Source organism: Tachypleus tridentatus, chromosome 10 (assembly GCF_004210375.1).
Source record: "Tachypleus tridentatus isolate NWPU-2018 chromosome 10, ASM421037v1, whole genome shotgun sequence".
Classification (NCBI taxonomy): domain Eukaryota; kingdom Metazoa; phylum Arthropoda; class Merostomata; order Xiphosura; family Limulidae; genus Tachypleus; species Tachypleus tridentatus.
In genome coordinates, this window is record NC_134834.1 from 53,239,146 (window position 1) to 53,361,141 (window position 121,996).

The following is a 121,996-nucleotide window of genomic DNA, read 5'->3' on the forward strand; positions in this document are numbered from 1 at the left end:
TATTTTATCTGGACGACGGTTGAAGGTTACTTTAGTCACTAAACTGTGTTTTGTTCGATGCTGTGATGCTAGTTTGTCGAAGAAGTGTTATTCAGTTTATATGGGATACAGATACCAGTGTTAGTGGAATTCATGTAATGTTGTCACAAGCACAAATCTCTATAGTATATGCAAGACACACTGGTGCCATGGCTATGCATATAATAACGAAAGAATTGCTTCTGAATACTGTATTGCAAGTATTTGAATGATCAAAAATGTACTTCTTAATAGAACATACGTCAATAAAATGAGTAATTAACCTTAGGAAATCAGAAGATATGGCTACTTAACAGGCCAACATGAACATTAATAAAACACACGTTCAAATATTGCCAAGATGAAATTTCGTTTTGATTTTGCATATGAATTGTCAAGAGTTTAAAGAAGTCTGCATTTGGAAACATAGCCAGATGTCTTCAGTAAAGATCAAATGAGAAGATTTTAAGGCATAAGTCTATGGGAAAATATATCGTACCTATGTAGTAAATACAGTTGTGGATAAAAACCCCAGTAAGCGATGTCTATGTCCTCCAGTCTTGTATTAGCTGTTATTTTCCAATAGAATGAATTTAAAAATAACGATATGCTTCCACTACTTTATTCCTTTCAAAATGTATTATGCGTTGATTTGTTTACATTTATTGTTTGTTAGTAGTGTTGAATATATATACCTATAGATGATAACATAGCGCTATGAACAGACATACCTTTTAGTTTAGCAGTGAGAATGCTTAGTATTGCAGTTTTTCTCCTACTAATTAAAATCTATGTGTCAGTTATTGTAAACATACAGATACATTTATACTAATTAAAATCTATGTATCAATATGTTGTAAACATACAGATACATTTATACATATTTATGGTTTTCTATCATTTAAGGAAAACGAATCGATTTTAAGAAATTAAAAATGTAATTATGAGGAAAAAAATGTTGCTGAAAGAAAGTTTAGTTGGTTTCATTTTAAATCTAAGTTCAAACTTTGCTATTTTTAATGCTGTGTCACCTATAGAGCGTAAACTGTTCAGTAAAGCTCTGACGTTTTTGTAAGTTACAGTGACTAGTGGATAAAGAAACAATTAACGTTAGGTGGTATTATTTATTGGTTTTAATAAAAACTTTATAATTTTATGTGTAATTAAATGAACAATTAACCAAGTTTAACTTTAAAGTTTTTGTAACATAGCTCATCCTCTGGTGATACAGGTCCTTCTTGTTCCTGACCAATGAAGCTGACTTCTTTGTTGCCAAAACATGATCTAATTAATAGCAGCTGCTAAAGATAAAGAAACAACCCTAAGAGCCATCACATATTTGCAGCGTGTTAGATGAAATGATGCCAAAAATGTAGTTAACACAACATAGAAATATAAACCTATCTTCAGTTTCGAAAAAGTCAAAGGGTGTCTATGCTCAGCTATTGAGTGAAATTCTTCCAAAGTTTGCACAAAGAGCACATTTATCAAAGAAAATTAATCTTACTGCAAAACGCAAAGGTATCAAAGAGCTCAAAATTTCTTAAATCTAAACTATGGTTAAACATTCTGATACTGTTGACTTTGGTTCTTTCGTCTTTCCTGGATGGCAGGATAGGGATCCAGGCGCCACTGATGTAGCCTACGACTGTGAATTTAAAGGATAAATACAGTAGTGGTATCACTGTCAGTAAGAAAGACTGAAATGGACCGATGCCTGGTAGTTTATACTTTAGAAAGGAGACTGTTATTGGTAGAAGAAAATAAATGGTTCCAAGTCAGCAACTGAATCTCCGAAACAAAGAAGATGCTCGCCGGGGATGCTGATTTTGTCACCAAGGTAATGCAGATGCAAAATTTTTTCGGACAGAAAATATCTTAATGGTTTCCTTAATGGTTGGCTAATGCCAACGTCTGTAAAAAATAAAAACGAATGAAATGAGAGTGTGTTTAATGTAACGAGGACTACAACCCGCGACCCAGATGTTATGAATCGAGCGCCTTAACTATCTGATCATGCCGGGCGTCTTTAAAATTAGACTCAATGATAATTCATTCAAGTTTTTAACATGACAATCTATAGAAGCATTCAAATTATTGAAAAACCAAATAAGTTGGCTGGAGTCTTTTACATTTCAGACATTTTATATTTTATTGAAAAACAAAATAACAAATTTCTTACGCAATCTTAAAAAAAAACAATATTTAGTTAAGTTGACCAATTCCAGGCGACAGTTGGGTAAATATTTGCTAAAAGAAAAACTTGATGATTGTATTTTAGTTATTCAAAGTAGGTTCTGAAAAATATTGAAAAACAAGATTTAGCTCATGGTTTAAATTCTAATATGCAGGTTAAGTTAATGTTTAAAACAAATACTTTTTACAATTCAAACTGTTTTTACGACTATTGTCATAACAACCTATTTGTTCCAAATTCGGATAATTTTTTAGTAATGTAGGAACTCAGGCTTATGACATTTTGATTTATTCTAAAAATTATAAATGCGAATATAAAATATTTATAATAATTTTTATTACCAATAAATTTCTGACTTTGGGGAATGTAAATAAAAACTATAGTATCATTACTTATAAATCCGATAGAGTTAATAATCTTGTAATTTTGGATAAAGATACGTACTGAAGAAAGACTGAAGACATTTAAATTATTCAAATAATTTTGTGAAGTTACACCTGGTATAATAGAAACCAAACTAGAAAAGTATTTATTAAATCCAAAGAGTAATAACATTCTAAAGGAAAGGAAAAATAATAATCAAAATGAAATCATCAGATAGTCATCTGGATACTTCTAATAGTATTTCTAATATTCAATAAGAAGGATGTTCATTACGACCTATCGGTCCTAACACTGGAAAATACAACCAGGCTTAACTAGTTTCACGTTTAAAGTTTTGAAAATATTACAACCAATGAACAGATATTTGAAAGACAGTTTTGAATTCTTTAGTGAAATAAAATATTTGATAACAATATATGTTGTGCCATCATTGATGGTGAGTGGCCATATACAAATATACCATAAGAAGAAACTATACAGTTGAGTTCTGATTTGATTTTTTACAACTCCGAGAATCTGACAATCCCAAAATCAGTACTTCTAAAACTGACGAACTTTGCCACGAAAGAATCTCATTTTCTTCTTGACTACTACAATTATAACCAGGTTGGTCATGTCGCTAGGGGTTCTAGATTTGCGCTTTCTTTGATCAGTTTGTTTTTCTACGCTATTATTGAAAACAAGGGATTGAAGATTCTGCAATTTTTCAAAGCCCTTTACTCATGTAGATATGTGAACGATATGTTTACCATCATTAGAAACTGATTAAATTTCTTGAATACATCAAGAAAATCATAAACTCATTTCTGGACATAGTTTGTAACAGTAATGGTCACTTCCATTGTGAAGTATTCCATAAAGAAACATGATCTATGCTTTATTTCTCAAGCAAATAAGTATTTTTTTGACGTAAACATCTTATTTTGTTTCTTTGACAAATCATTTCAATTTTCCTTCCACGAACTAAATCCCTGAAACGATGTTTATTTGCAGAAATCAGATAAGTGAGAGATAAAGTTAACCATCAAGATTACCACATAAGTATTGAACATTCTGACGATGTATTGAAAATCAACCAACCTAATTTTGTTACATTACACTACTCAGTACGTTTAGTTCATCAGTGACGTAGCTAGCTGACGCGAGCATGATTGTGACATTAATGGTACACTTGTTATTTGTTATTTTGAATTTCGCGCAAAGCTACTCGAGGGCTATCTGTGCTAGCCGTCCCTAATTTAGCAGTGTAAGACTAGAGGGAAGGCAGCTAGTCAGCACCACCCACCGCCAACTCTTGGGCTACTCTTTTACCAACGAAAAGTGGGATTGATCGTCACATTATAACGCCCCCACGGCTGGGAGGGCGAGCATGTTTTGGCGCGACTCGGGCGCGAACCCGCGACCCTCAGATTACGAAGTGCACGCCTTAACGCGCTAGGCCATGCCAGGCCTCGTAAAGGTTTTGAGCTAACGATCTTTGTAATGTGTCGTATGTATTTCTTTAGTAATATCAGAATATAAGAACTAAATACAAGACTAACTTTATTTAAATGCTACAAAAATTACAAAATAAGTAACAAAAATAATTGCACTTTTTTTTTTCATTATTTAACTGCTGCTAAATGTATTCGTATAAATGAACAAAAAACGAAAGAAGAGGAGGAAACATTGAAATGGGAAACGATGAAAACATTTCATATACAGGAAAACGATAACAGGAATACACGTACAAAGGCATCATTAAACATTGAAATGCGCTGCTATAAGCATGTACTAGAGAGAAAAGCATTTCGTACAGTTAAATAACCGTGTTGTGCCTGAGAACTGATTTTCCAAGTTGGACATTTAATGAAGACTATGATAAACAGGTACAGGGGTTTTCACAACGGAAACAGGATTGTAAGCGTATGCAGGAGCTACAACTTGCTTAACGGAAACAGGATTGTAAGCGTATGCAGGAGCTACAACTTGCTTAACCACTGGAGCAGCAGGGGCATATCCATAGGGATGGGAGGCTACATGGGGACCTACATAAGCTTTCTGGATAACATGGACAGGAGGTTCATTGGAATAAACTCCAACATCAGCTGGGCTCTGGTTAGCTGTACCTGGTTCATTTGTCTTCACATTAGCACGGAAACCGTATTGGTCGGCCACGTACTCGACGATACGGGAAACACCGTAAGGATCCACGTAGCTATACGAGCCCTTCTTGTTCCCATAGCCATCATCTTCCTCATGGCGTTGTTGTGCACCCCCGTCATCACCTTGTACGTCATAACCAAAACCGTAGGGGATTGGCTGGTCATACTGCAGGGAAGCGTATGTTTCAATGAACATATAATTAACACATAAGAGTTTGTGATGCCTTTTTAGGAGCATAATCAAACATAGAAATATAAACTCGCATTACACGCAATTAATTATGATAGCATTACTTACCATGTGGTAATATATTAAAAATTAATATAAAAAAGTGATCTGATTATCAAGGAAACTATTCCATGAAACAATGTGGTAACAATTATTCGCTAAAACTAATCGTTAGCCAGTTAGAGAGATAACCTTTTGATATCATGCTTCATTATGAGAGAAGGAAATGTTGTGCTATTATCATGCTTCATTATGAGAGAAGGAAATGTTGTGCTATTATCATGCTTCATTATGAGAGAAGGAAATGTTGTGCTATTATCATGCTTCATTATGAGAGAAGGAAATGTTGTGCTATTATCATGCTTCATTATGAGAGAAGGAAATGTTAGAAACATGAGTTGCAGGAAACAAATTCCCGTTTTTAACCAAAACGAATGTACATTTTTACACGAGCTAAAAGAAGATTTTTTATTATGTTACAGAACTGGACTTTCATTTTGAAACATTTCATTTATCTATTCTATGACGACCTATAGCAACAAGAGCTCAATATTCCTTTTAAAAATAGGTTTCATTGCATCTTTTCTGTCAGCATTTGATTACTTAAGAATCTTTACTCAGGATTTTTCTTATTATCAGTTTATTATATATGTTGATTCTTAGGGTAATAGATGGAAAAGTGAAAGCAGAAAAACGCACAGTTTTAATAATTTATAGTTTTATTTGTGTTGCCCTGCCTTAACATATCTCCCAGTCGTGTTCTGGAGTAGTGAACTACTATCAAAACTTACAATAAAACTAGCAGAATATCCTGTTATTAATTTGATGCACATAAAACAACATCAAAAAGGTTTTGGCCATAGAAACTTGAGATTTAAATATTCTACTATAATAAAACATTATCACAATCCTTTACCTCCCAACTGGTTTATAACAAGTTTATTCACCGTATTATGTTTAGGGCTCGCAATGGAGCCAAACCAGGTTATCAAACGTATTGCCAGATATACGTTTAAGTAAAACGAAAGCGTATTTATGGCCAAATATACTGCTAATTATAACTCATACTTACATAATGTTCTGGAGCATAGCCGTAACCATATCCGTAAGTGGGGACACCAACTCTAGCTCCATGGTAAGGACCAAGATAATCTCCAGCCAAAACCGCTGTCACTGAAGCCAAGAGAATGAAGAACTAAGAAAGAAAAAAAAAAAAAAAAGTTTCAGATTTTACGTGAAAAAGACAGAATGATTTATGAACCCAACATTAAGCTCAATCTATAATATCAAATTTTCATTGATCTACTGACACGTAGAAAATGACATGGATGCTTTATGAAGCTTAATATCATATTAACAGATTAAAGTAGGGCTAATTTAACATATGCATATTTTACGCTTATTAACGAGGTGAGTGATTTTTCGCGATTACTGGATGATTTTTTAAAAAAGATATTGTTCTTGGTGTCAAATCAATCACTATTTGTCTGTCTGTATATTTATATTGCTCTTTGTTAAAGATGAAATGATCGACATGCTAAATAAATACATGGCACTATTATTACAAGTATTATTGTTTTCAGCCTTTGAAACATTAGTATTTATTTTATTTTCTAGTTTGATGATAATATTGTTTTTCCCATTAACGAAAAATTTGTTTTCATTATCGACTTAACTTCCCAGTATCACAGCGGTATGCCTGCGGATTCACACCTCTAAAAAACGAGTTTCAATATCCATGGTGGGCAGAGCACAGATAGCCCATCGAGTAGCTTTGTGCTTAATTCTAGAAAAACAAAATTATCGACTTAACTCATATAAATATATTAGACTTCAAAGAAACAGTCGTATTAGACCGCTAAACATAAGGCTTCAATTACTTTTAGTTAGCAAACAATAAAGTTTCTTGTTTTACTTATGCTTTACTATAACGTATAGTACAATTTCTGTTTATTTCTCTACTTACGTTAGTGGTCATTGCTTGTCTTTCCAATGGGAGCTGTTAACACTGTTTATAGAAGGAGAATGTATCTGTTCAGATTCTTTTGTGTGCTCTCTGTCTTTCCTTTTACTTGTCGTTTTTATAGTTGATGGCTGGTTATGTGATGACCTGTAGACTTAGGTCTGTGCATGAGTTTGTAATTACAGGGGGTAGACCGCGGCACCTGTACCAATCTCCATGTCAACAATACGAAACACTACAAATGGAGGTCAGAGAGAAGAGGTCAGTTGAAGAAAGAGGGTCGAGAACTGGGTGAGGATAATAGCGAAGAAAAAAACAAGAACACAATCTATTTAAAACATTTTACTTTTTAGACACTAAAATAATAGTTAACAAATGTAAGTTTTTATTCAGTTTTATAAATAATTTTTTTACGGGCCTTTAAATAATTTTAAGCCTTTTGCTAAATTTGCCAATATCTGCCACCAGGAGTAGAATTGATCCTATCACTTGAAATTAGGCTTAAATGAGTCGAATGTACCAACTATTTTCTCTTCCTCATCGTTAAGCAGTATAATAGGAAAAATAGGGCTTATTTGTCTCTAATGCCGGAAGAAAGTTTCCGTTGTCATGATCTCGCAAAGAACAATAATCTTCAAAGAAAGCGTGAGTCAACCATCAGTTGGTTTCAGGTTGTTGAATTCGGAAACATTCTGACACCGCCCATTTCTTCGAGGTTCCAAGTCGTACTAAAAGGGAGCGTCACACATTCGCCTTGGTAGTTTATTTGTTTATAGTATTAAGGTACAAAATGGGGTGCCTGCTCATTCCCTACAGAGGTGTATCAACACCTGAATGTTAGTGTTGCAAGTCCGTAAATTTATTGTTGAATGATTTAGTTATTTACCTTGTTAACTACATACATACACTGCTTTCTGGTAAAATGAACAGATACTCAATGAATTATTTTATAAAAACTAACGAGTTGATGCTGTTGGTCGATGAAAAACTAGGCACTTGAAATAAAAAAAACAAACTGCAGAATCGACGTGAATTATAACTCTAGCGAATGTGTTATCCGTTTTATTTATTGTAATATTACAACAATATTTTTGATTGAAATAACAGAAACTATAAGTTATAAATTAATTAGTTGAGAAAACTATCATTTATAAATGTTATTACATATGTAAATGTACAGGTATTTCTATGTTAAGAAAAACATACGTAAGTTGTTATCTAAACACTTATTGACACGTATCCAATATTTCTGAATTTTGTACTCAATTCCAAAGAAGCTTGAAGGAAAAGATGATAAAAAATAACATCACCAACACACATCTTCTACGTTGTATTTCAGAAACTTCAATATTTTTAAACAAATTTTTGAATAAGTGAAATTTAAATAGGAATTTAAACCTCATTTCGCTGTTGCAATATCAATTCACATAATCTTAGTTTTATAGTACAGTCTAATTGACTGCTTTCATATAAGTTTCATTAACTGAGAATTCAACGATGACACTGAAAGTGTTTGTTTTTGTTGTTTAATGTAAAAATAGTATTTGCCCTTCAGAGAATATAAATTAGCACTATTCAAAGCTAATTTTACACGCAATCAAATCGATTTGTAGTTCCTTTTTTTGGTCTGTTTTATAAAAGGTTGATCATGTTTTACTATAATTATTTACTAATTAAACTTTTTACTTCATTTTAAAATATGCTCGCCTTTTCAGCTATGGGGACACCATAATGTGACGGTCAATCCCACTATTCGTTGGTAAAAGAGTAGCCCAAGAGTTGGCGGTGGGTGGTGATGATTAGCTGCCTTCCCTCTAATCTCACATTGCTGAATTATGAACGGCTAGCGCAGATAGCCCTAGTGTAACATTGTGCGAAGTTCAAAACAAACCAAAATCATTTTAAGACATTTGTCTAAATAAAAGTTCAAGTTTTGAATAAACACCTAGAATCAAGTAATATAGTTAACCCAAATACTTTAAAAATTAAAAACAACTAAAATCATTACTGTGTATTACATAATTCGTAACTCTCTGGTATATCAGCTGTATGTCTGATGGTTTATTACGCTTAAAATCTGGTTTCGACACCTGCTTTTGGCAGAACACTGAAATTCCATTGTGTATCTTCGTGCTCAAAAACAAAAAGACAAACGAGCATAATTTCTGAGAAAGCAAAGAGAGGAAACAGAGCAGCTGTTGTAATTCACATGCAGCTGTCGTCCATATGTTACTTTCAAAATATTGCTTGTAAGAACACAATTTTAAACTTAGTCATACAATATATGTGTAAAAATGACTTGCTTGGGTTGAGAAAATGTTTTTACGTAGAGGAGCGAACAACATTTCGACCTCCTTCGGTCGTCGTTAGATTCACAAAGAAAGGAAGAGGTAACTGACCTGAAGCTGACCACATGTTTGAAAGGGGTTGTGTAACTGAGTGTCAGAATGTAGAGGGCATGCTTAGATGTTTGAATATATAATTTTATATTATTTATTTTCTTATTATTATTTATTATATTATTTTTAATACAGGTATAAAGGTGTTCCTGTGTATTGATTTATTTTGGGCTTGAGTTGTTGTGTAAGTAAGGCTTCTTTAATTTTTCGAACACTGCAAGTCAAATACACACAACATAACCATAGGAAACACTCAAATACTAAATAAAGAAACAAACATAAACAAACACAAAATTAAAGAAGCCTTACATATACAACAACTCAAGCCCTAAAATAAACCAATACAAAGAAACACCTTTATACCTATATTAGAAATAATATAATAAATAATAATAATAAAATAAATAATATAAAATTATATATTCAAACACCTAAGCCGCCCTTTACATTCCGACACTCAGTTACACAACCCCTTTCAAACATCTGGTCAGCTTCCGGTCAGTTACCTCTTCCTTTCTTTGTGAACCTGACGATGACCGAAGAAGGTCGTTGTTCGCTCCTCTACGTAAAAAATTTTCTCAACCCAAACGATCCGTTTTTACACACATATTTTTCTCTACAAATGGGTTTTCTCGACATCATTGATTATGCAGTCATACAATGCTACTTTTTAGATAACGTAGAAACTTTAATGTTATTGGCTTTGTCAAATCAGAAGTTTTTGCAAAATTGTAATTCTCTGATGGTCCCTTCTATAACATTTCTTCTCTGCCGTCAGGTGAAGTTTTCAAAGCTTTCTCTCTCTAACTTTCTAGTTAATCTATTGTTTTCGGCCTACTTTCTGCACAATAACACAGAGTATTATAAACTTGAGAAGCACAAGAAACAGGTCGACCGTAACGGTATACTCTTGTTCCCGTATCACAACTTACTGTTTCTAATACACTGTGAAAATATTTTGTTTTCAAACAACTATATAACTATTTGTATCTCTTAAATAGACAAAAACAGTAGATATATCATGAACTAAAAAATAAAATGTCTCACCCTTATGAAGCGATAATGAAAATAATTATAGAATAAAATGAAACTTTTATTTTTAAAAAAGGGAATAAAAATAATTATACCAAACTACAAGGACTATATTTAAGGCGTTTTTAAGTTGCTAATAAGTTCAAAATACCTTTTGTTTTTTAATCTGGTTTGCTTGAGGTTTAGATCTCTTATAAATGCAATCTGACGGTGTAGCTTAACCTATGAAGAAATATGTATTCAGAAAAAAAAACATTCGGGCCATTTTGTGGCAGTGTCTATCTATACTTGATGATAAATATACTAAGTAAAAATAAATTCCTGAGACAATGAAATAATAACCGTTTAGATTATAATAAATCAAGATTTGATTAATTATTTAATACATAATAATAGCGAATCTACCTCATCAAGCCTATAAACATTCAGTTAAAATACATTTTTTGTTATTTCAATATATTTAGGAATTATGCCAAGGAAAATTGCGATAATTCATCCTCCACAAGTGGTAAAGATATATATATATTCTTATTTAAATATATATACATAGATACTTTTTATTTTCATTTACTACAGATGTTATGCATGTACTTATAGTTGGTGTCCTGTTTTTGTAAGCGGGATTTATAAAGAGCATTAATCTGTATTAGCATTTTAGGTTACAAAAAGTGTTACTATAATAATTGTTTGGTAAAGCTTATACTTGTTTGAACTTGTTTCTGTGTCATGCCTTTCTGAAGCGAAGATGCATTAATTTCAAGCAGTGGTAAAGAAACTTATCGAAGAATAAGTTAGGATTTGTCTTTTCTTGGGTTAGATATACATCGTTGACATAACGATTTACATAGATAATTTGGGGTTGTGGGATGCCATAATAGATATTTCATTGAACATAAAAGAGTGCAGTTAAATTATCATAATCCTCGCTCTTGAATTCAGCTCCTATCGATGTGTTCGTGGCAGTTCCAGCAGAGAAATAATTCTATATAAAAACTAACTAAATCTGCGAGCTTAGATAAAATTTTTAAGATCTGACAAAAAAAGATAATTCATTCAAACGTGTGTTTGTTTTCTTCCTTCTCTTTCAATGCTCTTCTTGTTTCCCATTTCTAGAATTTGTACTTTACTGAGGATACTCACAGCTGTTTTGTAAGAAGCGTGTTTAATCCACATATATAATCTCTCTATTGGCGTATGGTTACATGCTATTGTTGATTATATATATATAAATGCTTTTCACTCACTTATTTGGCATTACTTTAAAGTTGTATATGTGTTTAGGTAGTGATATTTTAATTTAGAAATGCACATGCGCTAAGAGTATTTATACTTAAGAAAAATATCATTCCCATTTATTTTATATTGTTTTCACAACAAATTAGTTGGGATTTGTTCTTGAAGCTTCTCAGTTTTACGGGTTTTTTTTGATGACATTACATAATTGGTAAGCTGATCTATAATTATATTAAAAAATGGATATGTAGTTATAATAATGATTTATTACTGTATCGGTTTCGTGAGGCAATGACATAGGGCTATCAAAATATTGTATTATAGTATATAAAGAATTTAGGAAAGAAACACAAAATCCGAAAGTTAAGGATTATTAATATGTTCTAAACAATGCAAATGCAACATTATTTCTGAAAACAATAACATTAATTTATTCAATGTGTAAATAAATACAAGCAGTCTTGGATACCAAGCTTTCTGACAAAGACACTTTCACTCTGGTTATTACTGTACAGCGGGAAGCATACAAAAAAATAGACGTGTTTAATGTTAACATTTTTACGCAATTTTAAGTTACGATTTTGAATATAACAAACGGAAATTATTCAGCACAACCTTCACCTTTTCTTCTTTAATACACTGAAGAGAACAAGCTGTAAAACGAAACTAAATTCCTTTATAGCAAATTTCAATGGTATTTCACGACGGGGGTGACCATAGGGTGCGTAAGCGTGAACGGCAGGAATCACGTGCTTGACGACAGGATGTTTGTAGACAACAGGAGCAGCAACAGGGTTGGAGTTGATGGTAACGTCGGCGGGGTTCTGGTTGGCGGTGCCGGGCTCACTGGTGTCGACCTGGGCGCGGAAACCACCAGCATCGGCAACGTAATTCACCTTACGCCAGATGCCATTGGCATCAGCGTAGCCATAACTTCCAGTGACAGCTCCGCTAGCGTCTCCACTCTCGTGTCGGCTCAGCTGAGTGCCGAATTCATCAGTAGTGTCGAAGCCAAATTCATAAGGTTCGGGAGCAGCCTGGAACAATAGTCACAGTAAAGTGATAATATAATAAATATACCACAAATAAAACTGTGCAGTTACTGAGATTATGAGTGGGGTATTAATGGACGATTTTGATGTTGCATTTACTGATATTATGTGTACATTACAATGGCTGATTTTTATGGATCATTTACAGAGATTTTTGTGTGCATTTGTAGTGGATGATTTTCATGCCAACTTATAAAATAGTGACATTCATGTTTTATCGAAAATAACTGTTGCAGTTACTGAGATTGTGTGTGCATTACTAGTGAATGATTTTCATGGTGTGTTTACTGAAGCTATGTATGCATTAGTAGTAGATGATTTACATCGTGCATTTATTAAGATTTGTATCCATTACTAGTGGATGATTTCACAGTTCATTTACTGAGATTTTGTGAATAGTTTCGTGTTGAAAATAGTTTCGGTTGTATCCCAGAATGGTGCAAAATAATAACGAAGTTAAACACAAACGGTATGTTGTGAACAATTCATTAATCTGTTTGTATTGAAGTTCATTCTATTGTTCAATTAAGCTTTGATTTATATCTTAATATTATATCATAATATAGGAAGCGCCCTCTGCTGAAATATACTATTGCACGAATTGATTCATAAGTCTCTTTTTTGAGCATTTTATACAAGTAAGCATTTTGTGGCAGTTTGGATATAGACCGATCATTCAATGTTGAAATGACTATCTTTGTACAAGTACGATAGATAACAATGCAACTATGATGCATTTTTAAAACAAATATATCCTTTCGTGCCAAATTTTTTAAACTTCCTTAAGTCAGTCTTGGTTTAATGCTTATTTTGATCATTTATTATAGCGTTTTTTACACTAGAAAAAGTCATCATAAGATAACTTCTCATGTCTTTTACTATATGTTGTCTGTTACCTGTAAGAATGACATTCATAGATACCTTTGTAAGAGTAATTTACTTAATGATAACGTGAGTTATTACTTACGTAGTATGGATCGGGATGATAAGCAGCAGGGTAGGCATAAGGATCAAGGAGATTACCTCCAAACACTCCTGCTACAACTGCGAGAAAAACGAAGACCTGGCAGGAGAAACCAAACCTCCAGTTATATCTCATGATACGCTAAAAACTTCAAATTACCATAAAGCATGTTATATTATCTACTCACCGTAGTTATGGAATTAAATACATGAAAGGGAAACACAAGCAAAAATGTCGAATAAAATAAATTTTACTCGTTTATATAGAATTAACGTTGTTTTAACTGGAGTACTATATTAGAAATAGCAGCTCATTAGGTGTTGCCTCCCCTTGGCACAGTAGTATGTCTGGGAGTTACAACGTTAGAATCCGGATTTAAATACCCGTGGTGGGTAGACCACAGATAGCCCATTATGCAACTTTGGGCTTAATTACAAAATAACAACATTAGTATTTCTAGAGAGGATTAAATAATATTTTGTTATTTCAATCTTTGGTTATCAGACTCTATAAAGCAATATTACCTACCACATTTTAAATTTGTAAATAACGAACACATGTTATTTTATACTAAAATAAAATCAAAAGGATCCCAAATTAGGGAAATAGGTTTAATCTATCGATAGATCTGTTAAGAAACTTTCTCTTTTTCATAAGAAATATTATATCCCTTGAGTGGTTCTGCAAAATACATTTAATCTTACCTTAAGCATTGTGAATAATGAAGTTGTGTGAAAACCCTGAGATGAAATCTCTAGAAAAATGCTTGAGCTTTCAAAGCTTATTTGTCTCTTAGCGTTTCTCCACCTTATATATATATATACGTAGATCAAAAACGAGGTCGATGGTTGGTTTGTTACCAATAAAAACCTATACTTTGATAATGTAATAAAAAATCAGAACAAAGTTTACAAAATTGTAAAATATAACACCACATGATGTTGTATTGTATTTAGAGAACATGACCTCAAAGTTTTACTTTCTTTGGTTTGCATGTTGCTTCTTTTACTGCAACCGTCATGAGGACAGGTTACGCCCTTGTTGATGCAAAACACATACGTGTTTTTTTTTTTATTTCTTGAACTACATATTAAGAAAGGATAAATGAAGTAGACGGTGTTGATAGTTGTATACCATTTGAAACTCTTGTTAAACACATGATTTTTTCCTAAAATACTTTTATTATAAAGAAAGAATATTTGTATAATATTTTCAAATAAATACGTGTAATTCGGTTCGACCAGTATGCAGTAAATGGCGAGCACTCCCAGCCCTCTGGCGACAAATAATGAAATAAAAAAATGTGATCCACATTACGTGTGACTAGATTTTAATCAGGTTTATTCTACACTTAATAAGTCTCAGCCTGGATTTTATCAGTTATGAGAGAAAAGTTGTAGAGGACAAATATCTAAAGGTCAGCGATAAATACTTCAGTAAAAGAAGTAAAAAAAAATATGTTGAAAAATTTAAAATGTGTAATTCAGATACACGATGAACCAAAAGAAAGTATCAATTTTATTAAAAGAAATGCTTTTGTGGTATAACTGAGAGCTATCAATGCTTCTTAAATAATTCACACTTGAAGATTTTTACTTAGAAGTATAAAAGATGAAATGTTAATTGAACACTTCACATGATCTTGATTACTGAGTTAGTTGATCTTTCTTTTGGCCCAAACTTTATTTTTACTTGAATTTTAAGGACTACACAAAAAAAGTGATAATTAACTAATGTTACAGAACCATCTTTTCAATGTGAGTGTTACAGAAAATATATGAATCGACATACTATAGTGACTGTAGGCGATATGCAATTCGTTGGCCCGGCGTGGCCAGGTAGTAGGCACTTGGACTCGCAAACCGAGGGTCACGGGTTCGAATCCTCTTCACACCAAACATGCTCGCTCTTTCAATCGTGGGTGCGTTATAATGGTACGGTCAATTCCACTATCCGTTGGTAAAAGAGAAGTCCAAGAGTTGGCGGTGGGTAGTAATGACTAGCTGCTTTCCCTCTAGCCCTCCACTGCAAAATTAGGGACGGTTAGCGCAGATAGCCCTCGTGTAGCTTTGTGCGAAGTTCAAAAAACAAACAATACAATTGGTATAATTAAAATAAATATTTTGTTATTTAACTTGAGTTCTGCGCCTTGATACACCGAATAACGCTTTACAATACAAATACACGTTTCTCAGTAGTTGATGCTCGAAATATTTCAAGTAGAATTCGCGCAAGGATTTTGTACGAACGTAATATTTGTAAAAGTTTGCGGATGATGAATTGTTTTATGGTATGTGTTAAATACAGAATATATCGACGTACATCTACTAACACTAGGTTTCAACTAACCTTAACACATTATATAATATGAAAACAGTTATTGATTCTCATTAGGGTATAGGTGTTAGAACTGTGTTTAGCAATAAAAGTGTAAAACACCTCAGTGCAAAAATGAAGAAAATTAAAGAAAAAGTGTAAATTATATATAATTATTAACATATATACACACACATATATATAAATGAGAGTACTCAACCGCAGCTAACTCTAACCAATCCTAAGTCACATATTTCCATTGTCTTTATTACCACTGACACCTCAAACTTCACAGAGATGTATTTATAGAACAGCAAGTCCTTTATATATACAGTCGAATATCAATATGTTAAATTAAGCGTTAGAGACTTTGAGAATTTATTTAATATACCATATGAGTGATATAGGCCGATCCGGAAGCATGACGTTATTTTCATACATACTGAGCATAGAGTGTTAGATACAATAAATGTTAAAGAACATTATGATACCAATTTCGACTCCAAAATACGTTATGTGTGTGAATCAGATGTTCTTCTGTATATGACAGGCGAAAATACATAAAGCTGATTTGTTCTTTCTTTAAATATAATGAAAATTATGTAACTTAGACTTAAAGATAAATTCAGGCGTCTACCGATTCACGTGGATAACTCTAACTTGACCGAATCAGTGCATTTCTTACCGTTCCGAATTTCGCAAAACGTAAAATTATTAGAAATTAAGCACAAAGCTTCGCATTGGGCTATTTGTGCTCTGCACACTTCGGGTATCGAAAATTCCATTCTTGTAGTGTGAGTCCGCAGACATATTGCTGTACTACTAAGGAGCGAGGTTATGAGGTGTGTTTATATAACAACATAGATTTTGAAAACATTCAGGTTTTAAGAATTTTGAAATAAAAAATTAGATTTTCAGTTCAATTCCATAAATGTCGTAAAAGAGAATATTAATTACTATTTATTACTAATCTTTGTGAAAAATTCTTTGAGAGAAACCTTTCCATAGAATAAACATTGCAGTAATTTTTATACTTTCCTTGATGAAATAAGCTTTCTTCGATTCAGTTTTCCTCTATTTTCAACGCGTTATAACTAATTTGACCGTAGTGAATTAGCATACCACAGTTCCATAACAGTAATGCATTGATATTCACAATAAGTTTGTTAGAGCCTGTTGGATTCTGCCCAACATTTGTTTTGTGTTAAACACAAATTTACACAATAGATTATATGTATTCTACCCACTGCGGAACAGAAACTCGATTTTTAGTGTTATAAGTCCTCAGACCTACTATTAAGCGTCCTATTTTGAAAGACCTGAATTTAATATATTTAATAAGAAATTTAGTAACAAATATGTAAATCCTCAAAAAACGTACATTTAAAATCTTTGGTATCTGACCACAACTTTGTGATGATTAATATTTTGTTTATTTTTATTAATCAAAAAATATATTGTACAAGATAAATTCATAGTTTATTATGGTAGAATACGGCAGTAAAAAACAGAATATTAGAGAAATATAAGAATAAAAGTTTTATACTGTTGTTGTTCTAATATTTTAAACTATTTTTTTGAGTTTTTCTTTTTGAAGACATTCATTTTTGTTTTAAAAATGCCCTCTAGTGGCACAGCGGAATATCTGCGGACTTACCCCACTAGAAACCTGGTTTCGATACCCGTGGAGAGCAGTGTAAAAACATCCCATTGTGTAGCTTTATACTAAACCTAAAAACAAAACAAACTTTTAAATATATATATTTTTAAATGGGTACTTCCAAAGGCTGCGGCTTATGCCTTCAAAGTTGTTCTGATAATGTATTTATTATTCTGAGACCAATAAAAAGTCATTTCATAATATCCTCCGTCTACTTCCTCAGGTAGTTACAATAAATGAAATACCGCTTACCAAACTCAAATATGTTTACATATGCTATGTTCTTCTTATCCCAGATATGCTCAAAAAATAAAGATGACTAGAAAACAAATTTATTCTTGTTCGTAGCTTACCCGTACAAATGTAATATTTCACATATCTTGTAAACTCTTAGCTCATTCAATGTTCGATTCATCAGAAGGATTATTACTGGTTGATGCAGTATTCTGAGCATTTTCAGGTATCGAATTGGTCTTGTGAGCCTACGTTCCTTCTGCCGTTTGTGTGATAGGAACCATATTATTGATGCTAAGTACACACAACACCCAAACATCTGTTGCTTTTGCCCCTATATTAGCTAAGCTACATCAGGCTAGTATAGGAGATCTCTGTGACTTTCATGCTAAATTAAAAGAGAGTATACCTTATTTGAAACATGGTGTGATGGAACATTTGCACATAGAAACCATTCTTTTCGAAACTTATCGACACGCCATATAGATTATCCTCCGATAAATGTTCTTGTGTATGACATGACAACTCTTGTTTCAGCTGGTATACATGCAATGTTAGTGAACAAAAACGTTCTTCAAACAACTGTAGAGAGTCGAAAACCACATAATCTTCCTCAACATTTTTTCCAAATCAATCTATTGTGTGCTAAAACTTCAGAGTCTTTAGTCTTTGATTGTGTTGAGTTGTTTCATTAGTTCAAGCATGATGTGAGATGGATGGATTAACTTCTGTGTTTCAAGTTTGTTTCTGTGAAAACAAGACTATTAAAAATTACAAAATGCACAAAAAATTTCACATAACCATCTACTAAAGGAATCTAAAAGTTAACTACATCCAACTTTTACTATTATTTTATGCAACCAATATTTGGTTCAACTACTTAATGCCTTTTCTTATAAGGCTTGAAAGATTGGATTCTGGCATGGCCAGAAGGTTAGAATGTTTGACCCGTAATACTAAGGACAAAGCTTGAGTGGATGAACGGGACGTTTTATTTTGTTTGTTAGCCATGTCTTGATGGAAATGTTAAAGTTCGATTTTGGAACATGCTTCTAGACGTGTTTCGTATTTTCAGGTGTAGGCCCGGCATGGCCAGGTGGTTAAGGCACTCGACTCCTAATCCGAGGGTCGCGTGTTCGAATCCCCATCATGCCAAATATGCTCGCCCTTTCAGCCGTGGGATCATTATAATGTGATGGTCAAAAGAATATTCCAAGAGTTGGCGGTGGGTTGTAAAGACTACCTTTCTTCCCTCTAGTCTTATATTGCTAAATTAAGGATGGCTAGCTATTGTGTAGCTTTTCGCAAAATTCAAAAGACAAACAAATAAACTCTACCAGTGGTTGAAATACAGTATTACACACCATATGGAACTATTTTATCATTGTTAATATTTATTTTTATTTTGTTTCTCTTTCTCTCTGTAATGGTTTTATATTCAAACATTTATTTGTTTGGTGTTTTTATGAACTTTTAAGTAGAATTAGAATGTTGATGACCGATTTTTGAAGGTACTAGCAAAAGGAATATGGGAGTGAATAAAGAAAATGTTCTCATAATTATCAAATAACTATAATTACAGTATAGTAGTATGCAAAATAAATAAAATATAGGAACAAGAAATATCGAATTGTTAAAATTTTGTCCATGATTTTTAAGACATTTCTGATAACAACGCGTTAGCACGTCATTAAGAACAAAAATTAATATATGTCAAGTGATTTGTGCAGAAATTTACATGTGTGAGCTATTTGATAAGGTATTCTGGTTGCATCGTTTAATTGTAGTTGGAATGATTGTTGTTGTCTAGCGACAAATATTTGTTTAGTTATATTGAATCATTGTAGTCTAGCGACAGATGTTTGTTTAGTTATAATAAACCGTTGCAGTTAGCAAAATAGTTTTTAATGAGATCTTATTGTCTCGTGATATCCAATAATTACAATAAACCTTACGTTATAGTATTAACGTTCTATTTATTACAAGCTCCTGTGATCCAGTGACATCGTTTTAATTATAAAGAACACTCATCTAGGTCATTATAAAGTCCTTGTGCAGTTTTGAAATTTCATAACTTCAGTTCTATAAATGAAAAAATCAAACTGTAAAGAGCATTGAGAAGCGTGCTACATTTATGTTATCATGATTTAGCAGTAAATTGGTTATTATTTTTATTTTATTAATTTGTTCATTTTTTTTCCGGAAATAAGATTGACCCATTGCATCAATTGAAGATAAAGTAAACTATATTATGTGGTTAGCCGAGCTAAAATCTGTCATCGCGATCCAAAGAAGATTTAGAGCTAATTATGAGATGCATCACACAGGGATTCCATAACTCACTGGATTAATAAGTTCAAAGAAACAGGTTCTGCCAATGATGAGTCACGATCTGGAAGGCCAAGTGTAAGTGAGAAAAATGTAGCAGCTGTTGAACAATCCTTTATTCAAAGTCCACGGAAAGTCCTCATTTTTTGGACAATTTAATGTTTTCCGACGAAGCAATATTTCACATTAGTGGTAAAGTTAACAGACATAACTGCCACATATGGGGCACTGAAAAGCCACATGAGTTTGAGGAACGTGAAAGAGATTCTCCTAAGATCAATGTTTGGTGTGCATTAGGAAAAAAAAAAACACGTAATTGGGCCATTCTTTTTTGAAGGACAGGATGATAATGGTGAGAGATATATAGAAATACTGCAAAATTACTTTATACTCTTGCACTTACACGATTAGGACTAATACAGTGTTACAGTGTTTCAGCCAGATGGCGCACCTTATCACTTTGCTCTCACAGTTAGGCAGTTTTTGAGTGAAAATTTTCCTAACAGACTGATTGGAAGGGGTGGACCACTCTCCTGGCCACCACGGTCACCAGATTTGAGCTCATTAGATTTCTTCTTATGGGGACATGTAAAGACTATTGTTTATTCAATAAAACCTCGCTCTTTAGATGACCTGCGGACTATTTAGGTGACCTGCGGACTAGGATAGCCAATGTGATTCGGGATGTTACTGAAATTAAACTGTAAAACGTATTTGTAGAACTTTGGAATCGCATCACAGTTTGTATAAGTAATGATGGTAGACGTGTTGAAAATTAAACTCTCAAGAATATATCTATGTAAAAATGTAATAACTTCTTTCATTAACCTTTTCACAGGTTTATTTTATCATGTATAGAACTAAAGTTATGAAAATTTAAAACTCCAAAGAAGCTTTATAATGACCCTATATATTTAAGTGCATTGAACCCTTTATTTTTAATACCATTTCACATTTTTACGTCTGACCCTTTGGTGTCGGGATCTCTCGAAATTTAGGTATTGTTTTAATGTTATTAATGGGACAATCTTAGATTATTAATTAAAAGTAGTTAAATATACTGTCATCCAGATCTTTAATAGAAATCCCATAATTTAACTGGGTGATTGAGATTTCTACAAACATTGACGTTGGTAGATACAATATATTTAAGTGAGGTAAGTAAACTTGACGCAGTATCATTAATTATACAGAAGTAATTCAGTTGGACAATACGTTAAAAATAGTTAGTCACAGCAGAATTATGGCAGGAGAGGTGAAGGTCTCAGAATTTTGGCTTTATTAAACTGAAAGGAATGAAAATAATTAGAATTATTTTGGTGTGGGAAAACATTAACGAAATAGCAAACAATTGAAATAGAAATATTAAGGTATTAGGAACTAAAAGAAAAATGAGAACACAAATATTTACAACTTACAACGACAAGCATAAATGCTTTTTACATTTATAACAGACTTTCTTCTGTCATAGCTTTGCCTAATAATTGTCATATCGGACTGAAGATATGAGGGTATCGGATCTGAGATGTAGAACTATTACACAGTTTACATTTTCAGACATGAGTGCTCAAATAACGTATATCCAGTAAAGAGCTTTGTTTCTTTTAAGTTGGATTTTCGCTATGTTTTTAAATTGTTGTCTGAAATTTTTATGGACTTATATTACCATTTTTCTTTGTGTTGGAACGACGTTTTAATCCCATGCTGAATTCTCCAATTTGGTAGTTCTGTACAATGGTGTAAGAGAACAATAGAGAGGATCATTCAGAGAATACCTACTCAAGTATTCTATTCTCTTTAATAGTGCCCTCTCCCACGTCTTCGAACTTATAACGCTAGAGACCGGCTTTCAGTATCCGTGGTGGGCAGATCACATACAGTATTGTGTAACTTTTTGCTTAATTTCAAAATAAACAAAGAAATAAAACTCTTTAATATCCTAAGATTAATAATTGGAATCAGTTCTACCATCCTATTTTCTCCAGATTACGACTTGAGACAGTGGTGAAGATGATGTACATTGAATGCTGACCACTGAAATGTTCTAAAGAGATCATCACACGGAATATCAGGAGGTCTCAGTTTCTCACCCAATCGTGCATTTTCTTCATAACATTGTATTTTTGATGCTGAAAAATGTGGAGACTAGTTGCAGCATCTTTGTTAATGTTTGGCGCAAGAGATAAAAGATAAGATATAGAACCCTTTGAAGAATCTGATAAATATAGAAGAAAGCATTGAATCCAAGTGTGGACTTCAGTGAGTACGACTTGTCTCTCTCGATTCCATCCACAGACCAGAGGCGTTTTTTCTTTCTTCTGGGCTGATGGACTACTTCAGGAAAGAGATGTTTTTTAAATCTGTAAAAACAACAAACAACAGACAACAACTACGTGTCAATTATTAGTCAAGCGAGTGAATTAGAGGGTGGGTTCTTACTTTAATGTGGCTAAGAAACTCTGTCACTAATCGCACAGGTAGATAATCTGCAAATCAATCAAGTGACTAAGGATTACATTTCAAGATGTGTTGTCAGATCTGTGAACTTGATTCTCGTAGATAAACATATCTTTATTTAATGTTCACATTTACTACATCTGAACGGAATAATGAAGAATTAGTGGTTCATAATTGATTTCTGACAAGTTGAAGAACTTAGAAGAAAAACTTTATTGAATTAAATGTAATGATAATATTTCGCTTTAAGAAAACTTTGAAACATTTCAGAATAATTAGAAAGATTAGAACATTAAGAGTTATAGAAATAAGTATACGTTACAACCTGTATAGTGGCCAGCAAAGATACTACACAATGCATGATATAGAAACAATCGTCCTTGGAAATTACCTTCGTACTCTCTTTGACAGAGAACTAGTAAACTTCACTACCACAGTTAACACAAAGATAGAAGAACAAACAATTGTATTACGCTAGCCTTCATTATAACTGTTACACGAAGAGAAACATATAAAGTCAAAAATATGAATCCAAATAAAACTGGAATATTGAAACTCAAGTTTTATTCTTCTGGTCAACCTAACTGTTCTCTGTCTTTATAATAGCGGATTCAACTTAATATAACTGAAAATAATAAAATATTATAAAAAATTATAATACACATAATAAAGAAAATGCTTTAATTATAGGAAGGTAGGTTTATAGTGTTATGAATTATAATATAATATTGTTGTATAGACACATCGTTTTAGTTATAGTGAACCCTAATGCTGTCTGATAATATTGTTATAATTATAACGAACCATTGTGGTTTAACTGTTTTTGTTATAGCGAACTCCTGGCAAAGCAGTATGTCAACGGACTAACAACGCTAGAAACCGGGTTTCGATATTCGTAGTGGGTAAAGCACAGCTAACCGAATGTGTATTTTTGTGCTTAATTTCAAACAAACCGACCTCTTGAAAGTGACGACGTTTTATTCAAGGCGAATTTTGTTATCTAGTGTTAAGACTTAAATTTCAGTAAACCCTCGTTTAGTAATTTTTCTCAAAAATGGTAACGCGCTTTCTCGGGCGAGTATAATTGTTTACATTACAGTGAAATCGTTGTAGTTAAAATTTTTGGACCAACGATACCGTTTTAGTTGTACACATTAGCTATATTCTTATGTACTGGGTGCAATTAATAACATTGTTTTTTATTATCTAGAAGTATCTTTGGTTATTTGAAATTATGATTGGTTCTGATTTAAGGTTTGTGACATATATACGTAATAATTACTTGCTTCGTGGTTTGATGTTTCTCTACGGGTCTATATTCGTAGAAGATTATACACAAGCGAGTTGGCTAAAAGGCAGTAATTACAATAACAGAGAGTTGTGTAATGAAACTCACGAGTCACGAAAAAGCAAAATACTGCATTAATACTTTTAGACTACAGGATATGCATATTATAAGCACAATTATTACTGTGATTTTATTTTTTATATTGCAGAATTCAGTTATTAAAAGGTTCCAATAGTAATAGTATATTTTCTGAAACTGATATGAGATAATTTATAGTTTTTTATACTAACAGTAATTAGACCTTAAATATATATATATGAAGTAATGTTGGCAAAGGTGCCTTGGATATTAATACCCTTACAAAACACAATTATAAATCTTGTTCATGAGTTACTAAATTTGCATTGTATTGTTTCAACAGTTTTCGTAATTCAGAAGAACTGCGACAACTGGCAGATTAATGAAACGATAGTAAGTGTTATATGAAACGTACTCAGACATTTGACATTCAAAATATTTTTGTGGTTGGATAAAAAATATTAATGTGGGAAATCAGAACAGAATATAGTGAAAGTACATATAGTTTTTACAACTTTCTAAAAGCGATAATTTATTTTGACAAATATACAAATACGTGCAGTTGTACATAGTTTGGACTGACTAACAATGAATTTTTAGCAAAAATAAAATTAGGAAAACATTATCTGAAAACACACTAATCTATTGCATTAAAAATAGGCATCTTTTTTTTAGTGTACATCAAGCTGTATTGTTAGAGCATTTATATACTATATGGCAAATCTATCGTAGCATAGCTTTTAATTATTTCTACAATGGACTTTTTTCTTCGACTCTGAGCACATGAACATTTTTGTTTCTCGTAACATTTAATGATACTTTAAAGCCTTAAAAGCAACTGGGTGGTAAGGAGCATAGGCATGAACGGCAGGAATCACGTGCTTGACGACAGGATGTTTGTAGACAACAGGAGCTGCAACAGGGTTGGAGTTGATGGTAACGTCGGCGGGGTTCTGGTTGGCGGTGCCGGGCTCACTGGTGTCGACCTGGGCGCGGAAACCACCAGCATCGGCAACGTAATTCACCTTACGCCAGATGCCATTGGCATCAGCGTAGCCATAACTTCCAGCGACAGCTCCGTTAGCGTCTCCACTCTCGTGTCGGCTCAGCTGAGTGCCGAATTCATCAGTAGTGTCGAAGCCAAATTCATAAGGTTCGGGAGCAGCCTGGAACAATAGTCACAGTAAAGTGATAATATTAGAAATACACCACAACTAAAACTGTGCAGTTACTGAGATTATGAGTGGGGTATTAATGGACGATTTTGATGTTGCATTTACTGATATTATGTGTACATTACAATGGCTGATTTTTCTGGATCATTTACAGAGATTTTTGTGTGCATTTGTAGTGGATGATTTTCATGCCAACTTATAAAATAGTGACATTCATGTTTTATAGAAAATAACTGTTGCAGTTTTGGAAATTAATAAACTTTCCAGATATTCAATGACGTCTTTTATAAATTTAAGCAGTGTCGAATTCGTTCAGCATTTTTATGTAAGTACGACAATAACCGGGCGTTTCTTTTTCTGACTTCGTGTGTATAATTAACAATGGTGGGTTTTATTTGATAAGTGGTATTATGAGTGGAAGCTCGTCTAATATATTCAACAATACCAATATAAATTAGTTACTCGAGTACACAAATAATAATGCTATTCTACTTTGAAATCATTCACTAGTTTCAGAAAGTTTAGTGCATATAACAGGAATTTATATATTTTTCAATGAAGCCAGAGAAGGAAATATACGACCTTTGCTTTCCAGATAGTAGCAAAGGGGAAATGTTGGCAGAAATGTAGTTTATTATTATTATCTGGAGGGAAAGGTCATTTCCCTCAAACTTTATTGTCAAAACGTTTACTAATTTGTAAGCTTATTCATTTATTGTTCGAAACCGATAAAAATTCATTTAGTATTTTGATGTTTGAAAGCTGTTTTTAATAATATATAAGATGATAACATTAAAATAAATATAAATAGTTTAATAAAAAGACTTCGGATAATAGTGAAAGGACTAAATACTAACATATACTTCACAAACAGCAAGCTTGAAAAAAGGATGTGTTATATAACGGGAGAGAGTGGTAACTCAAAATGTTACAATATACATACGTGATAGACGTCGGGGTGAGAATACACAACCGGATGATAGGCGACAGGGGCGTAGATATTACCACCCAGAACGCCAGCTACTGCGGCTAAGAAAACAATGGCCTGTGAAAGAAATTCTCAATTTATAAAGATGATGTTATGTGTTTAAGAAAAACATACAGTGAATTATGTAGAACAACTGAGATTTAAAAAGGAATATTAAGAAAACTAGTTAACTGTTATTATGCGCTGTGATGTTTTGATTAAATTATACATTTGGAGACATTAAACTAAGCTTTAGTAAAACTACAATTTGAATCTAAAATCATGTTGGCTATAAAATATAAGTACCTGGTTAATTTCTAAATACAGGACTAGAAATTATACGATTATACAGACTGTCGCAAAAACAGTTAGGGCTTTATTTGGATGTGCGGTTAAAAAAAAAAAAACATTGTTGCATGAAAATACCTAAGCGTTAGGCTTATTTCAAGGTAGTAATATTCAGTGATATGTTGCCTTAAGAAATATGAAATTTAAACTGTCTATTATTTCATATAAGATTTCATCTATAAGATACATACAAATTTCGTTTACTTAAAAGTCTACATAGTTAGGCTAACTATGTCAAATTATTACTTATATATATGCATATATTTAGTTTATGTCCGTCGTTAACTAATTGAGATATTAGGCTTAAACATAATTTCAATTAAATACGACACCCTAGATGTCGTACTACTAGAACGCAAAATAAGAGTATCCAGAGTTTGGACTCACCTTCAACATTATGACTTTGAAGTTAGATGGAAACCCTGAGTTTTAAGTCAACACTTTCAACAGATTATTGATCTCACTCATTTAATCATCCTTATATATACCTTCACATCAAAGGAGGTCGGAAGCTAATTCGTTATCTCTGAAGAAACTTACGCGAAAAAAAGAAGCATACACCTAAACACTACAAGGAATTGACATGAATTTTGTTAACTACATTATGGAATTTTAGCGAGTTTCACAGTGACCTAAAAATTGCACTTTCACTCATTTTGTATTCTAAGCTGTCAAGGGGACTGGTTACGCCCGTTATAAAATTGTGACTTGAACTCCTTTACATTTTTTTCATCAACTTGTACGAAATTAAGAGAAATATTCATGTTTACGACAGTTTGTTCGGACATAACCTCTGTACTAATATAATAATAATTGTTCATAGTTTATTATTTATTAGTGATTTTATTTAAAAATACTGCAGCATTTTCTAATAAATAAAAGTCAAGTCTAATTATACTTGATAAATTATTAAAATTGAAGAGAGGTTTAATTTTATAATCTTTATTTTGGAGTTTCTTGAAGTGAATTTGATCCCAAGTATCTATGCTGTTTGACATACATTTTGAAAAAAAAAAGTTAGTAACGTACTGATATATAAAAGAATATAACATGTTACTGACTATTTTGTATAATATTTTCTTTCTATTGCTCTTTTATATATGTATACTATATATAATATTTTAAAAAGATAAATTAGTAAAGCAAAAGATACTGAACGACACATAGGACTTCTCCAAGAGTAGCAACTGTTAAGATAAATTATTAAAACTGCAATAATGTTATATAATTAAATTGCAGAAATAATACCGTAAAACAGTGGAGTTTAAATTTGCAAAGACATTTTGATAAAGCAGGATCATAAAATTGTAGCAATTAAATAAGAGTACAGAGTAATTTCTATAGAGGTAGTCATGAGACTGGGTAATAAGAGCACTCTGTAAAACGTTAGGTATTAAAAAATGCAGAGATATTTTTATGGGATCTTAAATTAATACACTATAAAGACGTAGAGAATTATTTGGAAGTAGAGAATTTTAAAACAGTAGGGAAAAACTCTAGCAGATGCTTTTGAGGAAATAGATAAAAAGTGATGCAAATTAATAAGATTACAGATAATTTTCGTAGAATATTTGTCAAAAATTATTACAATTTCAGATTTATAGAAATAACTGGTTGAAAAAGTAGCATCTTAAAAAGACGAAAAATTATATGTGTGAAAATATTTTTGCTGGTGCACGATCATACAATTTTAAAATTAGAATGTTTGTATAAGATTATCAAAATCTTTAGTTCTTAATGTATTGAAGATACAAACATTGAAAAGTTACACCTATTCATTATGAAACTTTGAACCCACTGCTTACTGTTATTTCAAAAACTTGTATAAATAATTAGTGAAAAGTCAACCACGAGAAAAGATTTATTGTTTTCACTAAAAGCCTTCATCGTGTGTTACAAGCTTTGAACAAGAATGATTATTTTTTTTAATGAACCCTGAAAACTTTACAAAAATCTGATAAAAATGTAAAACATGCAAATTTTGTGTGTTTGTTGTTATTGTTTACTTTAATATTTTAATTTTAATGTGTCTGTTTTGGTTATGTATCCTTGGGATAACACAGTCCAATTGCGCTGTTTGCTATTGGTAAATAAAAATACAACTCTGGTTTTTATTCTAACGAGAACAGTAAATTGACTTTTATTTGGTATAGCCTCAGAAAATGTATCTCAGCTTTTTTCTGAAGTATACCTTAGCAAGAGGAAGAAATCGTTTGTTGTGATAATTATTTTAAAGAAAACACATTACGGTTTGTTGTTTGACAAACTATAATATGAACAGAACTGAAATCGCTGTTTGTGAATCCTTACGAGAACACGACTCAATATGCTGTTTAATGTATCATGGTGAGAACACGGCTCAATATTTTGTTAGTATACCCTGATGAGAACAAGTGCTGGATGGTTGTTTGATGTATTGTGATCAAAACACTGCTCATTTTGCTGTTTGATGTATTTATCCTGAGGAGAACACGTGTTAATTTGTTATTTGATGTACAATGATGAGAACACAAATCGATTTGCTGTTTAATGTATGTACCCTGATGAAAACACGTGTCAATTTGTTGTTTTGTGTAATTGCTTGATGAGAAAGAACGCAGCTCAATTTGTTGTAAGACGTACCCTAGATTTACGATATACTTGTTAGTTTTATTCTGAAATTGAAACTGAATTCAGAAAACTAGGTTAGGACTTTCATTACGAGCTATTTTACTGGTTATGGCAGTTTTAAAAACAAATACTTTTTAGAGTTTATGTTGTTTTACACCATACCACGACATGCTTTCTGAAACTGTAATTCTAATGCTCTTATAAAAAAAAAGAGAAGAGAAATATCTGTGAAAAGTATTACTAACATATGTTTAAGTTTCTAAAATGACATTCATTTAGATGCCATGGACGAAAAAGATTAATTTATAAAATAGCTTACTATACGTTAAATTATAATTTCTGTGGTTTCTAACAAGGAGCAAAAAATATGTCGAACAAAAGGAACGAATAGTTTAATTATTTGTGTTTAAGGCATATTTACCTTACTTATGCAAAAGTGTTGAACTCTTTTGTGTACCTGAGAATATTTCATCTTTCTAAGTAGTGTTTTTTATTTTAGTCGTTACAGTAGGCTTAATATATTACTCAGAAGAATGGTACTGTAATAACATTCTAGTAAAACAATAAAATATATACATACATATTTTACATACAAATTTTACAAAGATGGAATATAAAATTATAATTAAACGTTAAATTTAAAATACTCCACGAATCTTCGTTTTACAGATATAAGTTTTCTTGAATGAGATTGAACTGCTTTGAAACCTATAGGAGAACTATCAAGACAACCTACATACCATTATGTTGTGAAAACTCTTTGGTCAATGGTAATGAGCAGAACCTTGTGAATATTTTATAGATGTACTTGAGTGAGAAAAATAATTGTGTAATTGAATATTTTCAAATGTCGCAAAGACATTTTTAAAAGCCAAAATGTATTCCATTCGTTAATTGAGTGACAAACGAGTGTTTAGTGGTATAGATCTGGCAACTAGAACTTCGATGAAGCGTATAGGTTTTTAAGTTCGTTGGATAAAAACATTTACAAATATCATACTTACGATAAGGTTATGACGATCGGATGCCAATCCTTGTCGTGGCTATTAACCTATCACTTAATTCTAGATAGTAATTAGTTGCTAGATACTAAGTACCATCTACCAACTAGTTTTTACTATTGCTTTTATCTACTAATTTGTTGCCATTTTCAGATGTTTCTGAGAAAGACTTCTTTCTTTTGTTCTTGTTTGCACGTCTATAACACAAAATAACTCCATTAATAAAATGTATAAGTTAAAAATGAAAAGCCTTCTGACATTTCATTATTTTATTTTTATTTTGGCCTAACTTATACAACAAAGGTACGTTTTTTTAAAAAAAAAACTTATGCTTTCAAACTTTCCTTTCAGTCCCAAAATAATATACAGCATTATATCAATCGATAAGTAATATTTTTCTTAGTATAATTTATTAGAGATTTACAACCTTGGAACTTATTTTAAAAGCCTTCATAACCAAGATCAAGAAACATACTTGGACGCTAAAACATTATTCATGTTGTTTTTTTAAAAGCATAATATTTTACCATTTTTATTATTACGCCGAAGTCTATTAAAAAGAACCGTCACTGAAGAATGCTGAAAATTAAATGTTATAAAATCAATTTCTTTATGAAAACTTTCAAGTGTAAATAATGTTTAAAAATAAAGTCATGTAACACAGTTCCTCCGTTTTTTGCCTGATGAAGAATGTCGTCCAAAACAACCTTGTTCAAATGCAACTGATTCATCGTCAAAAACATACAAACAAAACTCTGGATTTATCGGTTCTTGTGCTTTCGAGACAAAAAAACAGAAACTGAAAGCGTACAGGTTGATCACTTAATTTTCAAAATACAAGACGTATTTAAGAAATTTTGCAGCTACGTTGTTTTCAACTGTCAGAATTTATCAAGATCCAGTTAAGTAACCTTGTTTGATATTTGTTATTGTTGTAATGAATGGAAAACGATCCAATTAACTAGCCTTGTTTGTGTTTGTTAGTATTGTAATAAATAGAAAACAATGCATTTAAGTAACCTTGTTTGATATTTGTTGTTGTTGTAATGAATGGAAAACAATCCAGTTAACTAGCCTTGTTTGATATTTGTTATTGTTGTAATGAATGGAAAACCATCCAATTAACTAGCCTTTTTTTGGTGTTTGTTTGTATTGTAATGAATGGAAAACGATCCAATTAACTAACCTTGTTTGATATTTGTTATTGTTATAATGAATGGAAAACGATTCAATTAACTAGCTTTCTTTGGTGTTTGTTAGTATTGTAATGAATGGAAAACAATCCAGTTAAGTAACCTTGTTTGATATTTGTTGTTGTTGTAATGAATGGAAAACAATCCAATTAACTAGCCTTGTTTGATATTTGTTATTGTTGTAATGAATGGAAAACGATCCAATTAATTACCTTTGTTTGTGTTTGTTAGTATTGTAATGAATGGAAAACAATCCATTTAAGTAATCTTGTTTGATATTTGTTGTTGTTGTAATTAATGGAAAACAATCCAATTAATTTGCCTTTTTTGGTGTTTGTTAATCTTGTAATGAGTGGAAAACAATTTAGTAGCCTTCTTTCATGTTTGTTATTATTGTGATGAAAGGAAAACAATCCAGTTAAGTAACCTTGTTTGATGTTTGCTGCTATTGTAATTAATGGAAAACAAAAGTACAATAAACGCATGGAATTTTTACTGTAAGTTGATTGTTTTTTATTTCTACTTTAAAATCTAAAAATTAAATGTTATAAAATCAATTTCTTTATGAAAACAATAACAAGAGAAATTTAATTAGGATAACGTATTAATGCAAGTGGTAAAGTTTTTTTGATTTGTAAGAACAAACATTCATTTTGCGTAAGCGTCTAAAAGGTTTTTGGTAGTTTTAGCAAACTAGAAATGTTTATTTTATAATTAAAACAGCACCAGTATATTTATGCATATATAATATACGTATATATAATTAATTCCGTAGAAGTTTTTGTATATTCATTCACAAAATAAAATAACAAGAACTTTGGACGTCTTCAAACGATAATTAATATCCAGAAATCTATTCTACTCTTTCTAAATCCCTCGCGGCACAGCGGAATGTCTATGGTCTATCTCTGCACTGCCTACCGTGGGTATCGAACACGATTTATAGCGGTATAAGTCAACAGACATCTCGCTGTGCCAGTGGAGAGCATTGCACATATTAAAATATTTGCTTTAATAATTCTAGAAACATTTATAAAGAAGTCTTTTATAAGTCTTTACTTATGTTTGATTTTGAAATGAATTGAATAAATATCAAAGCATTACTGTTCCACAACTAGTTTCACGAAACACTGAAATTATTGTTACAAACTAATACGAGTTTTGATTTTCAAATTATTTATTCATATAAATATGGCGACATGAGATACCCTCCGTGAGATCGTGTTAGTCCTGATTAACAATATTCGACTGCTTCATTAGCCTAATAGGATTTGTGTTAATTAAATAACCCTAAAGGTTTTAAGGTAATAAGATTTAAATATTATGAGTAAAGGTCTGTCTGTCTGTCTGGTCTGTTTTGAATTTCGCGCAAAGCTACACGGGAACTATCTGCCCTAGCCGTCCCTAATTTAGCAGTGCAAGACTAGAGAGAAGGCAGCTAGTCATCACCACCCACCGCCAACTCTTGGGCTACATTTGTACCAACGAAGTGGGATTGACCGTCACATTATAACGCTCTCACGGCTGAAAGGTAGATCATGTTTGGTGCTACGGGGATTCGAACCCACGGTTCTCGGATTACGAGTCGAGTGCCTTAACCACCTTATAAATAAAGAATGAATATGTATCTTAGTTGGTAATGCTACCCTAAAATTTCCAGTGTGGTCACCGGGTTAGCTGATTTTTCCCAGGTAAAGACTTGTTAAGAAGGATAATGGGTTGTGAAAGACCACACCCTTACGAACTACAAAACAACCATGGAATTTGTAACAAAATCTGACCGAATCCAATCAGCAATAACTTCCGCACACTTTTTTTAACGTTTGTGAAAAGAGAATAAAAGGGAGGTAATTGAGGACATTCTGATCTTAGCCGTCCAAGCTGTGATTGTGCTTTACCTGCTGCTGAATAAATGTGACAACTTTTCTTTATGTATTTTCTTTTCTAGTGAGTTTAAAAATCACAAGAGGTCGCTTTGGTCAGCAAAGGAACTGATTGCCAATATCATTCTAAGCGTTGATAAATAAAGACTATACAATGACCTTATTTTAGATTTTATAAAAAAATGAAACAGTATTTTTCGTTTTTATGCACTTATAATAACAGTTAATTGTTTTTAAAAATGTTTTATGTTTTTTAATATAACAAATTAATTAACAAAGTAGGTTTGTGATCCACTGTTGTTTAAATTATATATTTCTGTCCGCAAATAAGTAAGGTAAAACAACAAATATAGTTTTACTGTCATATTGTGTTACAAAACCTGTAATATAATTGATGGTGGTATTGCATGTTCGAGGGTTATCTGCACGAGTTATCTTTAATTTTTAAGTGATAGACTAGGGTGAGGCAAGAAGATAGTCAACACCACCTTCCCCCTGACTTAGGCTACTCTATTTGAATAGTGGAACTTGGCTGTTACTCTTATAACACATCGACGACCCCGAAGTGCGTAGCACGATTTCTCTTTTTGGTGTTAAATAGGAAGCGTATGTCTGATCCGTGGTCCTGTACTCTAATAAGCGGACTGATTCATAGTCCAGTAAGCTAATAAGTGGACTACATTCGGCCGAGTGTAATAAAGAGGTACAAATATCGTAGTTTTCATTATTAAAACTAATTCAAATAATTAAGTAACTATTAATAAATTTCGGTAAGAAACAAATCAAGGTTTATGAAGTTAATATCAAATACTTATATATTATACATCTATGTTTAAAGTACACATTTTGACAAAATTTTGACTCACACATAACACTGCTTAGCTTTATTAGAACTGTAGTATGGCGTACAAATTCACCAAAACAAGACAATGAAGACAATGACTTATGAACAAACACCACCAACTGTAACGAACGTATAAAACGGGTTAAAGAGCCTTTCTTGAGGGGGGGGGGGGGGGGCTGAATACAATAAACAAACATATAACACTGCATGAAATTTTCAACTAAATACGTATCTGTTTAACACATAATGAAACATCTTTTGTGTTGGCATATATATATATATTCATAATTATGGTTTATGTAATATAAGTACTTCAGTTCCAATTTGAACTACTTATTTGTTTCTTACAGCGTAATCTACTTTGAAAACTACACATTTACCACAGAAATTATTCTAGGAGCAAATATAAGAAGATGTTGAGTAAATCCAATTTAGTATTAAGTGTTGTATGTTTTTCATGAAATGCTAAAGAACATTATTTCACAATACAACTTGTTCACTGTCATTTGATGTTGAAGATTACTTATATTTTGTAATACCTTGAACAAAGCTATCTTATACATTCTTCACAAGTTAATGTTGACATATCTATTCAAGCGTATCCATTATATTTAGCAGCAGATTTCGAAGAACCACCTATACTCTGGAAATTGACTGGACCTCTTGGTGCTTTAGGTTTAGTGAACCCATCAGACCCTCTCCCCGTCTGATATTGACCACCAAAAGACTGTTGCTGCGCTGTTTGGTATCCGCCACCAGAAGTTCCTTGCGTGTACTGGTTTTGAATACCAGCGGGAGGTTGTTCTACATTAAGGACTACGTCAGCTGGGTTTGCGGCGTAAGTGCCTGGCTCGTTGGTGTGGATTGTGGCAGTGAAACCTGATGTATCACTACGATATTCTACATAACGAAAGAGTCCATTTGCGTTGGTGTATCCATAGCCACCATAAACGTTACCGTTCTGATCGCCCTGTTCCTGGCGATAATGTGTGTTGCCTAATTCATCTTTCACTTCATAGTTGAAATCATAAGGCTCCGGTGGACCCTAAAAAAATCCAAGTTCTTTCAACACAAACCAAAGATGACGACTATGAAAATATGTACTAATAAAAATTGATATTAAATAATATCAGTGTTTAGTTTGTATTGGAAAGCTTTTAATGCTTTTGCCTGAGTAGAGAGTGTGTGTGTTTTCTTATAGCAAAGCCACATCAGGTTATCTACTGCATCCATCGAGAAGAATCGAACCCATAAGTTTAGTGTTGTAAATCCGTAGACTGCCTGAGTAGAATTAAATTAATCAGGAAAAACAAAAGCTGTAAAGGCTGTTTGTGGATAGTTAATGAATTTTTACTGTTTCGTTATTTAACTGAATATTTGTTTCCGCTAAATTGATAGTGTTATAATTCTTATGACTACTGATTATTTAGTATTATCTTCACTGATGCATTTTCAAGTGCATCTTGAGATTAAACATTTCATAAGATGTGTAATATCAACCATTACAGAATGATGTACAACTTTTACAGTCAAGTAGAGAGAAGACGAAAGTATACTTAAAATCACGCACAGTTTTGTCCAGTATCACAAAGATTACGATTTTTTTTTCCACTTACAGAGAAATGAACTAAAATTAAATCTTATTTAAACACTCAAGCGTTTCTTTATTGTTTTAGTATTACCATGACTTCTTCAGTATGAGTTGAAAAGTGAGGTAATGGACTCGCCTTTTTCAAAAATTCACCCTGAGGGTTACATAAAGTGTTACTATAGAAATACACTCTTGGTAAACTAAAAAAAAACATTGTCTTTTTATTGTTACACATTATTTTAATGAATACTGTAGATATTAATGATTGAATAATAACAACAAAGAGCACTCACGACGTCGTTCTGCCCATTAAAACTTTCTGGCTGTTGTCTTGTTGCCTGTTGATAATTGTTCTGTTGGCCATAGGAAATTTGTTGCTGTTGTTGAGCAAAACCTTGCTGTTGTCCAAGTCCTTCAACCCACGTTAATAAACACAGTAACAGTGTAGCTTGGGTAATCTATAAACAGTTATAGAAATAAGCATGTAAAACACAACTGTAAAAAATAAAACAGCTTCTTGTACTTATGTTACTTTAATCAGTTCCATCAATTATTTCTATATAAAAATACGTAAATATTGTAATAAAGGAGTTTCTTTCATTATATAAGAAAATACTGTTTTAGAGCAAAATCACAGTGGGCTATCTGTTGTGTCCAGCGGGAAATATAATCTCGGATTTTAGTATTGTAATTTCATATATTTACTGCTGTCCCATTGGTAGACAGCTTGAAACGACCAAAAAATATTCGAAAGTGTATGTAGATTAGTTCGACTCGTTACCATGAATATCATAGCATAATATAAATATTTTAAAGGGTGTATGTAACCTGCGAATACTTTTGAAGCATGTTCTTTAAAAGATGTACTACGAAAACTAGCATTTTGGAGTATACATTCTGTACAAATAACGTAAAGATCTGGAACAGAATAATAATGACTTCTTTTGTCAGAAGTGGTAACTTTACACAAAAATATATAATTTCTTTTATCTTCTGAACACCAATAAACCTATATTTATAATGTAATAAGTTAAAACAAAATTTTCGGAATGATTAATATTGCACTTATTGGATCCTATATTTAAATTCCGAAATACAATAGAGTCACAATACATCAATAAATTATTCTTTGTTCATTAATATAACTTACATAAAGTGTTTACTAATTTATTTTTGGCATGGTTATGCTAAGAATATAATAAAAAATACAAATATTTGTAATTGTAATATCATTAAATAATATTTCATTTATTATTTCAAATAATAACAAAAATAATTCTACTTTATGTTATAATCTTATAGGAACTTAAATTAATTGTAAAAAATAGTGTCATTTTAATGATAGGAAAATAAAATTTTAATGAAATTTATTTATACTTTGTTAGTATAAATATATATATTATGTCGAGATGATTATTGATTTTACCTGTTATTATGTAAACACAATTTAAAACGTACAAAAGCTCGTGTTATTAAGCTATCTGCCATGATAATGCACCTCAGTGGCAAGCTTGAGTGTTTGTTCATTAAAATTCAGGGCTGGATCACTGCAGATGGTACAACAGAGGAAGCTCATTGTTTTGTGCTTAACAATAAACCAATAATCCAGCTTAATACATTACCATAAAATCCATGATAAAAACACTTCAGAGCTGATGATGTTCAGCTGTTGGTAAAACGCCAATAAGGTATGGATGGAATGATCTCGATGAGACGTCAATGCTTCTTGGCCTACTGATAAGGCCTCGGTCTTTTATATACCAGAGATCGAGGAAAGAATCGGAACAAGGAGGTCATCCTTATTTCTCCATACACCACATCATAGGAAACTTATGATATAGAAAGAGAGAGAGTCATCCCTTAATGGCTAGGTTAAGAGCACATGCCCTGTGGTGATTGGGACGCCTCCTAATTAAGCTATAGAGATGTGCGATAGAAAGAAGCTCATCCCAAGCTCTGAAACCAGGGCAAATGTGTCAACGTCATTGATAAAGTTATTATTATTTTAATTTCCTTCCCGCACGAACTTGTCCGTAAATAAGGAGCACGGTTATTGTGGTCTGACATGTATCACCTGTATACACATAAACAAAACTATCTTTTTTTTGTCTTTCTTCTTCCAAACCTGAGAAAAATAAGTATTGACATATTCTTAAACACACAAAGAGCATGTAATATAATTCACAGTGACTGTACATGTCTTTGAAAAAGCAGAAGAATACCGTCAACAAGCACATTTTAAGGCGTATATATATTTATACGTAAGAATATGCAATAACCACGTCAGCTGCTTCGTTTCTAAAGTAACTAATCAGGATTCTTAAAAATATTCTGGAAATTATAGTAATATAATAAATTGTTTGTTTGATGAGTCACATGAAGACAGAATAAACCGAGACTCTGAAAATAAAATATAAGTATATAGAAATCTTACATCAGCATGATCGACATTTTAGCTGATATAACTAGGAGTAACTAAACGTTTGGGAATTTGGTTGTAATGATTCGATTCTAATCGGAGAGCTAAATGTTATTGCCAAATAAAATATGAAAAATAGTCCAATAAGACTGTTTGACAGTTAAAACCAGAATGAATATTTGTCAGAGTAGCACATCTCAGAAACATATACATATTTTCATTGATTAACTTAAATGCTTTAATGTGTTTTTAGATCTGACATCAATTGTATTTTTAGTTATGGGGTCAATCGTTCCTGTACTTTCTTCAAGGATTTTTATTTTACTCATGAATATCAATATAACAAACAATACAAGCAACATATTCAGATGTTGTGTTTGTAAACAGCATTAGCTTTCTTATCAGGAAGAATAGGCTTTAAAAGTATTATAATTTGCTTCAAAAAATATGTTCTTTAAAACAGCAAGAACTGTTTAGATGGTACGGTCTATTAAAAGTATTGGTATTTACTTCAGAAAAAATTCCATGAAACAACAACATTTACTTTGGACTTTTACATTGTGTAAATGACATCAATATTATTATGGATATTGGAATTCTTCTTGTAAAAATACTCGCATTATCTTTAGAAAATAAAATTCTATAAACAGTATCAATATTATGGTTAAGGAAATTTCAATATTAAAATTAAAATACATACTATAATACACAAGGAAACGGTAAGAAAATAAACTTAAAATTTTAAGAATTTTAGGATATTAAATATACTATAATATAATACTTAGAATAGATTGGTATAATACGATGCTAAGTATTGAGAAAATCTTTAGTAATACGAAAATAGTAGTTTAACAAAAAATTAGAAATATAGTGCTGTATAATACAGGACGTGTTTTTAAGTATATTAAAATACTCCCTTCCTTTATCAACACACGCACACACTGTAGTTTAAAGCTTAAAGTTTTAAGCACTTATAGCGTTAAATTTTAAGGTTAGATCACTGTGAAGTTATATCAGAGGTAGCTTACTGTACAGCTTGGTGGATAGCAAATAATCAAACAGGAGATTAAAAATATCAAGAAATATAAAAAGTAGCCATTAATAAAGACAGAGTTTGAAATTAACATATTATTCAATATAACGAGGACTTCCGTGTGGAAAAAACATATTAAAATAGCTATTTGATTACAAAAATTAGTTGATTCAGTTCTAATATAAGTGCACCTTTTTACTTCATAAAATTCTATAGAGACATAATGACTGTATTTTTAGACACTGGCAGATACTTTGACGCATGCGCACTGAAACGAGTATTTAGAGTTATTCATGGTTGGTGTTAAAGAAGATTTGCTTTGCTGCAAAAGAAGAAGAAACAAGTAATTTTTTATTCAAAACACCAAACTTTCAAGGAGAAACAAATTCATCGTCTATTAAAAAGTAAAACCTAAAATTCTTAAATTTCATATACATAAATAGCTATATAAATAGCATCAAGACTTGTGTACTTCCAGTAAAGTTTAGAAAAGTGACCTATAAATACGTATTTCACATCTGACCCTGCTTGTAAATATACATGAAATTCGTTAGGTGCTCCTTTTTTTTCTTTCTTTCCATGATCTTATATCTCTCGGTCAATGACTCGTCTGTTTTGTTTGTTCGATAATAAACCAGTTTCGTTAAGTCACAGGCTTGTCATAACTTTCATGTTGTTCTAGTTTGACAGGGTAAATAGATAGAGCAGAAAATTGTTAACTAACATTTAGTATGTTATATTATCTGTATATTGAAATTTGGTTTTACATATCTAATTGCAATTTTGTTCCTTTCACGCCTCTTAATTAGTCCACTATGGATTTCAATTTGGAGAAGTGAAAAATAACATTTTGCTCCTATCTTTTGTCTGTTACACGTCAGTTTTTAAGGGACCTTTTACTCAGCATCATAAATGGTCACCGGGGTGGATGATTAGGATGGAATTACTTTAAAACATTATTTAAATATGTACTACAAAACTTTCAAATTACAGTTTTCGACACATATCTCCACAATGAACATTCTGTGTTGTGTTCATATCAAGTATCGAATTCTTAATTATAGCGTTACAAGTCCTTTAATTTAACGCCGAGCTACAAGGCAACATTAAGTAAGAGATCTAATATTTGGGATAAAAATGACATTAGACTGAATAAATACATTCTTTTCGCATTCCTCTTAATTTCAACGTTATGAATTTCAATTCAGGAAGTTGCACAAATGGCATTTTAGATCTAAGAATTTTATACTGCATACGTAAATAACATTTCAGATAAACCTTGTGGCTCACTGTCCAGCTCTGAAAGATATATTCTGTTTCCAACTCAGGTATTTATTAACATTTCCAATCTAGACTCCGTAATAAAAAAATTAAGAGAAATGTAAAGAAACAGCAACAAACTTTTTTCTAAGATGATTTCTATCTTAAATAATTACTCTACTGAAAGCTGTAATTTTACGAACAAATATAATAGGTTTATCACACAGTATGGCAGAGAATGTAGTGTTGAAAAACAAGTTAAAACAGTTATTAGTATAAATAACTGACATGACTCATTTAATATATAAACGCACTTTTTTACATGATAAAGTTTGATAGAGCCATAATAACTTTGTTTCAAGATATTGGTAAACACTTTGACGCATGCATATTAAACAAATTGTACCTTGAGTTCTTCATATTCATTAAGGAAAAGAATGTTTGTTTTGTCATGAAAGATAAAAAGCTTTCTGTTTTTTATTTGAAACACACGTTTCCAGAGGAAGCAAGTTCATCGTCTTATAGAAAACAACAACAATAAACACTTAAGCTTCACATATACAGAGAGTGATATAAATAACATTAAAACCCGTATATTGCTAGTTAAGTGTACAGAACTGACCTATAAAGATACATTTTACATTTGACCTTCATTCGGCTCAATGAGAAGCTTTCTGACATCGCATAGAGGCATAGAATATTATGGCATTGAAAGGGTCCATCGAGTTCTAAAAGTTTTGTGTTAACCAATCCTTTATTTTTGTCTATGTTCTTTTTTATATATTATTATTATTATTGGACTACTCAGATTTTGTGTAGTGAAAAAGAACATTGTTTAACATCACGAAAAGTTTGGTCTGAGAATGTCTACAAACAGTTGCTCACCTTGGGCCAATTCTCTGTGAAGGTATCGTGTAACATTATTTGCAACTCAAAAGTGTACAAATATAATTTGTATATCTATTTACAATAATGTTTTCTACACTAAAACTGAATTTAATCGAAATGCAAACGTTCAACGATGTTATAACGGATATACTAATATATACCTATTTCAATATCCACATTTGTTTTAGTTAAATATATATTTAGAAATGCATGTAACTTATAGTGTTAAATATGTAAAACGAAATTCCCGCCTATTCACTGAAGTTGAAGATTCTCTAATGTAAAAATTAACAATATATATTTTACATTGTTGTAAACTAAGCTTTCGAGAACCTCACCCAAAAAGTTTATAAATCGACATGCCAAGAGAAAGTTTAATATTGTTAGTTTTCTACAGTTAGTAAAATATAAACCTCGGAAGCTATAATTGTGATATAGGAACGTTTATAGATTTCAAATATTACAAACCTTTCAACCTTAGTGAATTAACTTTGGAAGTTAGTATTTCTACAAAGACATTGGATATCTTCCTCGGTAAAAAGTCAGCTTGTAAACGGCGTGAGGCCAGCCAAGGATAGAACTAGTTAGCATCCCGTCAAGTGAAGTGTACTTATGTATCAATATAGAATTACTTCGATCATTGTTAACGGTTGATAAAATATCCAGTTCCAGACAAGATAGAAAACTCAGTATTGTTTGTAAGTTTGTAAAACTTTTGTATATAAACTATTATATGTAATAACCGCTATTGTAAATTGTATTATTGTTTATATATTAAAATATATTTGTGTTAAGAAAGAAGACTGCGTGTATTAATCGTGTTGGCAAATATCTTAAATCTGACACACATCGACATTCAATTAACTTCTAAATTCAGACTGTTTCAAATTTCAATCCATAACATAATAAATCAGAAACTCTTCCGAGATGAGTTATGATACGTAACCTATTAACATATGCAGCTAATGATGTTTTGAAGTCCATTCAGGTATAAGTTTTCACATCGCATTGAACACTTGTTTTTTTAATCCTCATGTGTACTGTGTTGTTTATTTATAATATATTGAAGGACATCCATATCTTTATAAATCTCATTCAGTAATCTTTGTAAACATCTCGTTCTGAGAGAAAAAAGTTGCTACAAATATTTAAAAATGATTTATTTCAGGTTACGAGCAAATGAATAATGTTGTAGCTTATTTGAAACCCCTAATATTCTTAAGAAAACTTGTAATATTAATGAAATTATGTAAAGAATGACTAGCTTTAGATTTGATCTTATCCTTATGTATTACATGTAATTACTATTTCGTATTTCAATTTAGACAGCTTTTGTCTCCATACTGTTCTAAACCTGAAAGTATTATATAACAATATAATTTCATCATATTAGAATAATAAAAATCTATGTTATTTTGAAATTTTAGTTCAGGCTTACTCATAAACGTTCGTTTTTAATTCATACCTAATTTTGTAACAGTAACACTGAGTTATTATTCATGGAAAATTCATTTTCGCTTATAAAAGCTTCAACGATGAAATGTGTGACACAAAAATATTTTTGTCTTTGTATGTCATTACTCTTAAATAAAATAACAAGACTATAGAGGGAGGTGCTTAGGAAGGGTGTCGTTAAAACGTACACAGAAAGCAAAACAGAATAGGCGGAAACCGTTCGTATGCTAATTATTCTACATACCTATTTTAGGCTTTGAATAAGCAGTTCCTAAAATGTGTGGTTATTTCGATATTGTTTGTTTTACAGTGTATTTTCGCTAGTGTGAAAATTCAGGGACTTTTTTATGTTGTATAAAATATATAATATCACACATTTATCTTTAGGATATATAAAATAATTAATTAATGGTCTGTAGGATACTTAAAATTCAGATCAACGTAAGTGAAGGCTTAACTTTTGTAATTATTTAACTCATGTCACATGACAGAACATAAAACATATTAACATTGCTTTGTCGTCTTAATGATTTTTTTGTCATTCTTGTAATTGGGAACCAGGGTAAATGATTAAAACAGAAGATATTTTAATAGAACAAAAACATTTTAACGTTAAAAAAAATCAGAATATTGAATTACAAGTTAAAGTACTGTTTAGAAAGCTTAAAGTAATATTATTGTACTTTACGAACAATTTTGAATACAAAATTTCAACGAAGATTTTATAATTTCGTGTATATGATAATAGTAAAAGAAAATTTAGGCCTATGTTAACTATTGAAAAGAGGGAAAAAAAGGGTTATGTGGTTTAATGTGTAAATCTGTTGAAAGATATAAAAACTACAATGATTAAACTAAATTGATTATTTAGTGTTGCAATTCTTATTTTGACATGACACAGGAATTATATATCATCAAATGTTCTTCATACTCAGTTGAAGTTTTTGTTTTGTTTTTTTAGAAATAGGAGAGAAAATACCAGTATCCCCAGAGATTAATTTTTTTTGTTAGGCTTAGTGATCTCTCTGACGGTTTCTTCAGAGGCTGAGTTTATAATTATAGTATAAATGATGCATAACTACATATCAATAAAAAACAAACAAAAATCAGCACTGTCATTCATGTAAATGTTATTATTTAGTAATTTCACTTTTTTCCCTTTTTTTAGTAACGATAGACGCACTGCAGGAAGAAATAAGTTTCTTAGATTCCATGTTCTTCAATAACCGTAACGTAGGAAGGAATCTCCTGTAATTTTCCTTCAACTAGTATTGCATGCAAAACTACATTTCTGCAAATACAAATATTATAATTCTGTTGAAAACTTGTGCGGTTCGTGACAAAGATTTAATTAAACAAGTCTAAGCGCAGCAACTGTGAGTAATGCCATAATTTTAAAATAATCGTTTTTTCTATGCTTGAAAAAGAAAGAGAAAACACTAGGGAAACTTCGTATTGCGATGTAATTACAATACAGATTGTTATTTCTTTTCGATCCTTCTTTGTTCTCGTAGCTCAGTTGAAAAGACAGGTGAAAACGTCAAGACGTTTTATATTCAGATTTTCTATTTCTGTGCAGATTTTGCTAAACTCAATTGTATTTTGCTATTATAATACTTAACGAAGAGGCAGGTCACACCGGAAGTCAAAAGCTACAGGTCATAAAGATATTTATGCATAACTTTGTAATGTTTGTTTCAGAATGTTTGTGCAGAGCTACACAAACACTATCCCCGTATAACAATCCCTAATTTTGAAGTGACTGATTATATATTTGATGTTTCCAATGTAACCACTACTAACTTTTGCACTACACTTGTTTGACCAAACGAATTCCGCCCTAGATGGTTCAGTGATCAGCTTGAAAGTTGATAACGATTATTGTGAAGCTTTATCCTTAACTACAAACAAATATTGTATTGGCAACTTTGTTGCTATATCTGATATTTGCCATTTAATACCTCTTTGCACGTGCTGTTCTCAAAATATATTTTGTTGTTGTTTTGAATTAAGCACAAAGCTATACAATGGGCTATCTGTGCTCTGCCCACCACGGGTATCGAAACTCGATTTTTAGCGTTGTAAGTCCGCAGACATATCGCTGAGCGACTGGGGGGCGAGTATATTTTATTTCAAATCATTCTTTTTTGGTTCAGAGTTATAGTGTTTTTTTATTTATTTAATATTAGCACGAGTGGGTATTTTTAACATTATCATGAGTTGGTCCCCTGCTGAGACTGCGGTAAGTCTTCGGATTTACAACGCTAAAATTAGGGGTTCGATTCCATCGGTGGTCACAGCAGATAACCTGATGTGGCTTTGCTATAAGAAAAACACACACACATACACTATCATGAGTTGTTTCATAATTTATTGTATTTCATATTGCAAAAAACCCAAAACTGTTGTTATAATTATTTTAGTTATTTTATAGAATTAGCAATTTATTTACTATGAGTCAATTGCTACATTTGTTTGTTTCTTAAACTATTCTTTCGTGGGAAAAATGTAATAATAAATAAATACGTAAAAGTATCTAGAGTACAATATTATGTTTTACTGTTGTGTTTTTTGCTCTTCTTAAACAGGTCTTGCATGATAACTACTCTGTTATACATAATTAAACTATTAACCTAATTTAGAGTTAAATTTCCGGGTGTTACTTTAACCACGATGATCTCACGAGACACTTTGTTTCGTGTTGACGTTTTTTTTAAAAAAAGTCGTAGATATACATCCCAGAGCAAAAGCATAATTATAAATACAGTGTTTATTGTATTCTACGTAACAGTGTGGCTTATCTTAAGAAACCGTATCGAAGGTGTGCGTAACAGCGTATGTAACAACGTTGTAGGTCGTATACAATAGCCTAGAAGATTTACGTAAGAGTCATGGGTTGTACTTAAAAGGATTGAAACGTACGTGACGATATAATGGATTATACGTAACAGTACAGTTTAAAAATAATAATAGGTTGTCCGTAAAATTACAGTAAATTACATCTAAGAGTGTGATACGTTGTCAGTAACAGTAAAGTAGACCTTAGTTTACAGTATGAAAGATATGTGTAAAACTGTACTAAGCTATATGCAACCAAAGGGGAATACGTATCAATACAGTTGATTGTAAGAAAGAGTTAAAGTATTTGTAACTGTGTAGTATATAGTATGTTATACTTATCAACACGGAAAGTGTAATAATATAATACTTTCTATGTAACAATAAAGTAAACCTATAGTAAACGTCACAGTGCAGAAGTTACATGCAATAGCAGTGGAAGATGAGTGGAACCTTATATCAACCAGCATTAATATTATACGAAACTTTTTATTTACTATAAAACATAACAGAAACTTCTACATCAAGGGTTAGGGTTAGGGCCAAATTTGGCACAGATTATTAGGACTAAATTCTCGTTAAGAAGTTAGAATATAGGTTCACATGCAAATAGTTTGCAAACGAAACCCAAACCTCGAGTGATTTTGAATAGTTTACTAAGGATAAATATTTATGATTAATTACAGTTTTTAGATCCGTATGCTAGGGATAGTATGTTCTCTACTAGGTAAGAAATATTTCATCGTATCAGTTATATGCTGCCTTTTTTTGAAATCTTGAATGCGTAACTTCGAGAATCCTTAGAATTACTGACTTTCGTATTTATTGTGATAAACGACTCCATGTCAAAACACTACACATAAGATTTCTAATACGATAAAAACTTGCACTTAATTTGTACCATTGCTAAAAATATTTCTAAAGGTAGAACGCAGTTCATCTACGAATATTCTATTCTTCTACAATAATTACAGTCAGAAAGTAATTGGAAACACAATTAAACATTGAATAGTGTAGTAAGCTTTAAAACTATTAATATAGAAAATTGTGAGGTACTTTTACCAAAATGCATTAAAAATTCTTGAGTTGAGCTTGGTCGTAAAACAATTCGCAATATAACTTAACCTTCCATAATAAGTTCAGTCAAATGTAGCCTCCAAACCCTTTAAAACTACTATGAAAAGAGTAAGCTGATGTTGTTATACAACATGCTTATCTAAGTCACGTGTAGTTTCTTAACACGCTTAAACCAAATCAAATTATTATCAGTGAAGTATATTGAAACTTTAAAAATATCTTGTTGATGTTTGTTTTTTTAATTTCGCACAAAGCTACACGAGGGCTATCTGCGCTAACCATTCCTAATTTTGCAGCGTAAGACTAGAGGGAAGGCAGCTAGTCATCACCACTCACCGCCAACTCTCGAGCTACTCTTTTACCAACGAATAGTGGGATTGATCGTTACCTTATAACGCCCTCACGGCTGAAATGGCGAGCATGTTTGTTGTGACGGAGATTTGAACCAGCGACCCTCGGAATATGAGTCGAGTACTTTAACCATCTGGCCATGTCAGGCCATCTTGTAGATTGTTCTTGTAAATAACATTAAAAAAAACACATTAAACTACTAGACTTTTTGTTTGTAGTCTCTAGTAAGAGCGAGATATATTAAACATGTTCGTCCATATTTAACCGAAACTGGAACACCAAGCAATGACATGCGTGAAAAGCCTGTCTCTTATTTATTTAATGTTTTTGTATATTCTTTCTATCCGCGGCATCCCTTTGAAAGTAAGAAAAACATACAAAGAGAGAGAAAGTATTTTTTGACATCTCTCTGGAGGCTATACAAACTTAAAAACTCCAAGCATTCCTAAAGTGTATCTAGGTTATCGTTGGTAAAAACTAGGTTTCACACACCCCAGGAGGAATAACTCCCAGTCAGTATCGCACGTGAATAATCACTACGCCTAGAAATGCTTAAACAGCCCAATTTATATACAGCCCTCGAATAAAAGCAGGAAGGGGTGGTAACCGTAATGTGTGATTTCATTTAGGATAAAGGCAAATTTAGAGCAATGAACGGATCGACCACGTTTATCCTGTGTATGTAGGTTGCCAGAGAGTTATAAATTTATGATTCTACGAAGAAATGTACACGAAAATCGATCTCTGGTTGTTTTGTTGACAAGAAGACTAGATAACAGTATTGCTCAATTTGAAATTCCTTTGTGCGAAAACAAAAAAAGAGCATAATTTTAAGTAATGTTTCGTTAAATACGGCCAGGTGGTTAAGGCACTCGAATCTCCGTCCCACTAAACATGTTCGCCCTTTTAGCTGTGGAGGCTTTATAATGTGACGGTGAACCTCATTATGACCAGGCCTGACATGGCCAGGTGGTTAAGGCACTCGACACGTAATCCGAGGATCGCGGATTCGAATACCCGTCCCACCAAACATGCTCGCCCTTTCAGCCGTGGGGCCGATATTAAGTAACGGTCAATCCCACTATTCGTTGGTAAAAGAGTAGCTCGAGAGTTGGCGGTGAGTAGTGATGACTAACTGCCTTCACTCTAATCTGACGCTGCTAAATTAGGGATGGCTAGAGCAAATATCCTTCGTGCAAATTTGCGCGAAATTCAAAAACCGACAAATATGACCATAACATTTATTAAATGCATATATATTGTATTAAACAATTAATAAACACTAAAGACATTTGGTGAAAGTTGTAAACAAAATGACGGAACAGAAACAGTACAACACTTGTGTTGTGAACTTTATCATCTTAGGTGATATATCGCATGTACTTCACGAACCAAGTTAATTAATTTTACTGTCCTTATCACATGACGACCGTTCTCTTTTCTCTTTTAGATTAGGTTATCGTACGTCCTTTTTCGCTGTTAAGTGCTGGCGCACAGATTTCCAGGTATAACTTCTAACGATATATCTTTTCGTTGCTTTATGGCAATGTCGTTTTGGGCTATCTACCGTGTTTACCCAGAGGAATGGAACACCGGATTTTAGCGTTGTAAGTTGGTAAACTTATCACTGTTCCACTGAGGAACTTTAAGGAAAGATCCTATCTATAATACACAGTACGTTTCTTTCACACAGAAAGGACAATATTTCCTCATACATTTTCTATTTAAATTATTTTCCTGGATTATTAAACACCTGATATCACTTTGTCATTGCGAAGAGATGTTAAAGATGTCAGTATTTCGCGAAAGTTATGAACCTTATCCAAGTTAAAATTAATAGCATGGTATACTTGCATACGCATTTTTTTAAATTATGGTTTTTGTGTTGTTTAAGCGTTAATTATCACAAGTTACATCTAGGTAAATATCTTTATATAATATCTTATAGCTCAAAAACGTAAATTATTACTTACACACACTTTTTTATATCTTATCAAGTACAACTTGGTGGTAACATTAATTGCTCTATATAAGATTGAATTTCTGGAAAAACTGCGACATGTTTTAGAGTTTTATTTTCTACTTGTTAGTTGTGTATAGTGTATGTTTTTATTGTTACGAATTATAAGATACAAGTTAAATACTGCATTTTTTATTAAATCCGTACATATCTCGAAATGAAAACAACTGAAATAAGAAATACACAGATCAATGAAAATTGCCTCCTACGTACTCTCCCTAGCCTCTCTATATGTAATTAATTTAGAAAACAAAAACTGGTTACATAAGAAATGGCATGATCATTCTCTTAAAGTCTTAATATCTAACAAAGGTTAACAGATTAATAAACTTCCTATTGAAACTCTGAATAAATTGTGCGTATGTGTATAACATTAAGAATCAAAACTAATACTTCGTGTGCTCAGTTATCGCTCATACATCATAATTTATATGTAGAACATTATATCCTCTTGAACAATCTTATTTCTGTTCAGAAGACGCGTAACGTGTAGGATTAAAACGTCGTATGCGACTTGCTGAGGACTATTGTCGCGGTTTCTCTTTGTTGTTTACAATACCACTCGTCATTATCTATCTTTGTTCAAAAACTATCACGAGTTGATCAGGCTCATAAAATACACCAACATTTAAAACTTTGGGAAGAAAACTACGAATAAAGGAATGTAAGTATTAAACAAGAAGATCCAGTTTTTCCTAAACTCAATTTATCCAACTGTTCAGCTTGGAAGGTATACGACCATGTATCGTACTGTTTAGAAAAACGTTCATTTTTACGATCTTTTTTTGAAGTAAATGACATAAAGTTCGCTATGCGTTCTTTATTTCTGACTTGAAACTTAGAAAAGAAAATTAACTTTGTTATTCTGAACTTATATTTTTTATATATTTTTACCTGGAAAAGTGTTACAGTTACAAAGTCATTTTCGAATTTAATCAAGTGTCTTATATGTGTGACTTCTATAATTAGGTTGAATTATTTAGGCTGTTGAAAGCAAATAATCAGTCATGTGATGATTGTCGACAAGATTTACTGGAACACTCCACTTCTTTCTCTGCACCCTGTAGATGTAATAATAACTCCACTGAAAGACAGAAATTAGTCCCAAAGCTACTAGATGGTCTAGAGAAAAAAATCTGAATGTCTTTTACTTTAATTTTTCAGGTCTTAAAAACAACATTTCACGAAGCAGTTTATCAACATGACATTCACGTGTAACATTTATACCGCTGTTCAAATTTTCCGGTCTTCGCTACAAAGCAGAGAAGAAAACAAATTAGGAAAATCGTGATACAGTGATTTAACAAATTGAAAATAAGTCTAAAAAGATTTGCCAAACATAATGTCATGTGATACCTTTTACAAGAATTTGGAATGCTTGTAAATCATTAATTATTTTGGTATTTTTCTAGCACTGGAAAAGTAATATTGTGTCTCATAGGTATTAAATAGCTATAATTTAGTGTGTTTTCTTTTATTTTTGAACTGAAGAAAACGCTGACTAAAATATTGGTAATTTTACGTTTAACGTAACCTCAAAATGAAATATTGTATAGACAAAACACAAAGTAAGCCTACACCGAAAAAATTCCACTTGGAGACTCTCTTATAGCGCTTAAAATACTAATAATAATTTAAACCTTGTGGAATCTTCGAAACTATAGACCAGTCAGTGATATTGTGAATATAAATTAAGCTGCAGAGGTCGGGCTTAAACCCTATGTACTTCCTGTTTTTGAAAAAAAATTGATACTGGTCCAACATTTTATTTATACATGTGCAGGAAATACGTAATAAATACATACGTAGTTTCAAATACACCCTTTTCTGAATAAGATACTGAAGTGATTCTGCCATGCAAATTAAAAGCAGGAAACCTCTCTCATTTAATGATATTCCAAACAAACGAGGAAAGGGAGATTTGTATAAGGAACAGTTACTCGTCTAAGACTAGTCCAATCTCGCATAGGAACGTGAAACCCGCTTCTATATAGAACTTCCGCTTTTATATATAACTTCCACTTTAAACAAAAAAAAGTTTTTAGCTATATTCTTAAAAATAAAAAAAAATGTTTATCCGATGAATATTTTGATTTTCATGTTTTGAGAAGCTAAAAATATTTCATTCACAAAATGAAAAAAATTGATACAATCCATAAGTATGTGTGTACATATACATATATATATTAGCACAAATATGTGGCTTAATTACTTAAGATAGGAAATAAACAGAAAAATCTTATTCAAAATATTACAGTCAAACTGTGGCAAAAATACGAAAATACAACAATTCTTAACTTATTATTGAATCTACGAACAGTTGCAAACCAAATATTAAAATTATTTGATAAATTAAAATTTTTCATTGAAGCTAAAATATTCAGTTTGCAGAAATGTGTCACAACGAAAGTAATAATCGATATTAATGTGACAAACTTTCGTATTTTAAAGTCTTTCATTTATTTCTTCATAAAAAACAAACAAGGGGATTCTTTGTAAACGACAACAGAGATGCGTTACAAATAACAATAAATATTCGTCATTTTTCTCGGTGTGATGACAATAGCGAAATTATGGGATTATAAATACCCGTTTTTTATAATTTACAGTGGCGTAGCTATGGTTTTCAGCGCCCGGGGACAAAGTCAGTTTTCGCGCCCCCTCGTGACAAAATGTAAGCCATAATTCCTAATTATGTAACATCAATTTGCCCTTCCCCGATGCTGTGCCCGGGGACAGATGTACCTCCTTGCCCCCCCCCCCCCAAGCTACGCCACTGATAATTTATTGCCAGTTTCTATGATCGCAAGCTATACAATGAGCTTAATCTGAATCGTTATTTCAAAGTTTCTCGGTGATAAATATCTTTTTAAAAATATTACTTTGTTTGTTTGAAGTTAAGGTGTTGTTGTTTTTGAATTAAGCACAAAACTACAGAATGGGTTATTTGGGCTCTGCTCAATACGGGTATCGTAACCCGGTTTTGAGCGTTGTAGGTCCAAAGACATACCGCTGTGCCACCTAGGGGGCGAAATAAATATTTCTAACAATAGTCTATGACTTATTTCTCATACTTTTTAACTTCATTAAACGTTTGTGTGTGTGTGTGTGTAAAGGGATCGAAATTAATAGTTAAATGGCTTATAATATAAAAATAATTGATATAATTGGAACTTCAGTTGCTCAAAATGTACTTCATTTATTGTTTTAGAATCAACACCTGTAATTAAATATAATTACAATTGTTGCCTGAAAGCAGAGTACTTGATAATTTCTGTAGTACGTTTATAGCTTGAGGACAGGTATTTCGAAATTTAATTAGTGAAAGGCGATATAGATGTGAGGCATTGGGGGCTTGAGCACCCACATCTCGTTCTCCTAATTTCTATTTCTATAGCTATTGCAATACTTTTACTTCTTACGTGAGACTAGCGAATGGAGCTTAAGACTGTTAGGTGGTGTATCCCCACCGCAATGTGGGTCCTACTTATTCAGTCACCTCCAAAACTGAAGGTACACCTCCTAATCTCATATTATAACTTGTACCCTTGGATATTTTCAATTAGTGCAGCGTTTTTTGTTTAATTTATTTTAGTTTCGGCTTGTCTTTTAAGTTATAACAAACTAATATAATTAGTCAGAAGTTTGGATTTGCTGTTTTTAACGCAGTCCTTCCATGTGATTTTGTGTGCGTAACTTCATCAAAATGTATTCATTTTCACATAGTTAGACATTACATTTATTGGTATAATAACATTGACTGTTCACATCGTGGCATCAACTTCCTTTTTTTATGAAATCATAAACCAAATATCAAAAACAAGCTATAATTTCAAAATGCATTTACTTTGCAATTTGTTTTTGTTCGTATTGGTAATTAATTATTCATTTTATTGATATTATTAGTCTTTTATATGTAGCCATTTAAATAATATCGAAGATAAGTCAATTTGTTTGCTTTCTACACCCAACGGTATAAATATTATTGTTTAGTTAAGGTTGAGAATGTGGTAATTTTTTATAGCAGTTGAGTTTATAGACAGATTTCTTTATCTGTCTTCAGCAGATGAAGCACTACTGCGATCATTCTCATCAATCAGTGAAATAATGAGTTAATTAACAATTTGTGTGGGAGAGAATGATTATACAGGGGTGGACAAAAAAGTGGCCCATTTAAAAACGTTGTTAATTTGATATCTTTTATTAGATAACAGAAAAATACGTAAAACAATATGTTTTTAGAACTCATTCAATAAGATCTGTCCAAATCCTAATTTTAGCACTGGCTTCTCGTAAGTATCTGAACTTTTCATAACTTTATTTACACATTCTCATAAAACGTGCTGTGCACGTGCTGTAGTTTCTTAGATCTTCTTATTCCAATTAGCCTACAAAATGATTCAAGGAAAAGTGGTGTACGTTATTTTGAGTTTCATTTCTACCTTCGATTACTGCAGAGAAAGCTGTTTGATCATTTTCTTGGCTAATTGGAACAAGAAAATACAGCAAGTATAGAGAAAGTACAGCAAGTTCACAACACTTTTTATGAGAATGTGTAACTACAATTATGAAAAGTTCAGATACTTACAAAAAAAAGTGATAAAATTAGGATTTGAGATCATATTTGAAAAGATCTCGTGGAGTACGTTCTAAAAAAACATGTAGTTTCGCATATTTTTCTGTTATCTAATGAAAGATATAACAAATTAATAACATTTTTAAGGGGGCGCACTATTTCTTGTCCATCTCCTGTATATCTTCTCACTAAAGCCTAATTAATCTTAGAAAATTCAGAAACACCTACTCGTATTTTTAAGCAGGCTTTAAACTACAATAACAACAGCAACATATTTTAAGTAACACTAGCACAAATGCCCACATGCTTTTATATTGGACCATTTTGTTCCTGTTTTTTATTGGTTGTTATAAGGTACGTACTTTTGTTTTCATATATAATGTACTCTGGAATTTAACCTGATATTTTTAAGTCGTGACACACATAGACAGTGACCGCCCTCCACGTTATGAGCCAACCTCACTGCCCGCTGCTCTAAATCAGAAATATTGAATTAAAAAAAAAATTATATGCCACATTCACTTGCGTGTCATACATGGCTAACCAGTCTTGCTAGCTATGTTGAAAAGTTGTATACCCCTAAGCTACTTACTGGAACAAATACCTTATTTAAAAGTGCGTTGGTACCGCACCGCAGTGGTTTGACTGTTGATAGGTTAACTAATGCCTGTAGTCATTAATTTCAAAGTCAGCTAAAGAGGGACTTTGGGAATAAATGTATAAGGAGTTATAGGCTTTATTAGTCTAGTTCTAAAATGTTGAAGCTATCCTAATATTATGGTACAGGAATAATCTATAAAATAAGCGTAACAAACAGAACAAAATATTTAAAAAAAGGACAGTGAAGTAAACAATGTTTAAGAAGAAGAAAACAATAAGTTAGGAAATACCAAAAGATATATCGATAAAGTCAGACAAAAATAACACAGAAACATATATCAACATATTTGTAGAAATGAAATAGCTATTTTATAAAAAACAAGGGAAATACAGGTTGGTGGAAAATATCAGAATAATTATATGAATACAAATTGAACATAACGATAATAATAAGATCTCAACTTATCTGTGAGATAGCAGAAAGTTTATAAGCTTACAACATTAAATTTCGAAGTTAGATTTCTGCAATGTGACCTTGCTTAAAAGAAACCAATAAACCTCACTAACTTTTGCCATTTGAACGATTAAGAAGGCTCAACTGGCTTAAAGTTACGTGCTGCCATCTATTATAATAAAGAGCTACGAAGTTGATCAAGTAAATATAGAATGATTTTCATTTGTTTATTGTTAAGTGCAAAGCTACACAAAGGCCACGGGATTCAACACACAGTTTCTAACGTTGTAAATCTTGAAGCTTACAGCTGAGCCAATTGGAGTGCGTGTATGAGACTAATTTAATCAAAAAGTTTCATAAAGTTCATCAACCCGATTAAATAAATTTGCAGGATTCGACGTAATAAATTAAGGTAACCATAAAAGTATTGACCAAAAAAAATGCCTTTTCTGTATTTAAGGAATATAACCCATTTAAAACAATTTAAAGGAGGAGTTTCAGAGTTCAATCCTCTCGTGTGATTAAAATCGTAAAATATTTTCCTATTATTTTAACTGAAATATTTTATATAAAACAAAAATGTATGAAATATCATGGTTTTGGTGAATGTCTCATCATTAATCAAAGTTACTATTAAAAATGAGCAGCTAAAACTTTTAACCTATCTCACGAAGAAATACTGCTGAAAAATACATATAATTAATAGTTGAACAATATCAGGAAGTATATTTAGTTGCAATCTCTTTTGGGTTGGAAGGTTCTGTTTCTTTATAATAGCCTTCATTTTGAGGATAAGAGTATTGATTTGTTTAGCGTTTGCGTGCAAAGCTATACAACAATAGTCGTTCCTAATATTGAATGATAGACTACAGGTAAGACAGAAGCTTAACAATATCTACCTTCAACCTTTGACCTTACTTGTCTGACAGAATGGTGGGATTTGATCACCATTCGTTTAGTAGGTCAACTGCCCAAAAGTACAGGGAATATTTATGCACAGCAGAATGCGAACCACGAATCTTCAGATTAATATTCTGATTATATGCCACTACACTGCACCCACATTGAGGAAATTAGTCCTGACTTACTTGGGCTGTGATTTCAAAACCTCTTGCTCTCCTAAACGTTATGATGTGCGAGATTTTTCATTTTCATAGAGAACGCTAAAATGTTATGTTATATGGTTTCACATCCTTTATCAACACCGTTAGACAAACATCCTTTTTAAAAAAAGGGCTGTGACATCTGTTTTCAGTCATAATTTACCTTTCATGAAAATGTGTTCTTTAAGGTATTCGGATTTTGTTGAGAATTAACATGGTTGAAAAAAAAAACCCTTCAGTAATAGCATTAGGAATAAAAAGGCTTTATTACCAATGAAATGTATTTTTGTTATTTAGGTGATATGTTGTATTACCACCCTTATTCAAAATGACTAGCTAATTGTTCATAGTTTGAAAATATGCAAAAATAAGAATTGCTAAGTACTTAAATTGCATGAATTGTTGTTCTAAACAATACAACATAAGTTGGTTATTTCAGACAACAATATGTAGAATGTTAAGACTTAATGGTAGGATTTATTCTTAAAAAGAAAAGTGTCACATGTGAATATGTAAGACACTCTCTCCGATTACATGGATTGAAATTCATATAAGAATTGCATATAAGACAATATTTTACTCGTCCATTACAAAACCTTATATACCGTATAATGTGGACAGCCATACTTTGAATTATTAAATCATCATCTTGATAGTGGAATTGTGAACATCTAAGTTATATAAAAGTAAACAAAACACAGACTATCCTTGTCAGCGTCATTTCAATAATTCGGAACATGACGTTACTAATTTCCCTGTAATCAAACTCAAGTACTCTCCACTAGACGTCAGTAAGAAAATAACATCTTGAAAATTTACTAATTCTTGAACTGAGTGTTCTGTACCCTCATGGTTTGAATTAATATTAATATTCTCCTTTTATTAAATTTAATATTAAAGTTTAAAATTACACCATTTGTATCAGCTCTTCCAATCCCAGTATTATTAGATACTCTTGTGAAGTAAAGTAATACAACCAGTAAAATAATAAATCTAAGCGTTTAAAAGAATATTGAAAGAGTGATACACTCTTTAAAAACATGTAGATATAATAAACTACTTGTACTTGTATACCATAATGTAATAGGTTTGAAAAGAGTGGAGAAAACTAGTTTCCTTACACAACTGAGTTTGTTGCTACACAGGCGTATTCGTTTTGGTGACGTTGGCTAACCTAATACTTTAAAACTATAATTTAAAAACAACAATGAATCATCGTAAAGTAATGCAAACGTTTACTGGGGTTTCACGTTTAAAATATGGGTCGAAAGTTAGCCTCTAATCTATTCGCGGACAAAAACATACGAAACTTGTTTACAGTAATTGGACAGCTAAAATAAACCTAACTTTATTTTTTGATATAGAAATTTAATGAAAATTTACGCATCAATAGAAGAAATTAACATACTTTCCAACGCTTAGCACAATATAGATGACCAAAACGCTTTTAAGAAGCACATTAATAGAACTGTGTAAAATTACAAAATGAAACCAAGAAGTATATTGAGTTATGCTTCATTGAAGCTTGAGTAGTCATGTGTGAGGATCTTAAAACCCAACTTAAGTATAATAAAAATGAATTAAATATCATAAAATATGCGTTAAAGATAACAAAATAGTCAAAAAACTTCTTTCAGTTTTTAATAATGTGTATTACAACCGATTTTCAACCTCGTGGTCTCACTCTTCGGCCTTCATCGCTCTGAAACTCAAAAACCACTATTACTCCTTATAATTTCAATTTCAGAAAATAATGCTGTTAGCACACACAATTACATATGTGTCTATAAACGAAAGCTACCATATTAAAAATGGAGACGTTCTAAATAAAACTGACAATTTATAACCAAAAACAGAAACATAGATGAAAAATGTAGCAAAAATCAATGAACAATATACCAATTTATTGCCGTACGATGCGTTGAAGATCTTAATAATTAAATAAGAACATTGTTTTTTACTTGTATATACGTTTTTATTATGAATTTATATTTCATATGTAGCTAGAAGAAAAAGTGATTTTTCATTCACATTTGGGTAAACGCATGTATCAAAAAGAGAAAACTATACTCCAAAAAATCATTAATTTTTTTTTCTGTTCAAGTATAATGTTCGCTGAAATTAAAGGCATTATATAATCGTAGAAATAGCAATAATAATTATTAAATCAAAGTTTATAAATTATATAGCCCCGCCATCTGTCGGACAGTACATAAAAGGAAAGACTAATTGTAATCTTGGACATCTTAAAATATATTACAAAAAGAAAAAAAAAAGGAAATATATGCTAATTTGTTTTTTGAGAACAATTGAAGCAGTATCTGAAATAAATAAAATAAAAGTATTAGATGCTGATTACTCATTTTCAAAATGGAAATATTTCAAACAGCTGATAAGTTGCTTGACTGTCCAAAAATAGAGACAATAAATCATGATAAAACCCTATAATATTCTTAATGCAACATTGTACTTGGCGATAAAGTATTCTTAATTAATTAATTATATAATCAGTCGTTATCTAATTATAAGTTGTATTCTCACATATGTTATTCGAACTGGTATAAGAGTAAACCTTGGGATATATGTTAGCAATATCTCTTTTGTTACTTTCCACATTTGGCAAATTTCTAAAAAGAATTTGATAAGGGAAGAAAATCTTTGAGATAAATGTAACCCAAAGAATATAGAAGGTTTCTGTCTATTGGTGGGTATGCTGGAGGTATATTATTTTGATTGGTTGCTGCTGTCCGAAATATTTTACGTGAGGCTGATTTCGTTTCTTCTGAATTCATAGTATGTTTGTTGACTTCCTTTACAACACTGTCTTCCAGTGAACCCTTATGCAAATTAGTGTCTTCTCGAGTATGTGGATAAATAGCCAAATTCGGCTTATGCTGAAAAGGAGAAGAAAATATAAAATATCTGCTGGCTAAAGATACTCATTAGCAAAAAGTAATCTTTGAAAAACCTCGTAATTACAGAATTATCATAATTGTAACGGCTGATAAATTATATTTCATAATATTGTGGTTTTATTGTTGTAGAGTAAATCAAGAATAAAAATAATTGTAAATATTATGTGGTATTTAGCTATTTCATTCTAAATTAAGAAACGTGAATACATCATTCTCATTTAATAGTATACTTAATTTTCTTAATTTTGTGATTATGGAGCAAAATTAAGAAAAAAACATATTCTATTTGAACTTTCTTTGACTTTTCGAAATTATAACAAGATTTTAATAGACAAAAGTAAATCCTCAATAGCCGTGGGACTTGACATTCTTTTAGACACGACTAAAATAAATTAATCTATGGGCCTTGGGTGTGGTAAAATACATCAACAGGAGGGGTTTGGCTTCCTGAGTCCAATACTGTAATTAAATCTCAAAACGACCAAGAGATTACGAGGCTATGAGCTAAACGTTTGCACTTCAAAATTTTAATAATCGTATAGTTAAATGTTCACATTACTTCAAGTCAATTATCAGTGTGTAAATAGCCTAGCCTGATTGTTGGAGCTCTTGATTTGCAAACCGCACGACTCAGGATCGAACCTGTTATCAAACATAGTCGGCAGTCATTCCCACTATCCATTAGTAAAAAGTAGCCCAAGAGCTGGAAAGGGGAGGTGTTGACTAGCAGCATTTCTTCTTTTTTATTACTTTGAAATTAGGGATAACTAACGCTGATAGCTAACTAGTAGCTCTGTGTGAAATTGAAAAAATCATCTCATGTAACATATTTAATCTAGTTTAGTTAAACTTGACTTGATATAGTTTTGGGTAATCAAACATGAATGAATCCGATAGTCAAATTTAGATTTTAAGGCTTTCAATTCTCAAATTGTTAAAATGTGCAAATTATAATGTGTCAAAGCGATGAAATTTACTTAAATATTAAATTACTTGAACTGTGTCGACAAACGACAAAGTTTCTTTAAATATTGAACTACCTGGATTATATAATGGAAAAGTTCAGGCAATTACTTTAAGTCACATGCATGTCTAAAGTTATTAGATTCTATTGGAAACTTTTATGATGCTCTATGCATATATGCTGTACAGAGTATTTCAGTATTTGTATGTATCTCAGTTTGATCGAACTGTAAATATATACAACAAATTTAAATAAAAACAAGTTAGTCAGAAAGTAAAAAATGTGATTTATATGGAAAATATGTATGAGAGTTTGAAGTTATGATACATTAAAAATATCTTGCTCTTTTATTGCAGTATACATATCTATATGGTTAAAAATTTGCGATTTTAATTATGATACTTAATTTGTTTAATATGTTTACTTATTATAAAAATTAATTAGTCAACGTATTGTATGATAATTCTTGACCAATGGATAAAACACACGTTTAAGAATCTAAAAGATCAAAGACTGACTTATGTTCATTCCAACCTCATATCAGAAAATAGGATACCACAGAGTTTAAACGTTTAAAAGATCGCAGATTGAGTGCTTTTTTTAATACAATATTATAGACTGATTCCTATTCGTTCCAATCTCAATAATGAATCACGTGTTTGTGTACATTTATTTCAGCCTCGTTATTAAATCCAGAATATCTTGTAGATAACAATGGTTGAGTAAAGACTACGAAAGTTGTTGAATGGTTGGTAACCAAAACTGCCATATCATAGGAATCTTATCCGAATGTCTTTTTCTTAATTCTTCCACTAATTCCAAAGATTTTTTAACAATAAATTGGAGTGATATTGTTTCAGTGATAATACGAACCAAATAAATAGACCAATTGTTATCTATATCACAATATCAGTAACAAAGAAATACTAATATAATCCGTTGCGTAACTTTAAAAAGAAATAATTAACCTATTGGCTTTATTCCGAGAGTGGGTAATCATAGAGCAGTAATTTTATTCATTGCATCTAATTAATAAAGAGGTATACTTTGTTTTATAATTTCTAAGTGTTTTACAAGGAGTCGTTTGTTTGTTTGTTTTTAATTTCGCACAAAGCTACTAGAGGGCTATCTGTGCTAGCCGTCCCTAATTTAGCAGTGTAAGACTAGAGGGAAGGCAGCTAGTCATCACCACCTACCGCCAACTCTTGGGCTACTCTTTTACCAACGAATAGTGGGATTAATCGTAACATTATAATGCCCCAACGGCTGAAAGGGCAAGCATGTTTGGCGCGACCGGGATGCGAACCCGCGACCCTCAGATTACGAGTCGCACGCCTTAACACGCTTGGCCATGCCGGGCCCACAAGGAGTCGTAAGCTACAGTACTTTGTTTTATATTCTGCATGTTTTACAAGGCAACACAAACAATAGTAAGTTATCTCTATCTTTTGTTTTATAAGAAGATATAAACCAAGCTATATTGATTTTATCTTCTGCATGCTGTACAAGGATACACTTTTATTTTCTCTATGTTCAATGATACACAAACCACGGTATCGTCTACGTATTTTAACAAGGCTGTATTAAGCATTTTAAACCAATAAAAACCAAGGTATGTTTCCTTAACATAAGTATCAGTATCGTTCACTGCCTGTCTTTAGAACAAGATTCGAGCTACAATTAACTTTATAATTTTTAGAGGATATTCACTAAAAAGGGCAACTATAATTCACTATTTATTTTTGAAAGTTGTTCAACGTGGTAAACAACTATCATTTGCTGCTTGTTCTTAGAAAGAGATATTAACTACACAAGGAAGACCATTGTTATCTGCTACTTGTTGCCCCCCCCCGCTGGTACAGCGGTGTGTCTCCGGATTTACAACGCTAAAATCAGGGGTTCGATTCCCCTCGGTGGGCTGAGCAGATAGCCCGATGTGGCTTTGCTATAAGAAAAACACACACGCTACTTGTTTTTAGAAGAATTTTGTTACAATGGAAAACCGATATCATCTGCATCTTGATCTTAGAAGGAGATACTTACTCTATCATCCGCTATTTGTATTTAAATACTAACTATACCTTGAATACCATTATTATGCGCTGCATGTTTTAATAGAACTTATTCACAATTGGAGACCATTATCGTTTAAGTGCATTCTTTAGAAGAACATACTACATTGAAGGAACATAGTCATGTGTTCCATGTCTCTATAAGAAGATAATAACAATGAACCATAACTAAAACTCTGAGTCACATTGAGATATCTGCTGTGTTTACCACGAGGAATCGAATCTCGATTTTTAGCGTTCTAAGTCTGTGAACATATCGCTGTCCAACAAGGGACACGTAATGATCTTTGTACAGTGGACCACAACTGTAGTGCATGTAGTAGATGTTTTGTGGAAACAAAATGTAATATTTTAAAGCCATGGATGCGTAATACGATAGTCAGTTGCAAAAAGTAATTTCCATTTACGTCGTTGTTGAACCTTCTATGTGAGAGACGTATCTTACAGGTTTTGAAATTGACACTTCTACTTGACAATTAAGATATTTAAGTGATAATTTGAATCTTTATTTTAGGTATCTGTACACTAGGTCTCAGGTTTCATAAGATCAAGTAGACATTCAATATTAATGAAGCAATAATATAAATCATTATTTTCAAAGTGGTAAAACACATTTAGTATGTTTTGGGGACAATTCTTCTGTCTTCCTTTATAATATTTTTCAAATAATTAATTCATTTATATACTTACATAATCATAAATTTTTAGGACTCATGTTTTATGACTTGGAATGGAAATTTAATTGAACAAAATAAGATAAACACAATTTATTTTTATGTATTCCAACAGTTAGAAACAGTAGTAATACAAAAGCATTTTTACTGTGAGCAATACCACAGAAGATAATCCGAAATGTCTTCACAACTAACAAAGGAAAACAATCCATAAAATACTATACATCTTCGAGATTAAATATACCCTATATCTTGGTTTCAAGAAATTAATATCACGTCAGAGAAACTTGTTTTGTTTCTATATCGCTGTGAGGTAACAACTTAAATACCTTAAAACTATCAAATCTTTTGTTGCACTACTTACATTTTGAAAAGCATATGAAAGTTTCAAGACGCGAGAATGACCCAAATGACACAAAACGCTTAGTAGCAAAACGGCAAGAAACTTTTCCTGTAAAATATGGACAGACAAAAAACAACCATTATTAAATTTGTAATAACTGGTATTGAATTCGATATTGAATTAACAGAATTTTATAGATTATTAGGTATTGGTTAATGATTAATAACTTTCGATAATTTTATAGATATTTAGATATTGGTCAATGATTAATCACTTTCGATAATTTTATGTATTTTTTAGACATCAGTTAACGATTAATCACTTTCGATAATTTTATAGATTATTAGATATTGGTTAATGATTAATCACTTTCGATAATTATGCCTTATGAGTAAAAAGTATATTTTGATAATTACAAGTGTAATTCCAAAGATTTTTAGCAATGCATTATTTTCGAGTATTTGTAAAATAAAGCAAAGAAATAAAACTATTACATTAATTATAATGAAATCTGTGACTTTAACTGAAATCATTTTATTGGTATAATTTTGTAAACAGTCTGAATAAAGAGTGTTACCAAAACACGGTAAAAAAAGGTGTTTTTTTCTTTAGTACCATAATCATTACATGTATTGGTTACAACGTTTAATATATTTATTTTTACTATATTTAAGTTTATTTTATCATAGGGACTGTTTCACATTATTATCTTAGTAAATTGATTTAGAGCTAACCTGAATGTCATAAGATGGCTAAATTTCCTGAGATGTTACTTCTGTTTATATCCGCAAACGCTAATAACAGCGAAAGTACCCAGCTAATAAAACTATGCATTCTAATATTTATAAGCAAGAATAGGATATTTAATGAGCTAAGTTTGTTATATAGTTAATTTTTTACTTTTTATCAAAGTATGTAGTTTGCTCTGATAAGTGGCTAATAATGTTAATGACAAACAGATAATTTGTTTAAAATGTCACTTTTACCACAAAAGTGATAACATTCCAATTATGCTCACCAATGGTAAGAAAAGTAGTTAAAATATATCCTGTTTCTACCACATTCCTGTATTAACACTTTGATATTGTTAACCTTAGTGGGCGAAACGTAAAAAAGACGTAATGATATATAGCATACCTCTAAACTCATGATAAACACTCCTATAAAAAACATAAGTCGAAAGAACATTAACTAATGAACAGCCCCAGAAGACTCGAGTCATCTAACTCTCACATTTATATAAACTTTCATTTCTAAGTACCAAGTGTCACCAGAACTTTACGCACGATCGCTTTACTGTTTCTTTACCGCTACAATTAATGTTGCGTAACCAAAATTTCCTAATCTACCAGTTACGTGAGACGTCGAGTTGACATCTTTCAGAATTATCGGTATTCATTAGAAAAAGGTTGCTTGGTGTTACAAACCTGAGTGATTAATTTCGTATTAAAGTTTAGAACAGATTATAAGTGAATCAAATTTAAAGATAGATCAAAATACATTAAAAATAATTTGTAAAATTAATGTAATAATAAATGTTTTAAAGCCTTCTAGATGGATAACCTCAGTTCAATGAGAAATCTCACAATAATGGTGATCTGTAATTTTATAGTTTCTTATCCAATTTATACAAATTAAAGAAGTTTTCTCAATCATAAGAGTTGGGCTTTGTCTTAGGATAAACATTTTGGATACTGCTGATCTAAGAATCCAATGTTCGAGATCTGAATATATTATAAAGTAACAGTCGGTCAAAGCCATTTTGACGATGGAAACAGTTGGATGGCTGACTGGCTACTCCACCTGTGTCTAGAAGTTCAAAACTGAGGACAGAACAACCTGAAGTCCGCAGAGATTTTTGTCTCATTAGCCAACATTCGCATAAGGTTCTTTCCAAGTTGAAAATTTCAATACCAGTCAAAAACCAGTTATTCCTGCAGTAGTTAGATAAATGTGTTTCATGATTGACAATAACATGCTTGTAAACAGACACACATGACAATTTACAGCTGAAACCCATATAGTTTCAACACCATGTACAAGGATCTAATAGGTACACCTTAAAAGTCACTCTGTCGTATCACGATACACTGCCCTGTATTTGAAGTGATGCGGTAAAGAAAAAATAAATGTTTTTATGTTAGTTTTGATAGAAGTGACTTTTCTGGTGTCCAGATATTATATTAGTTTTCATAGTAGTGACTTTGCTGGTGTCCCGATATTATGTCAGTTTTGATAGAAGTGATTTTGCCGGTGTCCGGATTTCACAGGTGATAATGTGAAGTAAAAGTAGTTTTAAAGTAAAACCAAGAGAAGATTTCTTTGTATATATATATATATATTCGTTATTCACTCTTTTATTATCAACGATACGATTTCATTGTATATATATATTCGTTATTCACTCTTTTATTATCAACGATACGATTTCATTGTATTTCAAAACATAATAGAATGGATTAATGTAACAATTGCGGAGATCTTCATCCACAGATATAATAAAAAATCCTCCAATAAAAACAATGAAAGTTTAAAGAATGACGACTGATACAGCGGTTTAAACACAAATGATAACACAAAAGTAGTCTCAACTTAAATGAATAAATATTCAAAGGCTGGCTGCTAATAGAGCGATTTCCTCGAAAACGATAACAGAAAAAAACAAACCAAAAGAACTGAACAGATTGAAATATGACCGCTAATACTTCGATTAAAATTTCAATGTTTAATACAGTAGAAATCGGGTTTCGATACCTGTGGTAGACAGAGCATAGATAGCCAATTGTTTAGCTTTACTTTAACAAATAAAGAAACAATCGATTTCAAACTATTGAAAAACAAAAGATACATAGTAACAAGCTTAAAAGGCTTATGCGGTCGACAAGTTATTTGTAAAACAGTGCAGTAAGAAAAACTTAAGACTTTGAGTTTACGTAATGATTTATTAAGGTTTTTATTTCAATTTTAAGTGACTGATAAAAAGCTGGTTCTTCATTCCGTGTCTAAAATCGATACTTATAAGATTGTATATTTGGAATTTGAAAGCTGTAAAGTATATTATATATATATACATGTGCATATAGACTTTTCTGTTATTTTAGTTAATTGTTACCACGAAAAATAATCAAATATTTAAAAAATAAAACACGCAAGTACACATGCATTAAATGACCTTGTCAGAGACCCTTGTGTTTAAGTAAAGAGATTGCTTATTTAAATCAGCTGACCAGAATAAGAGCAATATCTCAGCGGCACGCGCCATTTACGTGGCTACTCTTAACAGAATAGCGGTTACAGAGAAAGCTGAGAGAGCGGAGCGTGTTGAAGAACATATCGCGGCTTGAATCTCGGACCTTCCAATTTGAAGCTCAACACAGTAACTAGTGGGCCACACCCAACTGTTTGTTTTTGAATTTTGTGCAAAGCTACTCAAAGGCTATCTGCGCTAGCCGTCCCTAATTTAGGAGTGTAAGACTGGAGGGAAGGCAGCTAGTCATCACCACCCACCGCCAATTCTTGGGATACTCTTTTACCAACGAATAGTGGGATTGACCGTCACATTATAACGCCCTCACGGCTGAAAGGGCGAGCATGTTTTGGTGCGACAGGGATTCGAACCCGCGACCTTCAGATTACGAGTCGCACGCCTTAACCCACCTGGCCATGACGGACCCACACCACATTGTATAAAATGAATTCCACCATCTTATGATACTTAATTGTTGTGGAAAAATAAAATATTTTGTTCAGTTATCTGGCTTAAATCTGTCCGCGGGACTTTTCTCTTATTTGAAAATTAATTAATAACACTGATAGTTTTTTCTAGTAATATTTTTTTTATTTACGCAAACTATATATCTTCATCAGGTAGAAAAATACTACTCAAACAATCAACGATAAATATATATTACAGTTAATCAAATACATGCCAAGACTAACATCAAATAACTATTGAATAATATGCAGCCATTTAATATTATTAAGCAGAATTTGATAAATTAAGCTAATAAAATAGCATTACATTGTAAAAAAAAAACAACCTAAAATTTGTCTCAATTAATTGTTTTATCTTAATAAAAAATTACAATATTAAGAACAATTGTATAGACAGGGAGAGAAAACTAATACTTTAATAAGGAGTTCGGAATGGATCAAATACGAGATCGCTTAGGTAACGATACTAAACAGAGACAACGTAGTTAAATACAAACGACTTTGTATTTAAGTCTGACTCGGGGTTGTTGGTCAGAGCATCATTCTCACGAGCCACGTAAATTTCGTGGTTATATCTGTGCAGAAATAAATATAGGTTCATATTAAAACATAATAAAATGACAAAATTCAATAAACTGAAAAAAAATTGAATGAAATTTGACAAATTTGAATAAACCACTAACAATAACAACTCTTAAAGAGGTTCCGTGATAAGCTCTCTTGGCGCTGAAATTCAGGGTTGTTTATTTGTTGTTGTTTTTTTTAATTTCGCGCAAAGCTACACTAGGGGTATCTGCTTTAGCGGTCCTTAATTCAGCTGTGTAAAACTAGAGGGAATGTAGCTAGTCATCACCACCCACTACCACCTCTTAACACTGGTAAGACCAGAGGGAGGGCAGCTACTCATCACCACCCACTGCCACCTCTTAACACTGGTAAGACTAAATGGAAGGCCACCTCTTAACACTGGTAAGACTAGAGGGAAGGTAGCTACTCATCACCACCCACTACCACCTCTTAACACTGGTAAGACTAGAGGGAGGGCAGCTACTCATCACCACCCACTGCCACCTCTTAACACTGGTAAAACTAGAGGGAATGTAGCTAGTCATCACCACCCACTACCACCTCTTAACACTGGTAAGACCAGAGGGAGGGCAGCTACTCATCACCACCCACTGCCACCTCTTAACACTGGTAAGACCAGAGGGAGGGCAGCTACTCATCACCACCCACTGCCACCTCTTAACACTGGTAAGACTAGAGGGAGGGCAGCTACTCATCACCACCCACTGCCACCTCTTAACACTGGTAAGACTAGAGGGAGGGCAGCTACTCATCACCACCCACTGCCACCTCTTAACACTGGTAAGACTAGAGGGAGGGCAGCTACTCATCACCACCCACTGCCACCTCTTAACACTGGTAAGACTAGAGGGAGGGCAGCTACTCATCACCACCCACTGCCACCTCTTAACACTGGTAAGACTAGAGGGAGGGCAGCTACTCATCACCACCCACTGCCACCTCTTAACACTGGTAAGACTAGAGGGAGGGCAGCTACTCATCACCACCCACTGCCACCTCTTAACACTGGTAAGACTAGAGGGAGGGCAGCTACTCATCACCACCCACTGCCACCTCTTAACACTGGTAAGACTAAATGGAAGGCAGCTACTCATCACCACCCACTGCCACCTCTTAACACTGGTAAGACTAAATGGAAGGTAGCTAGTCATAACTACCCGTCGCCAGCTCTTGGGCTACTCTTTTACCAACGAATAGGGGGATTGATCATATATTATAACAACTCTACGACTGAAAGGGTGAGCATGTTTGATGTGATGGGGATTCTAACCCATGACCTGCAGACTGCGAGTTGAGCGACCTAACCAACTGGCCATGCCGGGCTCAATTCGGGTTTGATTCTTGTGAGAGAAAAGCACAGATTGCTATTTGTACAGTGTATATTTAACAAATACAAATAAACAAATTCTTAATAAGCCAAATAATCAAAATTCAAGTTCTTCAATAAAGAATAGTATGGACCACAGAAGCCCATAAATATTCCAAAATTTTCAGTTTAACAATATCGACTTCATTATAGAAATCACATTCTCTGTCAGTCATAATAAGTCAGACTATTTCCAACATCTATCTGAGAGTCCAGTTTCTATCCCATTATTTGCAATCCTTTATTGAAACAAAAGAAAATAGTTTATATATTTTGTTAAAATGTCTGTACATGTTATTGTTGCAACAATGTTACACTTTTTAAACCTCTCTACTGGTTTAACCTTCTAACCATAATTTACAAAATTATTAATACAATACAAATACTTATAGAATGTGCTAGAAATTCTGTGTGCTTTTAAAGTACCTATTTTGTACCTGTTAAGAAATGAAAACTTTTATTAACACTGTAAAAAATAATGTTGTCGTAGAAATGTCTGTTCACAAGAATTTAGGCCTGACATGACCGGATGGTTAATGAACTCGATTCGTAATCTGAGGGTCGTGGGTTCGAATCCCCGTCACATAAAACATGCTCGCCCTTTCAGCTGTGAGGGCGTTATAATATGACGGTCAATCTCACTATTTGTTGGTAAAAGAGTAGCCCAAGAGTTGGCAGTCGGTGATGACTAGCTTTCTTCTCTCTAGTGTTACACTCCTAAATAGGGGCGGCTAGTGCAGATAGCCCTCGTGTAGCATTGCGCGAAATTCAAAACAAACCAAACCCAGTCAACTCCATGACGTTTTTTAGTACATTAGTTAATCAATTTGAAATAACATATGCATTCAGAAAATAAATAAATCTTTCATCTTAATTTCCAAGTTATTAACACGACTTACCTGTTTCGGAAACCTTTGTTTAAATTGTAGTTTCTGGGGAATTAATTTTTTAGCACTTTGTTAATTTTAATTAAATTTTATATCAAAGTATTTTATTTTTTATAAGAATAAGGAGACAAGAGTTAATAAAATTTACGTTTGAAGTCGATTCTGAATGCGTTACACTGCACTTCATGACATGATTCCTTGCAATAGGGTTAGTAATCGACATCAGATGTCATTTCCTGGTTAGCAGAGTTGCCATTTGGTACAAAATACAAATAACATTTATTAAATACTCGTGTTGGTAAAGTATTCTGTATCACTCTTGTGTCATTACTTTGATAATACTTTGTTACAATGATGGTTCACTGTCATTTGTTGTTTTTTTTTTTCATGTTTCTTAACGTTTGTTGTATTTATTCGTATCAGAAATTGATTGATACTGGGGTAAACATCCGAGTTTCCAGTTTGATGTTAGTTACTGGTTTTTTTCACCACCACTTAGCATTATCCGTTTGTACACATGTAGTTAAATTTATCAATATAATATAAAATAAAATAAAAATGTAATGAAATTTCAGAAACAGTTTCTCTTGTCCATCAGACAATGTTTACAAACCTATGGGAGTAATTCAAATATAATCAGGTTGGAACTCTGAACTGGATAAGGCTAGTAGATTCTGGAAGCAGTTTGTTCCAGATCACAGCGTATGTTATGGTACAGCGTATGTTATGGTACAACGTATGTTATGGTAAGGTGTATTACGATTCTGAAAAAAAACAACAAAACAACAACTGGTCTTTCGTCGCTGATTTCATTCAGTGCAATTAGAACGTATTTGTTCAGGTTGTTGCAGTGGAAAAGGCATTAATGGCTTCCATAACATTATCAATGGACCAAACTCAAATCAACTAACCAGATCCATACCATATGATACTGCTGCACCACAGTTCACGGTTCACATGACACAATTCACGGTTGAGATAAACTGAACAGCGAATATTGGGATCTGATATTTCACGTAATGGTTTTTACTTTAATTTGATACTTAAGGTACATACATTTCTATCTGGTGCTTTGCAGCTGTGAGAACTAGCATGTGGTCAGTAGCATATTTGTGAAATTCAACAGTATACTGATGCCTCCTATGTGCAGTGAGCTAGCAAGTCTATAGATCAAAATACACATTAATGTTCTGGATAATGTATTTAGTGTTAATTGTGTGAATCCATTCCCAATTTGTTTAAACTTTACATTATCTTCACTAGATATGAATATAAGTAGCTGAGTTTATATAAGTTCAAAGTAAGTTCTTCATAGTTAAAACGCACCGTCTGATGTTCATAACAAAGCACTGTTACACGTTTATCACAGTTTGATGTATTTTAACAATCAGTACTGTCTGATAGTCATTAACAATGCACTGTTACACCCTTATTAAAGTTAGATGTACTTTCAGTGATGCCGAGAAAACCCACTTGTAGAGAAAAATATATATGTAAAAACGGAACAATGCACTGTTACACCCTTATCAAAGTTTTATTTGTTTTAATACTGAAAATGACTATAGCGTTCACCTTCCTTCTTTCTTCTGTTATTAAATTTCTTAAAAATAACAATTTTAACAATCAATGCTGTACGATGGTCAAAACATGGCACTTCATGCTAAATCAGAACAAGGTGTTGTTGCATGATTATGTGATAAAAATGAGAAAATTGTTTACTCACTTAAAACAATGTTTGTATGGTCACAAACGTGGTTATAACGAGATACAATGTATATATATACATATATGGTTGAATGTGTGTGTGTGTTTTCTTATAGCAAAGCCACATCAGGCTATCTGCTGAGTCCACCAAAGGGAATCGAAACCCTGATTTTAGCGTTGTAAATCCGCAGACTTACCGCTGTACTAGCAGGAGACGTATGATTGAAACAAAACCTAGTTGTTAGTTTAAACACATTCTGTATATTGAATGAATTAAAGTCAGCACACAACTGTAGATTGTTTTCATACAACTGACGATTAAAAACCGCCTACTTTATGCTAGCAGTAGACTTAAGAGGTAGAGTTGTGGGCGTTTTACAGCGCTTTTAATGAAAAGGCCAAATAAATATTATCGAGTTGGATGTGTCACAGGTGGTCGTTTGTTTGAATGTGCTTTGTTTTGCTCCCTGTGTTTATGAGTTGTATAAATAGTGACATATTTAAATACAAACTTTCAATGGTGTTGAACTAAGTTTTCTAGTTCAAAACATGAAGTAGTAAAATTTTGGTTTCTTGTTTGTTTGTTTTTGAATTTCGCACAAAGCTACTAGAGGGCTATCTGTGCTAGCCGTCTCTAATTTAGCAGTATAAGACTAGAGGAAGGCAGCTAGTCATCACCACCCACCGCCAACTGTTGGGCTACTCTTTTACCAACGAATAGTGGGATTGACCGTCACATAATAACGCCCCCACGGCTGAAAGGGCGAGCATCTTTGGCGCGACGGGAATGCGAACCCGCGACCCTCAGATTACGAGTCGCACGCATTAACGCGCTTGGCCATGCCAGGCCCAAAATTTTGGTTTCATGATAGTAAGCTATCGGTTATGATTACATAAAGCAACAGGTTTCCATTTCGCTTGACCAGATGTGTATAAATGCTTATAAAGGTAAATAAGCCCCTATGTCTACGTAATTTATTAGTGATTTATGCGACATTACATCAAACAAGACTGTTAATAACTTTTAACAAGTATTTTCTTTGCTGGATCTATACAGGTTTCCACTGAAAAGAACATAGCAGCATCTTGACCGCGTACTTTGTATTAAAGTTCTTTGTCAACAAGGGTTGTTATTCAATATCTGGTTGACTGGTAATGAAACACAGAAAGCTCTGATCAAAACATTATTCGTATTAAATTATTTGTAAGATATTGATTATACTGATATATGACGTCTCGTCCCTTGCTGGGACAGCGATAACTCTTCAGATTCATAACGCTAAAATCAAGGTTTCGATTCCCCTATGTGGACACAGGTGATAGCGCGATATGGCTTTACCATAAGAAAAACACACAGTATAACGTCTTATGTTGGCGAAACATGATCTGTTTATACAGATGGTTTATGTCGCATTACATCAAAACAAAAAAAATTAATATATATATATTTTTAAATGGTACTTTACTGGCCCTATACCGGTTTCCACTAAGAAGAACACACCACCTTCTTGGCAGAGCAATATCTTATAAGAGATTTAATATGACTTATAATACAAATAATGTTTTGCCAAAGGTTTTGTGTGTTGCATGCCAAAAGTCCTTGTAAGTTCAGTATTAAGCGAACAGGCTCGTCGGAATAGGAGATCGGAAGACAAGATTTGGTAATTAATTATTTATCTATTCCGATATACAACGATGAAAAACCTTTTAGAAGGTCAGCCATTTCAGAGGAATATGATCCTTATGGAAAGATAATTTACTCTGATTTCTATCAAAGGAAAAAATTATATTAGCCCTCATTTTATACCTTTTTTGAAAAATTAAAGTGAGAAAACAAATATGAATAATTCTTTCTTAATTTAGAAATTAAAATGGAACAGCTGGCAGAAAAGTAAACAAAAACATTCCATCTGATTTGGTGAAGTTAAATCAAAATGTTTATATTTTTAGTTCTAATTTGTTTAGGTAAGTGAAATACGTCATGTTTATATATTCGGTAGTTTTTTATGAATTCAAGATTTTTAAATTTAATATTTTACTGATAGGTTTGCACTTGTCTTACTAAAGCTAGTTTTGCAGATAAGTTTAGTTTAATTCATTTGAGCTATGTACACATGAATCGATGAAAATAGTAGACATGTTTGAAATGACAATGTACATAAGGGCAGGTGTAAAAAATAACAAGAGACACATTTAATATCCACAAATGAGGCATTACTATAAATAGATAATCCATAGTTTTAATTATTAAAAATAAATACAGTATAGAAGCATTTTCCTTTTTTGTTCCGTTTGCAGAACTTACTAACACAAGTATAATTGTCATTAATTTTATATTAGATATTTCATGAAAAGAGTATTTATTGTATAAAATAACAGAGAATACCCACTAAGGAAGTATGTATTGTACAAAGGGTAACGTTGTATAGCGTTCACAGTCCTGTCCTTTTCTTGTGTTATTAAGCTCTTAATGATCGTATTAAATGCTATTTGCATACCCAGTTTAACTGATTACATATTTATGTATTAAATACAAAGCCGAACATCTACACAAAAGAGTGGAAATGCGTACTATTTCAGGGTATTTTAGCCCCTAAAATAGCCCATACATACTAGAAAGTTCCACTTCTTAGAATTTTGGATTCTTTATGTCCTTTGCACCTTGAAATACACTGTTTTACTCAAAAATTGTGTAAAGTAACTTGACGTATTGCCTTAACCTTCTCTTCATACGTTAATGGATTTCCTTTTACATAGTTAATTGCCACTGTTTGGTCAAAAGACTCTTGATTTTACATATTCTTGAACCAGACCTACTTCAGACTTTTTCCATGACATTTCTTTTGTTTCTTTCCCTACTTTTTCATTTTTTGTTATGTGATAGGTCACATATTGATCTTGAGCGTGACTTTTTTCTTATTTATTGATAGGTCTCCTATTCTTCCTTACGACTTCTATATATTTTTTTCCACCACATTGACTACTGACGTAATCTATCATAGGAATTCACTCCTATTGGTTAGTTTCTTCGTACTAGTGTAACTATTTTAAACACTTTACATAACTTATACTTCTATGTGCCTTGGAGATCTTGCTTATATGTATGATAAAGCTACATTTGTAAAAGCATGTTGCAAACATTAGTAACAAAAACGTTTATAACACAGAAGCGCCTTCTTTAAAGTCATGTTACGGTTCGTTTGGTCTAGCGCAAAGTTAATTAATAATTTAGCTACACTTGGTCCACCGTGTGGAAGTAAGCACCAGATTTTAGCGTTATAAGTTATTACAATTACCTGTGACACATCAGGTGACAAGTCATGTTAGAACTAGTAAAAAAAAGTTAGTGAAACAGTCAACTCAACTTAGTTGTACAGTAACACGATAGTTAATAAAAGAGTTAACTCAACGTCCTGTTGCAGTAACACAATAGTTAACGAAAGATCCAATGAAAGAATAAAGTAAATAACATTCTCCATTTAATCGGAGCAATACGTTAAAATTTGTTCTGGCTTCAAAAGTATGTTCTTAAGTGCTGTGTCTGCAGATTATATTACAGCTTAATAAAATAATAAAATATTTAAATTTAAATATATAATTCCAACCTATAAATAATAATTTGCAGTGTTAAACCTACAAAAACATATAAACTAAATTATTCTGCATGACAAACAACCATTATCCTCTAGTCTAAGAACTAAATAATTCAGACTTATTACGCTTGGGCTTAACAAAAACTAACAAATTGGCATTTCACATTGTTTCCTATAAGTGCTATGCCTAAGTTTTTTGTATACCTAGGAGTATAGATGTGTGAATATTAGAAGCTTTCTTTAGCGTAAAAGCTTAGTTTTATATAATAAGACTCTGCATGGCCAAGTGATTAAGACACTTGTTCGCGGGTTCGAATCTCATTTACACCAAAACATTCTCGCCCTTTGTGAGGGTGTTATAATGTGACGGTCAATCCCATTATTCATTGGTAAAAGAGAAATCCAAGAATTGGCGGTGGGTGGTGATGACTAGTTGCCTTCCCTCTAGTCTTACATTGTTGAATCAGGGACGGCTAGCGCAGATAGCCCTCGAGTAGTTTTGCGAGAAATTCAAAAAATGAACAAACATACAGTTTGTATAATAAACGTTGGTGTATAATCTTTCTTCAGTGTAAATGAAATGGTTTGTAAAATGCCGAAGAGTAGGCATGCAAGAGATTCAATCTACTTGCATGGTAACTGTAAGTAACGTGGCGAGCATTTTGAGAAAATGATTTCGTTAAGAATTGTCTATTATATGATGAACTTGTTGATTTAAGTAAACGTATTACATCACTTGGTTTCTTTTGCTAATAATTCTTATTCAGCCTTTTACTTTGAGAATATTTTGATAGAAAGGTTAATAATATGATTTAAGTATTTGTAAAATTAATCAATTAATTATTAATAATCTTACTTGTTTTATCAAAAACATTTTATGACGTTATAAGTTGCTATGACGCTGCACCAACCAGAATTCTATAATGTTTTCAGTATCTGGAGTAATCTTTCACTTGGAAAGCACAAACAGTGATTACATAACTTCACGGGTCGGGCGTAGCCTAGGCAGTGTTTCATAATTTATAGGTTGCTTAGTAGGTCAGAATTGTAAATCTTGGTTCGAGCTACTAGTAACAAGTACATGTCTATCATAGAAAACTTAAACATTCCACTGCTTTTAGACTAGTTTCTTTCATGAAGTGTAACATAAATCATGTATTTACCATTAAGGTAATTTCTTATATAACAGCAGGCCTTCAGGTTTGTATAACTGTGTATATATAAGATAATTTCTTATAATACACAGTTCTACAAACCTGGAGGCTTGTTTTTCCAATAATAACAAACCCTTTTAGCGATTTGTGAACTTTGTATGCACATGTTGTTACATTATTATTTCTATTTCATGTAACGAAACTCCCGTGTGTATCTTCAAATAACTCCTTACATCTCCAGTGCTAAGATGTTTCTTTTTTTCACAGTCTCGTGCAAACATGATGATAAACTGCTTCCTACATGTTTTATTGACTCCATACAAGTACCTAACGAGAAAGACACCATATCAGTGATGACGAGAAACCCACTTGTTGAGTGTTTTCTCAGCCCAAACGAGCCGTTTTTGCATATAAAAGACACCATATATTTGTGTGAACTTGTAAAATGTACAATTTAAGGAAACTTTTGTTTACATGAAACCCGATCTAGTCACTCTCTACACGTACACTGTTATGTGTTTACAGTATTAACACTTTTGTGATATTAACTTAATATATCGACTACAACTTCTAATTGAATTCATTGTTTAATTACTGTTATAGATATGTAGAAGCATACTACACTAATAAGTCCCTATATGTACAGTATTGAAACGACATTGCGACAATACCAACGTTAGAGTAATGTCTTCGTTTATAGTATTATTACGACTCCGTGCAAGTTTATTTACGTAGTGTTTTAATACTCTTATAAAAGTTTTCAACAATAATACTATTCGAATGACACGTACGTGTTTACTAAACTGTCGACTTTTATCTATCTTTACAGTTTAAAGATTCTTATATTCATCAGATTGTTAATGTTAAAACAAGTTTTAACACAAATAATTTAAAAATAAATATGCTTCCTACAAAATAAAACATTGTCAACAAACAAAAACACATAAGCATCAGTTGTAGGTGGCCAAAACAACAACATCACAAATAAGTGTTAATATAATATATTACGTCATAAAAATATTCAAGTCGACTTGGAAAACTGTTTCTTGAATTTCGCGAAAAGCTACTCGATGGCTATTTGCGCTAGCCGTCCCTAATTTAGCAGTGTAAGACTAGAGGGAAGGCGGCTAGTCATCACCACCCACCATCAACTCTTGGGCTACTCTTTTACCAACGAATAGTGGGATTGACTGTCACATTATCACGCTCCGACGGCGAGCATGTTTGGTGTCACAGGGATTCGAACTTGAGACAGAGTACGAGTCAAGTGCCTTAACCACTTGGCCATTCTGGGCCTACTAGAAAACACAATAAAGTTTTATATAAATTATTGATCAGTTGGAGAAAGTATACGTATTGAATAATATAAATGTGGAAATAGCTCACAAAATACGTTGGGGTGGGGGGATATCCCTTGTTTTCAATTATTCTTGAAACCACATATGAAAACTCTAAGAAATAAAATAACAATAAAACTGAATAAGAACATTAGATTACTTATTTTAAACCTATAAATGACTTGAGGGTTGGAAGATAATGTTGCATATTATTAAATTACGCAGGAAGGTGGTATAGTTAAAGTTTATTATTGCAAGTTTATATCATATTTTCTCATTGACCCTTGGTTAGTTCGATTATCTGACTTAGATTATAAAGATGTGTTTTAAAGAACGAAAAGATCACCACCAATCACCTGGAGATTTGTCAGACCATCCATGCCTTTTATAGATCCGTTAGACTATACATGTCTTTTATAGTAGTACAACTGATATGTGTTTTCTTTCAGCAAACAGATGAATTTTCAAGGAAAAGATCACATTACCAACCGGAAACGTGAAAACAGGGACAATATTAATACTTCACATGATCGTATCATTACTGGTTCAACTTTCAACATTATCAAGTTGCGATCTTTCATCTGTGTTATTTCTTTGCCATGTAGTTTTTCTTTGTGGAAAATATCACTTTTGATTGATTGATTGTTACTGATCAAAAAGCAAAATTAACATCAGAATAATGATTTTAATGTATTTCTTTGACAAATGTACTTTAGCTTTAGTAATGTCCGAGTATAGTATACACAATATTATGTTTATCATACCTCATAATAATTGTAGATGAGGTTTTTATTAATTATCACACTAATAATGCTTTAATTTGTAATTTATTCAATTATTCTATTAATAGTTTTTATAACGTGTTAAGCATATTTAGAAATTAAATGTAAGTTTATTAGAATTTTAAAATTTAGTCAAGTTAAAATATTTTTTTAGTTTATGTCTGACCTGTATATTTTGCAATCTATGATTTTTATGGCCAAAAATGTATTTGTATAATCAGAAGTAGAAATGGTACATTATTGACATTGTAGTGAACGCATACGTTAAAGAATAAAAGGCTTCAAATTGATCCTTATGTAATTTTACAGGTAATATTATTCATTAGTTCTTAAAAAGCTTGTTTGTTTAGAATTAAGCACACAGCTGCACAATCTCCTCTCTCCACCGCGGGTATCAAAACTTGGTTGCTAGCAATATAAGTCCGCAAACATACCGCTGTGCAAAACTCTTACTAAAATGAGCATATTATTTCCTATTATTGTGATAGCTTGTTTTTAAACTACTACAGTGCTGTTCACTCCAATATGTTCACGTTCTTTCTATGCACGAAATCTGTAATAAAGATTTTTTTAAACGATATAAATGTAGTTAATACTATACTATTTTTCTCATATAATACTTCAGATATTTTAACTATTAGTTTTATTCTTGGTAATTTTACGGATTGATCTCGCCAAAAATCAAACATTTAGTAATTTATCAGTTATTTTGATGATAAATTTAAGTAATATACGTGAATTTGTTTAAATGTTTAAATTGGCTCATAATTTTCATCATTTATCTACATTACCATTTTAGTAAGTGGATAACATTCTAATGACATTTTATTAATTTGAAATTATTCGTTTTTATATCATTTATAATATTAGATAAATTTATAATAGTATCAGATATTGTAAAAATGTTATCGTTACTATCTTATTCTAAAATTTGTCACAGTGGTATGCCTGCGGACTGACACACTAAAAACCGGGTTTCGACACCCGTGGTGGGCAGAGCACAGATAGCCCATTGTGTAGCTTTGTGCTTAATTCTAAACAAACAGGAATTGTTTAATGCTTCAGTTCCATTAGTTGGGGTAAAAAATAACCAACTCGTTAGAAAATAATAAATGATTAATTGTAAGTTGTAAATAAAGAAATTAAGTGTTAAACTATTGTTGCATAACGTTAATCAATTAATTCAAGAAGATTAATTCGCTTCTGCTATGGTATTAAAGGTGCTATTTCTGAATTTGAGTTGCAGACAAATGAATAACACTGGTGTGATTAGAGTGAATTTGTCATAGTTATATTTATAAAGCGTATTTTGTAATTATCTCAACACAAATTCTTTTAGCATTTTGGCCTTTTTTAATTATTAATTTCTAATCTGTTTAAAACCAAAAAAATATTATAACTACAAATAGGTTAAGTAACTAATATGCATATTTTTTGTTAAATGTGTCAGTTCAGAAGTTATATATATGGTAAGAAAATTGTGGGCTTTGTGTTAAAAACATTAAATTTGAAACAGATGTATGTTTTCCAAAATTATTTTAGATCAGGAGTCCTGAAAATTTTTTGTTTGTGAGTATTGGGTGTTCATTTTGTTCAAGTGTGTTCAATTTAAATTTGCTTAAAATAAAATCTACTGATCAGTACTCCTTCATACAACTAGTGTGACAGGTTGTGCACGCTTAACAAGAATCATATTTGATAACATTATCATGTGTTTCTACTTAATTAAAATAAATGAACAAACATACATTTTTCTCAATGGCGTTTATCTTATCGGATGTCATAAGCTTAGAATCATAGTGTATATGAAAAAAAAGAAATAATTACTACAGCTATAGTAAAACCTTAGTACTCATATATTCCTAAGATTGCTTGTAGCTTTGGACATGATGAAAACAGAGCCTCACGCTTTTACTATGGTTTATTTATCTATGGCACTATGTATTCTTTTAATGGAAAGGACGAGAAATTATTTAAGCAAAACCCTTGGAAAGTTTACTGAGATGTCATTCTCGCTTTCCTTACATTGGTACAATCATTTGGAGGTTGTCTAATCATACCATTTGTCATTGATTGAGTTTTGTTACGTGATTACAAATGATCACACAAACATTCTTATTCTGTACAATGTTATTCAAATAAGAAAGCAGCGACCTATAAAAACAGAATGTTTTACTGAGAAAATTCATGCATCAAAGTTTGAGCATATTATAAGATCTGTGTACTTAGGTGACAATACAGTGGTCAGCCATCTGTACCATCACAAGGTTTAACATGTCCACGTATCACTGGAGATATGTGAAAGATGCTTCCGAAAAGTTGTAAATTTGGTGATATAAATGTCCTTCAGTGAGCTCGTTAAGTACCGATGTCTGAGGTGATGCAAATCAGCACAGTGTAAATATGTTGGTGCTGGATTAAAGTGTGCTGAAGAGTGTTGTCCTCCAAAACAAAGGTATACAAAATAATAAATAGGAAGTGTTTACATGTTTTGAATTTGGTCATAAACTGCAGTGATTAATGTTACACGTTGTACTGAGTGTTTGTAATGTTTATGCTCAGAGATAAGCTCATAACGCTAAAAATCGGAGTTCGATACTCGAAGTGGCCACAGCGCAAGTATCACATTGCATGTATTTGTGATTAAACACACAAAAACGTTCTTTAAAGCTCTTTATCAATAAATACGATTTTAGTTTTAATTCTACCCACACAAATAGAATTTGACAAAAACGTTGCTTTAGTAAGTGTTATAGCGACCATGAATTAGAACAACAGTATATTGGGTAAGACTGCATGTTGGTTAATAACGAGGCAGACCGATTATGATGTTGTTTTTATTTTCGCGCAAAGCTACACGAAGGCTATCTGCGCTAGCCGTCCCTAATTTAGTAGTGTAAGACTAAAGAGAAGGCAGCTAGTCATCGCTGCCACTGCCAACTCTTGGGCTACTCTTTTAACAACGAATAGTGGGATTGACCATCACATTATAATACACCCACGGCTGAAAGAGCGAGCGTGTTTCGTTGAACGGGAATTCGAACCAGCGACTCTCGGATAACGAGTCGAGCGCCTTAACCACCTAACCATGCTGGCTCTAAAATAAATAGTAATATATATGATTATTGTAACTGATTTTTTTCACAGAATTTAAAAATAAGATTCCTATAATTATTGACAAGAGCAGTAGTATCCCACATTAGATTAATTCATTACGTCAAACAACAGCCTGATTTAATGATTTTCTAACTAAAATATGACCAATACAGTTGAGATAAAAATGCCTTACAGGTTTGTTTCATAACGAAATACTTTATATTATTTTATGACCAAGGATTTTGTCTTTTCATAGATATAATACTGCAAGGTTCGATTATTCTTAATTTCTTCGAGTAGTTTACATTCTTAGAAGGAAACCTTTAGCTACGTTTTTTGACCATTCTACACATGGTTATGCAATTGTTTTATTTCCAGAACGGTATAGCGTTTATACAACATTGGATTATTTCTCTAAACTTTAATACCACCACTTAGAAAACGTTACGAAAAAAAGGAACACTTTTTGTTGGTATTACAGAAATCACTATTGTTGTTATTGATAAAAGTATATAATAAAAATGAAGAAGTTATAAAAATAAAAAAACACGTTTGTCTAACCCAAAAATCTACAATGAACGCTCAGAGGTTTGAAAATTGCAAAAACATTTACACTTTCGGTAATTTTATAAACACAAAAAATACAGGAAATGAACTCAGACGCTTCGATTTGTTTTACTTTTGAAACAGTCATTTTATTGATAAAAACGTATATTTTACTGTATATATATACGTATATACATAAAAAACGTAAGTAATATTATTCTAAACTAAACTGTTAAACAAAGACGATAACAATATGTTTCTTATATGTATTGTGAAAATATAAAGCTTCACCAAATAATATACACGATAATGTTAGAGGAACCAAGATATTACAGAATAGGTGGAAAATGTAATTAAAGGCCCTTCATTTGATATGACAATGATTTAAGATTATGAGTTTCTGAGAATGATATTCAATGTTGACAGGATTTTTAAATTTAAAAGCCTTAATGCTTAGAAGCAAGCAGGTTAAAATAGACAAACAACAGACAATCAAACAAAGCTTAGCGTGAGTAGAAATTCTACTGGAAATAAAAATAACAAAAGATTTCGGTTTATATTTAGCTTTGATATCCTTTATTGCTAATAATTTTGAGTTGTTAACATGTGCAGCATAAAGATCTTCAAAAATGTAATCTTATTTTTTTAAGAAACATAATTAATAATACATTAGATTAACTGCTAGACAAACAATAAAAAAACAATTATTATAGTCTATATATTTACACCTCTCTAACCAAATAATTTTAACAAAAAGACTTGGTTAAAAGTGTAAGTATCCCTTCTATTTCTAATATTTTTGCAAAATCCATTGAAGCCAATCTGCTGTAAAATTTATAATCCATATTTGATTAAAAATAATGTTACAAATTCTGGTTGCTGAGTAAATTTATAAATTATTTTCCATTGTATAGAAGATTAGTATTTGTCTATATTCGGAATTCCTACAGAATTTAAAAATTGATTATCTGTTTGTACGCCAGTCAGATAATAATTGATATGCAGGTTGATAAGACATTATAAGATATATAAAAACATATTAACGATACCACGAATAGTTTGGAACCTTTGATTCAGAAGCAGGTGCATATCTAGTAGTTTCAAAAAATCCTGTGGTAGCTGGAGGATGTGATACAAAGAATGATTGGGGAGAAGCAGCAGTCGAGATAGGAATAACCGCACGAGCTGATCCAATAACTCCTGTGAATGTTGAATTGCTAGCGTGAGCTAGGTTATCACCAATCTCTTTACCATTGGATTGGATACTGGGCCTGAAACTTTTAGTACCAATAGAATAATCTACAGCACGTTTTATTCCGTCAGCGTGAGTCACAGGATAAGATCCAACAGTCTTTCGAGCTATATCTCCATTTCCGGAACGAGAAATAGAGTTTTCATTAGCATCGGCAGTGTACGTAAAGTTGAAAGGGCTCGACTGGAACAAGAAAAAAATGTTTAAAATGACCGCGTTTTTCTATAAATGTAGAGAGAGAGTTAAGTGGTATTACATAAGGTACTTAATAGGCTTGTTTCGATACAACAGACAATGTTTTTAGGATCTTAAAATTAAAACGATAATACTGGTAAAATTCTAATATAAAAAAACATTTAGTATTATCATTAATGTCATCATAAAATTACATTTGAATTAATATATAGTACTGACCAAAAATGTTTGCAGATTTTGTAATATTATTATTCTTAAGATGGAATAAAAATACACTTAGCGCTGTCATACTGAGAAATTCATGTTATAGTAAATATTTTTTTACAATTTTGTATATAATTTGTACAATGAGACAGATTCTATGGATATTATGAACGATTTTTAGAACAACAATTTTACTAGACATCTATAGAAAACTGTATAAATCAGTATTTTACCTGTCACAACAAAACCTTACCAGAACATATATAATGAAAAAAATATATAATATCAGGCTATTATAAATAGCGTCTGTTAGCTTAAATCAGTTCGTATTAAAAAGCAATAACTTTGGTCCTTCGGGATGACGATAAACCAACTTGATGTAAAAATGTATTGTTAAGACGGCTGATATGGGTAGCAGCACTTTAATCAAAATAAAGTGCAGAATAACGTTTCGACTTTATTAGGTCATCTTTAGGTTAACAAAAGATGACCTGAGAGGGTCAAAACGTTGTTTTGTACTTAATTGTAAGTAAAGTGGTAATACCCATACTAGCCATCTTGAGAATAATATATATGTAAAAACGGCTCGTTTGGGTTGAGAATGTTTTTTACGTAGACGAGTGAACAACGTTTCAACCTTCTTCGATGACCGTTGTTCGCTTCGCTACGTAAAAAATTTTCTGAACCCAAACGAGCCGTTTTTACATATATATTTTTCTCTACAAGTGGGTTTTCGACATCACTCATCTTGAGAATACATTGTTTGGTTCCTCGTTGTACTCTAATAACCTACGCAAAGGTACATGTTGTCCATGAGGTTATAAATGTAATATACCGTGATTTCATCTCAATTTGTCACTACAAGGCTGTTAATCTAAGGTAATAGTTAGCTATGTTTCGGCTCAGTTCTGCCCAACAATTCTCAAAGGGATTACAATCTGGAGACTCTTCTGAGCATGACATCTTGTAACGTCCTCCTGATCGAGATACTACTGTATAATACGCGATTACTGATAAGTGTCTTTGTTATCTTGAAACCTAGAGTTATTCCTTGTGATCTGATGACGTTTTAGGATTCTGGATATTGTACACTAAGGGGTACTCTACTGTCCTGGTAATGTCCGTTTGCTACTTGCAATTTCTTGACAGCCGAAAAGTTTAATGATGTGTTTCTTCTGACACGTGACGAGACATGACTGTATACCAGATACAGAGAAATTATCTTAAGAAAACGTTGATCTGCTTTGAAAAGAGGTTATACCAAAAACGAATCCTTTTTTTTTTTTTACAAAACAGGTGTGTGTGTGTTTGTTTTGACATCAAATGCTTAAAACAAGCTGTACAGACCAGAATAACAATCCAACATGAGTGTTTCAGTGTATGCTACTATTAGGGTATTTACTCAACATATATAGAATAGTATGCAAATACTTTGGCCAAGACTGTGTATATATATATATATATACATATAAGCATTAACAGTAACAGTTTACTTACGTTGGAAAATTAAGGACACAGACTCACCTCTGCAGCTAGAACAGCTGTACCAGCACCAGTAGAGAATCCAGCAGGAATAACAGCTGCACCAGCGCCAGTGAAAGATCCAGCAGGAATAACAGGTGCACCAGAAAAAGAGCTGATTTTGACGTTAGCAGGATTACTATGAGGTTCCACACCAGGCTCGTTACTTTGGATATCTGCCATAAACCCATCAGCACCAGCAATGTATTTTACAGTCCTGCGACGCCCATCAGAGTGCGCCACGCTGTAGGTACCTGCAACATTACCACTGCCATCTCCACCTTCTGTCCTGGAGCTGAAACCACCTTCTACATCAGCCGTGTAGGTAAAGAAGAAAGGATTCATCTGTATGAAAAATATTAATTATTTCTGTGACATTGTGAGCATTATGTAGAACGTATTTTGTAAGAGATGATAAAGTATATGTGTTGTAATGCAAAAAGTTTCAAGGCCCGTTTTTAAAGGTATCCAAAGGTAGGATATAAACAATGTAATTCATGAGACTTATTTTACCTAGATTTACTAAACCTTTTATCTCTAGAATTTCTGTTAACTGGGAGGCATAGATTATCTCATAATTATTCCTAAAACACTATAATTATCAAATAATTAATCCAGTTTTGTGAACAGCGAGCAAATGTACAACCATTAACTTAATTATCACATTTAACATTAAAAGATATCTTGGGCACTGTTATACACGTTCAGTAAAATAATTTTATGACACAATAAATCTATCATTTTGCTTCTATTCTCATCTCTAACTACTGAAGTTTTTTTTTAATCGTATTACGATGAGTTTTTCGTGGAGTTGACGTTGTTTAAAGATCACAAAAACTCAAAACTTACTGATAATAATAAAAGAATATATTAAAGTTCATTGTTGTCTTGTTATCATAGTCATTACAATGCTTAATTATTTACACATGATGTAAGCATTAAAATATTTCGAGATTTTTTATCGTACCGGGAAGATAGCTAGTAATTACTCCAAACATTTCCAAGTAGGTCCAAAGTTTGTTCTGGATTTGCTACAACGTAATAATTATGTTTTTCTTGATTTCTACTCACTGATTTAACAGGGGTGTATCCACCTTCGGTTCCATAAGCACCAATAGGGATAGCTGGTACGCCAGGAAAATGGTTGTTATTAACGTTAGCTGGATAACTATAGGGTACAACACCAGCGGAGAAGTGGTTAATGTTAACATTAGTTGGGATTTTACCAGATACAACACCGGGTTTGTTACTGCGAATATGTGGTTTTAATCTGTCAGAACCAGCAGTGTATTCTACGCTGTAGGATCCCGCCAAATTTCCAGAAACGTTTGTAGTTTTTGCTCCAGCTGAGTATGTGTAGAACAAAGATTTTCTCTAAAAGTAAAAATTACATACAACATGGGTATCAAGGATGAGATTAAAAATCTGGGTAAACAGCAACGGACACAACTGAAAAAATCATGTTTAAAATACAGAGGAAGACACTAGTGGATGGAGAAGCGTATCATAGGTTTTAACCATTTGGTTTTTAACATTTTATGTTTTAGATTTAATTTGAGTGTTTTGAATAGAATTTCCTGTGAATCGTTTATAAATAATGTTTCAAAGAGTGCATATCAGAACTTACGTAATTTACAAAATTAATCAAAATTTCACATATAAGAAAAGAAGAAAGGTTAGATTATTTTAAAGATATCTAGTTCATGAACAAAAGTTATGCTTTAATATAACAATCTATCAGAGATCACTAATCTTAAAATCACTGCATGATGATTGTGGGCATATGTAATTATTTTATGAAATGATGTGTTTTTTTATTTTACGCAAAGCTACATGAGAGCTATATGCACTAACCGTCACTAATTTGACAGTGTAAGACTAGAGGGAATGCAGGTAATCATCATCACTCTCTGCCACCATTTGGGCTACTCCTTTATTAATGAATGCCGAGCCGAAGTAGTTTTATTGTTCTGAGAATACGTTTTAAAAAGATTTGGTAAAAGACACAATAAAATGTGTTATTATATCATTCCATTGGTATGGCCAAGTGGGTAAGGCACTTGACTCATAATCCAAGGTTCGCAGGTTCGAATCCCTGTTACATCAAACATGCTTTCCTTCTAACCCGTCGGAGCATGATAAGGTGATGGTCAATCCCACTATTTGTTGGTAAGAATGTAGCCTAAGAGTTGGCGGTGGGTGATGATGCCTTCTGTCTTGTCTTACACTACTAAATTAGGGACGGCTAGCACAGATAACCCTTGTGTAGTTTTGAGCGAAATTAATAACAAAACTAATTCACCATTTTAATATTTTCTGTTGTGTTTTTAGTTACTGAAAATAAATTATTTTTGATAGTTTTTAAGACCCATGTTGAGAAGACTTATATTGTTCATTATAATGTCTTAAAGGATTATATTTTAATGTTTAAAATAGTCTTTAATATGTAGGACTACATTCTGCAAATAATACAGAATTATTGAGTTTCTTAGTAGGAACTGGATGCTACTTCAAAAAGTCAATACATCAGCAGTGCCAAAACACTCATATTGCTTTTCTAAGTATGTTATTTGAATATGTAATTTCGGCATTTACACAGACTAATTCCATACAAGTATAATTAAAGGCGACAGTCCTAGTCTTAACACTGATCAGCTTATATACTCACGGGTTCACCAGAGAGCACTTCTGGACCGACATGTTTTGTTTCAGATAACCTAGGCGCATCCAACCCAAGAGCAAGTACTTGTACATTAGTAGGGTTTTCTCCCGCATGGATTCCTCGTTCGTCAGATCTCCCAGCCTTGTAGTTAACCTTTTGCTGACGTCCATCTGGCATGTTGAAGCTGTACGAACCTGCGACTTCTCCAGCGGTGCTCCTAGACCCCGACTTAGAGCTGAACCCTCTTTTAGGTTCAGCAGTGTACGTAAAGGGCAAGGGACTAGGCTGATAAAAACAAACCAGATTATTTAAATAAGGTTTATTTTAAGTGTGAATATCTATGCAATAAATTACACACATTTTTTTACGAACCTCTTGAACAAACATAGGAGCTTTAAGAGCAGGAGCTGTGAGTGGGCCAAGTGGTTGGCTGTATTGAACATGTGGAAGCACATTATAGTGGAGAGGAATTCCTGCAAGAGCTACTCCAATGTTGGTGCGAAGTGCCACCAGGAAACAAAACTGAAAAATCTGGAAAAATATAGATCACATAGTTCTAAGCTTCTAAGCCATTTAACTTTTGCATATAAATAATTTATTTTATATAAGTTCTGTAGATATGTTACAATAATTAAGAATCGTTATATCTTGAATAACACAACATGTTATGGTGCATACCAAATCAATACATTTCTTCAAGACGTTTCTATTATATATCTTATGTCAATATACTAGGAATGTATTGAATATTCAAGTAAAATAGAAATAAACTTAAAATGTGTGAACAGTACATGAGACTTGTAAATATAGTGTTGAATTTCTTATAGAATTATTCTCTTTAGCAAACCTTTGACAACTTTCAGAATATTTTAAGAAACAGTTTATGATTTAAATATCTTTCAACATACGATATATTTCGTTCCTTTAATATATTTGTATTTTATGATGCTATATATAAATATGTACTTATTACACGTATTTCAGGTATCTAATTCATAAACGTATACTGTATCTCTACAAAGTATACAACAATATACTCACCCTAAGACCCATGCAAAGACAAGTTTTAGTCTGCTGGTTTCCACTGCTTGGACGATGTACACTTCTCTTTCTCATCTTTGAATACTCCTGTATATATACCCGATCAGGGCAACATCTTTAAACAGTAGGATAGAACAACTAGAACCTCTACTAGTAGAAACTATCTGATTTCTATACCTGCAGCTGTCTTTGGAACTAAGACCTTGAATATCTGATATCAAAACTCATTATGTTTTTCTTCATGTGAAAGGTGATTTGACGTCATCTACTTCACTTTGGTTCTACTTGCTTATTTAACTTTATCCTTCTATCTTTATTCTTTCGTGTTTAATTTTTATTTTTGCTTATTTCTCTTGTAAAGTAAACGATTCAACAAGAAGTCTGTCTGTTGCTTAGCAATATATTGTTCTTTAAGCTTCCGCTTACACGTTTCAAAGAATCGTTGCAGAACAATGATGGAATTACTGAACATTTTTACAGAATAAGATTGTCCACAAAATATTTAGTGTTCTGGTTTTAGAGTAAAGGTTTTGTGTTTTGTAGTGCTCTGCCAAAATGATGTGGCTACGTTTAACGGTTGTGGTACTCCATAAGTACACAAACTCAAAAAACCTTGAATAAAAAAGGTCTGCGAATTTAACCTTCATAAACCTTTTAGTTTTGTTAATAAATTTTTCCATAATCCAGATACGCAAATCTCAAAATGTATATATTTTTCTATTATGGAAGGACTTGTTACAAATCGGGAAGTTTTTTGAAGCTATCAGTTTTGATTTGTGTTTTAATGAACGTTCCTGAAGAAGCTCTTAAGCAAAACGTTGAGTGTTTAACTAAATAAAAACAACGTTTTGGTGTTATAAGATCGTTTATTTTCAGTATTAATACTATGTACTAAAGATGTTAAATAATGAGCTGAGTTCATTGTTTTCCTTTATCAATATTCCTATTGTTCCTTAAACCTAGTTTAATAAGTATCATCCAGATGTAAACCGTGATGTTTTTTTTTTATTTTTGGAAAACTTCTTCCAGTAACTAGTACAAATTATATTCACCAGTCACGAATAAAATCTATTCATTCAGTGAAGAGATTGCCAAATAATGATATAAAAATAAAAGCAGAATCAATGAAACGTTTCGAAAATTAGGAAATACTCAGGAATATTGTTGAACCAAATCAAAGTAAAAGGTATAAAGACCAGATACCCTTTTACTTCCATGAAATACGGAAAAAGCAAAAATGAATAGTCGTCATCGCAGTGCTAAAGAATGTTAAGCCACTCATTAGAATGCTAGCATTTGAACATCCTTGCTAATTATACAATAACTATGATATAGATAGCAGATAAGCACAGTAGAGTTGTAAGTTACATGACATTTAGCTAGTAACGACTTCAAGTTAAAACATTCTATATTTTAATACAAATGGTTAACTTGAAATTAATAGAGTAGATTGTATGAGTTCTATTCCTTTAAACACTTGTTTTATAACCTGAATTATGTTTCTTTGCTTCATCTTATTGTTATGTTTTTTGTATGTAAAATATTGTTTCTTTTGAATATACGAGGTTAAAAATAATGAAGACATAAGAAATTATATATACATGTGTGTTGTATAATGAATAGAATAATACAAATATTAAGAATATATAAGCATTTTAAGCTAAATCATCTTCTAGTTCAGATTTCTAAAAGATGTTTGACCGTCCATCCTGTCCTCCGCAGGAACAATGGTATGTCTCTGGATTTACAACGTTGAAATCAAGGGTTCGATTCCTCTCTATAGACACAGCAGATTGCCCGATGTGGCTTTGCTTTAAGAAAATACATCCTAGTGTTATAGTGTTTAGATATTTAACGAAACGAAAACTGAATGCGTTTTATTTAAACATTTATTTCTGTTAATAATCGTTAGTTTCCAGTAAATATATAAGAAGTTAGATATCTTTAGATTAGTTATACAGCAAATGTAATATTTTAATATAACATCTTCTCGTATTACCTACTGGTCCGTTCTTACTTTCGACTGATTATAATTGAACAAGTTTTTGAATTTTGTTTTTGTTCAACAAATCTTAACGTTAAAATCACTCTAAGCTTCCACTGATAGAAAATAGAACAGTTGAATTATCAGTAAGGCATTCCTTTATGGGAAGGCCATGTTGAAGTGAATGAAAGTAGGAGGTCCAATAACTACCTAGATCGGAGAATTTTTTGATGTTTCAAAAGTTATTCTGGTATTTATCTACAGGCTTATGTCACTTCTCACAACCAAAATGACAACAACATCACTGAAATTGTCATCTTTTTCAGTCCAACGTTATTTAAGACTAGTTTGATTTAATTTACATAATAAATCTATTGGGACTTACACTTTTAAGTACTAAAGTCTGCCTTAATTAGAGCTTAGGTGACGTCATTTGGTCGGATGCACCAATTTATACTCGCAGGTATTAAAATTTAGATTACTCTAAAAATAAGTTTCATCTGTGTTTTACTACACGTTGTTATTTCAGTTCATGCTTGTTTTATGCAACGTTAGTAAATATTTATTTTAGATTGTATCTGTTAAATATCCAAAGATTTTCTCAATTTATGCCGAACTTGTACAATGGTTACCATGCTGAACTAAGAGCTGCTAGTCTACTTTCACTTCCATTTAATGTAAATAAAATTGCTTTTTGGAACTTTGGTTCTATTTCAACGGTGACGGAGAAGTCCCACTACTCAGCCAGACGGGAGTAGCTTTATAGTTGACGGTAGGAGCTGTTTACTCGCTGCTTTCCGACTCGTCTATCACGAATGACGGCAAACTTAGATGGCCCTTGAGTAAACTTTCACGAATATCCAGAAACAAACAATTGCCCGGATTTATAATTTTTTAATATCATTCCTAATTAATAACAAATTAGGCGTTTTTGTCACGAAGCAAATTATATGAATTGAAAACATTTTATGAGATATTCATTTCATCTAAAAATTAAACATGTATGATCTATTTTTCATCATAAGAAATAATGACATTTTGTTGTGTTAAAGGTTTCGTTAAATCTTCGTCGGCTCCACTGTTAAATTTGTTTCAAAAGGGGGCCTTAAAACCCAACACGTAATCTTTCCACCCGTGTGAGCAAACATCTAACGGATATCCGTTTGAAGGTCATAGGTGTTAAACGTGATATGGAATAAACTGGTTGAAAGAGAATCATGGATCTGAGCTCTCAAGGGCATATTAACAACAGCTAGGAAGGAAGAAAGAATTTTGGTGAACAGCGGAGAAAGGTTGAACGGTAACAAGATTAGACGAACTTGGTCTCAGTTAGCTATCGATTTTGTTGTTGAATTAATACACGTCTCAACTTATTCGTCTATTGTCCACTTTAACGAGAAGTTAACGGAATCTTCCTGACGTTTGGCGTAAACATGTTTTTACCCAGGGAAAATTTCGTACACAGATTTGGCATATGTCAACCCACATTTTCTTGTCAGTCGCAATAAATAAAGACGCATTTTACATGTTGCCTCAAATGACTTCTACAATGACTGTGTCTTGATTTCGGTTCTTTGATTGTTTAGATATATAAATAATATATGTTTCCTCCTTTCATTTATCAGTCTTTAGATTTCAGTCTTCTTGAGTAATACCTGCGATCAGAAAAATAAACGTTAGGTTTTAAAGCTGACACGCCTTTCTCTGATTTTTAGAGGTTGAAACAGTATTCATTTTTCATTAACGACATTATGATATTAACTGTTTGTTTGTTTTATATTTCGCGCAAAGCTACTCAAGGGCTATCTGCGCTAGACGTCCCAAATTTAGCAGTGTAAGACTAAAGGAAAGGCAGCTTGTCATCACCACCCACCGTCAACTTTTGGGTACCCTTTTACCAACGAATAGTGGAACAGACCGTTACATTATAACGTCCTCACAGCTGAAAAAACGAGCATGCTTGATGTGACGGGGACTCGAGCCCGCGACCCTCAGACTACGAGTAGAGTGCCTTAATCACAGGACAATATATAAACTGTGTAAAAAAATCCTAGTACAAATGAAAAATCTATAGTACTTAGCATTCGTTTGACGTTTAATTTCAACTTAAAAATACGTCCTGGGCTAACTATCTGGAACGAGATTAGATCTACACGAGCAACTATGAATAATAAGTTAGAGAATAATTATTAGGATAGTTGTAGCTCTTGAAGTTTCAAAATTTAATTTAAGGAAGTTTAAAAATGTTGATTCAAAGAGGGGGGAAATAGAAATCAGAATATAATAAACTCCACACTACTATTATGCATTATAACAGTCACTCCAGTATCACAAATAAGTTTATCATATGAACTTGGTCATAATGAAATAAAACTTAATTCATTTGAAAATTATTTTTACTAATCTGAAAATCGTTAACCATTTTTCCTTGATTAAATAAACTTTAGTAGTTTTCCAAAACTGAAGGTCCCGGCATGGCCAGGTGGTTGAGGCACTCGACTCATAATCTAAGGGTCGCGAGTTCGAATCCCCGTCACACCAGACATGCTCGCCCTTTCAGCCGTGGGAGCGTTATAATGTGACGGTCAATTCCACTATTCGTTGCTAAAAGAGTAACCCAAGAGTTGGAGGTGGGTTGTGATGACCAGTGATGAATTAGGGAAGGCTAGCGCAGATAGCCCTCGTGTAGCTTTTCGCGAAATTCAAAAACAAAAAACAAACAATACACATAACATTTGCGCCTGATCAAGACCCGGAAAGCTCTTCAATTGTCTATTAGACGTGATGTTTGTTTATTGTAAAATAAAAATAAGATGGTTTAATTTTACATACGAGAATAACTTAATACAACTGTAATTACAGATCAAGCGCTAAGTCCATATAATGAAACGAAAATTATGGAATTGAATATATTATGTTTATTAAAATTAGTTAAGAAAAACGAGAACCCCTTCAAATGATTTTAAAGTCTTTTATTGGATCACGCTTAAAAGTCTTAAACTATTGGATTGTTTTAGCAGTCAAGATGTAGATACACAGAAACCTACGCATTTATTTCATTTTGTTTTCAGATTAACAAAGGATAAAATAATTAATAAGTATAGAAAGAAACAAGACAAATCCACATCTCAATTTTGCATTTATGTTGACTTCACTTCGACGTCTGGAGACTCACACCACTACAATCTAGGTTTTAATACTTGTGGTGAGCACAGCAAACATAGCTTAAGTTGCTTCACGCTTTATCACGAATAAACAAATCAGTTTGATGTTTGGTATCAAAATTGACATATGTTAATAACGAGGCTCATCAATTTCACATTTTATGACATTTATTAAAGAATCTGTCCTAAACATTTTTTCTAATAGTGGGACGCTGTTATTTAACACTAGAAATTTTACGAAGTAGCGAAAACGGAAATAAAGCTCTTGACATTTCTATTGGCTTGGCCTAGATGTATCATGTTCTGTTATTATTAGGTGTGACAAACATCTCGGAGTTGTAAACCGGCTTAACTTTATATTTTTTAAATGGATACTGGTTCTTTCTATTAAAGAAAACCAATATTGTTATATTGTACCCATGGCAAATTGCCAATCAACCAGAAGTAGGGGTATGTCTAACGGGATAAGATGTAACTCTGTGCTTTATGAAACTATTCATCAATCTTGTACACAATAAGTTGTTAGAACATATATGTATATATTTACATCATTCATGGGTTTTGCTATCTTTTCTTTTTGTGCATACATATATATAATACATATATGCATCTAGTTCTAGAAGAAACAAGTTAATGTTGCAACTGTTTTATACGATTTAGAACACGAACATATATCTGAAAGCACTACCGTCTAACTGAACAAAAAACAGTTGCCTTTGAAAAACATTATTTGTTTAGGTAAAGTACACTGTCGATTTAAAGCCCAAATAGAGTGCATTTTCTTGATTTCATGTTAATTGTGTGCTGCCTCCTACGAAGTATTATATATTTTTAAAGAGTGTAAACTCTTTATTTAGTATTTAGTATCTGTAAAGTAGTGTACCTTATTCGAATTGACTTAGACCCAAATCATGATTACTTCGCCCAACTCTATGTGGCTTTACTTTCGCGACCTGGTATGGCCAGGTGGGTTAAGTCACTCGTAGTCTGAGGGTTGCGGATCCGAATCTCCATTGCACCAAACATGCTCGACCTTTCAGCCGGGAAGGGGGTATATAATGTTACGGTCAATCCCACTATTCGTTGGTAAAAGAGTAGCCCAAGAGTTGGCGGTGGGTGGTGATGACGAGCTGCCTTCCCTCTAGTTTACACTGCAAAATTAGGGACAGCTAGCACAGATAGCCCTCGAGTAGCTTTGTGCGAAATTCCAAAAAACAAACTCATTAAAATACGTTTTCGATTGTTTTGGCGCAAAATACGAGGAGAAAACTTTGAAAGATTTTTATGAAAGTACTTTCAAAAGTACTAATTTTTTATGACAAAGATAAGAACATTAATTCATTTGAAAATTGCTAAGCGCTTTTCTAATGTAATATGAATACGAAATTCAGCCAGTAATTGTTCATATATTATAAGAAGAATTCTTTTAAACAAAATTATAATATTACGTAAAACCCGTCAAAAATGAAGCGAAACCATTGTTGAATGATTAACGAAAATTACAGAATTTAACTGAAACGAATATGTTCATGATCATTATTATTCTGTGAGGAAGAACAGTGAGAAAACGGAGAGAGGTGTACTTGTATTATAAGAAAAGTAATTAGTGTATTAATCACTTAGTCTATTAGCAAGTATATTAGCCACAAGTAATGTCTTAATGTATAGAAAATTTGTGGCAATTATGCGAACTTAATCGAAAATGTTTTTTAATTAGTTTCTCGTATGTTTCTAAACTAACAAATGTGTTGCAAATCAGTCTATTCGTAAAGTAGTTGAGTACAAATACAATATGCAATAATAATTATAACCAAAGGAAAATATACAAAGCATATAATACACACGTTTGTTCATTTGGCGTATTATGGAATGTAAGAAAATTACTGGACGAATTTCTGACTATATAAGTAATAGAGGCAATTTCAGAAATCGTAAGTACAAAAAAAAAAAAAAATCTCCTCGTTACTTCATGATAGTGTGAAAATTGCTCACTAGATGACCGTAGTACTCAGTCAATCATCATAAGATTTAGTTTGGACAATTGAACATTAGAATTTACGTATTTTAAATAAAATAATCTGATTAAATGACTATTCTTTACTAGGTGTTTAAAAAGATATAATTTATTCTTTTTAAGTGGTTTTCATTTCTTTTCTTCAGACTTATTTCACCCTCTGTCATGATGTAAATTTAAACATCGGTGTAAGATAGACCCAAAGAAACATTCCTAATAACGTTTGGCTAAAAACAACAGAAAACCGTGCTACAACCAGTTTAAAATGTAGAAAACTTGATACACGTATATCCATATAGAAGAGTGAATAATTCCTATAATATCATTGCAATTTTTAACGAGCCATCAAATTTTTATTCTCCAGTCTTCATAAGACCTATTAAATTTTAAGCATTTGGTATGTACATATGTAAAGATGCATCTTGACTATACTTTAAACTGCTGAAGAAAGTATTTTAGGTCACTTCATAATTAAAAACGAATATATCAATTTTTGTTCACTTTTATAAAGGAATAGAAATCTAAGTGTACATTCATGTTATTCTCTTTCACAGGATTTGGGATCAATAAAAACTACTTTATGTTTAAATTATTACCATGTTTTTGGTCTAGAAATTTTGTACACACTTTTTAAAATACAATTATTGAAGTCAGTAATACATATGGATAGTTCAACTTCGTGTTAACTTTCTAACGTGTCTGGTATGCATCAGTTAGTGTGATATTCTTCTATAATTTACTTCAATTAAACTCACGAAGCGAATGTTATAACTATTGACAAAAAATTGAAGTATTCCACAAGGGATCATAACACAACAATTGTTTAGGTGTTAGAGTCGAGAAGCGGAATCTGTGCAGTAGTCCAGAAGTTATTACATTTCTCCTTATTCAAATCTGTGTTAGAGAGCCAGCAAAGAAAGATTTGTAAAATAAGTGTTAGTCCTAACGCATGTAATTCAAGAAAGTTATGAGGCTAGATAATGAAAAGTAAACTTAAATAATACAGAATGGCTGACATCATACTGTGAGATAGAACAGCTTTACACACTATCGTATAGCTTGTGTAAAGATTTCCCCTCTTTAGCCACGTCCCGGGATACGTGGCCAATTGAATGTAAAATCTATACAAGCGTTATTATACACCTCACGCAAATTAATTGAAACAAATGGTCATTTTACAATATTTTCAGCATGGCGGCCGGTGTAGGCTCACCAGACCCGCTGATTTCCTTTAATAGTCATTTTTTCACACAGACGGCGTCATTAGCTGTGTTTTGCAGTATGGTCGATCTATTTCTGGGATATATGACGAATTTCGAAGACTATTACGTCATTCGAAATTGCATTAGAATGGCAAGGAGACCAGTCAAAAAACAACTTCTTACCAACTCAATGAAGAGAAAACGGTATCAATGGGGTCTGAAATACAAAAACTGGACGCTAGAACAATTGAGGAAGGTGTTATTCAATGAGGAGACTCATTTCTTCGTACAGGGTAAAAAAGTCTGCATGTTCGCAAATTTCCAGGTGAGAAACTTCGAGAATCTCACATCAATCAGTTCGTAAAACATTCCTTGAAGAAGATGTTGTGGGGCTTTCTCAGCTACTATGGCGTCGGAGGTTTACATATCGTAGAAGGTATGATGCGAAGACCATAGTACATTGAAGTTTTACAAAGAAGAGTCGTTCCAGAATTGAAAAGAGATTTCCAGATGGATCTGGCATTTTTCAGCAAGATCTGGCTCCGTGCCACACATCAAAACTTGTGAAGAATTTTATGCCTACAACGTGAATAAAGGTGCTGGACTGGCCTGGAAACTCTCCGGACTTAAATCCTATTGAAACTCTTTGGGCGATTTGTAAAGAAAGACTTCAGGGAAAAAAACTGTACTACGAAAGATAAGCTAATTGAAGTGTGGAACCACGATCCAGAATTTAGTAAAGATTGCAGTCAACTCGTTGACTCGATGCCAAAGCGGATTAATGATCTTCTGAAAAATAAAGGCGGTCATTTCATGTATTAATTTGTGAATAATTTTTGGATTCTCAGAAATAAAACGCAAAAAATTAAAAAAATCATAATTTTCCGACTTGTTTCAATTAATTTGCACAAGGGTGTAGTTTATAAGGTTTTCTCTCCAATAATAGAGTATTTGTAGTTTCTTTGAAGAGGAAGAAGAGAAAGAAAAAAAATTTAGTCTGTGCTAAACAAAACGTAGAATTTCTTAAGTTATGTAATCTGTTGTACAATAACTGCAGATTTGCAGAAATTTTACACAAACTGGTATATACTAGATTCTCAGGCCGGCATGGCCAGGTGGTTAAGGTACTCGACTCATAATCCGCTGGTCGCGGATTCGAGTCCCTGTCACACCAAACATGCTCCTCTTTTCATCCATGGGGAGCGTTATAATATGATGGTCAATCTCACTATTCGTTGGTAAAAGAGTAGTGAAAGAGTTAGCGGTGGATGATGGTGACTAGCTGCCTTCCATCTAGCCCTCGTGTAGCTTTACGCGAAATTGAAAGCAAACAAGCAAATCAGATTTATATTAACGTTAATTTGACCCTAACAATACATTATTGTATAATTTAGTCTTATTTTAGTTTGTTTTATTACGTGAATCAAACGATATTGAACTGTCAACAGGATTTGCCTGTCAGATAAATTAAAAGACCAGCACAGTTATACTAAGATTATGCACAACAGTGTTACTTTTCTTCCTTTAAAAGGATTACATGCTCTAGAATTTGTACTACATCTTGGTGGCTTAGATGTTTGTTGTTTAAAAGTTACGTTCTGTGCTACTTCCATATACATAACCTAATGTTGTTGCTAAGAAAGAGAAAATACGTTCATTACTTACCCTCCCAGTTTTGAGAAACAGAATGCTATTGACGTATATTTAATTTTCCGTATCCTTGGTTAATATTAAAGAGTAAATATATTCGGTTTTATGCTGAATGTTTAGTGAATACCAAAATCCACTATAGTATGGTGGAGAAAGACGTTATTTTGGTTATAAAGTGTATTTTGGAATAATTTTTGTGCTATAGTTATATTTACCAAATATTTGTTGATTAAACTCCACCTGAACTTTTCATTTACCGGTATATTTCGAATGGGTTGATATTCATTAAATTCTGAAAGTAAAATCATAATGAAATAAAAATATAATTTATTATCTCACATTCCGTTATGGTATTCTTAATTTGAAGACATATTTTTATTCTGATAGCATGGATCCTTTACAGTTTCAGTACGTATACCATACAAGGAAACGTGGTTCACGTTTTTGAATCTATGGGTTGATATTCATTAAATTCCCGTTATGGTTTATCCTACATGAACTTTGAGCAGACGACACGTAAGTTATCAGTTGGATACAAACTACGAGAACAAGATACAACCAAAAAAAGTTTGTTCTTTATCTTGTGGTAGGGAAAAATCTTTTCGACAGTGGACAGGATGTGACGTTAATCTTACTATACTTTAGTAAAATGTAGTCCAAAATTTAACGACAGTTTAATAGCCAAGTACTGACATTAGCTTTTCACTTCAAACTGTTATTTGTACGAACCACATAACTTATATTAAAAGTATTATTAATAGCAAGTATGACCATTCATAACCTTGTAGTATATTTACTTATAAAGATTTCACTATCATTACAGTATAAATTTTCACGATTATTTATTTCCAATAACGAAAACCCTTAAGTTCTCCAATAATCCTGTCTCTACACAGCTACTTATTTTATAACGCTAGCCAAGTTTATAACAATATTAAAATCAAATGGTACAAATGAGACAATGTAAAAGAATTACAAACTCTTAAATGGAAACTGATTCCAAGGATACATCTAAATCAGAGGAATATGGCAGTATGCTTGTATTTTAATATACTTAAGTAGATATATAATTCTTACATGTTTTCTAGAATTGTTAACAAGAGGTACAAAATTCTGAAACAAGCAAAATTACGTGAAAAATTATAAAATGGATAACAGAGTGAGCGATACGTTTATTTCTTATTTAGCTGGATATTTTATCTTGTAAAAAATACACAAGAATTAATTAGTTTGGTCTTGCATTGATATTTCAAAATATCCTTTATGAAAACTAGGTTATTCTAGGAGTAAAAACGTCTAAACAAACCATTCATATAACATACTCTAAGACAATATATAAGACCATCTATTAGTTTTTTAAATGTTTGGGCACAGGACAGGTAAATCTTTCGGCGCCTGTCCTGTGAAAGTGGGTTTTTCTCGGTGCGCTCCCGTTTCCCCCTACAGCAAAAACTTAGGCGTTGGATCTTTAGATCCGAGCCAACGCAACTTTATTGCCATGCCCTGAATCGGGTCGTTTCGACTCGCGTTTATGTTCACATTTACTATGTCATCTGCCTTTCGGGACGAGTTCTGGCTGTTTTCTCCGGTGCTACCTTTGCCTCGTTCATGAATAATATTAATTATGACCAACTTCACTCCTTCACCCAAAAAGAGTAAAAAAAACAACAGATAAATTCAATAACCTTCCACGAAAAGGGATGAAGAGGAACCACAATGTTCCTGAACACCCCAGTTGGAGAGAGAATTCTTCTGATTTCTCTTTCTCTAAACTAAACCCCTGCCACGTTAGTTTGCGTTTTTTAAATGTTTGCTAAGATCATTAGTCCCCTCGGTAATTCTTGACGGATTACCGATGGATTTCTCCCCTCGTCAGATTATTGCCTTCATCGACCAGTTCAAACCCAACGTCCCAGTTGATCCAAGAAAAATAGGAATCCTTCACCGAGGAGGTATGTCACTGCATCCTTCAACACTCGAAGACCACGCTTATCTATGTAAACCGTGGAATGCAAGTATCAACGTCCAGTGCTCTTCTACTAAAAGTTCCAGTTTTTTGTACTCGGTATTTATTAAAAACGTTCATTTGTCTATAACTCCAGCTGAAATTCAATATTCTCTGGAAAAACTAACTTCCACGAAACTCTATGCAGCCCAGAGAATTCATTATAAGGCCACATGATTACCAACTAACTTTGTTAAAGTCGTGACCGAGCATAAACAGATAGCTGATTCTATACTTAACCACGGATGTACTCTAAAGTATTTTCATTTTAGTGCCGAACTTCCCCGACCAACTAATCCTCAACATGTCAAGTCTGTCACTCAGTGTACATCTCGTCCAGCTTTTCATGTCCATGTATGCTTATTATCTCTGCTGCCAGCAGCATTTTTACAATTAATGCTATGAAGAAAGACAAGGATACTCTGACCAACGTTGACGATACTCTCCAGCAGCGACCCAAACGGAAGAAGACAGCTTCATGCCAGACTCAACCCACACATATATAATTTTGTTTTTTTTTATAAAGTCAATATTTAGCCTCTCGCTGGCCACCAACGGTCCTTTGCCACAGATTGCAACATAATCTCTTTAACTTTAAATCTTGTCGTCTTAGCCATTAATTACTAATCACTAGCCCAGTTAAATTTAACTTCATGAGTAGGGCGAAGAGAAGGTCTCTTCTGAGCGCCCTCGATTGCTTTGCATCTCTTTTTGAGATGCAAAGTGTTAAATCGAAATGCCTGCTACGAGTTTTATTTATTATTTTAAATGTTTCGTCAAAATGTACTTACTACAGATGGAATATCCTGAAAGATATATAAGTGTACAAAATTAGTGAGTCAAAATATTTATTGGCTATAACACCTAATATAATTGTTTTGCTTTTTTATGACATGCGGTTGTTTTTGACAAGCCCCCCCCCGCTTGTATAGTGATATGTTTACGGATTTACAACGCTTAAAATCAGGGGTTCGGTTCCCCTCGGTGGGCTCTGCAGATAGCCCAATGTGGCTTTGCTATAAGAAAACACACACACACACTTTTCGACAATAGGGAACATGTAATGTTAATCGCACAATTTTTTAATAACTACCCAGCCTGATATTAAGTTAAATTCTAATGGCTAAGTACTGACATAAGCTTTTCATTTCACCTGTTCTTTGTAGGAAGGATAGAAAGTATATTTTTATATCAAAAGTGTTCTCAACAATAAGGGTGACCATCTAAATAATTTACAATACAATTACTTATAAAGATTTCACATTTGTTACAGAATAAATTTTCGCCATTCTTTATGTTAAATGCCAAAAATTCTTCAGTTCTTCCTTAAACTGGCCTTTCAACAGCCTATCCTTTTATAACACTTAACAATTTTAAAACCAACTCAAAGTCAGATTGTAAAGAAAAAATAATTTGAAACAATAACAAATATTTAAACAAAACTGATTTCAAGACAACATCTAAAAGACAGAGATATGACAGTTTGTCCATTTTTCAATACATTAGGTTGTCCAGAAATAAATGTCGGAATTTTCACGATGACATTTAAAAGCTGAATATTGAGTAGCTTATCGTTGGTTGGTTGGTTGGTTTAATCCAACTTTGTTGCTTACAGTGTGTCTTAATTGTCTGCTGTTTCAACTCTACTCAGAGTAAGTTTCACAACCCTCAAGGCAGCATGGACAAAGACTTTCGTCTGATCTGACTTCGAACTTGGACGAAAAGCTACCGAAACTTCATGGAACATCAACCAGGCATTCGGCCATGGATCTGTTATTGAACGTAAAGTTCAGTGTTAGTTCCAAAGATATTGACATGAAGATAAAAGTCTCGAAGACCATGGAGGTCGTAAAAGGAAGCCATTCTTAGATGAAAACACATTAAGGGAAGCAGTTGAGACAGACCCTCGCACAACAGTACGTGAGTTTGCAGAAAAGCTAGGCACAAGCAAATCAAGCAGTACTAACCACCTGAATGCAATTGGAAAATCTAAAATGTTGGATAAATGGGTTCTAAATGAGCTGACTGAAGATCAACAAAATCAGCATTATGAGACCTGTCAAGGATGACGTTCCAAAAATTGAACAAATTAGGAATCAAGGTTCTGTTTCATCCATCTTTTTCCCCAGTCTTTTCCCCTACAGATTTTCATTTTTTCAAGCACTTTGACAGCTTTTTAAACAATAAATCCTTCCAAAACCAGGCAGCTGCAGAAGAAGCTTTCAGGGAGCTTGTTGAATATAGAAACTGATTTCTACAGCAGGGGCATAAACAGTATCGTTACTCGTTGGCAAAAGTGTGTTGAAGCAAATGGTGCTTACTTTGTTTACAGCATGTTTTACAACATTGGTTTATGCTTTTCCAAACTTCGCAGTTCTAAAACAACAATTTTTTTTCTGGACAACCTAAAATATAAATAGGTACACAAATCTTACAGATTCTCTGAAATCTATTACGACAGTTGCAAAATACTAAATCAAGTATATCTCGGTTAAATCGTACCATTAGTACAGTCATATATGCATATCTGTATATTTCCTATGCAGATGCTGGATTAATGCAGTAGTAAATGACGGTTACATAAACCAATCATGTTTATAATAAGCAACGAATCAAAAGGTTTAGTGGACATAACTTCATATATAATTCTTATATTTGCTTATAACATGCTGTCCTCTTCAACAATGTGTAGGATGTAATGTTATTTTCGCTATTCCTTAGTTAAGAGGTAGACCTAAATTTGGCGATAGTTTAATCTTGAAATAGTAACATGAGCTTTTTGCTTTTACTTTTGGTTTGTAAGAACGATAGAACGTATATTTTTATATTAAAAATATTCTTAACAATTACTGTGACCATCTATGTAATATACAACATCGTTATCTATAAAGATTTCACTGTCGTTGAGAGTATAATTTCAAAATTTTTTATTTTCAATATTGAAAATCTTTAAATTCTCTTTCCATTTTATGAAATATAGCCCAGTATCCCGGCTATAAAGCAGTATATAACCTAATTCACGTGTATAATTACCACAGTGGAGCTTTATACATCATTTGGTTCCACATTACAACACTTCGTTTCTGTGTCGTGACATTGCTCATGTACACATGATTAGATAACTCCATTGATTAGATAACAACCAGGTGATTCACGAGAAAACAACACTACTTATATGTATTTGAGTCATAAAAGTTTTTAATGAAAACATAGCTAAATAAACAGCTCAACATAGAATACTATTTATGCAATCAATAAAGTGAAAAGAGACAAATCAATGAGTGATTTCTCAGGAACAAAAAGTGTTATGGAATTGGAGAGAGCAGTAGCATTCTGTATGCAGATATGTCACAGACATCAGTATTAAATCAGTACAAAATAACCTGAGTTTACTTCTCTACAGGTCACCATAAGCTAGAATGAAGAGCTAACCGGTAAAGCTGCTCTAACTCCATTCTATATGTTGCTTTCCAGCTATTCAGTCTCAAAGCCGAAAACTGGTAAATAACCAAAACCCATAGCTCTTATTTTCTTTCAACTTCACTATTTTACAGCAGGCCAAGTGCCAACCTGGTTCTATTAATAGCTGTAATTTTATCATTATTTGATGAAGTGAAACAGTCTTTACGACCCCTGACTATCTATTTTATTATTATTCTGTGCCAAAGGTATACACTTTTAGAATACAGCCTATAACACAGTAGTCAACGTATGGCTTATTATAAAATAATTAAAACAAAAAGTACGAGAAAAAATATCGTTAAATAAAAAAAATATGCGGAACCAACTACTGAATTTAAAAAAGGAACTAAAGAAGACAAGAATGGAAGTGCGAATAATTACAGAGTACACTAAGCTGTCTCGACTTTACATAGGAATAATCAACTGTATGTAACGGTAACCGTTTACTAAAAAGTAAAAAAAAACTACATTGAAAGTTTTTGGTTTTGATGGTTAATATTATATATATATATATATAATCACGCACACCTGATTATCACAGAGTTTCATAATAGTTTACCAATAATATAGGTAATAGTTGTAATAGGGTGTGGCACTCCATTGGGCATCACCATAATAACCAAAACCGTATCCATAGTTGTAAACTACAGGATTCACAGCATAGGCCGTAGCTGGGACAGCAGCAGAGTAGATTAAAGGGTCAGCTATGACCTCGGCCTTGTTGATAGAAGTATTAGCGGGATCTTTGGCCTCTACACCAGGTTCGTTGGACAAGATGTTGGTACGGAAACCACCAGAATCAGCAACGTAGTTAACGACACGGACGCGGTCGTCAGCGTCTATCAGACCGTAAGAGCCGACCTTGTTACCGAAAGCATCCCCAGTTTCCCTGCGGAAGGTGGAACCGGTTGTATGACGCTCCTTATACCCGAAATTGTAGTTTCCGATGTTCTGCTCAGATTAAAAAAAACGTTTACTTATAATCCGCTGAAATAATACTACAATTCTAAGAATATATTATTTAACAATGTTTCACGAGCTTAAACTTACAAATGAATGTATTCTGTGTAAGTATATATTGTATTTGTTTTTTGTCTTTATGGCACAGCTACTGCGATTATCTGCTGCCGTCCCGAGTTTTGAATTACTGACCAGGCGCTAGGCAGCTAAAATGCAGCAGCCTACCATCCATGATAATATTTGTTGTTGTTTTTATAATTTTGCACAAAGCTACACGAGGGCTATCTGCTCCCACCGTACCTAATTTAGCTGTGAAAGACTAGAGGGAAGGCAGCTATTAACCATCACCTGCCTCCAACTCTTTTGCCAAAGAATAGTGGGATTGACAGAAACATTATAAACCTCCCACAACTGAAAAGGCGAGTATGTTTGGTGAGAGGGGGATTCAAACTCCCGATCATCAAATCGCGAGTTGAGCCCCCTAACCTTGGCCACGATAAAAGATTGATTGTCACTCTAATAACGTACTTACAACTTATACATTTTACAGTGTCGCAACAATTCAAACCCAACTCGCCAACTCCGAAATCCAGAACCAACAGAGTCAACATATAAGGATAACATTTAAACCCTACTCTTAGGGGGATTAATTTTTGAGACAATTTCTTTAATCTTGTTTGTCTAATTATGTTGGCCTTAGTTCTGAAGAAGACATTTTTTTTTTTTTAAATAACATTCCATTATATGGGTGAATATAGAGAGTGGCATTCATAGCAACTGTACTTACGTCCTGGTTACGATACTGAATACTTCCATAGTATTTCAGATAAGGAGGTCAATTACAACAGGCTGGACAGCGACAACAAGAGCACACAGCATCAAAATCTGATAATAAAAATTATGAAAATATTGAATGATACTATTCACTTAAAAACTCAAAGAAATGGTTAATGGTATAAATTAGTTTTTAGTATAGGATAGCCAAGACCAATTTCAAGCCTAATATTAGTATGGAATAAAGTTTTCACAGTTCAAAAGGTAAGTAAAGTCAACTGTTTCATACAAATTGCTGTAAGATTAAACTAGATTTCCCTACCTTCATGGCCACTCTTTTACTTTTCCAAACCGTTCGCCGGTGTAGCTGGATTGTGATGTCGAGTTCTGGAAGTTTGTCTGCTTTTATAGCTCGTCTGAAGCAGAATGAAAGACACAGTGATGACGTATATATGATGAAACGTTGTCCGCGAGCATTTTATTTTCATCTTTCAGTATCTGATGCAAATTTTGAGGTAACCTTTAGTTATGTCCTGCAGCCTTTGTGTCCAACAAGAAGATTTTCTCAATGTATTTCTGCTTTCGTTTCTTCTTCTAGCTGCCTGTTGTGCTTATCAGTAAGCTCTGATAAAACCTATCTGTCTACTTAAATCAGAAATAAATATTAACTCAGTGAATAGGGTAGTTAATTTGATATGCTGATCAAACAAAGAATATGCCTTGTCCAAAAGCAAAATCTTATAATAATTAGAATGCATTGATTCAACAATTAGGTACCCATATTGTTATCGATGTATAAACACACCACGAGTAAAAAAGGAAGGGGTTAAGTCCCATTTCGTAATCCTTTTTACCTCCCATTATATCATGTCAAATACATGATCTTATATTGCTGTTTGTCTGTTTATATTTATAAGATTAACATTAAATCATGTGCGGGACATTTGTTTCTTTATCATATTTTGCAATCAAATTTGAATAACATCCTGAGAGAAAAAAAAATAAACAGCTGCTACCAAACTACTTTCACATGCTTGTCAAAGTAATATATCTATAAATTTATTTACTAATAAAAATAGTTCTCGCTTAGAGAAGAATAAACAGATATTTTATTCAGTTAGATTATAAATCACGTATGGTCAGGTGGATAAGGCACTCAACTCGTAATCTAAGGGTCGAGGGTTCGAATCCCTATCACCATAAACATTCTCACCTTTCCCGCATTGGTGTTGTTGTAATGTAACGATCAATCCCCCTATTCTTTGGTAAAATAATATCCCAATAGTTGGTGGTAATGACTAGATACCTTCCCTCTAGTCTTACACCGCAAAATTAAGGACAGATAACCTTCGTATATTTTGCGTGAAATTCAAACCAAACCGAACCTAAATCACGCATCAACCTTGGATTTGTATTAATAACGTAAATTGTTCTGTAAGAGAGGAAAGCATAGCTTTATAGTATTTATTTGAAATCAGGGACAGTCTTTATGCATTACTAAAAATCAAAACAAGTTTTGTAGTCGGTTTTAATGATAATAAAACCAATACCGCTTTACGCAAATGGACAACATAAAACTAAAGCATTTTACCAGAATGTGGTCTATACAATAGACATCAGTTGAATTTTCTAGTGAGTTAGTTTAAACTGTTATAAATGGACCTGCATAGCCACTCTAAAGACCAAAAAAAGGAAGAAACATAAAAATTATACCTAAATGAACAGTCTCCACACTAGCTGAAAAAGAACTCGCGCACCTTTCTCACCCCTAATCAATGTTCTTCACACCAAACAAGATAACAATTATGTTTTCCATAAATCCAAATCCTTACTTTATGGAAAAAAGTCAAGTCTTCTGCCTTTATATGCAAGTTTCTTACATAATTTTAATTTTTTTAAAAATAATTATTATGGAAAACAAAGATTAGGAAACTAAAATTTATGGCACAGCAAAGATTATATTATTGGTACTACTTTCCAGAGTGAGACTGAATCTCAAAATGTTTTAACTAGCTTGGCCGACTCCCACTGTCTATTCAGGTGACCACGTTATTTACGTGGATGATGCTCCTGATTGAGTTTAACGAGTGTAGTGCATAAGTCACGAACTACGTTAACCCTTCTATCATTAAAGCCAGGGCTGTGGCTATAGTCTAGATGCCCCTGCCACCTAGATTGCTACTAGCCCTGTTGTCTCCTGTGTTACCGCTTTTTCTCTGGCTTATGTTGGCCATCATTCGCCCTATATCTATGAGAACAGGCTTAGTTGCTATGGTTATGCCTATTGTGGTTTCTTACCCTGATACAGCTATGGCCGATACTTTCATTGTTAAGAAAATGTCCACAATTGCAAGAAGACCAAAGTTAACAAAACCTTAAGTTCAAGTATCAGATCTCGGCTGCAAAATCATTTTAAAAAATACGTTTTTAAAATCCGAAAAATTAGGTATGAAACTACTTACGTTGAATAGTTTATTGTCAGTAGTTTTTAAATGTCTAAGTGCAACCGGTCATTAATAAACAATGATGTAAAATACAGAATACTGAATTTGAAACATCATATGGATTTAGACATATTAAAATAATCATTTAGGGTCAGATGGACAAATATCATTGCCGACTTTAAGAAACATGATTTATTGACTATCTATAGAAACACGTGTGAATAATATATATATAATTTTCAGCGTAATTAAGGTTGAAGTTTGAAAAAATACTTCAAAGAAAATTCACATATGTTAATTATTAAATGTTTCGCAATGACATTTATGTATTCTATGTGACCCAGTTTCTCAAGGCATTTTCTTTATTAGGTCATTTTATTTTATATGCAATAATATAGTTTTTAGTTATTAATTATTCTTTGCATTTTCTGGATCGTTTAAAAGAAAATACTGAAGTTTTTACATTTTCATATGTTTGAAAATTTAACGTATTTAACCAATAAAATACTCCGTTGCTTTGATCTTGAATTTTAACCATATCTTACCGATCTGGTTCACGAGCTTTAATAACAGGCGATTTGATTCATGTTTCATTACGGGTATTTTATTTAAGCTTTTGATCCAACTTACTGATCTGACATGACATTAACTATAGTTAATACATTGGAAGGTCAATCCGTGACCGAAGCAAACCGGACTTGTTTTGATATAAAAGGGGGAAGTACCTAATCTCTTGTGACATCTTGATTATCCAAACTTAACAGAATTACTCGAAGTGACGTAACGCATGTTACCATCATCCTTTCGCATTTCTATCGCTGTAGGTTTCAGTTTCTGTTCTTATTTTATTTGATATATACGAACATTTATTTCATGTATAATGAGTCTCAATACATCATTCTTTTGTTTAAGACTTACTTTTATGACTCCACATTCCTTGACATGTTTCGCATAATAATTATATTTTGCACAGCTTTGCATTACAATTAATTTATAAAGGACTATAACTATTTTGTTTTTATAGTAATTTGTGTATGATTTAACATAACAAAGTTCTTATGATTTCTCCCATCTTGTTGAAATCTGTATTATTATGTTTTTAACAACTTTATTTAATAAGACTGCCCCTCAGTGGTGATTAAGCCAATCGCATGTTTTAGGAATAAACAAAATGGATTCTAATAAATGAAAAACACTTCTAGAAATATTATACATTCGTTCTTCTTTCGTCAGGTCAGTTTGTAACGAAAATTGTCAAGAAAAGTCTGATTCCTGAGAAACCGTGGCTTCATGGTTATCGGATCGAACTTCAAATCCGATGGTACACTGTAACTTTCCATAGCTGCACAGAAAAAGATGCTGCTTTTATCACTTTGGGACCGTATATACAGTTTATAAAAGTGACAGATGAAAGTTTATTTGCTGTTTGAAGTAATTGAAGAAAAATAATTAAATAACTAAAGAAGACAGTGTTAATTGTTTAACCATTTTCAACATCTCTTTTATATTGTGCACTCTTATTAAGCTCCAAAACGAAATTCCAATGTATTCATTATGCTGCTATCTGTGAAACATAAGTATCATCCATTTGCAAATAGTTAAAGCTAGACCTTGTCTAAATCAATTCGTCTGGAATTCTACATTTGGGATAAAAGTTATATTAAATCAAATGAAAGAGACGTTCTTTATCAATCGTCAGATGGTGTTATGGAAAATCATAATGCAATTCGTGACATCCAAATCTGCCAGACTTTGTGTGATCAGTTAAGATACTGGAGCCACTGACACTCAAGAAGATTCTTGTAAGCTTCCTAGATCAGGACTTTATGCTAATGAGTCCATAATTTCTATGTTTTTTTGTTCCATGTATTCCAACACAATCCTAACGGAGCGACACCCAGCGTAAGACAAAGTTTTGTCCTATTCCACACGCGACAGTTCATGTAACTGAGTCAATACCAAATCTGTGCATTGCCAAGCACTAAAATCATCCAATGAACGTACAAAAAATAACTTTTTTCTATTCAACTTCATGCCTTTTTACATCTATATACAAAAATGTGATTCACAAATTTCTCTGTAAATCAAATAGAAGAAAGTTGAATTATATGAGTTAAATGTTTCCATTGTTTCTAACACCTATATTAATTAATTAATTAAGTCATACATTTGTCTTTTGTTACTGGTTACAAATTGCCGTATAGCAGTAATTTTGCTGTTTTCTCTTGACAAATATCACTAGAACACTTTAATTTTTTCTTAGTGTCATGAACATGACTAAAATTGGTGTTATTTAATGTTTGTAGGAAGCCATTATAAATAAAAACTGCAAGTTCTGAAAGATTTTCAGTTCATTGAAGTATCAGATCTGTAGAAGAAATATCAATGTAGTTTTAGATACAATAAAAATAATATATGACTAGTAAACTTAGTTGTTGAAAATAAAGCCATTAAGTGAATATTTCCTATCTACTGGTAGTTTCTCAAAATAATGCAGACTTTATAATGCTAAAATATGAGATTCGATCCATTCGGTGGGTACAACTCAAGAAGAAAAAACCCGCTGTAGAACTTTGCGCTTTAACGAAACAAATAATACGCATTAGATTATTTTTTTACGAGCCAAATATTTGCAGTAAACACATATGGAGGGCGGTGGTTTGAAACTTTTAATTAACGCCATTGGCTGGATACAAGATTTAGATTATGCTAAATATTAGATCTTTACCTTTATGTTTTCTCTCAGTGTTTCCTAAATCCTTAATATAGAAAATTCCCAAATCGAGTCGCGAGGATTTTAAGATCGGATATATATAATGAATTGTGTTTTGGAAAAAAAAAGGGGATTATAGTTTGCTTCATAAGTAAGATCACGACAGAGCTTGACAGAATCGTGTCACGTGTCATCGTTTCTCAGCACAGGTTCTTAATATTTTAATCTTCATGTTTGAATGACTGCCTTTGTATAACCTTGACGTATACCAACATTCATTTAGAGACAGCATATTGATGCATTCTTTAGTATTGTTTTTCTTTTCACGCGGTTGCAACAGGTTGAAAAGGAAAAAGAAGCAGATAAGGAGGAGAGAAAATATTAGATGTTGCAAATGTATTGGCTGCACCAATCAGAAGGTCACAAGTCATCGTAAATAAACGAGTTCTGTTCACGTCATAGTGAAGACGGCTGATATTTGGATCCATTAAAACCACCTTCGCGAGTATAAAAATAGATGGGAGCTTGGATGTAAGGAACTTGCTTGGGATGATAATAAAATACGGACAAATTATGTAACGGAATGAAAATCTGTATCTGAGTTTTTACTGCCGTTTCGATGGTATAATTGTATTCGTGTTGGTTTATTACACATTCGTCTTACTGCATTTTTAATGAGTTTACCGAGTTCGGAAGTGTAGTTTTATTGATTTCAATTTATTAAAAGCTTCAAATATACGAAATTTCATGTATCAATCTATTCAGCAACGTAGAAAGAAAAATACAATGATTCTGTTTGGTTGGGTAAGATATTTTTCTTCATCTTCTAATTCCTTAAAAGTAGAGTGATTATTTAGTTCATTTCTTCTTTCCAGATGTAAACAAACAGTCTTCATATATTACAGCTAAAACACAGAGTTTTAACTTGGATATATTTTTACAAAACATTTGGAAATCTAAAATCAATATGGTTATAAAACATTAAATACAACCCACATTATTATTATAATGAAAGAAAGTAAAACACAATTTCCTGGAATAAAAGTGTTTTCTATTCTCCCTGTGTGGGACTTTTAAGTATTAAATTACCATAGGAAATTTGGATTTAATGGCGAATGAAAAACATCATAATAAATTCTAGTTTAATTTCTATTCATTGGGAAATCTAGAGCAATACAAGTAATATCGATGACCCTCGTGACGCTTGCATCTGGGCATGACCAAGTGGTTAGGACACTCTACTCGGAATCTGTGGGTCGTGATTTAGATTTTCCATCCCATTAAAAGTGATTGCCATTTCAGCCGTGGGGACATTATAACGCAACGGTCAATTCCACTATTTACGACGGTGTATGGTGATGATAGCTGCTTTCCCACTAGTCTTTCACTGTTAAATTAGGGACGGCTAGCGCAGATAGCTCTCATGTAGCTCTGCGCAAAATTCAAACAAATTTGACATCGGTTATTAGATAAAGTTAGAAACCTTAATTAAGGAAAATGTGTTTTTCTAAGAACCCTACTTCAGTACGTGATTATAATGTTGACCATTTCTTAATTATGGAATATTCTATTATCAAGCAATTCCATTTTACGTAACGCGTATAAGTAATGATGAGCAATATTTTTGCAGGTTTAAATCTAGAAAGAGTTTTCATATGTGTCTCCAACAGCTTGATAAAAATAGACTATACTATTTTAGTGTATTGTAAATTAGTTAATGATAACTAAACAACCGTACTTTTTTTGTATTAAAATATAAAACATTTTTTTTGTGTTGCAAGTTTTAAATAACAGTTATAAACAACTTCCTATGATGTTTTAATTTTTAATTTCTTTTACAGATGTTTGTTATTTCGACAATGATTTTACTAGCGAATTCCAAAGCGGCCACAGCGATATCTGATTTTGACCAACACTCAGATACATCGTTACCTGAAAACGTACAGGTTGTTGATATCTGGAAGGATCACAGGGGGCTTGGATCATATAAGTTTGAATTTAACACAGGCCTCGGAAAGGGCGAGTCTTTTAGGGAGGAAGAAAGAAACCAAAATGGGACAATCTTGGGAAAGTGGGGCTACCTGGATGATTTTGGAGTGTTGAGAGTAACGGAGTATCGCGCCGACAACATGGGTTTCCACATTCTTGCTCGGCATGTTCTTATAAAGACGGAGACATTTATAAAACCACCTCAATCTGTTTCCAACCCTTCATTTCCCTTCATTGGTCCACTGCCACCCTTCGTTCAAAAATCGTTTCCTGTAGAGAAAGAATGAAAAACACCACACAATGACTTCCATGTATGTTAAAATAACTTCTAATAAAATGTTTATTGAAATCAGCCCAGCTTGTAGTTAAAACGATCAAACAGTATACATTAAAAGTTTAGTTATATGTTAACATTATTCACCTGCATGTCTCAGTAATCGAACAATACAAGAACAGTTTAAAGAAAATGCCTCAGAACACTTTGAAAAATGGTCAACCTTTCACAATTTGCTAAGTTAAATCTAGAGGTTAGCATGTTTTCTAAAATTTTAGTATACAAACAACTTGAATGTTATAACAATATAAGTACATTAAAGAACAAAATTACTAGCTCCTACTATATATTTTATTTTGTGTAAATAGTTTGTTCATATAAATACTCCATATGGTGTCTACTCTTTTCTTTTTTAACAGAAACAAAACGATGTTCTGTTACAAGATTTATAAACTCGTATATCTGGCTTGAACTAATGTATTTGTAGGTTAAATGTGTACATGTTTAAGTCAGCAAAATAAAACTATACCTACTCTGAGGATGTTTTTTATCAGTTTAAATTTTGATATATCCAATACAATGTTTATAGTTTGTTTTTGAATTTCGCACAAAGCTACTCGAGGGCTATCCGTGCTTGCCGTCCCTAATTTAGCAGTGTAAGACTAGAGGGAAGACAGTTTGTCATCACCACCCACCGCAAACTCTTGGGCTACATTTGTACCAACGAATAGTGGAATTGATCGTCACAATATAACTTCCCACGGCTGAAAAGGCGAGCATGTTTGGTGTAACGGGTTGCATAATAACTCGATAGAAATATGTTTTGCATAATTAATGAACAACATGTTTTTAACAAGATGATCTACTTAAACCTATACAGAGACATATAAACTTTGGATTTTGTTTAAAATTTATTTAACACGAAATAGCTAACACGAATAGAATGCAATAGATTAATTAACTACGAAATCTTTAAATCTATCTAAATGTTAACTATATAAAATAAAACATAAGAAGAGCTGTTCAGATAAATTTTTCTTGGAAATAAATAAAAAAGCTCTCAACAGGAATATTTAAGTTATGTTGAAGGACACATTTGTTTAGTTACAACTAAAGCACAGAACAGAAATATTTAAGCTGAGTGACATGATTATCAAATAACCACTAAAGATTTTCAGTAATTTAATTCAAATAATACTAAAACATAAAAATCTTGTACTTTTGGTTATTATTTTCTGTGGATAAGCCTAATGATCGACTGAGTATGTCTAACTGTAATAAAGTAATTGCAGGCTCAAAATTTATATTATATCATGTAAAAAAACATCTAGCAAAATAAAATCAGTGTTTTCGAACATTAAATATACATGTATAAACCAGAAAGATCCCGTAATCATGGTTTTACTACGAAGTTCCCGTAATCTAATGTTTCTCTGAGAGTTTATGTGTTGATTTTCATATTATATATATTTATTATATGGAATTTTAAATCTACACTATTGACGAAAGGAAAAGTAAGAAAGAGGAAATACAAAAACAATTTAATCTTCGATATATAACGTAAGTTTTATACCAGAAACAATGTTTAAGAGCTCTCGATAACATGTTGAACTTAGAATGTCTATATTGTAATATAAATGGCAGAGTGGAGTATATTTTTATTAGTTATGCGGAGTAACAAGCCACCAAAACATTTGAGAAAGCTGTTAGAGTGAGAACATAAATTTCACAAAACCAAAAAAATTGTCAACGTGAATATCTGACTGACTGATTGCTTAACGTTGTTGGAAAGGGATAGCTCTATCCTGCCTTCACCTCATGCAAGTCAAAATGTACATAACTGAATTACATAAACTTGATAGTAGGCGTGTTTTTGTTATTTTTTTACTTACAGTTTAGGTAATAACAATAACTATTATATTCTCTAGGTCTGTGTTTTAACCATGCTCTATCCCTTGAAAATAAAGTTTCCAGTTCTATTCGTGTGACTCGAGTATAATACGTTGCACAATGCAATTGAATCGGTGATTTCAAAAGGGGTCCAAGTCCAAGAAATATGTTTTTGCAGGAAATCAACTTAATTGCTTATCTTAAAGGGAGGCTATGCCAAGTGATTCATACTTTACCCAGATATAGCAACAGTACACAGCTTACAAATGCTATAATATAAAAAACTATAAAAAAAGCACTTCACTTTTTTTTTAATTTCAGAGGTTTGGCAAACCAAAGTCTCTGGACTTGGGCCCTTTTTGAATTAAACAACAGTAAAATCTGAAGAGAATGGGCATACCACATATTTATCATCTGAGAATATCTTTATGTTTTATTCTGTCAATTTTTAACACGTATTACATCAGTTTATATCTAAACTATTGTTCTGATACATGATAACTGCCAGTAAAATGAGTTTTTCATTCTGAAAGGGGACAGGTTATCAATGAAGTACATCATTCTAATGATATCTAATCTTCAAAGTCAGACTTGTCTTCACCCCTAGTATCACAAACTGTTAACTTATTGAGGAACTGCTGAGCTTTGGTGAAAGATATTTTGCCAATTTTAGAACATCCTTTACTTTTGCTGCCTTTACACCAAGTTGCCCACTGTAGAGTGGCTCCTCTGGGTATGTAACAACCCTGACAGAGGGTTTTAGAAGGCGGAATCTGGTTGTGACCTGAGTAGACATATTTTTGGAAACCTCTATGTCATTTCTAAGATCTGCACTAAATCTGAACACCTTGTATTTGCTGACTGTGTACTTCTCTCCGTCCTTTCTGACATTTTATAAAACTGACCAAGGTCGAATTTGAAATCAAGCATATCTGTACCTTTCATCGAGACAACCTCAAACTTTTCACTAATGATTTCATCCCATTTTTGATACGTCTCGACTGTGTCATACCTTCGCTGTACTTTTTCTATGACCCCAAACTGTCTGTCACAGGCATTCAGCTAAATCCATGCAAAAGAGGCTCAAGTCCTGGAGTTGGACCCCTCTTGCACTCAATGTATTTTAAATGTTATGAATAGTCAATACATTACTGTGACCTTGGGACCTTTATGCACACAATCAGATAGCTTGTCTCTTAAAGATCATTAAACATATAATATTTCTATTTTGAAAAATTTTGAATTTACCAATTCAATTATATTATTGCAGTCATTACCTAAGAAAATAGTGTTTTACATGAGAAAAAACGTACCACTGCCGAAACTTGAGCGCTCTGGACTTTAAACAAAAATGATAAATTGTTTAATTTACCTTTGCATTGTCTTCAAACTATGTGTGACCTATTGACATCTAAGGTTGTACTTGAAACAGTGCGATTTTTAAAATATGCTTTCAAGGAAACAAAACGAGAGAAGAGGAGAAAAGCTTATGTTTAATAACCTTAACAATTATTTTACTTAGTGATGAGAGCATTACTTCAAAGATATAGAAAGAGTTAGAAACAGTGATACTGAATATATGAAACTTGGTAAAATGAAAAAAAAATCTGAAAGAAATATATCAGTAAAAAAACAGGAAATGTCGAAAGATAGCTCCAAGGAATACTACGAAGACGATAGGCTTGTAGCACAGTGTATCTCAAAACTTAGCACCAAGGAAAACTACAATAATGATAGGCCTTGAGCCAAGTCACTCACGAGACTTAGTACCAAACAAATTAAGTAGAAATTAGATTATCAAAAAAGTAAGGAAACAAGGTAGGAATATTAACGGGTTAACATAATAAGACTTGGTAGTTTTTAAGATAGTGCAACCTTAAAATGAGTAGTGGCCATCGTTCCGATTATTCTACTTCGTGTTTTACTTTAAACTTGTATTTCATTATATAAATGAAATAAGTTTTTCATTAGCTAAAATTTTCTAAAATGTTTAAGTACTTAGAATTTCAAAAATCATTGATTTGGATAATATTCTTTTGTCCCACTCCTAACGGATCGACCCGACATGGCCAAGTGGTTAAGAAACCCGACTCATAATCTGAGGATCGCGGGTTCGAATCCCGGTCACACCAAACATGTACGCACTTTTAGCCGTGGGGGCGTTATAATGTTACGGTCAATCACACTATTCGTTGGTAAAAGAGTAGCCCAAGAGGGGTGATGATTAGCTGCCTTCCATCTAATCTTACACTACTAAATTGGAGACGGTTAGCGCAGATAGCCCTCGTTTAGCTTTGTGCAAAATTCAAAAAAAAAAAAACAAACGTAAAAACTTAAAATTTGTACGCCGCTACTTAAATAAAAATAGGTAAAATGTTGCTTTTAAAAGCATTTCAGTAAATTAATGACTGATGAGAATGTGTACACATTCGTTGTTCAATTAACTTTGTAGTGAAGTACAGTACATGATGTGCATGAATGGATTAACGAGATTCCCACTGTCCCTGTCTACTATCTAGCAAAACCACAGTCAAGAACTGAATGAATGAACATATAATATTCCACTTCAAGAACTGACTTAATGAACATATAATATTTCACTTCAAGAACTGATTTAATGAACATATAATATTCCACTTCAAGACCTGATTTAATGAACATATAACATTCCACACCTGTTAGTAAGTTGAAGCTGTTAATGTTCAATGGTAAGAAGGATCATGTTATATCTTCAGAACCTTCTGATGTTATACGTTACCCACTGTCGTGGATCTTATTTATTTCAGAACAAAACCATTTAATGAACTTATCTTCATTTTTAACCTCGATAGGATTTTACAAGCAAACTTTGACCTGACTTGTGAATAGATTTTTGAGTACATTCTATAAAACCTGTCTGAGGATCGTGCAACTAAAAAAACGTTACCTAGTTTTGGGGTGGCCAGTATTTTTGTAAGCCAAGGATTCTCACTCCAGGGCAATCATACAGGAGGAGCAAGTTCGGTGATAGAGATTTGCAGTTACAACCCTCAGATTGCGAGTGGAGCGCCTTAACCACTTTAGTTTAGGTTGAGTAGAACTACCTATTATCTGATTTTCATTGCACTTTGGACTTTAACCTTGATTATTTCAAGAAGGTGATCAGTTGGTATTTTGATAACACTGATAACATAACTAAGTTTAGTCAATATTCGATTTACATATTTTTCTCACAAACGTGAGTGACAAATCAAACCACTTTTAAGATATTCACGAGGCGAGAATACATTAGGAAGAACCACGTGATCATTCTCGAGAACTCGTTTCAAGTCAATATCACAAGTGATAATACATTATCTGAAGCAAAAACCTTTAGTCAGTGGTCATTTTTGTAGTATTCTTAACGCATATAATTAAAATACAGAAAACACTCGTCTGTGCTATTCTTCATCAAAGTTAGAGCAGTTTATCTGCGAGCAAAGATATCTTGAAGGAATTCTCAACCTTTTTTAGTCCCTTTTATGAGAGTGAAAACATAAAACCTCTCCTTTTTTAAAGTAATTAAAAAAGTAAAAGTGAATAAGTACCATTCAAAAAATAATGAAAGTACAAAAATAGAGTTCTACACGTATGGTTTATTATTTTATAGTTTTAAAATACTCAACCACAAAATACATAGATTAGTAAAAAACGATATGCCGAGCGTAAATTAAAGGTTAGCGTGTTCTGAATGTGAGTTAAAGATTTCATAGTTCATGTCCAAAAACGTGCTCTATACTGTGAAGTAAAGGGTGCATTATAAGAGTGACAATCAAATCCCGCTCTTCTGTCAAACAAGTGTGGCTCAAGCTACTTCGTTAGGTATTGTTGATTACTGCATTCTCTAGTCTGCCAATTCCAAAATTATGAACGGCTATATGCAAATAGTTCTTTACATGCTTTCCTTGTATCTCAGTAATACAGCAAAGAACAACTCTATTTGAAGATATTAGTATTTACAAACGAAGTGAAGAGAAACTTCAGAGAGATTCATTGCATATTTCCAAATTCTTTATGACCCAAAGTTTAAAAACACTCACTGTAACAAAAATGTCCGTTACAAGTCTACCCGTATTTCAGAAAAAAAAAATCACACAGATTGAGAGGTATGCTTATAGCAGTACTAATGTGTGTATTAGTACATTGATTGAAGGAAGGGGTTGCTGCATTCTTCATTGACATAAATAGAATTGAAGGAAAATTAGACCAGAAGGCACATACATACACACGAATAGTTTATTCGTGAATTATTTTAAGGTATTCCCCTTTTATCTTTGCTTATAAAGTTAATTTGGCATCAAGGATTGATCCTTCTGTTTAATGAACAAAAAGTATAACAATGTATCTCAGAACGGTTGGTATGGGGATTAACACTTGTTTTGATAAGGAGAGAACAACGTTCCGACCTTCCTAGGCCATCTTCAGGTTAAGAACCTTTATTTCAAGTGGGTTTCTCGTCATCAAGAAAAAGTGTAACATCTTTAAGTATTTGAAGTATGTCGTGATTCGTATTCAATTAAGAAACATACTATTTGTAAACCACAGATATTATTGGACGAAATCATTTTCTGTGTGTGTGTGTGTGTGTGTGGTGGGGTGTTTTATTTATAGCAAAGCCACATCAGGCTACCTGCTGAGTTCATCGAGGGGAATCAAACCGTTGATATTAGCGTAGTAAATCGGTAGACTTACCGCTGTACCAGCAGGGGACTAATTTGCGTGTGATACTCTTCGTAGAATATATATAGCATTATGTGATTATGCTGAAACTATTCTTGCACCGTACTTCTCTTGAATTAGATGTAACATTATGTGATTACACTGAAACTGTTCTTGCACCGTACTTCTCACGCAGAAGATGTAACATTATGTGATTACACTGAAACTATTCTCACACCGTACTTCTCATGCAGTAGATGTAACATTATGTGATTACACTGAAACTATTCTTGGACTGTACTTTTCAAACATTATGGGTCTCTACTTGATCAAACCACACAAAAACAACTGATGGTGAACGTTTAATCTTAAGACCAGTATTTTTGTGGAATATGGTGGGCTACACAGTTAAATGTTGACATCGAGAGAATTCCATACATAAACGATTCTTGCTGGTCATGATTATAAACGTTAAGAAATCTAAATTCCTAATAGGTGGTTGATATTCTGGGTCTTTGCCGTTTAGTGTCCATCAACAGATCGTTTTGAGAATAACACCAGTAGTACAATAAAGGAAAATAATAAAACATTATATGGTATTTATTTAGCCAATTCTGCAATATTCAACAATATTTCGGCCCTGCAAAACCAGGTGATTAGGACGCTCGACTCATAATATGAGGGTTAATGTTTCGAATTCCAGTCCCACCAAACGTACTCGCTCTTTCAACCGCGAGAACGTTATAATATGAGGCCCAATCCTACTATTCTTCAATAGAAGAGTAACTCAAGAATTGGCTGTGGGTGGTGATGATTAGCTGCCTTCCATCTAGTCTCACACTACTAAATTAGGGATGGCTAGCACAGATAGCCTTCGTGTAGCTTTGCGCGACATTCACAAAACAAACAACAACCAATAAACAATAATTTACTAAATGTATATGCTTTATTATTAATTATTTTATTTTATTACTGGTGTTATTTTCAAAACGATCTGTTGATGGACACCAAACTGAAAAGACCCAATATTCTAAGAACATTATTTCTTTAGAATAAATTTTTTATGTCTATTCATGGTTTACATTTTTTGGTTTACTTTGATTATTGCGTCATTGAACTTCGTGTTTATTATTTTCTTCTCAGCTAGTGCTATGTTAAAATTACATGTTATGCAGTTTCAGAGAAGTTTTACTGAAACGTTCCTTCTTCTGTACATTCATAACCTGTCATTGTAACAAGTTTGAAGACTTATATCTTGATTTTAGAGATGGAGGATTTTGTGTGACTAGCTAAGATTAGTTTCTGTTTAAAGTAGAAAGAGGCTTGGCATGGCCTAGCGCGTTAAGGCGTGCGCTTCGTAATCTGAGGGTTGTGGGTTCGCGCCCGAGTCGCGCCAAACATGCTCGCCCTCCCAGCCGTGGGGGCGTTATAATGTGACGGTCAATCCCACTATTCGTTAGTAAAAGAGTAGCCCAAGAGTTGGCGGTGGGTGGTGATGACTAGCTGCCTTCCCTCTAGTCTTACACTGCTAAATTAGGGACGGCTAGCACAGATAGCCCTCGAGTAGCTTTGTGCGAAATTCCCAAACAAACAAACAAAACAAGTAGAAAGAAGAACGATTACAGTTTATCACTATAATAATTCCTGTCTGTATGTTTAAAATTACCCTAATTTATCTATTTTTTTATCTTTAACTCGGATGCTTTGGTTTGTTTGTTAAATGTTAAATAGGCGTCATTTTTGAGAGATTGTGTTATTTGTAGGTTTTTCTCTAAACATATATTTTTATAATCACATAATATCCAATGTTAATATATATATACCAGTTTTTGAAATAATAATTATTTGTTTTGAATTTATTTTTACAAAATACTTTACCACATGCGTTAAGTACTTATAGTGAGGTTGTGGTTAGTAGCCCATGAGCTACTTGTGGTGCCCCCAGCAGAGCGCATGCTTCCACTACACAGAGTTAATTATATTCGACCTTAAAAAAATGAATATTTGTCCATATATCCATTGTTATCAACGGATACTGATAAGTTATGATACTACAATGAGAAATAACATTCTAAATAAGTACATCAAGTTTCGTTAAAATACAATTATTTTTGACTAAGTTATAGAGCAAAAATAAATATGTGAAAAAATCAGTTCCCATGGTAATAGATTGCTTGTTATTTTTGCGACCTTTCTGTTACCTTGAACTCCAAAACTAGAAACTTCTAAGTTGGGTCACAGTCCAAATGTATACAAAGTTTTGTCCAAATCGATTAGTAATATTTGAGAAATCGTGCTGACAAGCACACACATACAAGGAAACAAACACATAGGTGTGGAAAAGTACGATGTTCCACACACACACATCAAATTTAAATTAAGAGTTACGATACTGTGATGTTCATCTAAGATTTTGTGTTCCCTGATATCATTTTAGGCTACTTTGTTCTATTTACAACGAAGATCATGTTCAATAGTGTGAAAGATTTGAACAACGTCTTCTCGATTATCTCCTTATTTCA

The 121,996-nt window shown here is 32.6% G+C and overlaps 7 protein-coding genes and 1 pseudogene across 8 annotated transcripts; 1 reads left to right on the plus strand and 7 right to left on the minus strand.

The window, feature by feature from the left end:
- Window positions 1-4,171: 4,171 nt before the first annotated feature.
- LOC143229288 (uncharacterized) lies at window positions 4,172-7,094 on the minus strand. Its single transcript, XM_076461419.1, has 3 exons — window positions 6,939-7,094; window positions 6,045-6,167; window positions 4,172-4,909 (listed from the first exon to the last, which is right to left on the minus strand). Exons 1-3 carry the CDS (start codon window positions 6,948-6,950, stop codon window positions 4,445-4,447), a joined length of 600 nt encoding a protein of 199 aa, XP_076317534.1. The 5' UTR covers window positions 6,951-7,094; the 3' UTR covers window positions 4,172-4,444.
- Window positions 7,095-12,003: 4,909 nt separating this feature from the next.
- LOC143229289 (cuticle protein 10.9-like) lies at window positions 12,004-14,462 on the minus strand. Its single transcript, XM_076461420.1, has 3 exons — window positions 14,320-14,462; window positions 13,619-13,714; window positions 12,004-12,636 (listed from the first exon to the last, which is right to left on the minus strand). Exons 1-3 carry the CDS (start codon window positions 14,326-14,328, stop codon window positions 12,217-12,219), a joined length of 525 nt encoding a protein of 174 aa, XP_076317535.1. The 5' UTR covers window positions 14,329-14,462; the 3' UTR covers window positions 12,004-12,216.
- A 10,045-nt stretch (window positions 14,463-24,507) lies between these two features.
- LOC143229291 (cuticle protein 10.9-like) lies at window positions 24,508-27,010 on the minus strand. The gene is made up of 3 exons (XM_076461421.1): window positions 26,854-27,010; window positions 26,095-26,196; window positions 24,508-25,142 (listed from the first exon to the last, which is right to left on the minus strand). Exons 1-3 carry the CDS (start codon window positions 26,860-26,862, stop codon window positions 24,786-24,788), a joined length of 468 nt encoding a protein of 155 aa, XP_076317536.1. The 5' UTR covers window positions 26,863-27,010; the 3' UTR covers window positions 24,508-24,785.
- A 7,006-nt stretch (window positions 27,011-34,016) lies between these two features.
- On the minus strand, window positions 34,017-37,366 carry LOC143229292 (uncharacterized). The gene is made up of 3 exons (XM_076461422.1): window positions 37,211-37,366; window positions 35,882-36,046; window positions 34,017-35,042 (listed from the first exon to the last, which is right to left on the minus strand). The coding sequence occupies exons 1-3, from the start codon at window positions 37,220-37,222 to the stop codon at window positions 34,590-34,592; spliced, it is 630 nt and encodes a 209-aa protein (XP_076317537.1). The 5' UTR covers window positions 37,223-37,366; the 3' UTR covers window positions 34,017-34,589.
- A 20,712-nt stretch (window positions 37,367-58,078) lies between these two features.
- On the minus strand, window positions 58,079-74,211 carry LOC143228348 (uncharacterized). The gene is made up of 6 exons (XM_076459617.1): window positions 74,186-74,211; window positions 66,842-66,919; window positions 64,422-64,564; window positions 63,768-63,790; window positions 62,652-62,738; window positions 58,079-58,556 (listed from the first exon to the last, which is right to left on the minus strand). The coding sequence occupies exons 1-6, from the start codon at window positions 74,209-74,211 to the stop codon at window positions 58,290-58,292; spliced, it is 624 nt and encodes a 207-aa protein (XP_076315732.1). The 3' UTR covers window positions 58,079-58,289.
- Window positions 74,212-81,652: 7,441 nt separating this feature from the next.
- LOC143229293 (uncharacterized) lies at window positions 81,653-88,368 on the minus strand. The gene is made up of 6 exons (XM_076461423.1): window positions 88,273-88,368; window positions 87,604-87,762; window positions 87,238-87,516; window positions 85,641-85,943; window positions 84,573-84,914; window positions 81,653-82,832 (listed from the first exon to the last, which is right to left on the minus strand). The coding sequence occupies exons 1-6, from the start codon at window positions 88,345-88,347 to the stop codon at window positions 82,437-82,439; spliced, it is 1,554 nt and encodes a 517-aa protein (XP_076317538.1). The 5' UTR covers window positions 88,348-88,368; the 3' UTR covers window positions 81,653-82,436.
- Window positions 88,369-103,266: 14,898 nt separating this feature from the next.
- Window positions 103,267-105,548, minus strand: LOC143228349 (cuticle protein 14 pseudogene; annotated as a pseudogene). The gene is made up of 2 exons (XR_013015320.1): window positions 105,501-105,548; window positions 103,267-104,704 (listed from the first exon to the last, which is right to left on the minus strand). The product of XR_013015320.1 is annotated as a cuticle protein 14 pseudogene (transcript).
- A 5,513-nt stretch (window positions 105,549-111,061) lies between these two features.
- LOC143229294 (uncharacterized) lies at window positions 111,062-112,985 on the plus strand. Its single transcript, XM_076461425.1, has 2 exons — window positions 111,062-111,448; window positions 112,486-112,985. The coding sequence occupies exons 1-2, from the start codon at window positions 111,392-111,394 to the stop codon at window positions 112,918-112,920; spliced, it is 492 nt and encodes a 163-aa protein (XP_076317540.1). The 5' UTR covers window positions 111,062-111,391; the 3' UTR covers window positions 112,921-112,985.
- Window positions 112,986-121,996: the final 9,011 nt, after the last annotated feature.

What these genes read in the sequence shown, in the direction of transcription:
- LOC143229288 (XM_076461419.1), bottom strand. An exon ending in GCTATGCTCCAGAACATTAT is followed by an intron (nt 4,910 to 6,044) that starts GTAAGTATGAGT and finishes GCTTCCCTGCAG; the next exon opens with TATGACCAGCCAATCCCCTA.
- LOC143229289 (XM_076461420.1), bottom strand. An exon ending in ATCATCCCGATCCATACTAC is followed by an intron (nt 12,637 to 13,618) that starts GTAAGTAATAAC and finishes CTATTGTTCCAG; the next exon opens with GCTGCTCCCGAACCTTATGA.
- LOC143229291 (XM_076461421.1), bottom strand. An exon ending in CTCACCCCGACGTCTATCAC is followed by an intron (nt 25,143 to 26,094) that starts GTATGTATATTG and finishes CTATTGTTCCAG; the next exon opens with GCTGCTCCCGAACCTTATGA.
- LOC143229292 (XM_076461422.1), bottom strand. An exon ending in TTAATGGGCAGAACGACGTC is followed by an intron (nt 35,043 to 35,881) that starts GTGAGTGCTCTT and finishes GGATTTTTTTAG; the next exon opens with GGTCCACCGGAGCCTTATGA.
- LOC143228348 (XM_076459617.1), bottom strand. Translation starts at nt 74,211, where the DNA reads ATGACTTGTCACCTGATGTGTCACAG. An exon ending in TGTCACCTGATGTGTCACAG is followed by an intron (nt 66,920 to 74,185) that starts GTAATTGTAATA and finishes ATTTCTGCACAG; the next exon opens with ATATAACCACGAAATTTACG. An exon ending in AGACACAGGTGGAGTAGCCA is followed by an intron (nt 63,791 to 64,421) that starts GTCAGCCATCCA and finishes TGTTTTTTATAG; the next exon opens with GAGTGTTTATCATGAGTTTA.
- LOC143229293 (XM_076461423.1), bottom strand. Translation starts at nt 88,347, where the DNA reads ATGAGAAAGAGAAGTGTACATCGTCCAAGCAGTGGAAACCAGCAGACT. An exon ending in CTCCTATGTTTGTTCAAGAG is followed by an intron (nt 87,517 to 87,603) that starts GTTCGTAAAAAA and finishes TGTTTTTATCAG; the next exon opens with CCTAGTCCCTTGCCCTTTAC. An exon ending in AAGTGCTCTCTGGTGAACCC is followed by an intron (nt 85,944 to 87,237) that starts GTGAGTATATAA and finishes TTTTACTTTTAG; the next exon opens with AGAAAATCTTTGTTCTACAC.
- LOC143229294 (XM_076461425.1), top strand. Translation starts at nt 111,392, where the DNA reads ATGTATCAATCTATTCAGCAACGTAGAAAGAAAAATACAATGATTCTG. An exon ending in CAATGATTCTGTTTGGTTGG is followed by an intron (nt 111,449 to 112,485) that starts GTAAGATATTTT and finishes TTTCTTTTACAG; the next exon opens with ATGTTTGTTATTTCGACAAT.